General features: G+C 40.7%; 1 protein-coding gene, 1 long non-coding RNA gene and 1 other non-coding gene across 3 annotated transcripts; 1 reads left to right on the forward strand and 2 right to left on the reverse strand.

Moving 5' to 3' along the window:
- Positions 1 to 25,459: 25,459 nt before the first annotated feature.
- On the reverse strand, positions 25,460 to 25,537 carry MIR2412 (microRNA mir-2412). The gene has a single exon (NR_031307.1). It is a non-coding gene; the product is annotated as a microRNA mir-2412 (primary transcript).
- Positions 25,538 to 42,602: 17,065 nt separating this feature from the next.
- Positions 42,603 to 60,868, reverse strand: LOC132344838 (uncharacterized). The gene is made up of 2 exons (XR_009493859.1): positions 60,607 to 60,868; positions 42,603 to 44,470 (listed from the first exon to the last, which is right to left on the reverse strand). It is a non-coding gene; the product is annotated as an uncharacterized lncRNA (long non-coding RNA).
- A 22-nt stretch (positions 60,869 to 60,890) lies between these two features.
- On the forward strand, positions 60,891 to 110,205 carry THEM4 (thioesterase superfamily member 4). The gene is given in 7 exon segments (NM_001080368.2): positions 60,891 to 61,079; positions 74,073 to 74,259; positions 84,022 to 84,041; positions 84,043 to 84,167; positions 85,147 to 85,248; positions 106,413 to 106,537; positions 109,592 to 110,205. Coding segments are annotated over 7 exon segments (699 nt in total). The 5' UTR covers positions 60,891 to 60,980; the 3' UTR covers positions 109,633 to 110,205.
- Positions 110,206 to 125,157: the final 14,952 nt, after the last annotated feature.

The raw sequence follows: 125,157 nt of genomic DNA on the forward strand, positions 1-125,157 counted from the left end.
AGTCAGACCTTTAGCACCGAGTTGGTCAAACATTAATTAAAGGCAGCCTCTCTTACTCAATCTCTACCAAATGACACCGCATATTTATGTCAGTAAAAGTTCTTTCCATTCTAGCTTATCAAGTCGTTAATCAAAGGCATAACTAAATTTTAATCACTTTCAGGGCACTTCCTATGGGGAACTTAAGCTTATACCACAGGCAAATGAGCATCATAGTTTGAGTTCAAAGCAACCTAGGTTCTCCTTTGTGACTTTGAGCAAGTTATTCAACTTTCCAGGGGGAAAACAATATCCACCCCTAGAGAGTTTTGTAATGACTAAATGACATAATATATAACCCACACTGATTCTTTTCTGTCTTTCTCCTTTTAAAATAGTCCAGATATCTCTCTTCCCCTCTGAGGTTAATCCCTCCTGCCGGGAGCCGGTGAGGCATTCCACTCGTGACAAACGTCATGAGGAAGGAGGCTCGGCATATGCAAAGGCGGGATCGAGCCTCAGGAGTCCCCCCGGATATTCTCGAGCATCTACCCCCAAAAAACCAGAGTCTGCCTACTTTATTGCTTTGTGCTCTCACCTCTGACTTTACTGGGGGCTGTCCCCCACCACCATCTTGCTCTCTCTATCAAAGAGTTAACTTACAGCTCCAATTAATAAAGTTCCTGGGCAATTAGGAGTGTTTAAATCCAAACCCCTCAGATGGCTCTCTAACTCGCCTGACAAGTTTACCCGGACTCCTACAGCTATGCATACGATTATTTACAGTCTCCCAGCCTCGAGAGGCATGGGAAGCTTAAGATATTCAAATAGCTTAGAACCTCTCAGAGAGTTAGAAACTGTCAGAATAAACTGGTAAAGGATTTCATTGATGAGCCAATGTTTGTTGCCAAGTTTTCACATCCCCTGAATTGTATCTTTGAATGTGTATTAATTAATATAGTTGGTATGTAGAAAAAATAAGTAGTGGCCTTGGTGTTAGTAACTTTAGACCCTTAAGGTAATAAATTCTTTCCTTTGTTGTAAACCCATTACACATCCACCCTATAGGAATGCAATTTTATCTTCGGAAGATGGCGCCAAACCTTAAAATAATTACTCTTAGAGAAAATAAGTATTTGTTGATAAGTCCTTGTCAAGAGTCATAAAATGTTAATAGGCCTTCTGGCCAGAAGATGATGTAAATCACCTAAACCATTTGTATACGATAAATTTGCAAGAAAGAAACCCTGGTTTTTGATAAGAATCAAAAACTGCTGACTTTGCAACCCCTATTATCCTCTATGTGTAACTTAGGGTATAAAAGCCCCTGTTGAAAATAAAGCTACGGGCCTTGCTCACCAACACTTGGTCTCCCTATGTCATTCTTCCCTTTAACTTCCAGCTGAAGTCTCCATCTGGAGCGTGGATATCCTCTGCGACCATTTATTTGCCTGGGCTTCTAAGACCCACTCGAGAAGGTGTCTAAGGTGGGGCACCTTCCGCTATTCGAGAGAGCGCCTGAGGCCTCCGTGGTCAGAGCTAACCTGGTGTCACAGGTTATATTGATTTTCCGCGTAAACCAAGCTACTCAGCCTCTTTTCTCCACTGAATTTTCCTACTGAGCTATCCTCTTTCTATTACTCTTTATATCTCTAATTACCATTTGAATAGGTCGCCCACGCCGTCTCCCCTTCAAATACCCTGGATCAGCTGGGGCTGGTCCCCGGCACCCTCCTCCTGTGTTTTGGTTCTCAACTCCTCCCTGACTTCTAAGAGATTCCACTCCAACAGTCATACACTCTTTTCTATATCGTCTTCCCATCACTCCCTCCACCAGCTCATTCCATTCATTTCCATCAATGTTTATGTGCTTAAGTCTTCCTATTAGAAGAAAAAAATACTCCCTTAGATCCATATTTCATTCCTCACCTCCTCCTTCTCAACTCTTCCTGGTATATATTATACCCACACCACTCTACCAAAAATGCTTTCACTGAATTAACCTACCAAAAAGCTCCCTCCAATAGATAATTTTTAGCCGTTAATATATTTACCTTTCAGCAGGATTCACTATTGTTGGCTATTCCTTTTTTTAAAACATTCTCCCTTTGGGTTACACAAGGTCAAATTCTTCTGATTTTCTTCCTACTCTCGGGTTTATTTATATTATCCCTTGTTTGGCATCTCCTCTTCTTCTTTAAATGTTGATCTTTCTTAAGGATATTGCCTAGGCCCTCTTCTTTTCCCACATTAACTCTGCCTTGGGTAATTTTATTTACCACACCTCCTTTCCCATTCAGTTACTATCAGTGTAGTAACAACCCCACTAGGATGTACCACAGGCCTCTCAAACTCAGCATAAAATCTACAATTATGAATTTCCAGTCTGGCATGCATCTTCCCTGGTAGCTCAGACGGTAAAGAATCTGCCTGCAATGTGGGAGACCCAGGTTCAATCCCCGGGTTGGGAACATCTCTTGGAAAAGGAAATAGCAACCCTCTCCAATATTCTTGCCTAGGGGAAATCCCATGGACAGAGGAGTCTGGCGGGCTACAGTCCATAGGGATGCAAAGAGTTGGACGCGACTGAGAAATTAACACTTTCACTTTCACAGTCTGCCATGTAAGAAGCTTGGAAGTCACCACTTCATCTTAACAAGTAAAAAGCCGAACTAACTGAAAAATCAACAGCTCTTCTTAGATCCATGGGAGAAGTCAGGTCACAGGGAAAACCACTGCCCGCCAAATTGGATAGGTCAATAGGAGAATATAGAGAATCACAACTGACTACAACAGAAAAGTCCATAAAAATCAGAGTCAGAGTAGGAAAATCTGAACTGTAAACTCCTGGAGGCTCACTGTGGGCGAGTCTGAGAGACAAAACCTCCAAGGAGGCCCAGTCATTGGGAAGCCCCAACACTTCTAAAAAGTTTTACCTCCTGAAGTTCCACCAGGTTCTCACAGTGAATATTGGAGAAAAATCCCAAAGTGCTTCCAGCAGGGGGAAAAGAAACAGAACCATTATGAAATATTCCAGAGTATTCTGTTTTTCTTAACAAGATCTGTCCTCAGAAAAAAAACTATTAAACCAGAGTTTTCTGGGTTTTTTCAGAGCCTAACTGACCTGAGGGAAGGGGAAATACCCATCTCTAGCTGACTCTAGCCTTCCACAGTTGACAGAAGGAAATACTAAACATGAGCCTACTCCAGCCACCCTGTCCCACCTGAAGGGAGGTAGGAAGGCACTCGGAAGTGTGTGCAGAGTTCACAGTCTAGGATCGCAGGCTCACTGAAAGACTGAGGCTAATCAGGACTATGAACTGCTTCCCCTCCCCCTGCCCCACCTTACCACTCATTGAAAATAGCAGTGATAGTCACTCAGTTGTGTCCAGCTTTTTGCAACCCCATGGACTGTAGACCCCAGGCTCCTCTGTCCATGGGATTCTCCAGGCAAGAATACTGGAGTGGGTAGCCATTCCCTTCTCCAGGAGATCTTCCCAACCCAGGGATCCAACCCAGGTCTCTTGCATTGCAGGCAGATTCTTTACCATCTGAGCCACCAGGGAGCCTACATTACTAAAGGCCTATTTCCTTTTACCTAGTACATCATATCTGGGTATCAAGAAGAAATTATAAGGCAAACTAAAAACCAAAAAATACAGTATGAAAAGACAGAGTAAGAATCAGAACCCGACAATCTAAAAGCACTAGACCCAGATGGTTTCAGTGGTGATTCTATCATATATGTAAGGAAATACACCAATTCAGAATATAGAAGAGTGGGAATACTTCCTAACTCATTTCAGGAGGTCAGCATTACCCTAATATGAAGACCAGACAAAAGCATTACAAGGCAACAAACTACAGACCAATATATCTCATGAACACCAATTCAAAAATCTTCAACAAAATGTAGTTGACTCTTGAACAACACAGGTTTAAACTGCACAGGTCCACTTATGCATGGATTTTTTTTTTCTAATAAATATGTGCTATGGTACTACGTGATCCACAGTTGACTGAATCCATATATGTGGAACTATAGATATAGAGAGCTGAGTATATAAAGTTAAACACAGATTTTTGACTGCGGGGATGGTTGGTGCCCTTAACCATCATACTGTTCAAGGGCCAACTGTATTAGCAAATCAAACCAACAATGTATAAAAAGAACTATATACAATGACCAAGGGAGATCTATCCCAGATAGGCAAGGTTGATTCAGCACTCAAAAAACAAGTAATGTAATCTACCAAATCACATTAAAGAAAAATAAAATCACTAATCATATCAATAGCTACAGAAAAAGCATTTGATAAAAATCTAGCACCTATTCATAACAAAATCTATCAAAAAACTAGGAATAGAGGGGAATTTTCTCAACTTGACAAAGAACATCAACCAAAAAACCCTATAGCTAATATGCTTAATGCTGAGAAACATGGAGCTTTCCTACAGAGATCAACAATAAGGTAAAAATGTCCCATATCACCACTGCTTTTCAACATCATATTGGAAGTTTTAGCTAATGCAATAAGCCAAGGAAAGTAAATAAAAGATATTCAGATTGGAAAGGAAGAAATAAAATTGTTTTTGTTTGTAGATGACATAATCATCTATGTAGAAAATCCAAAAGAACTGACGAATAATCTCCCAGAATTAATAAGTGATTATAGCAAGGTTGCAGGATACAAGGTTAATATAAAAAAGTCAACTGTTTTCCCATATGCCAGCAACTGTATGGACCTAACAGAAGCAGAAGATATCAAGAAGAGGTGGCAAGAATACATAGAAGAACTACACAAAAAAAGATCTTCATGACCCAGATAACCACAATGGTGTGATCACTCACCTAGAGCCAGACATCCTGGAATGTGAAGTCGAGCAGGCCTTAAGAAGCATCACTACAAACAAAGCTAGTGGAGGTGACGGAATTCCAGTTCAGCTATTTCAAATCCTAAAAGATGATGGTGTAAAAGTGCTATACTCAATATTCCAGCAAGTTTATAAAACTTAGCAGTGGTCACAGGACTGGAAAAGGTCAATTTTCATTCCAATCCCAAAGAAAGACAATGCCAAAGAATGTTCAAACCACCTCACAATTGCACTCATCTCACACGCTAGCAAGGTAATGCTCAAAATTTTCCAAGTCAGGCTCCAACAGTATGTGAACTGAGAACTTTCAGATGTTCAAGCTAGAAAAGGCAGAGGAATCAGAGATCAAATTGCCAGCATTCACTGGATCATAGAAAAAGCAAGATAATTCCAAAAAAAAATCTATATCTGCTTCATTGGCTACTCTAAAGCTTTTGACTGTGTGGATCACAGCAAACTGTGGAAAATTCTTAAAGAGATAGGAATACCAGACCACCTTACCTGCCTCTTGAGAAACTTGTATGCAGGTCAAGAAGCAACAGTTAGAACTGGACATGGAACAATGGACTGGTTCAAAATTGGAAAAGGATTACGTCAAGGCTGTATATTGTCATCCTGCTTATTTAATTTATATGCAGAGTATATCATGTGAAATGCCAGGCTGGATGAAACACAAGCTGGAATCAAGATAGCCAGGAGAAATATCAATCACCTCAGATATGCAGATGACACCACCCTTATGGCAGAAAGCAAAGAGGAACTAAAGAGCCTATTGATGAAGGTGAAAGAGGAGAGTGAAAAAGCTTGCTTAAAACTCAACATTCAAAAAACAAAGATCATGGCATCCAGTTCCGTCACGATGGGGAAACAAAGGAAACAGTGAGAGACTTTATTTTTGGGTGCTCCAAAATCGCTGCAGATGGTGACTGCAGCCATGAAATTAAAAGATGCTTGTTCCTTGGAAGAAAGGTATGACCAACCTAGACAGCGTATTAAAAAGAAGAAACATTACTTTGCCGACAGAAGTCCATAGAGTCAAAGCTATGGTTTTTCCAGTAGTCATGTATGGATGTGAGAGTTAGACCATAAATAAGGCTGAGCTCTGAAGATTTGATGCTTTTAAACTGTGGTGTTTAAGAAGACTTTTGAGAGTCCCTTGGACTGCAAGGAGATCCAACCAGTAAATCCTAAAGGAAATCAGTCCTGAATATTCATTGTAAGGACTGATGCTGAAGCTGAAGCTCCAAAATTTTGGCTACCTGATGCTAAGAACCAACTCGTTAGAAAAGAACCTGATGCTAGGAAAGACTGAAAGCAGGAGGAGAAGGGGATGACAGAGGATGAGATGGTTGGATGGCATCACCAACTCAATGGACACGAGTTTGAGCAAGCTCTGGGAGATGGTGAAGGACAGGGAAGCCTGGCGTGCTGCAGTCCATGGGTTTGCAAAGAGTTGGACACAACTGAGCAACTGAACAACAAATACAAGCAATGAGCAAGTGGAAGTTGAAATTAAAAATATAATACCACTTACAGTAGCACCCTCCCAAAATGAAATACTTGGATATAAATCTAACAAAATATGTAAAAGATCTATATGAGGGGCTTCCCTGGTGGCTCAGTAGTAAAGAATCTGTCTGCCAGCACAGGAGACGTGAGTTTGATCCTGGTCTGGGAAGATCCCACACGCCACACCATGTGCCGCAGCTGCTGAGGGCCTGTGCTCTAGAACCCATGCTCCATAACAAAAGCTACTACAGTGAGAAGCCCACACACCCCAACTACAGAGTGTCCCTCACTTGCCACAAGTAGAGGAAAGCTTGCACAGCCACAAAGACCCAGCATAGCCAAAAATAAAAAATTAATTAATTTTTTAAAAAAGATCTATATGAGGAAAACTATCAAATTTTGATGAAAGAAATGTATTTCTGTTTTTTAGGTATGTTAACTTGTGTCATATTTTAGATTCCACATATAAGTAATATCATACGGTGTTTGTCTTTCTCTTTCTGACTCATTTCACTTAGGAGAGGACATTTGTTCTTAATGTTCTATCCCACATTGTATGGTACCTCAGTTTTCCTACTACCATGAAGAATCTTTTCATTTGCCTGGGGGCTGCAGCATATAAGCATCCACTTACCTTACCCTCGCCCTTCCCCTGCCCCAAAATAGGCTGAACAACCTTGTATGTCTGTGCATTTCTATATTCCATTACAAAATAAAATTGTTTCCTTATAAAAGGGCTAGCAAAAAAAATTTTTTAAGGACATATAAAGAACTGTTATTCAAAGTATTTAGAGAACTCTTAAATTCAACAGTAAGAAAACACATATAGCCCATTAAAAATGGGCTAAAGACTTCAGTAGATATTTCACTAAAGAATATCTATAGATGGCAAATAAACATATAATAAGATGCTCCACATTATGTGTCATTGGGGAAATGAAAATTAAAATAACAATGAGATATTAGTCAGCCATTTAAAAAATTGAAATAATGTGATTTGCAGAAACATGGACAAACCTAGAAACTGTCATACCTGAGTGAAGTCAGACAAAGAGAAATATAATGTAACACACCTTATAAGTGGAATCTAAAAGGAAATGTTACAAATAAACTTACAAAACAGAAACAGCCTTATAGGGAACAAACTTATGGTTACCAGTGGGGAAGAGTGGAACGAAGTGATAATCAGGAAGTGTGGGATGGACATGTACCTGCCACCATATTTAAAATGGGTAACCAACAGTGACCTACCATACAGTACAGGGAACGCTGCTCAATATGATGCAACAACCGAAATGGGAAAAGAGTTTGGAAAAGAACAAATACATGTATATGTATAACTGAATCACTTTGCTGTATACCTAAAAGTAACACATTATCAATCAGCTATGCTCCAATACAAAATAAACAGTTTAAAAAAAAAAAAAAACAGTGAGATACCACTACACATGCACCAGAATGCCCAAAATCCAGAACACTATGATAACATCAAATGCTGACAAGGGTATAGAGCAACTGGAACTCTCATTCATTGCCATAGGAATACACAATGGCACAGCTACCCTGGAAGACAGTTTGGAGGTTTCTTACAAAACTAAGCATACTTTTAACATACAATTCAGCAATCATGCTCTTTGGTATTTACCCAAAGATGTTGAAAAGGCTCGTGTCCACACAAAAACCTGCACATGGATGTTTATAGCAGCTTTATTCATAACTCACAAAACCTAGAAGCAACCAAGATGTAGGTAAATGGATAAGTAAGCTGTGGTCTATTTAAACAATGAAATATTATTTAGCTATTTTTTAAAGCTATCAAGCTATGAAAAGACACAGAGGAAACAAATGCATATAAGTGAAAGAAGCCTGTCTGAAAAGGATATGTACAGTATGATTCCAAATGTATCTAGAAAAGGCAGTAAAAGATCCATGGTTGCTAGAGGCCAAGGGGTAGGGAGGGATGAACAGATGGTCACAAAGGGCAGTGAAACCAGACTGTGTGACATTATCATGGTAAACCCATGTCATTACAAATTTTCCCAAACCTATAAAATGTACAACACCAACAATGAATTCTGATGTAAACTATGGACTCTGGGGGTAATGATGCCTCAATATAGGCTCATCAGGGTAACAAATTTACCACTCTGGTAGGAGTGTTAATAAAGCGGGGAGGCTGTGTGTGGATGGAGGCGGGGGTTGTATGGGAAAACTCTGTACTTTCTGCTCAATTTTGCTCTGAACCTAAAACTGCTTTAAAAAATAAAGTCTAAGTTTTTTTGGCCACATCATGTGGCTTGTGGGGTCTTAATTCCCAGATCAGGGATTGAACACAGGCCCTCGGCAGTGAAAGCACAGAGTCCTAACCCACTGGACCACCAGGGAATTCCAGTTTTTAAAAAAAAAAAAAAAACTATAATCACCATTTTCTCTACCCTAACCCACACCACATATTTAAAATCTGATCTTTTACTAAGTCCTTGGTTCAAACAATAAGATTCACTTGGGCTTACCGAAGCAGGAAGAAAATTTTTATTAAAGTAACTCTTAACTCATCTACTTCAGTTTTGTAACACTGCAATCAACCCTCTCCATTAAGCTAAAGTGAGCTTTCTAAAATGCATTCCTGGCACTTCTCTGGTGGTCCGGTGGCTAAGACTCCGCGTTCCCAATGCAAGCGGCCTAGGTTTGAGCCCTTGTCAGGGAATTCGATCCCACATGCTGCACTAAGACCTGGCACAGCCAGATAAATAAATGTTTTAAGTGCATTACTAAAGAACCCAGTGCTGGAAGACCCTGGTGGCATCACAAAAACATCACAGACTGGGGTAGAACATACCTGGGTTGGGACTGCACTCTCTCACTGTGGGCTCCTGAGCAACTTCCTTCATCTTGCCTGAGTACCCGCAGTTCCTGTAAAGGGGCACCTCCTTTACAAAGGTGGGTTGCAGTAAGAATCAGAGTATTATCATTCCTATCATACTGTAAGTATTCTATAAATATTAGATGGGTGATTGAATAAATGGTGGCAGTTATTCTGCTTATTTCTATTGTAAACATGTTTTATTCATTAAAACATAAATCTGAATTGTCACAAATATAAAAAAGATACTGCTTAAAAAGAAATATAAAAGTATATACTAAAGTAAATATTTTTGAAAGATTTGAAGATTTGGAGAACTTCGGTAGTTTCAGTGACTGCTTTTTTGTCTTTTGTGATAGACCCAATTTTTTTATGTACTTACTTAACTTTTGCTTTATTTTTCTAACTTGAGTGGTTACTTTTTTTTTCTTTGAGAAGATTGGGAACGGTTATGTATTTACCTTTTTTTTTTTAAGCTTGAAGAGGTTGGAGTAAATTTTAATCAGTAAGAAATTTTTCCATTTCCACAGAGTATCTATTGCATTTCTGAAGAGGGTATCCATTAATAGTTGAAAGTGGCAGAATTGTTCAGATTAAGAAGCTCCCTGCAAAGGCTCAAGTAACCCAAGCTTTTACTTCATATGCTGCAGATCTTCAGTTCTTGGTTTTCTGTAAAGGAATTGTTTTTTTCTATTTGCTCTGTCTGGGGTACCACATCTGCTTCAGTCTTAGAACTGTTTTTTTGTTTGTTTGTTTGTTTCATTTAGCTCAGCTTCTCTGGTGCAGTTTAAGTATGCGAAGTATTAATTTTAGTAACTACATATTTTCTGGGTTTCATCCTTTAAATCCAAAGGGACAGAATGTAATGTGACCAGCCTTCTTCAGAAACTTACATTTTTCACTGGTTTTATACCAAGATTTAGAGAAAACTTGTTAATTTAGCAAGTTCACTAGTAGAAAACATGTTTATTATTCACTCATTGAAAAATATCAGTTTATGAACAATTTTTTAGGGTTATTTGAAAAAGAGGGAAGGCAGATATACTGAAAATATTAGTACAGCAAAGTCTAGATGCAGTTAGAATATTTTTATTCCTTTAAAAATTTTTTTTTACATCTCCATGGTGATCTTGATAATTAATCCTAAATATTATTATTAGTAAACCATTTTGTTGGGGAAGCATAAGAATTGCTTGAATTTGTGTGTTCAGGAATAGGTAAACCTAAGAAGCAAATGCTTTTAGTTGTATAAGTATTGGACATTTTTTTTATTATTCTGCTAATTATCAATGTTATTGAAAAATGGGGAAAATGTCATACTTACTTGAGCTGTGTTCCTTTAAGAGCACAGAGAGAGATAATTATTGACAAGAAACCTCATTGATATTAGAGGAATGCCTTCTGGGAGTTTGTAACAGCCATGCCCAAACAATTTTTTCAGCATTTCAACAGTGTTAAGTCAGGCTTCTAAATGAGTTCATACCAAAAAATTAATAAAGCAAATCATGGTGTTTTTCTGGTTTTACTTTGTAATTTGTTTTTATCAGAAAAATGTTAATGAGTATATTTTATTTTCTCTTAAAGTAGTACATCAATGGTTAGAACTTTGTGATAATGGAAGTAATTCCACTTCCCTTCCACCAAAATTTTTAGTTGATATAATGTTGAATAAACTATACTTATATTAAAATTACATCATGAATGCCCTTTTATTTATTTAATCTAGAAGAATAAAATCAACTAAAATACAATCTGCTTTTAGGCTAGATAGACATATGATAGTTGTTATCAACAAATTTATCCTACCAGCTCTTCCATAACTTTTGAGTACAACATCATTTGTGATGAATTGTGCTAGTAGGCTCTGTTTGCAAAGTCATAGTGATAAGCTGTGGCAAATTAGGTCCATTACTTAGTTAGCTGAGTCTCACTATACTACTGTCATGTCAAACCAACCATGATCTGAAAATATTTCTGATTGCAAGATCCAGTGAACGTCCCCTTAGGGAACTGATTTTTTTTTTTTGAACTTCATTATGCTTGTTAATAATTTATGCACTAAACCTGTGTGTGTGTGTGTGTGTGTGTGTGTGTGTGTGTTTTAACGTAGATACGTAGATTATATTATTGATGATTTATTTTCTGGCATTTGATTTTTCATTATGGTTTCCTCAAGTGTAAAACTTGTTTTATGTCCAAACTGATTTACCTCCAGCTGGGAGGTAGGTAGGTATAAAATACAGGCAGAAGGAAACATCAGAGAAGGCAATGGCACCCCACTCCAGTACTCTTGCCTGGAAAATCCCATGGATGGAGGAGCCTGGTCGGCTACAGTCCATGGGGTCGCTAAGAGTTGGACACGACTGAGCGACTTCACTTTCACTTTTCACTTTCATGCATTGGAGAAGGAAATGGCAACCCACTCCAGTGTTCTTGCCTGGAGAATCCCGGGGATGGGGGAGCCTGGTGGGCTGCCGTCTCTGGGGTCGCACAGAGTCGGACACGACTGAAGCGACTTAGCAGCAGCAGCAGCAGCAAGTACATTACTAAAACCCTGCAATAGATCTCATTTGTTCTTGGGGCAAAGTTTAGACAGTTAGGAGATGCTGTGAGTGCCCTGCTCACAACCCATTGGCTCACCCTGGATATCACCTACAAGCCACTCCCAAACAGGCAGTGGTTTTATGTCTCTCAGCCTGCCTGAGGACATTTTCAGAAAAGCTAGGGCAGGTCCTCAGGAACAACCTCCAGCCCACAAAGGACAAGAGTGCTGGACAAATGGCCCTTCTTCCTCACATCACTGTGACAAGTAAGGGGCATGCCCTACATGGTCTCTCAGAGACCTCCAGTGGCCATGAGCTTCAACTGCCCAGAGCAGTACCCTGCAGGTTAACACAACCTTTACAGGCTTTCTTCCTTCTTTGTTTTACTTCCCCATTATTTCACCATGCTTTTTGGAACCACTTTCCAAATAAACTACTTCCACCCAAACCCTTGCCCCAGTTCCTGCTTTGGGGGCACCCCAACCTAAGAGAGTGCCCTTACACTATCTAAAATTCCCTTCATCATCGGGCCCCTGCTTCCTCTTCCAACATCAGCCTTTACCATATTGCAATCTGCACAGTGTTCTCAAGATGCATAGAACTCCTTTCAGTTCACTTCATGCTCTCACTCTTCTAGGCCTTTGCATCTTCATTCTTCTCCTAGAACACTCTATCTTCTCCTCTTCATCTGACCAACTACCACTCAACCCTGAAATATCTGCTTAAATGTCACTTACTCTAGGAAGCCTTCCTGAGTTTCCAAGTTCATGTTTTGTGTTCCTTCTATCTGCTCTCAAGTCATCCTATTCTTCCAAAATATAGCATTTATTGTATGATTTTGTAAGTTCCTTAATTTTTCTGCCTCCACCAGAACTCACTAAGTTTCAGGAGTACGTGTTCCTTACTGCACCAGAACAAACCATCACAGTTCTAGGTCCAAAGCAAAACTTTATGATTGGGCCCAGCACATGACAGTTGCCAAAAAATATCTGTGGAAACAGAAACAATTTGAAACAGTGCTCAAAACAAGTTACATGGTAACTTAGCCAAACTGTCAGAACACAGTTCAGAGAAGCAGCACAAGATGCTGTAGTTCAACTTCCTCCTGATTGTCATCTGAGTCACTCTGAGGAACACAAGATGGACCAACCTCCAGAAGTCATGGAAACAGCTTTAAACAAATATGACACAAATTATGTAGATCTATGGATAGCATCACTGTCAAGATAATTCATAATTCATAAACTGACTTACAGTGAGCCTTAGTAAGTTAGCAGCAGGCCCTCAAAATCCAATAACGAATTTCTGTAATTTACAACAGATCAAATAGGCTGTATCAGAATAGGCTAACTGCAGCGTCAAACAGCAAAATAAAGTCCACTCAGGCCTGGCAGCTCTCCTTCAAGTGGTGACTCAGTGACTTCAGTCAGCAAGGGGGAGGAGGATAGAGGGAAGACAGAGAGTATGAAGGACCTCACGTCTGATATTTAACTGCCTTCGCCCTGAAGTAAGCACATTCCCTTCCACTTACATTCTTCTGCAAGTACCAGTCACATGTCCCCACCAAGATATAAGTTTAGAGACTTGCTAACGTGGCTCCTGGCTGGGCACCTGCTTTCCAACAACTGTCCTAGGCCATGGAAGAGGAACACAGACCTTTGGTGGTCACCTAGCTGGCTCTGCCACCTACCACAGGAAACTGAACTTTAGCCACAGTACTTTCATCATATTAAACGGAGACAGAGTCAAAGATGGACATCGCTAGCTTCTCTCACAAGGACTCTCACGATATTCTGTACTCTTGTAGATTTCCCTGCCTCTAGTTCTACCCCCACCTCCACTTTCCATTTGATCATACAGTTTCTTTCAGAGTAGTTGCTCTAAATTCAAACCTGCCCCATTTAAGTCACACCAATGGCTCTGAAGTCCTTTTAGGATGAAGCGTACCTTCCTCAGCATGACATCAAAGGCCCACCAAGGACTGGCTTCAGCCTACTCCTCCAATCTTGTCCCCTGACACTCCTTCTCTCATTCGAGGCTCCAAACTACCTGCAGTTCCCCCAAAGCATCAGGCAACTTCGTGCCTTCATGCTTGTGCGTCTATCTGAAATGCCCTCTCCCCTTGTCCCAGAGCACACTTATGTTACTCTTCAAGATTCTTTCTCTGTGAATCCACATTCCCCACCCCACCCCAACTATAGTTAACCATTTTTTCTTTTGAGCCACCACTTTTCTTGGCACATACATTAACCATCACTACACTACAACTTGGAGAAGGCAATGGCAACCCACTCCAGTACTCTTGCCTGGAAAATCCCATGGATGGAGGAGCCTGGTAGGCTGCAGTCCATGAGGTCGCTAAGAGTCGGACACGGCTGGGCGACTTCACTTTCACTTTTCACTTTCATGCATTGGAGGAGGAAATGGCAACCCACTCCAGTATTCTTGCCTGGAGAATCCAAGGGACGGTGGGGCCTGGTGGGCTGCCGTCTCTGGGGTCGCACAGAGTCAGACACGACTGAAGTGATTTAGCAGCAGCAGCAGCACACTACAACTACTTGCTTTAAACATCTATCCTACCTACTAGACTGTGAACTTCTTAACTTCAGGGCCCAAGTCTTTCCATGTGTTTTCAGAGCCTACAAAATATTCAATATGTACCAGGAGCTCCATAAATGTTTGACGAATGTATTAATGCACGTATACACATGTGAAGGAATCACAAGTCATGCAGAGTGAATCTTGAGGGATGACATTCTTTTCTGTTTATAGAAGCCAACAGATGAAGATATTATTTCCAAGCCCATAACTATGCCTCTGGGGCCTCTAATTTTAATAAAGCTTGTGGACTAGCTGCATGAACAATTTCATTCTGATTTCAGATTCAGCTGGGAAGTCAAAACAATATTTTCTCATTTTCGCTAAGCTTTTTGTACAAATTCATAAATTTAAACCAAACATGCAAAACAAACTCAGACACCCAGATGGAACAGCAAGCAGGAAGGGGTTCCTGTCCAATGAGACATCAGCACAACAGAAAATCTATGTCCAGTCTCAACAGCTTTCTGTGGATGAAGATGAATTTAAAGTTTAACTTTTTTATTTTTTTTAATAATTAGAACCAGATGTAAATAGGTGGGGTGGTTTTATTAAAGAACTTTTTATGGAAAAAATGAATATAGTTGGCCATCTGGTATTCACAGGTTCCACATCTTCGGATAAGGAAGGCCAACTGCACTACGCCATTTTATACCAGGGACTTGAACATCCTTAAATTTTGGTATCACTGAGCGTCCTGGAACCAATCCCCCCATGGATGCTGAGGGACTACTATATTCACACTTTTCCTCAATTAAAATGTCAATATTTATACTAAAAATAGAAGTGTTCTAAGTATCAGAAGACGATGACTTAATATAACCTCTCCTAACCTGCCTATCAAACTTTGATATAAATCATACATCATAGCTTCAGTGCTTGAGTCTAACTATATATTCACAGTCTATCTATCCTACATGGCTCAGTCTGGTTAATTTTATTCACCAGGGAGATGCTAGGAAATAACATTGATTGAGATATAATATATACCAGTTATTATGTTAGGTGTGTTATATTTATTATATTTTTTTCAATCTCCCCATGTGTTAGTTGCTCAGTAATATCTCACTCTTTGCAATCCCATGGACTGTAGCCCTCCAGGGTCCTCTGTCCATGAAATTCTTCAGGCCAGAATACTGGAGTGGGTTGCCATTTCCTTCTTCAGAGGATCTTCCTGACCCAGGGATGAAACCCAGGTCTTCTGCATTGCAGGCAGATGCTTTACCGCCTGAGCTACTAGAACTTGTGAATACCAGATGGCCGACTATATTTATGTTTTCCATAAAAAGTTCTTTAATAAAACCACCTCACCTATTTTCATCTGGTTCTTATTATTTAAAAAATTTTTAAATTAAACAAATTTGAATCCATGTTCATCCACAGAAAGCTATTGAGACTGGACATAGTCTACCTTGTTTTATATTTACTACTTTTTTTAATCTCGGCACCCCAATCCAGTACTCTTGCCTGGAAAATCCCATGGACGGAGGAGCCTGGTGAGCTACAGTCCATGGGGTCTCGAAGAGTCAGACACAACTGAGCGACTTCACTTTCACTTTTCACTTGCGTGCATTGGAGAAGGAAATGGCAACCCACTCCAGTGTTCTTGCCTGGAGAATCCCAGGGATGGGGGAGCCTGGTGGGCTGCCGTCTCTGGGGTCGCACAGAGTTGGACATGACTGAAGCACTTAGCAGCAGCAGCAGCAGCAGCAACAACCTCACGAGGAATTCCAGTAAATCCCAGACAGGTTTTAGGCTGCCCAGCACCGGAACTTGTATATGTTGAGGAATTCTCTATCTTAGGAGTCTTGCTGGAGGCAGCTTGACTTCCTCTAAAATGATGGAAAGCCAGGTACTCACTTTCTAAGACTCCCTTACAGCTAGGAAGTTAGCAGGAGACCTGTGTCACCAATACAGGAGATCTAAAAGACACAGGTTTGATCCCTGGGTCAGGAAGATCCCTTGGAGGAGGGCACGGCAACCCACTCCAGTATTCTTGTCTGGAGAATTCCATGGAGAGAGGAGCCTGGCAGCCTACAGTCCATAGGGTCACAGTGAGTCAGACACAACCAAAGTGACTTGGCACACACACATGTACCACCTATCAGATACAGTGATCCGGACTTGAATCAGAAGCTAGTGACCCAGAGAAACAGGAACAATGAAGAATCTCTGCTAATTAAATGCTTTCCTGTGGTCACATGGAGTAAAGAACCAATGAAGGGATGATATGACAGCCAGAACAATCATTGACCAACACGAACAGTATGGGGAATTGCATTCCAAGGACTCCATAAGAGAGTGGTTTCTTCTCATGTCACCGGACAGGACGAAGACAGTAATAAGCACAAATTCTTACCTTTTACCCACACAACATACACTGAAATCCAAAACTATATAACTTGAAAAATAAAGCTCTCGTGTTTTTTACCATTTTAAAATGTTTTAAAATTAAAATAAATATAAAACTCGTATCTCTTACAGCCACAACACTGAGATAGTCAAAAAACACACAAAGTTTGATTCTGTGGGTCACCAAATTATATGTTTAATTCATGGCCTTGCAAGACCTTTTGTGTGATATTTTGGGTACTGTGCATAAAGAATTTAACCCTAAGTACAGGCATGGCTGGATGGCATCACTGACTCGATGGACGTGAATCTGAGTGAACTCCGGGAGTTGGTGATGGACAGGGAGGCCTGGCGTGCTGCGATTCATGGGGTTGCAGAGAGTCGGACACGACTGATCGACTGAACTGAACTGAACAGGCATTCTATTGCCTGTTACTCTTTGCTTTATTACACTTCACAGATATTTTTTTTTTTTTTTTTTACAAATTGAAGGTTTGTGGCAACCTGCATTGTCAGAGGATAGTTAACATTTTTTAGCAATGAAGCATTTTTAATTAAGATATATATAGTCTTTTTAGACATAATGCTATTGCATAAATTACAATATAGTGTAAATATAACTTTTATATGTAATGAGAAACCAAAAAATTTGTGTGACAATTTATTATGATATCTGCTTTACTGTGGTGGTCTGAAACTGAACCTACAATATCTCTAAGGTATACTGTACCGGAATAGGGAAATATGGTATCATTTGGCCATCTCAGAGCACTCAAAAACCTCACTCACTGAGTCTTCCTCATGAACCAAAGCTGCCACTCCCTCTTTGTCAGACTTGTTGCAGCCTCTCCTGATGATTCTGTCATCTGAGTGAGGCACCGTGCAAGGAGAAGCCAGTTCATCTCCTACAATCAAACCACACTGTCCTGGGCCTTTGATCAGAAAAGAATGCAACATATGCTGAAGAGCCAACTACAAGGTCAGACTCTGATGCCACTGGTGAAACAGGCTTTGTGCCTGTTATTCAGTTCTTAGAGATGGTAGACCCTGAATATTAGGAGGAAATGGGGATGCTGCTACATAATGAGGCTGGAAAGGGGACTGCTGGATCCAGGAGATCCTTGGGGATAACTCCTAGTACTGCCATGATGTCCAATGACCAGAATGATCAGGAGTGGAGGCCTGGGTCACACCACCACTGTTTGAAGAACATCAGGGAACTTCCCTGCTAGTCCAGCAGTTAAAACTCCGCACTTGCACTGCATGGGGTATGGATCCGATCCCTGGTCAGGGGACTAAGATTCCGCATACCATGTAGCCAAAAATTTAAAAAAAAAAAAAAAGAAGAAGAACATTAGTTTGCCAAGATAAAAGGATGTGGAATAGGGGAATGTCAAAGTCAAATATCTACTTTGGCCTTGTGACCTGATACAGCATGTGGAATATAGCATTTATTCACAGTTTCTTTCTTGCAATAACATAGGTGTGTGACATATTTAAATTAATTTTCTCTTTCTCTCTCTTACTTAGGATATGCTGTTGATGATTAACTTTACAACTCAGCCTATAACATTAAGGAACATTGAGATGGGATCTTGCCAGACCTGAAGAAGGAATGGACATCACCTAGAGATCTTGAAAGTGGAGACGAGCAGATAAGACTTTTGCATGAGACTTTTTGCAGATGAGACTTCCCTTGGGGAAGAAGTGAGAGCATTTTAAATTATGAAATTATAGCTTCATTCAGCTGAATAGGAGAAATTTTTTCTTTTGGAATGTAAATGTAGGGAAAAGGAGGTAGGTCACTGTTGGGCTACCAAAGGGACGGACTCCAGTAGGGGATATTTTGGGGATTTTGTTTTTTGAGATTTTTGATTGTTTTATTGTTGTTGTTATTGTTTGGGTGGGGGTTGTTTGTGGGGTTTGTGTGGGTTTTTTGTTTTTTGGGTTTTTTTTTCCATGTGGCATCTGGATCCTCTTCCTGTGTTTGGAAATTCTCTACTCTTGAGAGTTTGGCTGAACAGGCAGAACCCACCTCACACTACCCACACTGAAATGTTACATACTTGATTTCTCAGATTCCTTCACTGCTACAGAGTAGCAGGTGACCTAAGTTCTCCAAGCAGATAAGCCTTGCCCCAAACATTGATTTGGAAGTTAGTGACACTAGTTAGAGACTGCAGAGAATCCACTGAATCGGTGGCAGGGCAGGAGGGCAGCAATCCCGAGAGGCGCCAGCTAACGTCCAGTGTCAGCAGCGTCAGTGTCTGGGCACTGCTGTCTCCACTGGACCGGTTCCGTAACATACTTCCCCTGAAGTCCTGGCCTCTGCCTGGCCTCCCCTGTTCCTATGGATTTTCCTTTCTCCAGATTTCATGAGTTATCCAATACCATTTTAATAAATCCCTATGGGCTTAACTGTGCAATTAAATATGTAGTTGGTTTCTGTTGTTATAAACTAAGAACTCTGGCTGATACAGGTGGATATTATCTCATTTCCCCCATGTGGAAATGAAAACTTTAGAGAAGCTAAGTGACCTACAAAATAAGATATAACCCAGGAGTGGCAGGGCTGGGTTTGAATCTAGGCCAACTGGTCTCTCTCATCTGTGCTCTTCCCACTGTGGCACACTTTAATATGCAGAACTGAAATATTTCAAATCAAAGACACTGTTAAGTCTAGAAAGTCATACACAATATTTTAATGGAAGATCAGGAAAAATTACTGTTTTCCAGCAACGTTTTCCAGCAACGTTTTCCAAATTCTGCTTATCAGTATCAACCACCAAAGTGGAAAGCCACTGGAATGCAATATTTCCATCCTCTTCAAAACAAACCTGTTTCCTTTCCCTGCCAGAGTGTGCCAGAAAAAAAAAAAAGTTCCAAGAACGCCAAGAAAAAGTCAAAATACAGTATCTTTTTTTCTTCTTGCTATAAAGTGGAAACCATCTTTGAATAATTAATTAATTACTATATAATTCAGGGACATAACTCCAAGGAGACTCAGATTCCTCTCTGCCGTTAAACAATTGTGTGAGTTGCACACACTCCAAGTCAACAAGGCCAGCCCTTTCACAAGAACACGGAGTTGGCTCTGTGCCTGTTTTGATTAGAACAACACCCTGCTTCTTCTTCCCAGAGATCTTTGGACTGGTCGTGTCTCGTACAGCGGGCACCCAATAAATGCTTACTGAACAAATACATCTTTGCCATCTGTATGTTAAGAGTTAAAAGCCTTGTAACCTGGAGTTCAGTTTTTAAGTACATGGAGGATCTGAAGAATAGAAATTATTTTCATCTTTTTTTGAAGCTTCTTTCATTCACTTTCATCAATGCCCCAAATTCCATTTCTTTATGTTGTTAGTGCTTAAGAAGATGAACTGGAGGCAAATTATGCATAACCAAGAGGTCAGACCTTCCTTCTAAAAAGGATACTAGAAAATCAGAGAATTCCATGCGACAGGGATGAAAAGCTCCACCCAGAAGGGAGGGTGTTTTCAGCCTCTATTGCTTGCTCTCAAAGAATATACACTAATAGAATTAGACATGCTATTTTCTTATTTTGTTGTTGCTCTTCAGTCACTAAGTCGTATCCTACTCTTTGTGACCCTGTGAACTGCAGCATGCCAGGCTCCTCAGTCCTTCACTATCTCCCAGAGTTTGTTCAAATTCATGTCCATTGAATCAGTGATGCTATCTAACCATCTCATCCTCTGCCACCCACCCCCTTCTCCTTTCACCTTCAGTCTTTCCCAGCTTCAGGGTCTTTTCCAGTTAGTCAGCTCTTTGCATCAGGTGGCCAAAGTACTGGAGCTTCAGTTTCAGCATCAAAAGAAAGACAATGACCTTTCCCTCTCAGGGTCTGGGATTCCCTTCTACCTATTCTGGGAAATCTTTTAGATCAGATAAACATTTTCATCCCCTCCAGGATCAGTATGCAGTGATTTGGAAAATAAACCTTAGAACTACCTTGTACCACAAACTCCCACTCCTGTTTCTTATCTTTTTAAAATATCTTCACCTGGAGGCAGAGTGTGGGCAGAATAATGCCTTATTCCTCACATGCTCCCCCACCCCATGTCCTCATCCCAGTGCTTGCAACCTATGAATATGTCACTTCACACAGAAAAAGAGACCTTGAAGACGTGATTATGGTTAAGGATCTTAAACTAGGGAAATTACCCTGGATTATCTGTGTGGGCTCCATTCTATCACAGTAGTCCTTAGAAGTGAGAAATTTTCTTGGCTGTGTTAGAGAGAAGAAAGGGAAGAAGGAAAGACCGGAAGGGTAAGGGAGACTCAGCCTACCATTCCTGGCTTTGAACGGAGAGGTCTCTGAACAGCCCTCAGCTGACAGTCAGCAAGGATTCAGGGATCGCAGTCCTACAACAGCAAGGAACTAAATTCTGCCAACTATCCAAATGAGGAAGGAAACAAGTCCCCCTTTAGTGCCTCTAGAAAGGAACGCAGCCTGTGGACACCAAGATTTTAGCCCCGTGAGAACGTGTCAGACTTCTAGAGAACCATAAGATAATGCATCTGTGTTGTTTAAACTGCTAAGTTTGTGGTAATTGGTTACAGCAACAATAGAAAATGAATACAAGACATAAGCCACCACCTGAGATCTAATTATTCTTTGCCTATTCAAGTTCACTTTAGAAACAGGATTCAGGCAAGCCAAGGGAAGTGAGTCGGCTTTTGCTGTTGCTATTATTTGCTTGTTTTCTCATCTGTTTGCCTGACCAGCCCTGCCTCCCTCTGGAGTGAGTGCTAGCGTCTTCTTTCTTGTGTGAAATTCCTCCAGAATGAGTGGGCCACCAGGCTGCGGACTGGTCAGTATCTGAGCTAATAAAGCAGGCAGTTTCTCCTCAGTGAATCACAAAATGTTGCAACTAGTTAGGGGACAATCCTATTTAGTGAAGTAAACAGATGCCTGGTTAAAATGATTTCCTTGGGGGAATACCCGGTGAGCTATCAGACCTGGGACTCTGAAACTAGCCTTTTGGCTTCCAGTTTGGACAGTGGTTTCCATCACACTGGTGGTTCAAAGTATCAGCCCTGGATGTGCATAAAATCATGAGGGAGCTTTTAGAAAAAAACAGGGATGCCAGGTCCCCACCCAGGGGATTCTGATTCAATTGGTCAGCAGCAGAGCCTAAATCAGTATTATTTTTTAAAAGCTCTCCTGTTCTAACGTGCTTTACATTGGGCCTCTGAATTTTGGCCCCATCTCAGCACACACTGAATTCTACTTAAAGGTCCAGGTTAATGATAATTAATGTCCAGCATAAGAAAGAGACGAGTACCAGTGTTATTCCTGGTCACATAGGGTCTCTAGATACAAAGCAGAAGCAAAATGCTTAATTGGATTGCCACATGTTCTCTAAAAGAAGTTTGCTTTTTCCCTGCGCTCATTTACCTTGTGAGAGAAGACTTTCTGCCACCTAGAAAGTATGACAGCTGACTCCACTTCCTGCCTGGGATCCCACGCTGTCACTGTTATCTTATTCCTCTCCACGTCTCCCGGAACTAAACTCCCTCCTCAAACCTCAGTCCCAAGTGTTGACAGCCCTCTCCTGGTGCTCACCACCTGGCTGCCTGAACCATCTATGGCCAACAGAGGACCTCCCCACACTGTGCCGGGCCTGCAGCCAGCCCTCGTCCTCCTCCCCAGAAGGTCTGCTACTGAGACTTGGCCCACGCCAAGATCAGGTTGTTGGTGTCCACCAAAGTGGCGGTTGTACACAGAAAAAGATTATTAGCAGATGCTTTGATTTTTGAAGATTAACATTTGGTTTATCCAAGTCAAATTTTAAAGCCCAGTATTTCTAGTATAAATCTTGATATTCTAGTTATTAATCAAGCAAAATTCAACAATCATTTTTAAGATGTGCCTTCACAAATTAATTAAATGCCCTTAAATAGTTTAAAACTGACTTTGCAGATTTAGTATATTTTACTTTTAATTTTTTTTTCTATTAATGAGACCTTCCATTTATTATAGTGACTCTCAAGTCACTATAATATAAAGCCAATTCATCAGATCTTTTGAACCTAATAGAATTATGTCGTAAACTTTTGCACTTTATTGCTTGATTTGAGTTGAGCAAATTCTGTCAAGTCTTCTCGGCAAGGCCATAACTCACACATTTTTAAATAACCTCCTTTGGATTCTACACAGCTCTCCTGGTTTGGGTTGACTCTGTAGTCCTTAGGCTCTGTGCTGCTGACCACCCCCCCCACCACCACCACCATAGGCTAACAGCACCCACACCGATGCCTTGTCTTGCCCTCAGTTTTTGACCCTCCTTTAGTGTAAGTTGCTCAGTCATGTCTGACTCTTTGTGACCCCAGGCACTGTAGCCCGCCAGGTTCCTCTGTCCATGGGATTTTCTGGGCAAGAATACTGGAGTGGGTTGCCATTTCCTTCTCTAGTGGGTCTTCATGACTAAGGGATTGAATGCAGGTCACCCACATTCCAGGTAGATTCTTCACTGGCTGAGCCACCAGGCTGGTGCTAACACCCCTTCCTAAACCAAGTTCCAGTGCTGGGACCTGCATGTAGCTCTTCTTTCTCTTTCTTTATTGCCCTCTCCCTGTTCTTTACCCACCCATCTCTCATTTCAGATCCCACCTGCCTTCACCACAGTACAGGGTGACTCCTCTCTCTTCCACACATGTGCCACTGTTGCTGATACTGTTCATTTTATTACCTTGTACCTCATATTCAGAGAAGGCGATGGCACCCCACTCCAGTACTCTTGCCTGGAAAATCCCCTGGGCAGAGGAGCCTGGTAGGCTGCAGTCCTTGGGGTCGCCAAGAGTTGGACACAACTGAGCGACTTCACATTCACTTTTCACTTTCATGCATTGGAGAAGGAAATGGCAACCCACTCCAGTGTTCTTGCCTGGAGAATCCCAGGGACGGGGGAGCCTGGTGGGCTGCTGTCTCTGGGGTTGCACAGAGTCGGACACGACTGAAGTGACTTAGCAGCGGCAGCAGCAGCACCTCATATTCGGAGAAGGCGATGGCACCCCACTCCAGTACTCTTGCCTGGATAATCCCATGGACAGAGAAACCTCGTAGGCTGCAGTCCATGGGGTCGCTAAGATTTGGATACGACTGAGCGACTTCACTTTCACTTTTCACTGTCATGCATTGGAGAAGGAAATGGCAACCTACTCCAGTGTTCTTGCCTGGAGAATCCCAGGGATGGGGGAGCCTAGTGGGCTTCCGTCTATGGGGTCACACAGAGTTGGACACGACTGAAGCGACTTAGCAGCGGCAGCATCTCATATTATTGCTAGATAATTTTTCCTGCTTTTTTTTTCCCCTGTCTTTTCTTACCTAGATTAGAAATTCTTAGAAGGTAACAACTGTGTTTCAGAGCATTTATATCTCTGCTTCTGGCCTAGCATGGTGCCTTGGGCATGACGACAGCTAAGTAAGACCAAAGGGCATGTGTACATTCTGCTCCTGCCCAATATGCAATGGAGGGTCAATGACAATTGAGCAGTATTAATTTAAACGAACCCATGGCACTGGAGACCCATGGCACATTCTTATCAGGGGATAGCATGTCACTCTGCCTCTCAGATTTCTGAATGCTGATTTACTGACCTCAGTTCAGTTCAGTTCAGTCGCTCAGTCGTGTCCGACTCTTCTCGACCCCATGAATGGCAGCACGCCAGGCCTCCCTGTCCATCACCAACTCCCGGAGTTCACTCAGACTCATGTCCATCGAGTCAGTGATGCCATCCAGCTATGCCTGTACTTAGGGTTAAATTCTTTATGCACAGTACCCTGAATATCACACAAAAGTCAGTGATGCCATCCAGCCATCTCATCCTCTGTCGTCTCCTTCTCCTCTTGCCCCCAATCCCTCCCAGCATCAGAGTCTTTTCCAATGAGTCACTCTTCACATGAGATGGCCAAAGTACTGGAGTTTCAGCTTTAGCATCATTCCTTCCAAAGAAATCCCAGGGCTGATCTCCTTCAGAATGGACTGGTTGGATCTCTTGCCGTCCAAGGGACTCTCAAGAGTCTTCTCCAACACCACAGTTCCAAAGCATCGATTCTTCGGTGCTCAGCCTTCTTCACAGTCCAACTCTCACATCCATACATGACTACAGGAAAAACCATAGCCTTGACTAGACGAACCTTTGTTGGCAAAGTAATGTCTCTGCTTTTGAATATGTTATCTAGGTTGGTCATAAATTTCCTTCCAAGGAGTAAGCGTCTTTTAATTTCATGGCTGCAGTCACCATCTGCAGTGATTACTGACTTCAGCCAGCTAGTAAATTCCAGACGAGCCATATCTGGGACCGATTTTCCATCCTGAAATTACAGTGCCTGTAGTTGTTCAAACACTTCTGTCTGAAAAACCTCCTCCCACGTGCTTTACTCCTACTGAGAAGAAAATGCTGAATAACATATTTCAGCATGCCTTACTTAGGACAATGAGTATGTGTGGAGAGGCAGGAAACAAGAGAAGCAGCTCACAATTCTGGGTTTAGTCGTGTCAGGACTACATGGGAAAACAGACCACATTTTTTATCAAAACTAAGTTTGCTATTCCTTGATATATGCAGAAGAGCAAAAGAGTATCAATAGTTCCGTCTACCCAGGGGAAGAAAACAGGAGAAAACATTCACACGGCAAATGAACCACGTGTACAACCAAATCCCCAGACCTGAGATGTCTCTGATTTACTGCAGGAAACAGGGGAGTCTTTCGATTCAACTAGTGCTCTGGCTGGCGTGGTTTTAATTGAAAGCAGTTGCCCTCTCCCCACCCAGCCCCAAGAATGACTCATTATCTGCCCCCCAGGCCAAGTGTTTTACAAAATATTCTGCATCACCATGGCAACAGTCAAACATCTGCCTTCACTTGGGTGTGGTTAGACTGAATACTACTGCCTTTTTTTTTTTTTTTTGGTATCTGTTTGACTAGTTATAGATTTAAAATAATAATCACAGGAAGAGGCCATTTGGTACAAGAGAGCTGTCACCACAGCAGTGCAAGAAGCAAAAAGAAAAGAAGGAGACCTAACACAACACAATTAATTAAATAAATAGATAGTAACTTTTTAACTTTGTTAACAAAACATATGTCTCTCCTGTAACATTAGCCACACATAACACCAAACTACCTGCAGAAGATGGGAAATAGAGATAATGATAGTTACTGAGGTTTTACTATAAGGTGCCCTAATCCTCACAGCATCACTTATTTTTATTCCTGTTTTACAGATACAGAATCTGAGACACTCAGAGATTAAGGTTATAAAACAGGTAAGTTACAGAGCAAGGAAGCAAACTCTGAAGTCTGATCTCAGGACCCACCCTCATAACCACTACATCTGATCACCACAGGTCACAGGAGAGGAAGATCCTCCCGCATCATCTGGTTGTGTTATTTGTTGGTTTCTTTTGCCAACTAAAGTCAAATTATATCGAGGCTTTGAAGACTAAAACAGGATGGATTTCTAATTTGTCAGTTAACTGATAAACAAGCAAAAACTGAGGAAGTGGTAGAGACCCAGCTGGTAGGATGGACATGTTCCACTCACAGATGCATGCAGAAAGTTCTGTTTGCTGCCAATCGACCTAAATTCCTCCTTATGCTTGGCAGTGTTACTGTTCCACAACCAAGGATTCCACCCAATTTGGCCAGGCATGGTACAAACCCCAGCCCACATCACAAAGGGGCTTCTGCTGGGGACGGATCAGCACAACTCCACTGCCATGACTGGAAACACAATCCGCAGAACCTATCCTACCAACAGAGGCCATCAGGGACACCCATAAGAACCTAATGCCCTGAAGTAACGTCCTCACTTGCCAGGACACCCCTCTCGCTGCTTGAATTGCTTGAACTCAAGAAAGGGCTACTAGCTTTGGGTCCAGAGCCATTATTTGAGAAGATAAAAAGGGAGGCAATGACCACATTCATTTAATGCTCAGCTAAGAGCATTTAAGTGAAGTGAAGTCACTCAGTCGTGTCCGACTTTTTGCAGGTCGACCCCGTGGACTATAGCCCACCAGGCTCCTCCATCCATGGGATTCTCCAGGCAAGAATACTGAAGTGGGTTGCCATTTCCTTCTCCAGGGGATCTTCCACACCCAGGGATCCAACCCAGGCCTCCCGCATTGCAGGCAGACACTTTAACCTCTGAGCCACCAGGGCAGACCCCAAGAGCATTTAGGTTGAACCTAAATTCAAATGCCGACTGAGGATTAAATGGAGTCACTTTTTTTAGGCATTGAAGTAATTTAAGCATTCTGTCATTGTTGGCTAGCAGTTTTCTTAGACCTAATTCAGGTCATTAAAGGTAACATGAAGTAACTATGGGCTTAATGCTTTATGCTGTGTCATAATGCAAAATGGCTAAGCCACAGAAGCAAGGGCACTAACCTATTACTGTGAGACCTGTCCTGGAGAGGTCAGCAACCTGTGATTGCCAAAAATTCATCTCGCCATTACAGTGCACACCCTACAGCAGGACTGTCCGAGCTCATTACCCACCTCTGCAGTTGACTGCCTCTGAGGCTGGGTAAGTTACTTTATTCTCTGTCCTTCAGTTTCATTACTCAAAATAGGGGGATAGTAATAGCTCCTACCTTTTTAGATGGTTCTGAGGATCAAGGACACTAACTCATACCAGGTGCTTCCTGGACACCCTGCCACATGTTTCAATCTTAGATTTAAGAACTTTGTTGTTCAGTTGAGCTTGCTTATTTCCATCTGAGCTCAGTCTGACCCCTGAAATATGCTTTGTTTGGAAGGTCAGTTTGTCTGCTTACTGGGAGTGTGTGTGCATGGACTCAGTCACTCAGTTGTGTCCAACTCTTTGCTATTCTATGGACGGCAGCCTGAGAGGCTTCTCTATCCATAGGATTCTCCAGGCAAGAATACTGGAGTGGGTTGCTATGCCCTCCTCCAGGGGATCTTCCCAACCCAGGGATAGAACCCTCGTCTCCTGCGTCTTCTGCACTGGAAGGCGGATTCTTTACCAGTGTGCAACCTGTGAAGGCTATGAACTGGGAGGACACTGTAGAAGAAGTGGTCTTTCAAATTGTATCAATTTGTCTCTCTTTTGCTCATGTTCAGTTTTTTTTTTTTTTTTTCATGTTCAGTTTTTTTAAAGTATTTACAGCCAAAGGGGCCTCCCCAGAATATCGGAGCCCTAACAGGGCAATGTAAGAGCTGCAAGAGATGTGGAGTTGATCCCTGGGTTGGGAAGATTACCTGTAAAAGGAAATGGCAACCCACTCCAGTATTCTTTCTGGGAAAATCCCATGGACAGAGGCTCTTGGCAGGCTACAGTCCGTGGGGTCACAAAGAGTCGGACACAGCTGAGCACACACATACATACATTAACAAGGCAAAGTCAAGCACAGTTTCTTTTTTAAATCCTGTAATTCTGATCACAGTCCCAACCAAGCACCTGGATCAAATTCAAAGGGCAGTGAAGTGGGGCAGGAGCAGAGGGGTCAGACGAACTTCAGAAAAACAAACCATAAAGCTTCTTTGCTGCAAATACACTAATGCAAGGATGGCCAGTTCTAAGGAATGGGAGTCAATCCCCATTGTCTTAACTCACAATACCCTTCAGTGAGAGGGGTGCAAGCTGCCATCAACATTCCCACATTGCTTCAGAATTCCTACAAAGAATGGATCTAATGATAACAGTCTGGGGGACAGTGCGGGAGGGCACGGGTACTTGCTTGCAGTTTCATTTACAATAGCAAATAGATTTGTTTTACTTAGTGGCATATTTACTTATTTACTTGCAGGTACTCATGAGGAGAATGAGGGGCCAATGTCCCCCAAATTGCTCCTTGCTTACTGCCACTTCTCCCGTTTCCCATTCTATGGCAATGTGGCAAATTATTAATACATTAAGAATATGCATCAATTATGCTTTAAGGGTATTTTGAGAATTTCCTATATTCCCACTCTCCCCTTCCCCACCAAGATCAATGAGGCATCCTGTAATATTTCAAAACTAGGTTTTGTCTAGATGTATTCGAATAAAGGAAAAGGCAGGCCATAGAAATGCTATTTGACCAGAGCCATTCTCCTGATTTTAAGAACTTCCTTTTGAATTTTCAGCGAAATACCCCAATATAACAGGCATGTCTCATCCACTAGCTTGTTTCTCAAGAATGCGCCCAGAACTGCTAAAACTAGTAAGATTATGTATTCTCCAGTTCGGTTACAGGAGTTCTTGGATGATGGGACTTTCAGTAACTTTGCTTTACTGGACTTTTGCCTCCCAGCTCCTCTACACAGGAAGGGCTGGACACACAATGACTGTTACTGTTTCTAGGTGTGGGTGCTGGTTAAGATGTTCTGCATACCAGGTAGTGGCTAACTCAAACGTCTTGGAGCTGGTAGATGGCAAGACAGAGTCCCTGGGGCACACCCCCAACTCAGTCCTGCTTTATTGCTGCTGTGTAGGAAAGGCAGGAGATTTTTAGACATTCCCACATGTTCAGAAGAAGCCAGAAATTCAGAGTGTTGTACAAAATCTCCTGAATTTTAAAGTTGGCAAATTACTAAAATGTTTTTCAAGGACAGCATGGATGACCAAGCAGGTAATTCACAACCTCTAACCATAGACGACACCCTGGAACATTTGCACCTGACCTTTAAAGGTTTGGTGACCTTGGAGCACTCATGATATTATTTTAGTGTCCCATGTTATTATTTGCTTGGGTACCTAAAGGCTTGGCTATTATACATCCATTATCTCATTTCATCCCCCACAAAAACACTGATTTAGGGACTAGTACTATTTCCATCCCCAGATGAGAAAACTTAGTCTCAAAGAGTTTGAGTAACTTACCCAAGGTTCCAAATCAAGTCCACCTTGGGGATTTGTCACGGGGCAGTCATGCCCTCCAGCATGGGGCTCTACTGGCACCTTGGGCCTAAAGTCCTGGAACTCCACTGAGCCCACTCTCAGACTAGGGGTATTACTACATTCAAATCCCATGTGGTAAGATGTTGACCACTCCAAATACAAATTTTATTTAGTTCTCCTTTAGTGAAAGAGTGTTACAGTTTTGCAGTGTTATAGTTTTGCCAATAAATATCTAAAACTAGTCATTCAAATAGCTACTGCGAAGCAATTTCATGCCATGCATTCAAATGTCTGAACTTGCAAACTTTGGCATACAGAGTGCTATGAGAGGCTGCCAAACACAAGAGAGGAATAAGAGGAAAGGTAAAGCATGGAGCACTACTGGATTTTTGTTTTCCCATGACAGTAGTGAGAACTAGAGACTGTAAAGGGGGTGGAAAAATCTGTGTGGAACTTTACAGAGCCAGTTTTCTCTTTTTTTTTTTAATTACTTATAACAGTAAATAGTTACCAAGCAACTGTAACCAAGTTACTACATCCGTGGTGAAAATACAATACACACACACACAGACACACACACACATAATCTTTCCAAGGAATGGCCCCTGATTCATTTTATCCAACCCTTACTATCATCACTCACAGATCTGCGGTAGCTTTGATATCATCATTCCCTCCAGTGAACCAGAGGGAAAGAAAAAGTGGTGTGACTGTGGTATGTGTGTGTGTGTGAGAGAGAGAGAGAAATGGAGCAAGACAGTTGAAAGGGAGTCAAATATTTTGATCAATCACTCCAGCAGCAGGCTTAGTCACATTAGCTTAGAACCATCTGATAAATTTTAATGGGATCACTATTATTTGGGGGAAGTGATTAAAGACTGAGCAGCCTCTGCCATGAAGCAGTGGAATGCAGTGGTTACTCACAAGGGCTCTAGCACCAGGCTGCCAGGTTTGGGTTTCAATTTCTTTACTTACTAGCTAGGTTTTCGTTTCTTTTCTCTCTCTCTCTCTCTCTTTTTTTTTTTTTTTTTTTGCCTTTTGGTCATGCCACAAGGCTTATGGGATCTTAGTTCTCCGACCAGGGATTATACCAGGGCCCTCAGCAGTGAAAGCATGGGGCCCTAACCTCTAGGCCACCAGGGAATTCCCTAGCTACGTTTTCTTTAATGCATTGCCTAAATTTGATAAGTTTTAGTTCCCTATCTATAAATTGGGAGTAATAATAGACTCTACATCATAGGGTTGTTGTGAGGATTAAACAAGTTTAAATAGATTAAAAATTTAGAACAGTGGATGGCACATAATTAGAACTCAACAAATATCAACTTTAATGCTATCATCTCTCCCAGTGAAAAACACTGGTAACTCAAAAATGCTGACCATTGGTGTTTCTCATCAAGGATGATATCACCGCTAGTCTGGGAAATTCACAAGTGAGATGTTCTGTTTTGTTAGGTTTTGGCTCGGTTGTCACAATGATTGGCAAGCACTGCCAACACTCAGTGGATAGAGTTAAGGTTGGGGTTAGATACTAGATGTCCTGCAGTTAATGGGTCAGCACAATGGTGAACTGCCTCACATCCATCCTCCCAGTCTTCATGTAGGTAAAAAAAAAAAAAAAGTTGATTATCTGAACCTGAAGCCTAATTCCATTTTACATATAAATGCAAAATATTTTTCTGCACAGCTTAAATATTACTAAATTTTCCAGGAACACAACTATCATGTAAATCAAGTGAAGTTAAACTTCTTGTAGCTCAAACCCTTCCCTAAGAATAGTTGTTCAGACTCTTCCAAAGAATAATTCACATTTTGCAAAATTAGGTGACCAACAACAATTTGAGCCATCAGCATACCTGTGTCAGCCAGTATCTGTAGCCATCAGAATCACAGGGCTTCTATGTGTACTTGGGAGATTCCAACTCCATCATGATGTCGTCCAAGGGAGCTACATCTGAGCGATTACCTATTGGAACTGATGGTGGTTTTTGTTTTTCAATTTTTTTGTTTTTTAGTGTATAAATTACCTCCCTTTTATCTCTCTTCTACATGACTATTTGGATATCAGATTCTTTTTTTAGGTTATGCATATAGATGTTATGCATGCATGCATGCTAAGTCATTTCAGTCGCGTCTGACTCTTTGTGACCCTATGGACTGTAGCCTGCCAGGCTCCTCTGTCCATGGGATTCTCCAGGCAAGAATACTGGCGTGGGTTGCTACGCCCCCCTCCAGGGGAAATTCCTGACCCAGGGACCAAACCCATCTCTCTTGTGTCTCCTGCATTGGTAGGCAATTCTTTACCACTAGTGCCACCTGAGAAGCCCCTAGATGTTATATTATCTATGAGTTTTGTTTCAGGAGAGCAAAGGGAGTAAAAGTATTTGTTATAAAAGGGGATGTTGGACCATAAGTGATGGAAGAACCACACTCGCAGAGCCCACGATTTAAAGAAAATTCATTAACTGACAGATTATGTAAATAACAAATTCTTTTAATTAGTTGATAGATGTTGAGTTTGTCAACTATGTTGGTAATTGATGTAGCAGACAGAATAATGCCCGCTACCAAGATGTCCACATCCTAATCCCCAGAATCTATAAATATGTTAGATAACATAACAAAGGAGAATTAAGATTGCAGGTGGAATTAAGGTTTCTAATCAGCTGACTTTAAGCTAGGAATTATTCAAGTGTGCCCAATGTAGTCACAAAAATCCTTAAAAGTGGAAGAGGGAGGCAGAAGAGTGAGAGTCAAGGAAGGTGTGATTATTAAAGAAAGGTACAGACAGATGCAACACTGCTGGCTTTGGAGATGGAAGAAAGGGACCATGAGCCAAGGAATGAAAATAGCCTCTAGAAATTGAAAGGACAAATAAACACATTTTTCCCCTGAAGCCTCTTGAAAGGAACACAGTCCTGTCAACTGAGGAGGCTGACAGTCTACAGTCCAAAGGCTCATGAAGAATCGGAAACAACTGAAACGACTTAGCTCACGGAGCTCGCAGGATCTTAGTTCCCTGCCTAGAGATTGAACCTGGGCCCCCACAGTGAAAGCACTGAGTCCTAACCACTGGACTGTTGGGGAATTCTCCATTTGATTTTAATTCAGTGTCCCTCACCACCCCCCCACCCCCCCACCTAAAACCAAAACCAAAACCAACAAGCACCTCCTAGCACTTAGTACTTAGCACTTAGTACTCTTCTCTCTTGGTAGTAATTATTTATTTTAGAATATCGATGCTGCCATTGTATTACATTTAACTTACATGTATAAAGACAATTTTTAATACATCTATCTCTTAAAATTGTATTTATTTATTTTTGGCTGCACTGGGGCTTCATGGCTGCAGGGGCTCTCTCTGGTTGCAGTGAGTAGGGGCTACTCTCTACTTGCGGTGTGCGGGTTTCTCACTGGAATGGCTTTCTTGCTACAGAGCGTGGGTTCCAGGGCACATGGGCTTCAGTAGGTGCCGCTCACCTGCTCCAGAGTATGGTTCAGTAGTTGTGGCATAGTTTTAGTTGCCTTTCGGCATGTGGGATCTTTCTGGACCAGGGATCAAACTGGTGTCCCCCGCATTCCAAGGCGGTTTATTAACCACTGGACCACCAGCAAAGCCCAAGACAATTTTATTTTTTTTAATCAATTTATTTTAATTGGAGGATAATTACTTTACAATATTGTGATGATTTTTGCCATACATCGACATGAATCAGCCACAGGTACACATGTGTCCCTCCATCTTGAACCCCCCTCCCCACCCCATCCCTCTGGGTTGTCCCAGAGCAGGGACTTTGGGTGCCCTGCTTCATGCAACAAACTTGCACTGCTCATCTATTTTACATATGGTAACATGCATGTTCAATGTCATTCTCTCAAATCATCCCACCCTCGCCTTCTCCCACTGAGTTCAAAAGGCTGTTCTTTACAACTGTGTCTCTTTTGCTGCCCTGTATGAGGGCAAATTTTAAGACAAATCTGAAGTTCTTAAAAAGAAGAGAAAGAGAATTCCCTGAGTGGTTGGAACTTGGTACTTTCACTGCTAGGGCAGGTTCAGTCCATGGCTGGGGAACTAAGATCTTGCAAGTGTGTGGCACAGCCAAAAAAAGAAGAAAAGAGAGAGAGAGAAATAATCTAAAGGTAAGGGGGGAAAGGTAGGAAGAAGAGTAAAATGCAATTACGGTGAACAGGATTAGGAAGAAAGTTGAGAGAGCATGAAAACAAAACAAAAAATATAAAAAGAAGAGGAAGAGAAATGTGGTGGGAAAACAGCAGGGAGCAAAGTGAAATATCTCCTCCTTCCATCTGTAAGGTTCACTGCCTTTTATTTCTGTCCCTCGTCTCCACACACAGAGCAACACTCCTGGTCAGAGCAACACTCCTGGTCAGAGCGCCCTTTGGCTTCTTTCTGAATTGTGCTGAGTGTTAAGGTTCAATTGGGCTTCCCTGGTGGCTCACGTGGTAAAGAATCTGCCTGCAGTGCAGGAGACCACAGTTTGATCCCTGGCTCAGGAAGATCCCCTGGAGAAGGTAATGGCAACCCACTTTAGTATTCTTGCCCAGAGAATCCCAGAGGTGCCTGGCAGAACGCAATCCATTGAGTTGAAGAGTCGAACAGGAGTAACTCTAATGCTCAATGGGCCTCTGATGCCCCCTGCAGGTCTGCAAGGCTAACTGCTCACTCTCTTGCTCTCTCTGATTTATCAGATGGTACTTAATCTTTACAGAGAAGGTTAAGTACTTGTATCCTGCAATGTGATAGAAGAACTACAGGCTTCAACAAGTGTATGTTTCCAGGAATGATATTGAGATTATGCCTTGGAATTACCCATGTTTATTAAATGAGAGATTTCGCATATTGTCAAAAAGAACTGAGTTCAAATTCCTGTTCTATAACTTACTAACTGTATGATCCTGGGAAAGTTCATAAATCTCTTGAAGCTATTTCTTCACCTTTAAAATGAAGATATCAAGACATACTTTATCGGTTGCTATGATATAATTAAGTGAGATATTATGAACATAAAGGGCCTCATTCAATATCTAGTACCTGGTAGCTCCCCAATAAGTGGTAGCTTTTATTATCTTATTTTAAAAACAAAAAACAAGCTTCCCTGGTGGTTCAGCTGGTAAAGAATCCACCTACAATGCAAGAGATCTGGGTTCAATCCCTGGGTTGGGAAGATCCCCTGGAGAAGGGAATAGCTACCCTCTCCAGTATTCTGGCCTGGAGAATTCCATGGACTGTATAGTCCTTAGGGTTGCAAAGAGCTGGACACAACTGAGTGACTTCCACTTTCAAAAAGAAAAATAATATGTTAAGATCTCTATATCCATTGTGATATTAGAAACCAAGGAAATGTAAACAAGAGTCTTATGTTTTTTATTCTTCTTCCCTCTATCCTCCTCTCTCTCTCCCTCTCCCTCCCCTCTCTTTCCCTCTATGCTAGGGGCTTCCCTTGTGGCTGAGACAGTAAAGAATCTGCCTACAATGCTGGAGACCCAGGTTCAATCTCTGGGTTGGGAAATCTCCTGGAGGAGGGAATGGCAACCCACTCCAGTATTCTTGCTTGGAGAATTCCAAAAGAGGAGCCTGGAGGGCTACAGTCCATGGGGTCACAAAGAGTCAGACACGACTGAGCGACTAACACATTCCATAGTAAAGATTGGTTTCTGTGGTTTCTGCTCTGAAGTGAGAAATTCTACAGGTAGAGCCCTTGCTTCCTGCAGTTGTCAGCTCCCCTGTGAGAAAGAACTATCTTCATTGTGACTCATTTTTCTACGAGGGCCTTTAGAACTCTAAGTACTTTTGTCTTGCAGCCCTAGAAACTTGGCAGACCTACAGACTTTTCACACAATAGATTCCTATGCCTTGGAACCTGCTTTCTCTGACCTTAATCCCACTGTGGGGAGGACACAGATACTGCTAATTAGCTACTCTCAATATAGCCAATGGCAAAGTACCCCAAAAGCAACAATTCAGAAATCCATCCCCTCTGCTATTCCATGAGATTTTATGGGGACAAGCACTGTAGTCCAGGTTTCAAGGACAGCTAGCTAGGATAGGCATTTCTGAGGTAGTTTAAACTGCTAAACATACTCCACCATCCTTTAGCATATGTAGTCTTGCCATGGATATAAGCATTGGAGAAAGACAAGAGGAGCATCTTACTCCTCTTTTATTCTTTTAAATTGGAGGATAATTGCTTTACAATGTTGTGTTGGTTTCTGCCATATAACAGGATGAATCAGCCATAGTATAATTATGTTCCTCCATCCAGAGCTTCCCTTGCACCCCGCACTCCATCCCACCCCTCTAGGTTGTCACAGGGAACTGGGTTGAATTCCTTGTGTTACACCACAACTTCCCAGTAGCCATCTATTTTACATGTGGTAATGCATATGTTTCAATGCTACTCTCTCAATTCGTCCCACCATCTCCTTCCCCCACTGTGTCCACACCGTTTCTCAGGGTATGCCTCTCTATATCTGCCCTGCAAATAGGTTCATCAGTACTGTTTTTCTAGATCCCATATGTGTTATTATACAGTATTTCTTTTTCTCTTTCTGACTTACTTCACTCTATAACAGGCTCTAGGTTCATCTACCTCACTAGAACTGACTCAAATTCATTCCTTTTTATGGCTAAGTAAGATTCCATTGTATATATGTGCCACAACTTCTTTATCCATTCATCTGTTGATGGACATCTAGGTTGCTTCCATGTCCTAGCTATTGCAAATAACGCTGCAATAAACAGAGGGGTTCATGTGTCTTTTTCAGTTATGGCTTTCTCAAGGTAAATGCCCAGTAGTGACACTGCTGAGTCATACTCTTACCCCCTTTTTACAGAAGAGGACAGAGTCCCCAAGATGTCATTCTATATATTAATATATGTTAGTTCTTATATACCCAATTTGGAAACCAAAAAGATTAAATAATGGAGCAATCTTTCTCTGTGTAAGGCCCAGCAGACTAAATTTTGAAGTTCTTCTAAGCCCCTAATAAGACAGTGGTCATCAGCTAAAGGTACAAACTATTAGGTATTGAGATAAGCATACCTCTTAGCTTATTGAGGAAAATTAGCTTTAAAGTACATTTGGCAATAATGGTGTATAAAATTTTCCTAATTCCTCAAAGGATGTTTCTAATAGCCAAAAATTTTACCTACTGACCAGAAATTCAGAAGATTCAGAATGGAAAAATTAAATAGGGTATAATCTATAAACATATTAATCACTATTTTGTATACTTGACACTAATATAATATTATAAATAAATTATGCTTCAATTTTTTTAAGTAAATGGAAGAAATAGGTAATTATCTAAATATATTTGTGGCAGGCAAAATAGTAGGTCCTGATTGATGTCTACATCTAGTCCCCAGAACCAATGAATATGTCACCCACATGGCAAAAGAGATTTTGTCAGAAGTGATTCCATTGCTGCTGCTGCTGCTGCTGCTAAGTCACTTCAGTCGTGTCCGACTCTGTGCAGTCCCATAGACAGCAGCCCACCAGGCTCCCCGTCCCTGGGATTCTCCAGGCAAGAACACTGGAGTGGGTTGCCATTTCCTTCTCCAATGCATGAAAGTGAAAAGTGAAAGTGAAGTCGCTCAGTCGTGTCCAACTCTTTGAGATCCCATGGACTGCAGCCTACCAGGCTCCTCCGTCCATGGGATTTTCCAGGCAAGAGTACTGGGGTGGGGTGCCATCGCCTTCTCCGAGTGATTGCATTAAGGATCTTGAAATAAGACCCTGGGTTGTCTGCATGGACTAAAGGTAATCACAACAGTCCTTAGGTGAGAAAGAGGCAAGCAGAACAAGTTAAAGGAGTTGTGAAGACAGACAGGTTGGAATAAGTGAGTGAATAAGTTCAGTCTCTCAGTAATGTCTGACTCTTTTCAACCCCATGGACTGCAGCACACCAGGCCTCCCTGTCCTTCACCAACTCCCAGAGCTTACTCAAACTCATGTCCCTTGAGTCGGTGATGCCATCCAGCCATCTCATCCTCTGTTGTCCCCTTCTCCTCCTGACTTCAATCTTTCCCAGCATCAGAGTCTTTTCAAATGAGTCAGCTCTTCACATCAGGTGGCCAAAGTATTGGAGTTTAAGCTTCAGCATCAGTCCTTCCAATGAATATTCAGGACTAATTTCCTTTAAGATGAACTGGTTTGATCTCCTTGCAGTCCAAGGGACTCTCAAGAGTCTTCTCTAGCACTACAGTTCAAAAGCATCAATTCTTTGGTGCTCAGCTTTCTTTATTCAACTCTCACATCCTTATATGACCACTGGAAAAACCATAGCTTTGACTAGACAGACATTTGTTGGCAAAGTAATGTCTCTGCTTTTTAATATGCTGTCTAGGTTGGTCATAGCTTTTCTTCCAAGGAGTCAGCGACTTTTAATTTCATGGCGGCAGTCACCATTTGCAGTGACTTTGGAGCCCCCCCAAAATTAAGTCTGTCACTGTTTCCTTTATTTACCCATCTATTTGCCATGAAGTGATGGGACCAGATGCCAAGATCTTAGTTTTCTGAATGTTGACTTTTAAGCCAACTTTTGCACTCTCCTCTTTCACTTTCATTAAGAGGCTCTTTAGTTCTTTGCTTTCTGCCATAAGGGTGGTGTCATCTGCATATCAGAGGTTATTGATATTTCTTCCAGAAATCTTGATTCCAGCTTGTGCTTCATCCAGCCCTGCATCTTGCATGATATATTCTGCATATAAGTTAAATAAGCAGGCTGACAGTATACAGCCTTGGTGTACTCCTTTCCCAATTTAGAACAAGTCTGTTGTTCCATGCCCAGTTCTAACTTTTGCTTCTTGACCTGCCTACAGATTTCTCAGGAGGTAGGTCAGGTGGTCTGGTATTCCCATCTCTTTAAGATTTTCCACAGTTTGTTGTGATCCACACAGTCAAAAGCTTTAGCATAGTCAATAAAGCAAAAGTAGATGTTTTTATGGAACTCTCTTGCTTTTTCAATGATCTAGCAGATGTTGGCAATTTGATCTCTGGTTCCTCTGCCTTCTCTAAATCCATCTTGAACATCTGGAAGTTTACACTTCATGTACTGTTGAAGCCTGGCTTGGAGAATTTTGAATGATATACAATTGCTGGCTGGGTGCTCAAACCAAGGGACGCGGGCACCCTCTAGAGGCTGGAAAAGGCAAGGAAACAGATTCTCCCCCCAAACCTCCTGCCCTGCTTACATCTCTATTTTAGCTCCATGAGACCCATTTCAAAGTTCTGACCTCCAGAACTACAAGATGATTATCGTCATTGTAGGCCACTGTGTTTGTTCGTTTGTTACAGCACCATAGGAAAGTATTTTGGCTCTTAAAGTTAATGTGGAGTTTGGTGAGAAAATATTGATCAAGGTGAAAGTGTTAGTCTTTCAGTTGTGTCCAACTCTTTGTGATCCCATGAACTGTAGTCCTCCAGGCTCCTCTGTCCATGGAATCCTCCAGGCAAGAATACTGGATAGGGTAGCCATTCCCATCTACAGGGGATCCTTCCAACCCAGGGATTGAACCTGAGTCTCCTTCTTTGGAGGAGGATCCTTTACTGTGTGAGCCACCAGGGAAGCCCATATTGATCAAAACTGTCAGCAAATTCTGTGATGTTCTTTTTGTGTGTGCTCAGTGGTACTATAGAGGTTTCTCGGGTAGCTCAGTAGTAAAGAATCCTCCTGCCAGTGCAGGAGAATCAGGAGATGCAGGTTCCGTCCCTGCATTGGGAAGATCCCCTGGAGAAGGAAATGGCAACCCATTCCAGTTTCCTTGCCTGGAAAATCCCGTGGACCCACTCCAGTTTTCTTGCATGAGAAATCCTGTAGACAGAGGAGCCTGATAGGCTACAGTCCATGAGGTTGCAAGAGTTGGACACTACTTAATGACTAAACCACCACCACCACCATAGAATTCCCTCCATGAGAACTTATGTACAAATCCATGTCTTAAGGTCTCAGTACCAGAAACAGGTAAGCTGTTTCTAAGCAGACGGTTATTTTTTAAAACTCTTTTAGAAATGCATAATATACATCACATTGATTCATTTGTCTAAAACCACAGAACTACAAAGAATGAACCTAAATGTAAATTATGGACTTTTGTTGATGTTAACACTACTGGTTCATCACTTGTAACAAATGTACCACTAATGCAAGATGTTAATAGTAGGAGAAACTGGAGGAGAGGGAGTGTATGGGAACTCTCCGTAGTTTTGGTTCAATTGTTCTGTGAATCTAAAACTTCTCTAAAAACTAAAGGTCTTTTTTTTTTTAAGTATACATACAATAAAGTATACACATAGGAGATTCTGGGAAGATAGCTGAGCAGCATAGCTTTTCAATCTCCTTGAATCCTCACATAAAAACAGATAAGCAACTAGAAAGCAAAAGTAAACACTATGAATATTTACAATAAAACTTCAATAATAAATTATCCCCGTGAATCCCCAGATGAAGTCAAGTGGGGACAAATCAATAATCCAGTGCTGCACAGTATCAGCATCAATATAAGAACAAGGAAGAAATGGGTCAGTGTCTGATGCACTCGAGAACAGAACTCCAAAATAGCAACAGGTACAGAAGGCACAGGTGAAATGGAGCATGTAAGGGACACCCGTAAGGACTGGGAGGGCTGGGGCAGTCTGGCTCCTATGAACTCTAGGAACTCATGTCCCAGGGCTTCCCTCCAGAACAGGACCCCCAGCTGGAGAGAAAATTCAGGGAGTGGAATCAAAATTGAGCAAGGACAAGAGAGACAGAGAGAGGCAAGGTCCTGATCAAAGTCCAGGAGAACAGATATCACAAATCTCAGAAAGCAGGCTTCATATTTTAATATTATACCAAAACACAGAGGAAGCTCTGTGACATTATAAAAGTGTCCCTGCCTTACTCTAAAGTCCAAGAAAAATACATAAAAGTCAGCAACAAAAAAGGATTTAGGTTGAATGCTCATGAAGTTAAGTTAAAAAAAATACTCAAGGAGCAAAATAACACCCCTGAAACAATAGTGTGTCCAGAAAGACATATCCACAAAACATATCAAAACTGTAACCTATTATTTCAAAATGACCTGCAAGATGTTAAGAAGTGGACCATCAGGTGGAACACTACCAGCATCTTTGTAGAGTCCCAAGTGTGCAGGGTGTGTGTGTGTGTGTGTTGTTAGACTGTCCTTCTTGGTGTGTAGGAACTCTTCATCCTTAAAATCCTTCATCAGATGCGTTTTCGCAAATACCTGCTTCCATTCTGAGGCTTGCCTTTTCATTATTACTACTGGGATCTTTCAGCTAATAAAAATTCTCAACTATAATGAAGTTCAACTTATCAATATATTTCCTTTATGGTTTGTGATTTTTGTATTTTGTCAAGGAATATTGCCTCTATGGTCATGAAGATCTTCTGGTTGTCTTCTCAGTGGGGAGTTGGGGTCATTCTGGGTGAGGAGATGGCAACCCACTCCAGTTTTCTTGCATGGAAAATCCCATGGACAGAGGAGCATGGCGGGCTACAGTCTATGGGGTCATAAAGAGTCGGACACAATTGAGTGAGTAAACAACAGTCATGAAGATCTTCCAGGTTGTCTTCTAGAAGTTTTACTGTTGAACCTTTCATGTTTATAACTACAATCCATCTGGAATTGATTTTTGTGCATGAGATATAATAGGGTCAAGGCTCTTTCTTTTTTTTTTCCATCAGCTATCTAATGGATCTAGCACCCTTTGATAAAAAGATCATATTTTCTCTGCCAGACTGCGGGGACACCTTCATTGTAAATCAGGGGTCCACATATGTGTGGGTCTGTGTCTATGCACGCTATTCTGCTGCATGAGTCTTTTTGTCTATCTCAAACCTAATACACCCCAAACTGAATTCCTGATCTTCTTCCCTAAGCCTGTTCCTCTTACTGTCTGCCCCGTCTCAGCTGTGGGCAATTCGACACTTCCAGTTGCTCAGGCCAAATTCCTTGGTATCATCCTGACTTCTTTCTTTCTCTTATACTCCACTTGTAATTCATCAGACCCTACTGCCTTTACGTGCAATTACATCTGGAATAACTACCTCTACCACTCCCACCCTGGTCCAAGCCAACATCGCCCTCATCTAGACTACTGCAATAACTTCCTAACTGGCCACCCTGATTATTGCTACCTGATTGGATGTAAGGCATGGGAGAAAAGGAGGAGTCTGCTACCATCCAGGCTTCTGGGTTTGGATGGTGAAAACTGCTTTCCAAAGTGGGAAAGGAAAGAAATTGACTTGGGGGCAGAGGGAAGAAAATCACCCTTTCAGCCTCTTCTCTATCTAACAGAAAAAGTAATACTGTTAAGCTAGCTCATGTAAGTCAGGTGATGTCCCTGCTCTACTCATAACCTTCCAATGGTGCCCCATCTCACTCAGTGTAAAGGCCAAAGTCCTTACAATGACCAACAAAGTTCTTTGTAATTTAGCTTTCTAGCCTTCACTAGCTCTTTCTATATACTTCACTAACCTTGATGTAGCCACATTAGCCTCTTAGACGCCTTGAAAAACTGAGCCTACTCCTGCCTCAGCCTTTGCATTTGTCATCTTTCCAAATACCTAAATGGTTAGCTCCTTCATTTTCATCAAGTCTTTGTTAAAATATCATCTTTTTAGGGAGGTTTTACCCTGACTAGCCTATTTAATTGTAACCCAGTCCCCATTCTGGTACTCCATATCAGCTTTTTCTGCTTTATCTTTTTCCTTAATTCTGATCACCTTCTAATTTTGAACTCAACAAAAGCAATGTTGAGAAAAACCAAGCCAGCATTTTATAATGAGAACCATACAACAGAATCTTCTGAGGAATGCATCATATTAATAACACCCATAAAAGACTTTAAAATATTTTTGTATATCTTTTTCACTGCTTTAAGCCTAGCTTTCAGAAGAGAACCTGATATATAGTAGATGTTTAATAAACACTTTAGTGAGTAGACTCAATACATGAATGAATGATTGAACCAAGCACATCTTAAATATTGCCAACATTTAAAGGTTTAATAAAAGGGGATGAACTTTCAAAGGAGACAGAAGAAACAACCAGAGATGGAAAAAGACCTAAGTGAGTCTAATACCCAGACATAAAGGGAATTTCCTGAGTGATGGAGTATCTTTTGTTATTCATAACAAGCCCTTTTCAACCATACCTGAATTTATACTAATGAGGTTAGTGAAGAGTATTACTCAGGGTAGAGACCCTAAATTATCTTTAGAATTGGGGAACCAACTATGTGATTAGAGTTTGGAACTTTCAGTCCACCCCCTGACCTCTAGGGAGGGAGAGGCATTGGAGGTTGAGTTCAATCACCTGTGACAAATGAGTTCATTGGTTGTGCCTACATGATGAAACCTCAAGTAAAAACTCTGACAAGGTTTGAGGGAGAGTTCAAGTTGGTGAACTTGATGGGCTGGGAGGGCGTGGAAGTTCTGGGCCAACGCTTCTCCACCCTCGCATCTCTACCCCAGACTTGCATTTGGTTGTCTCTGAGTTCTATCCTTTATAATAAAATTGTTACGGAAAGTATATGCTGTCCTGAGTTTTGTGAGTTACTGGATTGTGGCAAGGTGTACAGGGAAAGGGAGCATGAGACTCTCTAAATTTATAATTCAGCCAGGCAGAAGTGGTAGTAAGCTGGGCACCCCATTTGCGGCCGGTATCTGAAATGGGAGCAGTCTTGGGAGATTAAGCCCTTAATCCAAGGTGTGTGCTGACTCCAAGCAGTTGGAGTTTTAATTGAATTAAATTATTGAACACCCAGTTGGTATCAGAAAATTGGAGTATTGATCATTATTTGAAAATACGAAACAGCCAGTAGAAGACAGAGTCTGTTTGAACCCAACCTTCGTACTACAGTGTAGTTAAAGAGTAATCAAGTTTGCCCGATCGTGCCACATGAAAAGAAAAAAGTGCAAAGGACAGATGTTCAAAAATTTAGTAAGAAAGTAAATTACTCCAAGGACTTTCCTAGCAGTCCAGTGGTTAAGATACTGTGCTTCCACTGTACACGATGCAGGTTTGAACTCTGGCCAGGGAATTAAGAGCTTGCATGCCACGTGGCACAGCCAAGAAGTTTTAAAAAGAAAGAAAGTAAATGATTGCACAATGAGGAAAATTTCCAGAGACATAGAAATTAAACTTGGATAAGATAATGTTGAGGAAACCAAGAGAAAAGGAAGTTTAAAGGAAAGTAATCAATATTGTTAACTGCTATGAAGAGATTAAATAAGATAAGGCTTGACAAGTATCTACTGAATTTAGTAGCTGTGAATGACAATTCAAAGAGTACCTGGGGCCTGAACTTAATGAGTTGAAAAATGTGTTTGTTTCTCCCCTTGGGAAGTTTGGCTGTGGTAGAAAGAGAAGGGGTAGCCATGGGATAGTGTTATAGGAATGAGGGTTTCTACTATCATTATTGATTGCTCAATATTGGGCGAAAGAGGCTTGAGTAGGTTTAAATAGAAATGGGCCAGAAGTCAGTTCAGTTCAGTTCAGTTCAGTCGCTCACTCGTGTCCAACTTTTTGTGACCCCGTGGACTGCGGGACACCAATCCTCCCTGTCCATCACCAACTCCCAGAGTCCACTCAGTCCACTGAGTCAGTGATGCCATCCAGCCATCTCATCCTCTGTCATCCCCTTCTCTTCCTGACTTCAATCTTTTGCAGCATCAGGGTCTTTTCAAATGAGTCAGTTCTTCGCATCAGGTGGGCAAAGTATTGGAGTTTCAGCTTCAGCATCACTCCTTCCAGTGAATATTCAGGACTGATTTCCTTTAAGATGGACTGGTTGGATTTGCCAGAAGTGGAGAGTGCTTAATGGTAGGTGCCAGGCCCACAGCTCAAGAGTCTGGTCAAAAAATAGGCAGACAAGTTTTTACTTTTATTTTTATAATTTCTGTATTGTTAAATTTTCTTAGCATGTACAGTTGATATTGTCTCTGTATCAAAAAAAAAAGTGCCAAAAAAAGAAAGATCCTTATTTTTAAAAACAATTCTTCACCCCCTAGCTGCTGCCCTCTCCCTTCCTCAGGGCAAGCTGTCTGAAGAACAGTTTGTTCCTGATTGTACGCATCTATTCACAGGGTTTCCCTGGTGGCTCAGTTGGTAAAGAATCCACCTCCAGTATGGGAGACCTGGGTTCGATTCCTGGGTTGGGAAGATCCCCTGGAGAAGGGAACAGCTACTCACTTGAGTATTCTGGCCTGGAGAATTCCATGGACAGAGGAGCCTGGCGGGTTACAGTCCACAAGTTGCAAAGAGTCAGACACAGCTGAGCAACTTTCATGCATATGTATATTCACTTTCTACTCATCCTCCACGCCCTCCAGTCTAGCCTCCAGCCTCACTTCATCTAAATAGCATTTGTTGAGGTCTCTAATATGTTCTGTGTAATTAAATCAATGGGCATTTTCAGGGCTCTCTCAAATTCCTGGCTTTTTTATTTGCTCACTGGACATCTCCACAGGTATGTCTAAAACAGAGCTCACCTTTCTTCTCTCTGCCCCCAAACATTTCTCCTTTCCCCACTTTGAAGAGTACCTTCCACCATCCCCCATGCAAGCTCAGAAACCAAGTGACACCCAGATTCCTCCTCTCTCACATGGCCCAGGCCTCATCCATTACCAAATCCCTTTACTCCTATCCACCCCCACAGAGTCTCAAGTGTATCTTAATTTCAGTGCAATTTTTTAAAAGATTTTTTGACCATTTTTTAAGTCTTTATTCAATTCGTTACCATATCGCTTCTGTTTTATGTTTTGTTTTTTTGGCTGTGAGGCCTCTGGGGCCCCAGATCCCCAACCAACCAAGGATCGAACCCACACCACCAACATTAGAAGGTGAAGTCTCAACCACTGGACTGCTAAGGGAAGTCCCAATTCCAATACAATTTTGATGGTCTCCATCATGATCTTTCTGAAATGTCAATTAAACAATGTCACTGCTCTGCTAGCAGTCCTCCTTGGCTCCTGCTGCCCAGAGTCCCAGAGTAACCCCCTGGCATATTATTAATAGTATGAGTGGTAATGGTCCTTCAGGATCTTGAAGGCTCTGCCTGCTTCTGCAGCCTCATCTCTCTCTACCTCCCTGTCCCAACCCCACAGAAACTGGTAGCAGTTCCTTGAGTGAGTGGCCCAGTGCTGTCCTCCGGCATGGAGGATGACACCTGGACACACTGCAGTTGCAATGTCCTCTCCCGCCTCATTCCTGGGACAACTCCTGCCCCTCGTGACTTAACTCAGACTTCACTTGCTCAGAGATTCAGTAACTCACACAGGGACAGTATGAATGTTAATCTCTTGCAGCTTTGCTTTTCAAGACTCTTAAGGCATTTGAGTTAATATCTAATCCTAAAGGGTTTTATACAACAGGAAAGAAAGTGTGGCCTATAGGAAAGCTACAACTACAGAAGTGGATTTGTTTCTTTAGTAACATGTGGGTGCTTTAAAATTTGTATAGTATTTATAAATGGTACCTTTTATTACTCATGGCATACCAAGGCAAAAATAAACTTTCTTAAATCTTAATTCTGTAAAGAATGCTGTTTATCCAGTTCAACAGACCCAACTCACTACCAGAATCTTTATCTAATACTTAGATCAATCCAGGTGTCTACATAACAAATTTTACAGGAGTCTTTAACTCTGAATTCAATGCAAGTCATGTTGAAAAAGACTGATCCAGCACTCTGTAATGAGAGTGATATAGTAAATCCGTCTTAGGAACGCATTATAACATCCACAAAACCCTACATTTGATGATAGTACTGGAAGATATAATTTTCTCCAGGTGTTCTAACTATAAAACAGAGATAACAATGGTTATTTCACACAATTATTCAGATGATTAAGTAAAGAGAACTCACTGGAGATAAGTTGGGAGCATCAGAATAAGGTGTTTAAATTGACAATTGATGAGAAAAGAAAGAGTGAGTTGAGAGAGAAAAATAAAAAGCCCCAGCCTACTTTCCAAATGTTTCCCATTCATTTGTTCATTCAGCAACTATTTTCTGAGTGCTCAAGATCGGTTAATTACTGAGTTAGGCACTAGGGATGCAGGGATGAGCCAAAGAGACACAGAGAAAGCTTACAGTCATTTGAAGGAGGCATAGAAATATACATTTACCTGTAAACTATAATAAGTACTTTAAAGTTCCAGCTATTATGGGAGAACTTAATGAGGACCACATTCAGATTAAGTAAGGCGTTGTACGTAAAGCATTTAGCACAGTGTCTAACACACAGTAAGCACTTTAGTCAGGGAAAGCTTCACTAAGAAAGCAACAGTTAGGGACCTCCCTGGTGCTCCAGGGGTTGAGGCTTCGGCTTCCAATGCAGGAAGTGAGGGTTCGACCCCTGGTCAGGGAGCCAAGATCCCACATGCCTTGAAGACAAAAAAACCAAAACATAAAACAGAAGCAATACTGTAACAAATTCAATAAAGACTTTAAAAATGGTCCACATCAAAAAAACCTTTAAAAGAAAGAAAGAAAGAGACAACTATTTAGCCAGCAAAGGATTAGTTGGAGTTGGCTAGGTAGTGAACGGGGTGAAAAAGCACCGTCAGCTGAGGAACACATCCAAGAAGGCCCTGAGGCAGGACAGAGCCTGGGACGTTCCCAGAAACGAAAGGAGACCTGGATATTGAGAGGGTAACAAGAAGGAAGGCTAGGAGTCTCCAAATGGAGGAAATAGGCTGCAAGTGTCAGACGATTTTCTCTCTCTCTTAAGCGGCTGGAGGAAACAAACTACAAGTGTCAGATTTTTTTCCCTTCTCGATACAAAATTAAGAGGAGGTTTCTCTTAAAATTCTGTGTTGCCATGACAACACCTGGTTCCACCTGAACTTAACTTTTCTCAAACCTTGAGCTAACCAATGCGTTTTTCTTACGGAAATGTTTTGCATTAAGCTATGTTAATCAACTATGTATTTACCCTGGACTCTGTCTTCAAGTTGGTTCCGCCTAAGACTCAGAACCAACTTGACAAACCAGTATGTTTTACACATACAGTTGCTTTCCTATGTTAATGAAACCATATATTTGCTTGGAAACCTGCCTTTCTTCACGATTCACGTTAATCGTTTTATGGCCCAGGATGATTCACCTTGTGTCGATGTTATCTCAAAATCCATGCTGTGGGTGAAGGGACTGGTGCCACTCTGAATTTCGAGAAATTTCCTTTCTCTAATTAGCAGACTGCTAGTAGCCAAAGCCTTTGACTGTGTGGATCACAATAAACTGTGGAAAATTCTGAAAGAGATGGGAATACCAGATCACCTGACCTGCCTTCTGAGAAATCTATATGCAGGTCAAGAAGCAACAGTTAGAACTGGACATGGAACAACAGACTGGTTCCAAATAGGAAAAGGAGTACATCAAGGCTGTATATTGTCACCCTGCTTATTTAACTTATATGCAGAGTACATCATGAGAAACGTTGGGCTGGAAGAAGCACAAGCTGGAATCAAGATTGCCAGGAGAAATATCAATAACCTCAGACATGCAGATGACACCACCCTTATGAAAAAGAACTAAAGAGCCTCTTGATGAAAGTGAAAGAGGAGAGTGAAAAAGTTGGCTTACAGCTCAACATTCAGAAAACGAAGATCATGGCATCCGGTCCCATCACTTCATGGCAAATAGATGGGAAAACAGTGGAAACAGTGGCTGACTTTATTTTGGGGGGCTCCAAAATCACTGCGGATGGTGATTGCGGCCATGAAATTAAAAGACACTTACTCCTTGGAAGAAAAGTTATGACCAACCTAGATAGCGTATTGAAAAGCAGAGATATTACTTTGTCAACAAAGGTCCATCTAGTCAAGGCTATGGTTTTTCCAGTAGTCATGTATGGATGTGAGAGTTGGACTATGAAGAAAGCTGAGCGCCGAAGAATTGATGCTTTTGAACTGTGGTGTTGGAGAAGACTCTTGAGAGTCCCTTGGACTGCAAGGAGATCCAACCAGTCCATTCTAAAGGAGATCAGCCCTGGGTGTTCATTGGAAGGACTGATGTTGAAGCTGAAACAGCAATACTTTGGTCACCTGATTTGAAGAGCTGACTCATTTGAAAAGACCCTGATGCTGGGAAAGATTGAGGGCAGGAGGAGAAGGGGAGGACAGAGGATGAGATGGTTGGATGGCATCACCGACTCAATGGACATGGGCTTGGGTAAGCTCCGGAAGTTGATGGACAGGGAGGCCTGGCGTGTTGCGGCTCATGGGATCACAAAGAGTCAAACACGACTGAGTAACTGAACTGAGTAGCTATATAACATCCAGGTAAAGACTAGCAGGGGGGGCACTCTTTCTGTCCCCTTCTGATGTCTACGTCAGAAGCTTTCTTTCTTTTATACTTTAATAAAACTTTATTACACAATAGCTATGAGTGATCAAGCCTCGTCACTGGCCCTGGATTGAATTTTTCTCTTCCAGAGGCCAAGAATCCCGGTATTTTTCATGGCTCAGCAATAACCTTTCAATAGCTAGAAAACAATAGTTGGGAAATAATAACACTTTCCGGGCTTCCCAGGTGCTCAGAGGTAAAGAATTCGTGGAGACTTGGGTTCAATCCCTGGGTCAGGAAGATACCCTGGATAAAGAAATGGCAACCCACTCCAGTATTCTTGCCTGGGAAATCCCATGGACAGAGGAGCCTGATGGGCTACAGTCCATGTGGTCGCAAAAGAGTCGGACTTGATTTAGCAACTGAACAAATAATACCACCTTCTACCCAGCCACCCAAGGTAGAAATCTCCCTTTCCCCCATGTGATTAAAATCACTTTAAGAACCACACAACAGGGACTTTCCTGGTAGTTCCAGGTTAAGATTCTACACTCCAAAAGCTGGGGCCCAGGGTTCAATCCCTGGTCAGGGAACTAGATCCCACATGCTGCAACCAAGCATCTACATTGTAAAAGAGCCCTTGTGCTTCAACTAAGACCAGAAGAAACCAAAATAAATAAACAAATATTAAAACACACACACACAATTCTAGATACTGTATCAAAATAGTAACAATGCAAATGGATTGCATCTACCTGAAAATTAGCCTGCAGTCTGTCTCCAACCTCCCCTCTCACAGTCACCCTTCTCCTGCTATGCACTCTCACCCATCTAGCATCTCACTTTGGTGCGCTGTCCTGGGGATAACAATTCAAGAATACATTCTTTCTGAGGAAGAGTCCTATAATAGCAAATCAGAGAGAAATTCAGCAAGAAATATTAAACAAGGCAGCATTTTTATTGTCATCAAGGATACATATGGGCTTCTCTTGTGGCTCAGTTGGTAAAGAATCCGCCTGCAATGTGGGAGACCTGGGTTCAATCCCTCAGTCGGGAAAATCCCCTGGAGAAGGGCATGGCAACCCACTCCAGTATTCTTGCCTGAATAATGCCCATGGACAGAAGGAGCCTGGAGGGCTGCAGTCCATGAGGTGGCAAAGAGTCGGACATGACTGAGTGACTAAGCACAGCACACTTAGGCTATGTATAAATGCCAGGTTCAGAATTCAGTTTAAAATTCAAACGTGAAATGGCTATCCATTAAAAGGATACATATTAACAGCATTATTTGAGTTGAAAAATTACAGACTTTTTCTAATAGAAAGATTGATTTCCCTGACTGATTTTCCAATGAGGATTGACTTTACCAATTAGTTCATATGGCAAACATTTTCCAAAACTTAAGTGAGCTTAATCTGCAGCCCTAAGATTTTGACAAAAATATAAAGTACATATTCATTATATAATACACAAAAAATTATAAACCTTACAACTATTTATGAGAAAAAAATTTAATATCACTTTTAAGATGTATGACAATAAACAACTTTTCAAAATTATTTTAAGGTTATTCTAGCAAAAAACAAAAATGTGAAGACAACTGGCTTACAAGATTAACTGAAGAGTATCTGCTAAGTGCATGGGGTATAGTGGTATGGAATAAGAAGTCCAAGGTGATTCCTAGATTTATAACCAGGAAATATAAATTTGAGACTAACCCAAAATTCATGTATGTTCACATAGAGAATGGACAACAATGCAAATAACTGCTGATGAGGGAAATTAACTTTGTCTTGTGTGTTTGCACTTGTCTTGTATATTTGTAGTAATTTGCAATTATTGCCTTGCAAATTTATATTTGTAGTAACAAATGCATTTTAGTGTATCTGATTATACATTTATATATTTTCTCTTTGAATTCTACTTTAAAATAGTTATACATCTTATTGTTTGCCTCATTATATAATAAGTATAATAATAAAAAAAATTCATGTATGTTCATGGTTCATTAAGGTACCTCTTAAATATTTTCCATTATACTTCATTAATTTTTTTTTTCTGGCCACACCATGAGGTTTGTGGGATCTTAGTTCTCCAACCAGGGATCAAACTCTAGGCCCCCAGCAGTGAGAATACTAAGTCCTAACCACTGAACCACCAGGAATTCCCTACTTTATTAAATTTTGCAGGAGATGGTATACATGGTTTAGAGGTGAAAAACTTTCCCCTTCTTCCTTTCTGGCTAACCTAGTAATTAAATTGACATAAAGCAGATTAACAGGAGAGAAACAAATTTCACACATAAGGGAGCCCCAAAGATATGAAACACAAAAATACTCAAGCAGTTGAGGCTTATACACCACCCTCAGCTAAGGAGAAGGGGGAAGGGTCTGGGGTTTCAAAAGGGAGGAAGACAATTCACAGTAAGATGAGAAGAGCAAGTGCATGGTAAGCAACTGCTTGCCATACCATGTAGTTAAGTCTCTCTGATAAAAAGTTATCTTTGGTATTAGCTCTTTTTCTGCCATCAATCTAAATTCTTTTAGGCAGTTAAAGGGAAAGTAAACAGCTCTTTCAGAGTCTGTTGGGCCTTATCAACTCAAAATAATTCACATGTCAAAGTGGTGTATTTTGGAGTCACATATTCTGCTCCTCCTCAGTGGTGATATTGGAAATTTTGGAAATCTGTGAAGGTCTTAAAATTTAACTTTCAAGAATATCTAAGGTCCACTATAGCTTACACATTCACATTAATTCTGACTTCTGTTTTATAAAGAGGTCTAAGTTGCAGTTTTTATGTAATATAAAAGTTAACCAGAGAGGGAGAAAAACAGTTTACCAGGAAATAAGGCACCCAGTTTTAAGTTAAAAATTAAAGGACTGGTTTGTGGTCCAAGATGCAGTTTGTTAACTGGATTTACCTTTTTACCTTAAAGAACTCTGACCCTACCTCATTCCCTACAAAAATCACCACCAACCACCACACAAAATATATGAAACAACAATTTTGAAGATACTGGAGATCCGCCAGTGAAGAACAGTGATCCCTGAGAGACTGGAAGCAATAAAGAGAGCTGTGCAATTAACTTCAGAGGGCTCCCAGGCTCCTGCACAGGGGAGGGAACTCAGGGGAAGCTGTTGGAGTCCCTGAGTTGAGGAAGTGCAGCTGAGATTACGGGGAACTCAAGGTGGCTAATGTCTGCGGGACAGAGTGCTAGAGAGGAGAGACCTGTACAGAGAAAGAACTCTGGAGATCTGCGGAGGGTATTCAGAGCATTGTTTGGTGCCTTTGTGTGAAGAAACTATCCCAAAAATGCTGGGAAGAGAACTATTGAGAGAATGAGAGTAAAGAGCATTCAGCACTCACAGAAAGCTGGGAAGACAGCCTGTTCCCAACAGCTGATACTGGGAAACCTCATGATTCACAGGGCATGGGGTAGAGTATTCAACAGTCTTTCTTCAGTAATGGGAAATAATTAGCCCTTGACTAATGGTTCTTAGTGAGGGGAAATTGTGCTCCACTCCCCCAGGGAACAATGTCTATAACATCTCGAGGCGTTTTTGATTTGTAAGGACTAGGGGCAAGGTGCTACTAGCATTTAGTGGAGAGCCAAGGATGCTACTAAATATCTTGCAGTGACCAGGACAGCCCCCCTGACAACAAAGTATTACTTGGTCCAAAATGTCAATAGTGCTGAGGCCGAGAAACCTTGCTGTAGACTCAGCACTGCTCTTGTCCATTCTGCTGCTGCTGCTAAAGTCACTTCAGTCGTGTCCAACTCTGTGCGACCCCATAGACAGCAGCCCACCAGGCTCCCCCGTCCCTGGGATTCTCCAGGCAAGAACACTGGAGTGGGTTGCCATTTCCCTCTCCAATGCATGAAAGTGAAAAGCACAAGTGAAGTCGCTCAGTCGTGTCCAACTCTTAGCGACCCCATGGACTGCAGCCCACCAAGGTCCTCCGTCCATGGGATTTTCCAGGCAAGAGTACTGGAGTGCGGTGCCATTGCCTTCTCCCTTGTCCTTCCTTAACAAACCTCAAAAGCAAGACTCAAAAGGATCGTACTGTTTCCAAGTAAATTAACTGCATCCCAGAGCAAAGCTCAAGCTTTATAGGAATACAAAAATGTGGTACTTGACAGGGTAAAATTCACAATGTCTGGTATTCAATTCTTCCTCATTTAACAAAGATTACCAGGCATGCAGAGGTACAGGAAAAAAACAGCCAATCAAAACCAGTCAGAACTGACACAGACATAAGAAGTGGCATAAAATGACATTAAAAGTTATTACACCTAAATTCTATAAATTCAATAGGTTAAGCAGAGATATGGAAGATATAAAAAAAAAGATCCAAATCAAATGTTTAGAGATAAAAGTTACAATCTCTTAGATGAAAAATACACTGGATGGGACTTAATAGCAGATTACATATTTCAGAAGAAAAGATTCATTAACTTGAAAGTATAGCAATATAAACTATCAAAAATGAAACAGAGATAAGAGAATTTTTAATGACACTCAAAAAGAAAAATACATCAGTGAACTGTAAGACCATGTTAAATGGCCTAATATCTAAGTACTTGGAGTCCTTAAAAGAAAGAGAATAGAGGAGAGAACTGAAAATATAGCTGAAGTAATAGCCAAAAATTTTCCAGATTTGATGAAAACTATTAATCCACAGATCTAAGAATCCCAATGAATCCCCAAATACCAGAAATACTAAAAATACATCAAGGCACATCATAACCAATTTTTTTTTTTAAGACAAGAAGAAAATCTTAGATGCATCCAGAGAAAAAAGACATCTCATATATAGACAAAAATAAGGATGATATCAGATCTCTCATTGGGAATAATGCAAGCAATGCTCAATATTATGTGGCCATCTGGATGGGAGGGGAGTTTGGGGAAGAATGTATACATGTATATGTATGACTGAGTCCCTTCAATGTCCACCTGAAACTATCAAAACATTGTTAATAAGCTATGTGAGTGCTGCTTGCTCATCATGTCCAACTCTTTGTGACTCCGTGGACTGTAGCCTGCCAGGCTCCTCTGTCCATGGGATTCTCCAAACAAGAATTCTGGAGTGGGTTGCCATTTCCTTCTCCAGGGGATCTTCCCAACCCAGGGACCAAACCCACAACTCCTGAGTCTCCTGCAATGGCAGGCAGATTCTTTATCCAATACAAAATAAAAAGTTTTTTTTTTTTTTTTTTAAAGAAATTATGCAAGTGAGAATATAGTAGAGCAGTGCCTTAAAAATACTAGGGGGAAGAAAACTGTCAGTACAGAATTGTATACTCAGCAAAAATTTTTCAAAAGTAACAGCAAAATAAAGACATATTCAAACACATGAAAGCTGAAAGAATTCATTACCAAAGAACCCACTAGAAGACCCCCACACTACACACATAGATACATAGTTCAAGAATATAAAGGAAGTACTCAAGCTGGATCTTCACAAATGAATGAACAACCCTGGAAATGACAACTACATGGGTAAATGAATAAGATTTTTTTCTTACTATTTAAATTCTTTGAAAGACAAATGGCTGCCTAAACAAAATAGTAGCAATGTAATGTGAGGGCTTTTAATACTTTAAAATGTAGAATGTGTGATAAAAAGAGCATAAATGTCATGAGAGAAGAAACAACACTATTGTAAGGCTCTTACAGTAGGAATGGTCCTGCATCTATCAAAGAAACTGAATGTATAGTTGAAAACCCTCCCACAAAGTAAACTCCATGCCCAGGAGGCTTCACTAGTGAATTATACCCAACATTTTTGGAAAAAAAAGCCAATTCTACACAAGCTCTTTCAGAAAATTGGAAAGGGTAATACTTCCCAACTCATTCTATAAAGCCAGCATCATTCTAATATCACATCTAGAAAAAGATACTACAAGAAAACAAGGTTAGTTTTACATTCAAAAATCAATCAGGGTAGACTTCCCTGGTGGTCCAGTAGCTAAGAATGCCCCTGCCAATGCAGAGACACAGGTTCCATCCCTGGATCCCTAGTCTGGGAAGATCTCACATGCCATGGGGCAACTAAGCCCCCTTGCCACAACTACTGAAGCCTGTGCACTCTAAGGCCTCCACGCTGCAACTGCTGAAGCCCAAGTGCCGAGAGCCTGTGTTCTGCAACAAGAGAAGCCACTGAGATGAGAAACTCACACATACCACAACAAAGACCCAACGCAGACAAAAATTAATTAATTCACAATAATAAACAAATTTAAAAAGAAAAAACACACGATCATCTTAATAGATGCAGAAAAAGCATTTGATTAAATCCAACATCCATTCCTAATAAAAACTCCGCACATGAGGAACTTTAGGTAGGATTTCTCCTTATGTTAATAAGCATCTACAACAAACACATAGCTAACATCATCTTTAATGGTTAAAGACTGAATACTTTCCCCCTAAGATCAGCAACAAGACAAGCATATCTGCTTTCATCACTACTATTCAACATTGTAGTGGAAGTCCTAGACAGTGCAATAAAGAAAAAAAAAAAAAAAATAGAGCTGTCCAGATAGTAAAAGATGAAGTAAAACTCAGATAACATGATCATATTTGTAAAAAAATCTAAGGAATCTATTAAAAACTTACTAGAACTAGTAAATGAATTTAAAGTTTACAGATATAAGATCAATATATTAAAAAGTAAGTGTATTTCTCTATACAAACAATGAACAATCAGGGATTGAAATTTTAAATGTTCTTAATAGCATCAATATATATAAACTTCCTAAAGATAAATATGAAAAAAGATGTATAAAACCTGCACTACAAATTGCAGCTGAGGGAAATTACAGAAGATTTAAATAAATGAAGAAAAATAACTTGTTCATAAGAAAACTTGTTTAAAGATATAATTTGTTCATAAGAAGACTCAATTTGCTAAGATATCAATTCAAAACCCCAGAGGTTTTTCGTAGATATTGACACAATGATTCTAAAATTTATATGGAAATGCAAAATATCTAGAATAGCCAAAACAACATTGATAAAGAACAAAGTTGAAAATAATTTCAAGACTAGTCACAACATTTCAGGAATCAAGACGGTATGATGCTAGTGTTAAGAAAGGTAACTAGATCAAAGGTACAGAATAGAGAATCCAGACCAATACACAAAAGTGGATAACCAAAGAATTCCCTGGCAGTCCACTGGTTAGCATTCCATGCATTTACTGTAGAGGGCAAGGGTATAATCCCTGGTCAGGGAACTAAGATTCCATAAGTCTTCTGGTGTGGCAAAAAAAAAAAAAAAAATCAATTTTTTGATCCAGGAGCAAGGACAACTGAATTGAGAAAAGAATGCATTTATTCATATAAAGACTTGTGCTCAGAGCAGTTTTATTTGTAATAGAGAAACACTGGAAACTACCTAAATGGTCATTGACAAGTGAATGGGAAAATTGTGGTACATCCAGACAATGAAATACTAATCAATAAAAAGGAATGAATTATTGATACAAGCAACATGGATGAAGCTCAAAAAAAAGAGTATATACTATATGATTCTATTTAAAACTTGAGAAAATGCAAACTAAAGTGACAGCAGATCGGTGTTCACTTAGAGGGTAGGAGGAAGAGTTTACAAAGGACATGAGGAGGAAACTTGTGGGTGCGAGATAGGTTCATTATCTTGATTGCAGTGATGGTTCCATAGCTGTATGTGTTCATACATGTTAAGTCTCTTCAGTCATGTCAGACTCTTGTGTGACCCTATGGACCATAGCCTGCCAGGCTCCTCTGTCCATAGGATTCCCTAGGCAAAAATACTGAAGTGGGTTGCCATACTCTCCTCCAAGGGATCTTCCCAACCAGGGATTGAACCCATGTCTCTTATGTCTCCTGCATCAGCAGGTGGGTTCTTTACCACTAGGGCCACCTGGGAAGCCCTCATAGGTGTGTATGTGTATCAAAATTTACCAACTTGTATACTTTAAATACATGGGGTTTATTATATGTCCCCATTTAACCTCAATAAAGCTGTTTACAATATTAAAGGAGAATGGTGAAAATACTATTAAGTTTCATACAGTTGGCTTATTTTGTTATAGTTCTATCAAAAACAAGGAAGAAAATTTAGTCTTTATATAAGCCACACAAACACCAAAGAAAAACTTTTCCATATCCACAGGCTACCAATTCTATTGCTAGATTGTCACCTTCCCCATCTCCCTCCAAACTTGGCCAGATATTTCGTATGTGTTGTCAACATGAATACCTCGGAAAAATATCTGGTGAAGGCTCTAGGTCAGAGTGTGGGTGACTGGGCCAAATACATTGCTGCTATCTGATATATGCAGAAGTTATATTGAGTATAACTGACCTAGGAGAGCTGTTGGTACCTTTACAATCTCAGCAGAGCTGGAGTCTATTTAGGGGTTTTGATGGATTCTAACTACATGTTATATATATATATATATATATATATATATATATATATATATACACTTTTAAGTTATCTGTATAAACTATCTTCTTATTTATTAAGAGAAGTCATCTTGATTTATGGATTTGATTTATAATGTGCCACTATCTGCACACACGATGTGGAAAGACAACAGGATACTTTGGGCTCTTGCTGCCAAAGAAGTATCGAAGCAATTTGTGTGAGTTAGTAAAAGAAGTACTACAATTAACAGGACAATTTGGCACCATCCATGCCCTGAGGAAACTGGAGTACTCTATTGGAAAGGAGACAACTTAGGCAGTCTGCTAAAATTACAGAACATCAACAGCCACCCCTTATGCCAAATCATCTTCAGTTTGAGTCATTCTTGCATGCTTTATTTCTCAAATTCCGTCTGTCTCAGAATGGTATACCTTACCCCCAGTTAATATTGTGGATTTAAAATACTGGGCATTCTTTCCTACTGACAAACTGATGGAGAAGTTCACATAATCATGGAAAACTGTTGTTGTTGTTAAGTCACTCAGTCATGTCCAACTCTTTTGTGACCCCATGGACTGTAGCCCACCTGGCTCCTCTGACCATGGAATTTCCCAGGCAAGAATACTGGAGTGGGTTGCCATTTCCTTCAGGGGATCTTCACAACCCAGGGATTGAACCCTAGTCTCCTGCATTGGCAGGTGGATTCTTTATCACTGAGCCACCTGAGAAGCCCCAATCAAGCAAAATATCTGATTTTTATATAAAGATATTTTAAATAAAAATACTAATTGCTCACCAAAAAAATAGACTGAGGATCTCTGAACTTAGACCCAAACCCAAAGCCAAGTTTGTTTATCTCTGATAAATCTCTCTTGATGATTCCTCCGGTCCCACCTTTACTGTGTGAGTAGTTACAGAGCTGTGTTGGCAGAAAAACTTTGTGTACGGATGTTCTGGGGGTAAGCAATTCTAGTAACCCTTAAGACTTAAAACTAAGACTGTGGTATATTGGTGAATATTTAATAAAGTAAGAAAGGAAAGCCCTCAGTTGCAGTATCTGAATGAATACTCTCTGTCAGTCAGTTTTAAGCTACCACTGTGATGTGACCAAATGCAATGTTTGGAAGGGGTGCCTAGTGTTCCCACCATACAAATGTGACAGAGATAACCTCAAGAGAACATACAACAGCAAAGTGTATTAAAAATAATTAAGCAGGTTTTTTACATTCTAAAAGAACTAATAATTTATTACAGAGCTAAACGATTGTTGGTATTTCATTATATTCCTAAAGAAATATTTTTTTAAGTTTCATACACCAGAATTAGAACAGCACTTATAATTGCTTGTGGCTATGAAAAGGCAGTCAACTTCCACTTAAAACCGTAATCAGTGATGAAATATACTTCAAGAACATAAACAGTTTTTAGTATCTAATACTGTCACCAGCGAAGCCCACGGACAATTCCCAGAAAATAAAATCTGGGTAGGAAAATAAAATCTAACCTTTTTCCTTTGTGCTTAGTCTAGTTTCAGTTGCTCACAGGATGCCCATGTGCAGAGATTTTACACCAGGCCTTTCAGACCAGAGTTCCTAGTGCAAAAAGGCTGTGCCCCCACACCTCAGCTCCAGGAACCATATTCAGAAGCACTGCAAGCAATATTGCAATTCAAGATAGCTATCAGGCCCAGGGCAGGTATGCTGCCCCTCCCTACATTGCCTTCTGAAAGCTTGAGCCGCAAAAGTGGGGGCAGGTGCTTGCCAAGAACCCACCCCCTCCCTGCTGACAAGAACCCTATGAAGCAGCCAGGCCAAAGGCCTATGAGGAAGACCCAAGTACTTTAGAGCTGGAGCTCACATCTCTTCATTTTTTGATTTCCTTTGATTCTGAACCAGACTTGATCTCCTACTGGCTCCAAGATACCAGGCAGAAGAACCTTTATTGGGGACTGACTCAGGGGTGTTGTAACAACACCTTCATTTTTAAAATACAACTTATTAACTGTAAGTTTATATAACTTACATTTTAAATAATGGAAGTGTTTAAGAATTGGCTAGCCAAATTCTTACCATTTTAAAGAGTCTGTACAAGCCCCATTTCAACACATTACTAGCCTGGGGTCATTTTCTTTGTGAGCAGGATACAAGGTAACCTCAATTAACTTCTAACTTAAGTGACTCCTACTAAAAGAGAAGGTCCTGGTGACAAGTAAAACTTGATATATTCTTTTTAATACAACAATGAAGAAATAAGAGGACAGGTACAGTTTAAAAGTATATAGTGTTACAGGGCTTCCCCCTTGGCTTAGCAGGTAAAGAATCCACCTGTAATACAGGGGACACAGGAGACCCAGCAGGATTCCTTGGTCAAGAAGATCCCCTGGAGGAGGAAATGGCAACCCACTCCAGTATTCTTGCCTGGAAAATTTCATGGACAGAGGGGCCTGGCAGGCTATAGTCTTCAGGGGTCACAAAGAGTCAGAGATAAGACTGAGTCACTAAGCACAAACCCACCCACGGTGTTAGGTGGTGCACTGGACTTTGAGCTCAGTTATGTCTCCAGAGCTAAGAGATGACTGCATCCTTCAGGTGTTGCTACAATTTCTATTTTTGAAAAAGTCAGACTTAAAGACTTTTATAGTTCTACTCCCTTAAAGATGTGTGTGCAGGGGTGTGTGTGGGTGTGTGTGTGTGTGTGTGTGTTTGGGGGGGTGGTCTCCAAGAAAAATATTCTATTCCTACAATCTTCTGTGTGCGTTCCTACCCGCCTGAGGGCTTAAGTCAGCTGCCAGCAGTGCAGTGCTAAGTCTCTTCAGTCGTGTAACTCTTTTGCGCCCCCATGGACTGTCGCCCACCAGGCTCCTCTGTCCATGGGATTCTTTCTCCAGGTAAGAATACTGGAGTGGGTTGCCTAGCCCTCCTTCATGGAACCTGCGTCTCTTACGTTTCCTGCATTGGCAGGCAGGTTCTTTACCACTAGCGCCACCAGCGGCGGGAAGGAGAACTATTAGGAAACAGCACAGAATTTTCCCCGGTGGCTCAGATGGTAAAGCGTCTGCCTACAATGCGGGAGAGACCTGGGTTCGATTCCTGGGTCAGGAAGATCCTCTGGAAAAGGAAATGGCACCCCACTTCAGTACTCTTGCTGGAAAATCCCATGGACGGAGGAGCATGATAAGGTACAGTCCATGGGGTGGCAAAGAGTCGGACACGACTGAAGTGAATTAGCAGCAGCCGCAGCAGCAGCAAGAGATGGGGAAAAGACCAGCGAATCCTCACCAGCTTAGGTGCCGGGGCTGGGGGGCTGAGCCATAGTCGCGGACCCGCACTTCTGGCTTCCTCGCCCTCCCCAGGCCGCGCGGCCGCTGTTGCCGCTCTCCCCTCGGTCCAGTGGCCTTCACAAGTCTTAAAAGTTTCCCCAGAAAAGGTTCAGGCGCGGGAGGACAACTAAAGGCCTTAACCGACACTGCGCTTGCCTTCACGCCCCTCCCTCCCACTGCCCCTCCGAGACACGTGACACCTCCCACCGGCGCGCCAGGCCCCGCCCTCACAGCGCCTCAGTTAAAGAGGAAGAGCAGGCGGGTGGGTAGCTGCGTGTGCGAGTCAGCTTTTACCTCAGCTGGCGCGAGCCAGCTCCCTTACTTCTGGAAGCCATGCTGAGGAGCTGCACCGCAGGACTTCGCTCGATCTGGGCTCTGCGCGGCCGGCGGGAAGGCGCCCCCCGGCTATCGATGGATCTGCAACCCGCGCGGGTGAGTCCAGGTAGCCGGGCAGCGAAAATGGGCAGAAAGGCAGGACTTTTTCGTCAGGAACTAGCCTGTGATAAAGGGGTATGCTGCTGCTACTGGTGCTAAGTCGCTTCAGTCGTGTCCGACTCTGTGTGACCCCATAGACAGCAGCCCACTAGGCTCCTCTATCCCTGGGATTCTCCAGGCAGGAACACTGGAGTGGGTTGCCATATCCTTCTCCAATGCATGAAAAGTGAAAAGTGAAAGTGAAGTCGCTCAGTCGTGCCCAACTCTTAGCGACCTCATGGACTGCAGCCTACCAGGCTCCTCCATCCATGGGATTTTCCAGGCAAGAGTACTGGAGTGGGTTGCCATTGCCTTCTCCGGATAAGGGGTAATGTTCAGCTGTTTATCCCTTTCCTCAGCCAACTGACCTCAGAATGAAAGCTAACATTAGCTCCAAAAGATATCAGTATTAACAAGGTCACCGGATCTTTCAGTCTTGAGAGTCAATCCATAGGAAACTGGACAGGAGGGTGACACGGTTTTGAGGCAGTGTGCAGGATGCTTGAATCGCATCTGCAAGTCAAAGTATACCACTACTACTAATAAAGAAGGGTTATGACTTAAGCAAGGTCACGTGCTTAAGAAAACACGTGGTAGAGTTGGAATCTGAACCTAAGCAGTCTGGCAAATAACCATTACCTTATACCCTCAGGAGGATCAGTTTCCTCAAGTTTAACACTTGTTACAAGATTTACATGAGATAAGGCAAGTATGTAACAGCAGTGTCTGGCGTTAGTATTAAATATTGTTGTTGTGAAGTCGCTAAGTCCTGTCTGACTCTTGTGACCCCATGGACTGTAGCCCGCCAGGCTCCTCTGGCCATGGGGTTTCCCAGGCAAGAATACTGGAGTGAGTTGCCATTTCCTTCTCCAGATCTTCCTGATCCAGGGATGTCGCCTGCATCTCCTGCATTGGCTTCTTTACCCCTGGGCCACCAGGGATGCCCTAAATAACTCTGGCCTGTTGGAGAACTGTTTCCTCCTCTACGTACCCTTAGTACTCTCCCATTGTTTTTGTTGTTCAGTCACTGTCATATCTGACTCTTTGGGACTCCATGGACTGTAGCACAGCAGGCTTCCTTGTCCTTCACAATCTCCTTAGGTTTGCTCAGACTCATGTCCATTGAGTTGATGATGCCATCCAACCATCTTATACTCTGTTGCCCCCTCCTCCTCCTGAATCTTTCCTAGGATCAGGGTCTTTTCCAATGACTTGACTCTTGCATCAGGTGGCCAAAGTATTGGAGCTTCAGCTTCAGCATCAGTCCTTCCAATGACTATTCAGGGTTAATTTCCTTTAGTATTGACTGGTTTAATCTCCTTGCTGACCAAGAGACTCTCAATAAATAAATATTGCCTGTTCTTATATCCCTATCTTTTGATTCATTGATATATTCAATTAATATTAATCAAGCACTAACAATATGCCAGACATCAGTTTCTAATGCTGTAAAGACAAATAAGAAACAACGCTTTCAGAGAGCTCAAGTCTAATTTGGGAGAAAGGAATGAAAGTGCAAAATTTTAAAATAAATGTACTAAGGGAAGTACTAAGGGTTCATAGAGGAGGGAACAACTCTGTTTTGAGCATGAACTAAAAGCTGTTGTACCTTGTTTTTATTTTTTTTTTTCAACTTAGGCATTTAGGCATTAATATCATAAGTCATTCCCATGTTACAATTTGAAAACACCAATACTAAGAGAACAGAGCACTGGATTCAGATAAATTATCTTTTAGTTATCTTCAAGTTATCTTTAAGCACTTGAAAACTTTAAAAACAGGTGCAGGTAGGGGAGAGGAGACTCAGCAGGCTTCCTGAAAGGACAAAGACAAGAACAATATCATTTCACTTTAGTATAGCAATCCAAGATTTCTTTATCTACTAGAAAAAATAAGATTTTCTTTCTTATCATTTTCTACTCAGCAATTAATACAAATATTTGCTGCCTCTCGCCAGCTATATCTAAGGAATATGTAAAAATAATAGTTTATAAGGATACTGACTTAATTCTAGATAATTAAATTAAATTGTACTGCTTAAATTGCCCTCTCTGAAGGAGATCAGTTAGGTGAAAATAATCATTTTAGACCCTTATAGGACACGCACAAATGGATTCCATTTGTGATAGTTAAAACCATTTTAACATCTCTGAAAATGTTAAGAATTTTGAAACAGTTGCTATACAGTACTTAGTATTAAGCAGTCTACTTGAATTGAATAATGAAATAATGTTCACTTTGGAAGATTCAAGGTAACTAATAATAATTTACAATAAAATTAGCTTCCCCAATTATTTTAATATTAAAAATAATAAAGACAATTAACTTAATATTAGTTATTGCAGAGCACATGCTTCTCATTGCAGTGGCTTCTTTTGTTGTGAAGCACAGGCTCTAGTGTGTGTAGGCTTCAGTCATTGCAGCACACAGGCTCAGTAGTTGTGGCTCCCAGGCTCTAGCATGGGCTTAGTAGTTGTGATGCACTGGCTTAGTTGCGTCGCAGCATGTGGGATCTTTCTGGACCAGGGATCAAACCCATGTCCCCTGCATTGACAGGCAGATTCTTATCCACTGTACCACCAGGGAAGTCCAAGGCTGATACTTTTAATAGAAATATTAATTAGTATTGTAATGGAATTCTAATGGTATTAGCTGTAGGGAATAAGTAATAATTGATGAAATGAGGATGTTTTATTGATATTTATTTCCCCAATTACTTAATTTTTCACTAGAAGTCTAAAAATTTGGGGTTGGGTATACAGAAGAGCATTAAGTATGGGCCATTTATAAGAGCAAAGACATCAAAAGAGTATTTTGAAGTTATAGGCTCATTCCCAGGCTTATGCAGAACATGCTTCTCTTTTCAACGTTGGGTTAAAAAATATCTACAAGACTGTGGTTGGGAGCCTCCAAATAGGGCTATTCAATAGTCATGTTTCCTTCTTCTGGGCCTTTTGCCTTCTGCCAGTTCTTCTCAATTTTCTAGAGACAGGAAATGATACTTCATTCCACTTATCACCATCTTAAGGCATTCAGGATTATCTTGAATAAGTGGTTCAGTTTGTACTGTTTTACTTAAATTCTTTGTTATAAGTGGAAACCTGACTTTGACAAGAAAAAGTGAAAGTCACTCAGTCGTGTCCAACACTTTGCAACCCCATGGACTGTACAGTCCATGGAAATCTCCAGGCCAGAATACTGGAATGGGTAGCCTATCCCTTCTCCAGCAGATCTTCCTGACCCAGGAATCGAACTGGGGTCTCCTGCATTGCAGGCGGATCTTTACCAGCTGAGCTACCAGGGAAGCCCATAACAAGGATGTCAGCCATAAATGGCTGCCGATTAGGTTCACCATATTTTAACCACCAGACTGTGTGCTGTGTGCTTAGTCACTCAGTTGTGTCCAACTATTTGTGACCCCATGGACTGTTACCCGCCAGGCTCCTCTGTCCATGGAATTCTCCAGGCAAGAATACTGGAGTGGGTTGCCATGCCCTTCTCCAGGGGATCTTCCCAACACAGGGATCAAACCCAGGCCTCCAGCATTGCAGGTGGATTCTTTACTGTTTGAGCCACCAGGGAAGCCTGATCCTCTGCTCTCACAGTCAGAGTGTCCTGGTTGAGGAGATGTGTAACTCGCTTGGCATCAAGTTGCAGACATTCATCAGTTTTATACAGTTCAATAAAATGCTGATGAATAAAGTCATCTGCTATTTCTTTCAATTCGGGACAGTCTAGACACTCTGCTAGCACACTTAAACTGAGACAGTTTGAAGCATCAGCTTGTTCTTCCAAAAAATCAACACACAAACTTCCCTGGGGTCCAGTGGTTAAGAATCTGCCTGCTAATGCAGGGGACATGGGTTTGATCCCTGCTCAGGGATGATTCCACATGCCATGAGGTAATTGAGCCCATGCTCTGGAGTCTGCAGGCTACAAGTTCTGAACCCACATGCCACAGCTATTGAAGCCCAAGCACCCTGGAGCCCATGCTGTGCAACAAGAGAAGCCATCGCAATGAGAAGCCCTGCTTACCTCAACTAAAGAGTAGCCCCCACTAGCTGCAACTAGAGAAAGCCCACATGTAACAACAAAGACCCAGCACAGCCAAGAAAAGAAATCAGATTTTCTTCACAGGTTCAGTCTGGTACTAGTTTGCTGCATCTAACAAAGACTGAACATTGTTGCTATTCACAGAAATTCTCATGGTATAAGCAAATTCCACAAGTTATTTGATAATGTCAGATGCAGCAGCTTTGAGTTCTATTTCAAAGGTCTGTGATTCAAGCATGTGAGTTGTGAGCATAAAGTTTAAAAAAATGACTGGCTGCACCAAGGACAACATGATGAGGTACCTTTCGTTCCTGGGCCATAAGAATCACATCACACAATGTTTTCTTTGTATTTATGTAGCTTGTCAACAAGGTTCTGCAGTCAGTTTCTCCCAGCATGATTGCAAGTTGACCCTGGGTATAAATCCCTGGGTAGACTGTAGATTCAACTATAGTTGGGTAGTGAATTTAAATCACTATTTCTGAATGTTATTCATGATACTGATGAAGCCAGCCAATTTGGCAAATTTCTTCTCACTGGGGCCTCTGTTTACCAAATACTGAGGCTGAGAGAATGCTGCTGCAATGCCCTGCTCCCCAACAGGCAAGCAAGCCAATGTGGTAGGACATGGCCCAACCACCCACTCAAGCTCTCCAGAGACAACAACACGGGCTTTACGGCATTTCCCTTAGAACCAGAGCCCAGCCAACTTACTTTTAAAGAATAAAGAGTGCAGATCCGTTATTAATCCTGTGTCATCACTAACTCAGTGGACATGAACTTGAGCAAACTCCAGGAGATATGGAGGACAGAGGAGCCTGGCATGCTGCAGTCCATGAGGTCATACAGTCAGACGTGACTTAGGGACTGAACCATACCACCATCTTACACACTGGAAAAGAAAAATGTCCTGTGCTAATCTCACAACAAAGATAGATTCATTTCTTTATATGTTGGTGTCTGGTAGTCTATGTTGGGAATATTTAACAATATTTATGGGCTTCGTAACAGTAGTATTTATAGGCTTTACAAATCATGCCTCTTTTGGTCCAGTAACTTAATCTTAAAAGGAGATACATTAAAAAGTTGTAACTTAAGCCCCACTTGAAACACACATAATCAAACATCTAGCAAGACCTTTCCCCTATTCAGGGCAACAAAAAGTAGTGATTATCCCTAACATTTATCCCTCATGCACAGAGTCTGTGCTGTGAATTTATAGGTACCTTTGCTTCTAAGTATCACTTAGTTCTCATCTCCTTGAACTGAAACTTTCATTATTTTTATTTCCCACAATATCATAGTGTTCATCTGTGGTCCCAAACTCAACATTCCCCAAACTAAAATTAATGGTTCCATTCCTACTTTCCATCTCCTGACATTCACACAAACATTAACAAAAACCTCCTCTTTCTTTTCCTTCTGTCCACTCCAGTCTTCAAACCACAAGTCAGGAATTATCCAATTCTGACCAACCTAGATAGCATATTCAAAAGCAGAGACATTACTTTGCCAACAAAGGTTCGTCTAGTCAAGGCTATGGTTTTTCCTGTGGTCATGTATGGATGTGAGAGTTGGACTGTGAAGAAGGCTGAGCGCCGAAGAATTGATGCTTTTGAACTGTGGTGTTGGAGAAGACTCTTGAGAGTCCCTTGGACTGCAAGGAGATCCAACCAGTCCATTGTGAAGGAGATCAGCCCTGGGATTTCTTTGGAAGGAATGATGCTAAAGCTGAAACTCCAATACTTTGGCCACCTCATGTGAAGAGTTGACTCATTGGAAAAGACTCTGATGCTGGGAGGGATTGGGGGCAGGAGGAGAAGGGGACAACAGAGGATGAGATGGCTGGATGGCATCACTGACTCGATGGACCTGAGTTTGAGTGAACTCCGGGAGTTGGTGATGGACAGGGAGGCCTGGCGTGCTGCGATTCATGGGGTCGCAAAGAGTAAGACACCACTGAGCAACTGATCTGACTGATTTCTACTTTCTCTTCTCCCATGATCAGTCAGTCTCTACAACCCTTGGTCCCAATATCCTAGATATCTCTTAAATCTTTTTCATTCCTTTCTACCTAGTTCAGCTTCTGACCATATTTCTCCTGAATCTCTGCAACAGTCTTTTAACTGGTTTCCTTACCATTGCTTCTCACCTTACAATTTATCCTTTACATCAGAGGGAGCTTTCTAAAACCTCAGTTCATGCTACTGCTTTGCTTAAAACTCCCTAAGGCACTCCATAATGGAAAAAAAGTACTTTGCTACTCAATTGGCTTGTATTCTTCATGATTCTTTACAGACTTCTTTTCTTTAAATAGCTTCATCCTAGGCAATAACACTTACGAAATCAGTGTGATGCACTATTTATGTCCTTTTATAATATTAATTTTAAAATACACGCCTTATTGTTGTATTGTTGTACCTAAAATCGTCTTTCCTATTGACCTTTTGAAACATTAACCTAGAAGATGAAATCTAAGCTTTCGTTAAAGCCAAAGAGCCACTATAGTGTCACCCCTCTTCTGTTGTGCCATCCCCATCTTGCTACTGTTCTCTTTGTACCTTTCAGCCATAAAGACTGAAATCCTAGCATTTCCCCATATTTCTCTGCCTTTGCTTGGAGCAGCCTGCCTGTTGTTTCTTTAGTGACCTTTTCATCCTTTAGAAACCACCTATATCAGTTCTCATCTTTTTGAAGTTTTACCTAAAAGTCACTTCTTCTGCATCTGTATCTACTTCTGTTGTAGCATTTTTCACACTCAAGGCTACAAGCACTTGAGGAGCGGATCTAAGTCTTCTTTCTTTATGTTACCTGTACCTGGCCCAGAACCAGAGCATATAGTAGGACTCAAAAAAGTTTGTTGCAGGACTTCCCTGGCAGTCCAGTGGCTAAGATTCCACACTTCCACTGCAGGGGACGTAGGTTCCATCCCTGGTCGGGGAACTAAGATCCCACATGCCATACAGTGTGGCCCTAAAAAAGGGGGGAAAAAAGCTTGTTACGTTCATCTGAACCCCCTCAGACTTCAAAGTTAAAATCAGACAGGAGAAACTCCTAAACTCATTCTATGAGGCCACCATCACCCTGATACCAAAATCAGACAAAGATGCTACAAAAAAAGAAAATTACAGGCTAATATCACCGATGAACTTTGATACAAAAATTCTAAACAGAATTGAACAATACATTTAAAAGATCATACATCATGGTCAAGTGGGCTTTATTCCAGGGATGCAAGGATTCTTCAGTATATACAAATCAATGTGATATACCATATTAACAGATTGAAAGATAAAAACCATATGATCATCTCAACAGATGCAGAGAAAGCTTTTGATAAAATTGAACACCGATTTATCATAAAAAACTATTCTCCAGAAAGTAGGCATGGAAGGAAAATATTCAACATAATAAAAGCCATATACAACAAACCCAGAGCAAACACTATTCTCAACAGTGAAACCTGAAAACATTTCCTCTAAAATCAGAAACAAGACAAGGGTGCCCACTCTTGCCACTATTATTCAGTGTAGTTTGGGAAGTCCTGGCTGCTTCTCAATCAGAGAAGAAAAAGAAATAAAAGAAATCTAGATTAGAAAAAAAGAAGTAAAACTCTTACTGTTTGCCGATGAAATGAGACTATACATAGAAAGCCATAAGGATGCCACCAGAAAATTACTAGAGCTAATCAATGAATATAGTAATATCGCAGGATGTAAAATTAACACACAGAACTCCCTTGCATTCCTATACACTAACAATGAAAAATCAGAAAGATAAATTAAGGAAACAATCCTATTCGCCATTGCAACTAAAAGAATAAAATACCTAGGAAAGTCTACCTAAAGAGACAAAAGACCAGCATGCAGAAAACTATCAAACAGTGATGAAAAAAAATCAAAGGTGACACAAACAGATGGAGAGATATATCATGTTCTTGGATTGGAAGAGTCAATATTGTGAAAATGACTATGCTACCTGAAGCAATCTATAAATTCAATGCAATTCTATCAAACTACCAATGATATTTTTCACAGAACTAGAACAAATAATTTCACAATTTGTATGGAAACACAAAAGACCCTGAATAGCTAAAGTAATCCTGAGACTGAAGGATGAAACTGGAGGAGTCAACCTTCCTGACTTCAAACTATACAACAAAGCTACAGTCATCAGGACAGTATGGCATTGGAACAAAAACAAATATATGGAACAAACAAAAAACAAACAATGGAACAAGATAGAAAGCCCAGAGATGAATCCACCCACCTATAGGCACCTTATCTTTGACAAAGGAGGCAAGAATATACAATTGATATTATACATATTTCAATGCCATTCTCCCAAATCATCCCACCCTCGCCCTCTCCCACAGAGTCCAAAAGACTGTTCTATACATCAGTGTCTCTTTTGCTGTCTCATATACAGGGTTATTGTTACCATCTTTCTAAATTCCATATATATGCATTAGTATACTATATTGGTGTTTTTCTTTCTGGCTTACTCCACTCTGTATAATAGGCTCCAGTTTCATCCACCTCATTAGAACTGATTCAAATGTATTCTTTTTAATGGCTGAGTAATGCTTCATTGTGTATATGTACCACAGCTTTCTTATCCATTCATCTGCTGGTGGACATCTAGATTGCTACCATATCCTGGCTATTATAAACAGTGCTGTGATGAACATTGGGGTACACGTGTCTCTTTCAATTCTGGTTTCCTCAGTGTGTATGCCCCAGTCCAGGTTCGATGCAGGATACTGGATGCTTGGGGCTGATGCACTGGGATGACCCAGAGGGATGGTATGGGGAGGGAGGAGGGAGGAGGGTTCAGGATGGGGAACACATACGTACCTGTGACCAATTCATTTTGATATATGGCAAAACCAATACAATATTGTAAAGTTAAATAAAATAAAATAAAATAAAAGAAGTCAGTAAACAGAATCAAGTCCAAAAAAAAAAGAATATACAATTGAGAAAAGACAATATCTTCAATAAGTGGTGCTGGGAAAACTGGACAGGTACATGTAAAACACTGAAATTAAAATACTTCCTAACACCATACACAAAAATAAATTCAAAAGGAATTAAAGACCTATATATAAGACTAGAAACTATAAAACTCTTAGAGGAAAACATAGGCAGAACACTCTGACACAAATCACAGCAAGATCCTCTATGATCCACCTCCTAGAGTAATGGAAATAAAAACAAAAATAAATAAATAGGACCTACTTAAACTTAAAAGCTTTTGCACAGTGAAGGAAACTATTAACAAGGTGAAAAGACAGCCCTCAGAATGGAAGAAAACAATGGCAAATGAAACAACTGACAAAGGATTAATCTCTAAAATATATCAACAGCTATTGCAGCTCCATACCAGAAAAACAAACAATCCAATCAAAAAGTGGGCAGAAGACCTGAAGAGATATTTTTCCAAAGAAGACATACAGATGGCTAATAAACACATGAAAAGATGCTCAACATTGCTCATTATTAAAGAAAGGCAAATCAAAATTACAATGAGGTGTCACCTTTCACCGGTCGGAATGGCCATCAAAAAAATCTACAAACAGTGAATGCTAGAGGGGGTGTAGAGAAAAGGAACCCTCTTGCACTGTTGATGGAATGTGAATTGATACAGACACTATGGAGAACAGTATGGAGGTTCCCTAAAAAAACTAGGAATAAAACTACCGTATGACCCAGCAATCAGGCATATACCCTGAAGGAAACCATAACTGAAAAAGACACATGTACCCTAATGTTCACTGCAGCACCATTTACAATATCAGGACATGGAAGCAACCTTGGTGTCCATCAACAGATGAATGGATAAAGAAGCTGTGGTACATGTAACAATGGAATATTACTTAGCTATAAAAAGGAATGTATTTAAGTCAGTTCTAATGAGGTAGATGAACCTAGAGCCTGTTTTACAGAGTGAAGTAAGTCAGAAAGAGAAAAACAAATATGTAATAACACATATAGATGGAATCTAGAAAGATGGTACTGATGAACCTACTTGCAGGGCACCCAAGGAGACACAGACATAAAGAACAAACTTGTGAACACGGTAGAGAAAGGAGAGGATGAGACGAATTGAGAATAACATTGCAACATATACATTATCATATGTAAAATAGATGGTGAGAATTTGCTGTAAGATTCATGGAGCTCAAATCCATGCTCTGTGACAACCTAGAGGGATGGGATGGGGTGGGAGGTGGAAGGGAGGTTCAAGAGAGAGGGAACAGATGTATACCTATGGCTGATTCATGTTGATATGTGGCAGAAACCAACACAATATTATAAAGTAATTACCCTCCAATTAAAAATAAATATTTTTAAAAGTCAGGTGGGAGAGCCCAGGATCAAGGAAGTCATTCTAATTCCTAGAAGTCTTCTATTATCTCTATCGCACTGGTCCGTAAAAGGATGCTAGAACTGATCAAACCTAGAGTTTCTTATTTTGAAGGAAAACTATAGATGAGGTAAACCCAAATTCAGAACTCCAAAGCTTACACATCCTATACTATCTCTCAATTGACAAGTATTGGTCAATATACACTAATTATGACTAATTGTGTCTGTTATGTTACTTGCAGAATTTACGTACTTTAAAAACTACACAATTGGAACTAAATTCTAAGGAAATAATCCAAAGTAGAGAAAATACCATATTCATAATGTTCCAATGGTCCTTTTCATTTAAAGCAGCAAAAGATTGGAAACAATTTACATGTACAATTTAAATGGTTGAGTAAAATATAGTATATCATTTTAAAGGACTATTTTTCTGCTGTTGAAAATGGTGATAACAGATTAAGGACATGAGAAAGTCAACACTAAAGAATTTTAAGTGATGAGGTAAAAGGAAAAATTATATTTCTTACTGAGATTACAAGTATACTAAGAAAAGTTACAAAAATTTGGAGGAAATATATCAAAATTTTACCATTAGTTATATTAATATGAAGAGATAATACATGGGTTAAAGTTTTTTTTGTTTTTCTTTTCTTTACTTACCAAAATTTTTGAGCTGAAAATCTGAAGGGACAAGGCAATCTAAAACCATAGAAAAAAAAACAAAGGTACAAGTATTGGGCTAGGGAGTGGAGTAGTCTCAGTCGTACTCATATTTCCCCTCATGAAGTCAAGACTTTTTTATAGCTAGAAAGTTTTTAGTTCCATAGAGTTCTTAAGACAGGCTCCCTAAATTCTTACCATTTGATCAGGACCCAACCCTGAGGTCAGCAGAAGCCTATTTGGCTGGTTATTCCATCACAGTAAGTGTACCTCCCTGTATGCTGGGTGTAGTCCAAGTGTTGTAGGTACTTTGAATCTGAATGACTTGGTAAGGATGACTGGAAGTAGAATATTACAGAGGTGATAGCTTCTGCAATCTTAATGTTCTAGGACTTCTGCACAAGTCACAGTAACTGATTTTCCTTTGTGGTGCCTGTGGACATTTGCTTTGTTCAGCTCCTTTGCAGGCGACACTTTGTCCCTCATCCTCCAGGGCCGCTGCACCTTTCCACCTGCTGCGTGGGCACAGGTGTGGTAGCAGTGCTGAATGCTACAGGGAAATGGCACTGGTGGAAGCTGTGGTTATTGTGACACCACAAAGGAGAACTTTTCTTCTCCAACCTCCTCTTCCTCTTTCTTTGTGTTGTCTTTCTGTTCTCTTTCTGAAAGAACATTTAGCTCTTTCACTGACTTTGTTGCATAGTTGAGAAACCTGGGATTAGCTCTGGTATTTTTCCTCTTCCCTCACTCTCCTTTATCCAAATAGTCACCAGTTCTGCTTCATGCACTCATAATTTTTCAGCTGAGTTACTCCAGTAGCTTCCGAACAAGGCCCTCTAATTCCAATTTTGAAATCACTCTCCCTATCTTTCATATTATGACCAAATCTGATCTTGTCACTCCCTCGTTTAAAATCCCACCAAGAGCACTGCAGATGCAATTCAAACCAGTTAACTTAATGTGGAAGCATCCCACAGTCAGGCCCTTGCTCCTCCCCTTGTACTGAAACAATGCCAAACTTCCTTGAGGTCTTGTTTCTTTTATTTGTTATTTACTTGTTTGTTGACTGCACTGGTCTTCAGCAGCACACAGGGCTTCTCCTAGTTCTAGCGCACTGTTGCAGGGCTTCTCATTGCAGTCCACTATCATAGTTGCCCCTCAGCCTGTGGGTTCTTAGTTCCCCAACCAGGGATCAAACCCAAGTCCCCTGCATTAGAAGGCAGACTCTTAACCACTGGACACCAGGTAAGTCCTGAGCTCCTAGTTTCATCATCTGTAAAATGGGGATATAATTAGTACATACTTCATATGGTTGTTGTAAGGCCCCTCAAAACTGTTTCATGTCTCCTTGCCTTTGCACACAATATTCCTTTGCCTACAATACTCTTTCTGTCTGGCTGATTTCTGCTTGTCTAATTGAATCTAGTGAAGATTCAAGTCAAAGGACCCCCTCCCTGATTACGCAATCTGAGATGAATACCTCTCCCCTGTGCTCTGGCTTCCTGTGTGTTTCCCACTGGTAGCACCTTTTACGTAGAGAAAAGTTGTCTGACCTTCATCTTTCTTTATTACCAGTTTCTGGCTCACTTGTGCTTCATTAAGGTTTGAGAAAAAGAACGGGCTCTGCAGACCTGGGCTTAATACCAACTCTGCAACTAGCTAGTTGGATGACTTTGAGCAAATCATTTATCCTCTCAATCTCCCATCTCTCCTAAGGAGGGAGGACCAGGTGATGCTAGAAATTTGTTTCCACTTCAAAATGACAAGCTTTAGGGAAGAGGAAAAGCAGTAAGATAGTCTTAGAAAATAGAATATGTTATGAAATAGGATGTACCTTCCTTTACTCTCCTTTTTCTCCTTTTAGAGGTTGTTTTCTACTGAGAAAGTCATTCATAAGGACTGGGCTCTCCCCAACCCCAGCTGGAGCAAGGACTTAAAACTCCTTTTTGACCAGTTTATGAAGAAATGTGAAGACGGCTCCTGGGAACGTTTGCCTTCATATAAACGTAGATCTACTCAAGAGAGTGAAGACTTCAAGACCTATTTCCTTGGTAGGAACAGCTACTGTCCCATAATATCAAATATCAAATATAAAACTTAAATATCAAATATAAAATTAAGAACAGATTGAAGCACTAGTTATCACTTGAAAAAGGAAGGAGGAACGTGCAGGGGGGGTTGCTATATTCTCCAGTTTTATAGGCCAGAAATCGCAATAAATTTTGCAGATTGTGGGAGAACATAAAGTCTATTGCCATTAATAAGACTGCCCCCACCATGGCATCATCATCAGCATTAGCAGGAAGGGGCCCCAGAAAGCCTCCACCCTCCCACATTCTCATCACCTTTCTGTCTTGAGGCTGTCATCACTAACCTTAATTTACTATTTATCCCAATATGTGGCTCTGTCCCCCTAGGAAGCTCAGAACACTCAAGTCACCCCCTCATCTCACAGACTCTAAACTCCCATGGCAGACCACCCCACCTCCAACATACACACATGGCACTTCTTGTCCTGTGTGTGTGTGTTTTAATTAATAGATTTTTTTTTTTAGTAGTAATTTCAGGTCTATAGTGAAAAGAGTGGAAAGTGCAGAGTTCTCAAATATCCCTTACTTCCCTCTGCCAGGTTCCCATTTATTAATATCTTATGATAGTAAAGTATGTTTGTTATGATGATGAGACTGTATTGGTAACATGAACTTAAGTCCATAGTTTACATCAGGGCTCATTCTTTGTGTAATACTTTATGCAGCTGGACAAATGTATAATGACATGTATCATACTGAATAGTTCCACTGCCTTAATAATTCACTGTGTTCCTTCTGTTCATCTCTCCCTCCTCCCTCCAAACCCTTGGTGACCACTGATCTTTTCACTCTCTCCATAATTTCGCTTCTTCCAAAATACATACAGTATGTAGTCTTTTCAGATTGTTTTCTTTCACTTAATAATATGCATTTTTAAGGTATATTTATTTATTTTTTCCATAGTACTTATCTCCATAAGACAATGCTTTGTGTTTTTTTAACGGTTTATCTCTCACCACTAGAGTGTTTGCTTCATAAGGGCAGAGATTTTTATGTGTTTTATTCCCCACTATATCTCCAGTGCTTAGAATAGTACCCGGTACATAGTAAGTGCCTTATACATACTTGTAGGAAGAAGAGAAATAAGAAGGGAGGGAGGAAACACACACCAGGGAACCTGCTTAAGATGCTGTACTTGGTTTTTTGTTTCTATTTTTTACCTAAAACCTCTGCCCTTCTGGAGTAATGAGAGACAAACCACTAAGTAATGAAAACAAAGTAAGTCAGATGGTAATACACGCTGTGAAAAAAATAGATGCACTTCAATAACAACAAAAGAGAGTCCTCATATAGGAATTGGGAGGAACAATGTACAGCCACCTTTTCTACCCATTGCTTTTTTTTTTTTTTAAAGGAAATTTATTAGCACATATACCTCATGTATACCTGGGAGATACCCAGGGGAAAGTAGTGAGTAACTCCCCTAGATGGTCTAAGCCACTGGGTTAAATACCATTTCAACTAAAGGCAAAAGAAAAGGGTTAGGGATAGGAGGCAGTATGGGGAGATTACCAGGAAAAGATGTAAGTTGTTGCTTTCTCCCTTGAAAAGAGTCTCTTGTGATACAGAGTTTTCTGTCTCTTACTGATACAGAGATGGATATTTCCTTTATATGTAAATTTCTGAGGTTATTGATATTTCTCCCTTGCAAAAAGTTAACGTCAGTTGTTTTGTAATAGAGAACATGTTGGGAGCTTCCCCGGTGGCTCATTTGGTAAAAAATCTGCCTCCAATGTGGGAGACCTGGGTTTGATCCCTGGGTTGGAAAGATCCCTTGGAGAAGGGAGCATCTACACACTCCAGTACTCTGGCCTGGAGAATATCATGGATTGTATAGTCCAGTTCAGTTCAGTTCAGTCACTCAGTCGTGTCCAACTCTTTGTGACCTCGTGTGCTGCAGCATGCCAGGCCTCCCTGTCCATCACCAACTCCCGGAGTTTACCCAAACTTATGTCCATTGAGTCGGTGATGCCATCCAGCCATCTCATCCTCTGTCATCTCCTTCTCTTCCTGCCTTCAAGGTACTGGAGTTTCAGCTTCAACATCAGTCCTTCCAATTCAGGACTGATTTCCTTTAGGATGGACTGGTTGGATCTCCTTGCAGTCCAAGGGACTCTCAAGAGTCTTCTCCAACACCACAATTCAAAAACATCAATTCTTCAGCACTCAGCTTTCTTTACAGTCCATCTCTCATATGCATACATGACCACTGGGAAACCCATAGCCTTGACTAGACAGACCTTTGTTGACAAAGTAATGTCTCTGCTTTTTAATAATGCTATCTAGGTTGGTCATAACTTTTCTTCCAAGGAGTAAGCGTCTTTTAATTTCATGGCTGCAATCACCATCTGCAGTGATTTTGGAGCCCCCAAAAATTAAGTCTACCACTGTTTCCACTGTTTCTCCATCTATTTGCTATGAAGTGATGGGACCAGATGCCATAATCTTTGTTTTCTGAATGTTGAGCTTTAAGCCAACTTGTTCACTCTTTTCTTTCACTTTCATTAAGAGACTCTTTAGTTCTTCTTCACTTTCTGCCATAAGTGTGGTGTCCTCTGCATATCTGAGGTTATTGATATTTCTCCTGGCAATCTTGATTCCAGCTTGTGCTTCATCCAGCCCAGTCTTTCTCATGATGTACTCTGCATATAAGTTAAATAAACAGGGTGCCAATATACAGCCTTGATGTACTCCTTTTCCTATTTGGAACCAGTCTATTGTTCCATGTCCAGTTCTAACTGTTGCTTCTTGACCTGCATACAGATTTCTCAGGAGGCAGGTCGGGTCTGGTATTCCCATCTCTTTCAGAATTTTCCACAGTTCATTGTGATCCACATAGTCAAAGGCTTTGGCATAGTCAAGAAAGCAGAAATAGATGTTTTTCTGAAACTCTCTTCCTTTCTCAATGATCCAACAGATGTTGGCAATTTGATCTCTGGTTCCTCTGCCTTTCTAAAACCAGCTTGAACATCTGGAAGTTCAGGGTTCATGTACTGTTGAAGCCTGGCTTGGAGACTTTTGAGCATTACTTTGCTAGCGTGTGAGATAAGTGCAATTGTGCAGTAGTCTGAGCATTCTTTGGCATTGCCTTTCTTTGGGATTAGAATGAAAACTGACCTTTTCCAGTCCTGTGGCCACTGCTGAGTTTTCCAAATTTGCTGGCATATTGAGTGCAGCACTTTCACAGCATCATCTTTTAGGATTTCAAAAAGCTCAGCTGGAATTCCATCACCTCCACTAGCTTTTTTCATAGTGATACTTCCTAAGGCCCACTTTTTTCATTCCAGGATGTCTGGCCCTAGTTCAGTGATCACACTATTGTGATTATCTGGGTCGTGAAGATCTTTTTTGTATGCTGCTGCTGCTGCTGCATCGCTTTAGTCGTGTCCGACTCTGTGCGACCCCATAGATGGCAGCCTTGCCAACTCTTCTTAATATTTCTGCTTCTGTTAGGACAATACCATTTATTTCCTTTATTGTGCTTGTTTTTGCATGAAATGTTCCCTTGGTATCTCTAATTTTCTTGAATAGATCTCTACTCTTTCCCATTCTATTGTTTTCCTCTATTTCTTTGCATTGACCACAGAGGAAGCCTTTCTTATCTCTCCTTGCTATTCTTTGGAACTCTGCATTCAAATGGGTAAACCCTTTTCAAAAGGGTATACCTTTTCTCCTTTGCCTTTTGCTTCCCTTCTTTTCATAGCTATTTGTAAGGCCTCCTCAGACAACCATTTTGGCTTTTTGCATTTCTTTTTCTTGGGGATGGTCTTGATCACTGCCTCATGTACAATGTCATGAACCTCTGTCCATAGTTCTTCAGGCACTCTGTCTATCAGATCTAATCCCTTGAATCTATTTGTCACTTCCACTGTATAATCATAAGGGATTTTATTTAGGTCATACCTGAATGATCTAGTGGTTTTCCCTACTTTCTTCAATTTAAGTCTGAATTTGGCAATGATGCTGCTGCTGCTGCTAAGTCGCTTCAGTCGTGTCCAACTCTGTGCGACCCCATAGACGGCAGCCCACCAGGCTCCCCCATCCCTGGGATTCTCCAGGCAAGAACACTAGAGTGGGTTGCCATTTCCTTCTCCAATGCATGAAAGTAAAAAGTGAAAGTGAAGTCACTCAGTCGTGTCCGACTCCCAGCGACCCCATGGACTGCAGCCTACCAGGCTCCTCTGTCCATGGGATTTTCCAGGCAAGAGTACTGGAGTGGGGTGCCATTGCCTTCTCCAAATTTGGCAATAAGGAGCTCATAATCTGAGCCACAGTCAGTTCCTGGTCTTGTTTTTGCTGACTGTATAGAGCTTCTTCATCTTTGGCTACAAAGAATATAATCAGTCTGATTTCAGTATTGACCATCTGGTGATGTCCATGTGTAGAGTCTTCTCTTGTGTTACTGGAAGAAGGTGTTTGCTATGACCAGTGTGTTCTCTTGGCAAAACTCTATTAGCCTTTGCCCTGCTTCATTCTGTACTCCAAGGCCAAATTTGCCTGTTACTCCAGGTGTTTCTTTTCTTTCTACTTTTGCATTCCAGTCCCCTATAATAAAAAGGACATCTTTTTTGGGTGTTAGTTCTAGAAGGTTTTGTAGCTCTTCATAGAACTGTTCAGCTTCAGCTTCTTCAATATTACTGGTTGGGGCATAGACTTGGATTACTGTGATATCGAATGGTTTGCCTTGGAAATGAACAGAGATCATTCTGTCATTTTTGAGATTGCATCCAAGTACTGCATGTTGGACTCTTTTGTTGACCATGATGGCTACTCCATTTCTTCTAAGGGATTCTTGCCCTCAGTAGTAGATGTAATGGTCATCTGAGTTAAAGTCACCCATTCCAGTCCATTTTAGTTTGCTGATTCCTAAAATGTCGATGTTCACTCTTGCCATCTCCTGTTTGACCACTTCCAATTTGCCTTGATTGATGGACCTAACATTCCAGGTTCCTATGCAATATTGCTATTTACAGCATTGGACTCTACTTCCATCACAAGTCACATCCACGACTGGGTGTGGTTTTTGCTTTGGCTCCATCTGTTCTTTCTTTCTGGAGTTATTTCTCCACTGATCTCCAGTAGCATACTGGATGTGTGTGTGTGTGTGTGTGTGTGTGTGTGTGTGTGTATATAAAATGCCTAAAATGTATACATTCTTTATTTTTAGAGTCAGCCTTTTTGGTTTCCTACTTGCAACACCCTTTGTATGTTCATTCAGCAACTATCTGTTGAGGATCTGTGCTCTACAAAGCATATTCCTGAAATAAGCCTGAGTGCACAGATAGGGTTCCTGACTTCATGAAGTTTTTACAGATATTTCTCATTTTACTCATTACCTTTTAATCATGTAAACATATCTTTAGGGAGGCATTTGGGGATTGTGATGTTTTGGGGTTGTTTTCTTTTTTCTTTTGGCCATGCTGTGCAATTTCCTATATCTTAGTTTCCCAGCCAGGATTAGAACCCATGCCATCTGCGGTGGGAACAGAGAGCCCAAACCACTGGGCCAGGGACTTCCCATGATGCTTGTTTGTCTAAGGACCCCAAGTAGGCCCTTAATGTTGCCTGGCCATCGTATTTCATTTTTTCCCTTGTCTCCTCACTCACCTGCTCTCCTGGATGACTGTCTCCTACCTTCTTTTTCTCAAGCCTTACTCTTAGCTGCTCTTGTCTCCTGTTTCATAGAAAATCAAAGCAATCAGAAGAGAATTTCCAAACAACCCCTGCTTCCTCCCTGTATCTGTGCCTGATGTTCTGCTTTGTCCTGTGGTGAATGAAGTAACCATACGCTAAGGAGAGGTCAAGCTGTCGATGTGTGCACTATACCCCTTTGGCCTACTTAAGGACATCCCTTCTCTGCTACATCTTTCTCATCAGCGTACAGACATGCCACATCTCAGTTTCTTTCTTCCTAGTCTCTCTTAAACCCTCTCCAGGCAGACTGTCACTCACACCACTCCATCAGAACTACTGTCACCGATGACCTTCATGTTGCTAACCAGTGACCTCACTTAGCTTTTGGCACAGCTGACGACTCCTTTCTCCTTGAACGTGGCTTCCAAGACACCACATTCTTCTACTTCACTGCCTCTTGACTTTTAGTTTCTTTTGCCGGTTCCTCCTTGTCCTCAAACTTGGTGTTAGGATGCCCCATGTCTCCAACCTTAGTACTCCTTGCTTCACTATACTCTGTTGGTAATCTCATTCAGTCACATGGCTTTAGAGGCCATCCAAAAGATAACTTCCTCATCTAATGGTTGAAATTTAGTGAGTGCGTTCAAATTTTGCTTCCACAATTTAAAGCTGTGTTGCTTTGGGCAAGTAATTTTACCTTTCCTTGCCTCAGTTTCCTCATGGCATTTGCTGAGTACTTCAGTATTTGCTGAAGGAATGAAACAAAAATAAAACCACCTTTACCAAAAAAAATGGTTATTTATAAGTTTCTTTATAGAACTACCAGTATAGAGAGAAATGAGAATTAACCATTTTACAAATAAGGGGGAAATTTAGCAGTTTGTAGTACTAATTCCATTCTAACTATTGAACACCTCACACAATTAATTGAATATACTTAACCAGTACAGTTTGGCTTCTATGCTAATAGCTCTACTGAAATTTCTTCACTTAAGCCACTAGCAACCTAATTGTCAAATTTGATGGACATTTTTCAGTCCTTACTGTGCTCGATCTAGCTATTAATTTCATTCTCCTTGAAATGTTTTGTCTGTTGGCTTTCACAAACTTCTCTGAGCAATTTTCCCTTTCTCCTTCTATCCACTCTGTAAATATCAGTGGTTTCCAGGGTTCAGTTCCCACCCACATGTTTCTGCTCATCCTTTCATCCAACCTAACTACCCTCTCTTGCCTGAAACTTGACCCTCTTAGACTAGGGAGGAGTTTGAGGTCCTCTCTTCTACCCACACTTGCTTTCAAATCATTACTTCCTCTGCTTCTTAGAAAACCCCATTCCTTTTGAGGTTTATACCTTCTGACTTTATCACCCTCAACTTCCTCTGTCATCTACCAACCTCTCCCTCATATGTTGAGCATTTCAGCACCTGGTTAACTCTTCCTCTCTACCCAGTTCCTTACAGTTCCTTACAGTTCCTTCTCGGCAACCCAGCATCCAGATAATGGCTACTTGGTTTATTTACCTCCTCATAAACTTTCTTTTGCACAGCCCCAGCAACATGCTCCTGTAGACATCTTGAGCCTTTTCGTCTTCAGAAAATGCACAACCTCCAAATTCACACATTTAGACATCCTTTTTTTTTTTTTTTTTAATAAATTTATTGCATCCATCACGGGTGTACATGTGTTCCCCATCCTGAACCCCCCTCCCGCCTTCCTCCCCATACCATCCCTCTGGACCATCCCAGTGCACCATCCCCAAGCTTCCTGTATTCTGCATCGAACCTGGACTGGCGATTCAACCTGGACTAGACATCCTTTTTTTGACTACAACCTTTTTCCTACCAGCTTACTTGTGCAAAGGCCCCACAGAAAAAATTGTTTGGCTTCATTAAGACTCATTGAGTCATCTCATTGAGTCCTCTACTTTCTCACTATCTCCATAGCCCTCTTTTATCTGAACTTCTTTAGCGTACTTGTGCAGGATAACCCCAGCCCTGGATGAATCCAGCCATCTGCCACCACGTATTTGCACAGGCCCTCACATAGCTGGAAGAAATCACCCCTCGACTCCGAAAAGTTTGGTGGTTGTGATTTGATAGTGTTTCAGTGATCTTCTCACTCATCTTTTTTTTTTTAATAGGCTCTCTTTTTTTTTAAATTTTTATTTATTTATTCAGTTTTGGTTATGCTGGGTCTTCGTTGCTGTGTGTGCTTTTCTCTAGTTGAGGTGTGGGTTTTTCTCTAGTTGCAGCAAGCAGGGGCTACTCTGTTGCAGTATGCAGGCTTCTCTTGTTGCAGAGCACGGGCTCTATGGCCCACAGGGTTCACTAGTTGCAGAGTGTGGGCTCGGTAGTTGTGGTTCCTGGGCTCTAGATCACAGGCTCAATAATTGTGGCACACGGGCTTAGTTGCTCCTTGGCATGTGGGGTCTTCCCCAGCAGGGATCAAACCTGTGTGCCCTGCATTGGCAGGTGGATTCTTTTACCAGTGAGCCACCAGGGAAGCCCCTCACTCATCTTTCTTATCGGCCTCCTTTCATCCGGCTGGCAGAGATTCTGAATGCAAATTTGATCGTGTTACTCCTCTGCTACCTTCAGTGTTATCTCATGTATTAAAAGACCAGTTCTTCTCAGATTTTAACATGAATATGAAGCAGCTGGGAATCTTGTTAAACTGTAGGTTTAACAAGTAGGTCAGGAGTAGAGCCCAAGAGCCTGCATTTCTAACAGACTTTCCCACCATCTTTTTTCCCTCATTTTTATAAGGTAACCTCAATGTTTAGTAATCTAGACCAGAAGTTCTGAAATCCTAAGTAAAAAATTAGAAAGACTTGATGCTTATCTTATCCTGAAGTCCCAGAATGTCAGAGTTGGGACAAACGTTAGGGGTCATTTGGATTTATCTACTCGCTGTATGGAGAAAATATGGAGAAAGGAGCAAATTCTAGGCTAAAGCTAAGTCACAAAAAATTTTCCGACTCTCAGGACAAGACTCTTTCTACTGTGCCATGAGACTGATTCTCAATTTTAAGTTTCTTTGGCTCTTCAAATCATTCAATTTCTCAACAACTGCTAGAATGAACATAGTGTGTGCCTATGTGCCAGTTGTTGAGCACATGGAGTCCAAAAGACAGGATGTCTGCCACCAAATGCTCAAGGCATAAATAACAGGCATCCTTTCTTGTCCTCCCCACTTCTCCCAGATCGTCTCATCTCATATCCTTTTCCAAGTTTGTAAATGTAAATCTTATAGCAATAAAGGAAACAGCATTATACATAGCAAATCATGATGAGCTGTAAAAGAAAGCTGAGAGTTTTGGGAATTAAATCTTAAAATGTATATGAAAGAAAAAATATGCCCTTCCCTCAGAGCAGTAGTTTTTAGTCTTTATTTTGAAGTTACCTACATTTTGACTCACAACTCAGAACACACAACTTGTGCACAGTTGTATAACTGAGAAAACATATCTAAATGAGTACACTAGTACTTATCCAGGATATATGTGAAGCATGAGGATTTTTTTTAAGTTTCTTTTTAAAGTCTTACAACCCACTAACTTGATTTCATGAACCATAATGGTTCTGACCCTGAGTTTCAGACTCAAGCATCATAATCACATTGAATATTGGGTTGAACTGGCTCAGTTTCTGATTCAGTATGATATCTATCTTCTGCTCAGGTTAAACTCATGTCTGCAAGGAAAATTCCTCTACTATTACATTCCTCACTCTCTTCAAATCCCATTTTAATTGCACTTATTTGAAGAAGGATTTCTGTCTATACTTTATTATATTATTCCATATTCCCTTCACATTTATGTACTGTATTTCCTGATTGCCATGTGTTAGTACTTTGTTTTGATTTCATTTATTTTTTACTGTGTCCCCACTTAGACCAATTCCACAGGAACAAATATCCTATATTCTCTTTCTTTGGAACTCTCCCATCCCCTTCGATTTTGCACCTGGCTGGCATTTTAATCAATCATCTATTGACCTGTGATTCTCACAGGGAACAGATATTTGTCTCTGACATGGTGTTTTTCTCATACCTGTTTCTCATGTGCGCATCCATCTGATTGCCCTGCAGACCCAAAGCTTGTGGAAGAAGGCCCAGCTCTTCACCAGAGGCTTTGAGGATGGCCTGGGCTTTGAATATGTGATATTCAAGAATAATGATGAGAAAAGGACAGTTTGCTTGTTTCAAGGAGGTCCTTATCTGCAAGGAGTACCTGGGTAAGAATGATAGCCTAGAAATGTGGATCTAAGAAGAGTATCGCCTTGTATCAATGGACTACAATAAAGGCATTCAAGTGGTAATATAGATATATATTTACTGACATGGATATATATATATATAGAGAGAGAGAGATGCAAATTATTGAATGACAAAAGCATAGGACGTAGTGCAAGCATATAATTTTAGAGAGTATCATTAACATGTTAATAATGGTTTGTCACTAGATGGCCTTATAGCCTTCCCTGAAGGTGGCTCAGCAGTAAAGAATCCACCTGCAATGCAGGAGATGTGGGCTTGATCCCTGGGTCAGGAAGATCCCCTGGAGGAGGGCATGACACCCCACTCTAGTATTCTTGTCTGGAGAATCCCATGGATAGAGGAGCCTGGTGGGCTACAGTCCATGGAGTCACAAAGAGTCGGACACGACTGAGCGACTTAGCACACTTTCATCTAGATGTATGCCCAGAAGTGGGATTGCTGGATCATATGGTAACTCTATTTTTAGTTTTCTAAGGATCCTCCATACTGTTCTCCCTAGTGGTTGTACCAACTTGCATTCCCCCCAACAGTATAGGTGAGTTCCCTTCTCTGACCTAGCAACAGCAGCAGATGGCCTTATAATCTTTAGTTTCTTTTTCTTCTGTTTGTCTGCATTTCCTAAATTTTTAAACAATGATTTATATAGTTTGATAAAAACATAAATTTCCTAAATTGCATTTCAGCTTTTTGCTTACTTGTGACCTGATTATTATTAGGTTCTAGCTTTGTTACAAATACTACAGTATTATGCTATGAACAAAACAAAGGTGAGAAGAACATGAATATAATTTGATATTTAGTACCTTGCATGTGAACTATTAAATAAGTGGAACTTTCAGAAATAAATTATATGGGATGCTTGGATAATTTTTGTCTCTGAAGAGGCTGTTCTCAAAACTTCTGAATACCTTTCTCATTTCCTCCTGTTGTACCTAGATTGCTTCATGGAGGTGCCATGGCAACAATGATAGATATTGCTCTTGGTTCGTGTACTGGCGGAGCTGTCATGACTGCAAATCTCAACATCAATTTTAAAAGGTAAATTCATGGGTATTCTTTACTTCTTAGTTGGATTCCCCAGCAGCAGACCCTGAGAAAAGGATTTCTGTGCAAGAAAGAACCTACTCGGAGAGGAAACTAGCTAGGGCATGGGAGAAGGACAGGGAAGGAAGTCACCCAAGGTTAGGCTCTCAGTCCTGCAAAGGGTAGCTTCATCCTGAACATGCAAAGAATTCCAGAGTGAAATGTGTACCTCGGGATTGTCCCTACCTCAGGCAAGGGAGCTGGAGTCTTCATATTCTCTCACACATTCGTCATAAGAAAAGAACTACCCTGGGACCATAAATTCCCAAGTACTTCTCGCTCACAGTCTTTCAGTAGAGCAGGCTCTAAGAAAAGTATCCAAAAAGCAAAGGGAAAAAAGGATTGAAAGGAATCTGAGTGAAGCACTAAATACCTCTACATAACAAAACATAAGTTTTATATAACATTACACAAAGAAATAAAAGGGCAGCAAGAAAATTTTGGTATCCATTAAAAACAAAGCTCAGCATGATCTTATCTAATTCTTCAATTATGCAGCTATACCTCTACAGTTAATCAAATATTATGGATATTGGCATAAGCATAGAGAAGGAGACCAATAGGGCAGAACAGAGTTTAAAAACAGAGGTTAGTAGAGAAGAGCTCCAAACAAGGTTCTGAGGGTTATTATTTCACACAGTAGGAAGCATGTAGGTAACAAAACATCTCCATATTATATTCCAGAGAGTTGGATGGCTTCTGTTGGATGGCTTCTGTGGCAGTCATCAGGGAGCCATGCTTCATAGATAATGGGTTTATTCACTTTAAGTAATACTTATCTAGGTATGTCCTACTCAGGGCATCCTATAGAAAAAGACTCTTCCCCCCTATCATGTATCATCAGTTTATTTCAGGGGTCAGCATAACTTTTTCTACAAATCTTTTATGCTTTATGGGCCATACAGTCTCTGCAACTACTCAACTCTGCCAGCATAGCACAAAAGCAACCACAGACAATACATAAATAAATGGATAAAGCTGTGTTCCAATAAAATTTTATTTTTAAAACAAGTAGCTGGCCAATGAGACATACTTTGCCAACTCCTGGTCTAATTACCTGCAGGCCCAGTGAGAAAAAATTAGTCAGAGTCACTTGCCCCCTGGGAGCATTTCTCTTTGCTCCCCACAAGACACACACACACACACACACACACACACACACACACACACACCAAAAAGTTGGAGGCCAGATGCTTTAACTTCATCCTCCCCAACTGCCAATAATAGTAACTTCAAAATAAAAATAACTTTAACAAGATAGAAACTTATGTGAAAGAAATCTAGTATGGCAGCTCCAGAGATGCAGGCTCTTTCCAGCTCATCTTTTCACAGTTCAGAGTGGCAATAAAACCTGTCATCACATGTCCTGCACAGCAGGATTGAGGAATAAGGATAGAGTTGTCTTCTCTCTTTCAAAAAGACTTCTTGTATGTACTGCACAACACACCCATTTAATCTCATTAGCATTAAAAGAGATTGGGAAAGTGGTTCCTTAACTGCTATTACTGTCACCCCAATTAAATTCAGTGTCATCAACTAACACAACTACAGGCATTTTTTTAAATTTTATTTATTTTTTGTCTTGGTTGCTGCACGAGGGCTTTTTCTTGTTGCAGCAAGCAGGGGGCTACTCTTTAGTTGCCATATGCAGGCCTGTCATTGCAATGGCTTCTCTTGTTGCAGAGCATGGGCTCTGGGACACACAGGCTTCAGTAAATTGTGGCTTATGAGCTTAGCTGCCCTAGGGGCATGTGGAATCTCCCCAGACCAGTTATCGAACCCATGTCCTTTGCATTGGCAGGTAGATTCTTAACCACTGGACCACCTGAAAGTCTACAACTATAGACATATTAACAAATCCACACATAAATAATACAATATAAATTATTTTAAATACTAAAGCACTAATTAAAAACATAATTGGATTTAACTAAACATCAAGTTAGTTTCTTCTAATTATCAAATTATCTCAGTGATTACAAATCTTATTATTTCATCTACACTTAACCTTGTATTTCCCAGGTGGCACTAGTGGTAAAGAACCTGTCTACCAATGCAGGCGACATAAAAGACATGGGTTTGATCCCTGGATTGGGAAGAATCCCTGGAGGAGGGCATGGCAACTCCAGTATTCACACCTAGAGAATCCCATGGACAGAGGAGCCTGGCAGGCTGCAGTCCATAGGCTTGCAAAGAGTTGGACACAACTGAAGTGACTTAGCACACATGCACATTCCCATTTGCACAGAATTTTTTAAGTTTGATGTATTCCCCTTTTTTTTAAATTTTGTTGTCTCTGTCTTTGGTGTCATATCCAAGAAATCATTACTGAACCAACATCATGAAGCTTTTCCCCAATGTTTTCTTCTAGGAGTTTTATAGTTTTAGGTCTTTCATATAGGTCTTCAGTCCTTTTCACATTATTTTTCTTATATATGGTTTAAGGCAAGAGTCCAACTTCATTCTTCTACTTGTGGATATCCAGTTTTCCCAGCACCATTTTTTTAAGAGACTGTCGTTTCCACATTGAGTTGTTTTGGTCACTTGTAGAAAATCATTTGACCATATATGTGAGGGTTTATTTCTAGGCTTTCTATTCTATTCCATTGATCTACATAGTCTGTCTTTAGCCAGTACCACATTATCTTGATTATTGTAGTTTTGTAATGTTTTGTAATCAAGAAGTGTGAGATTTACAACTTTTTCCTTCTTTTTCAAGATTGTTTTGGCTCTTTGGAGTCCCTTGAGATTCACGTAAACTTTAGGTGGATTTTTCTTTTTCTACAAAAAAATGTCATTGAGGAGAGAACAAGATGGCAGAGAAGCAGGTGGACATGGAGAACATCTCTCTCACGGATACATCAGGAATACACCTTCAGACACAGAAGTGCATGCAGAACACCAGCTGAGAGCAGATGGAAGTACTTGATCAGCAGAAAAGAATATATAGAACCATGCAAAACTTGGTAGGATAAAGGAACTAGGGGGAAAAACAGGAATGTTAGCAGGACCGGACCTGCCCTCGGCGGGTGGCGGAACTGAGGCAGGGGTCCAATCCCCACACTGGGGCAATTGTCTGAGTCGGAGGAGAAACATTTAAGGCTGAGAGTAAGACAGCTGCTTTGTGGCAGCCTAAATGGAATGAGAATCAGACAGTCCTTGCCACAGCTATACATGCCCCAGACAGGGATGCAGGTCCCCTGGAAGGCGCAGAGGCTGGGAGCTGGAGTTTAGGGGTTGTGGAGCAATCCCAGGGCGAGGGCTGCTGTTGACTGTGGAGAGACGGATCAAGGGGAGGTGAGGAAGGAGACTGTGGTGGGAAATACCTGTGGAGGAAAACCGGGCGGCCATGGAAGCCAGGCGATACTGCTGAGTCACACGTAGCAGGTGGAGCCTCCACCATAGCCTCTCTGTCCCCATATGCCAGTGTTGGCAGCTGAACAATAGAGAGGCTGGCCCATCAAACACCTGATGCACTGAACTACAGAGTAGGACCCCACCCAGGGTGCTCCTTTAAGTGACTGGTGTGCCAAACTACAGAGTAGGACCCCAGCCAAGGGGGCCCCTCTGTGTGCCTGACACGCGGAACAACAGAGAAGGGCCCCAGGCAAGGGAGCAAGCACTCTAAGTGCCTGAATGGGTGGAGCTACAGAGAAAGACTGGCCAAAGAGGCCTTCTGATCACCATCTCCAAGAGACTCAAAAAAAGACTCTGAGAGTGCCATAACTCCTATGGTGGAGGCAGTTCATGTCCCTGCACACTTGGTGCTGCCAGGGTCCCCACAAGCCAAGCAGCTGTGCCACCTTCATGCTCAACTCTCACTGGGGCAGAGCTGCCACAGACAAAAAAAAAGTCTTGCATCTATGCGCACAGGGCTGCTTCGGTCCTGTCCAACTCTGCACTCCTGTGAACTATGGCCTGCCAGGCTTCTATGTCAGGGGGATTCTCCAACCAAGAATACTGGAGTGTATTGGCCAATACTGGTTGCCATACCCTTCTAGAGCACTATATTTCCTGCTGCCCTAGCCACCAACTCCCCTGAGTACCTGGTGCTGCCAGAACCCCTGTGACCCAAGCAGCTGCACCATCTCCACACCTGGCCCTCACGTGGGCACACCCAAGTCTTCCAGGGCAGCCTCAGGAGCAAACCCCAGTGGACGACCCACATGTAGAGGTGGAAATAAAACCACAGTTGAAACCCAGAGGCAGTGTGGCTACAGAAGAAGACCCAAAACCTTCCCACCAGATGTACAAGCTGTAGATTAAATCTACAGAATCAACTAGGCAGACTCTGTGTCTATGAAATATATAAAAGGCCACTGAGAGCTCCCACAAAAGAAAACGTACTAGCTCTGATAGCTGTGGACATTGGAGGCAAGAACGCACAGGAGTGGGACCAGATTAGAATCTGAGCTGCCCCCACAGCAGATCCAGAGATCAGCACAGTGTTGGAGGGCATCCTAGGAAGGTGAGGTGCACTGTGACTCCCAGAGCGGGAAAGAACTCTGACACCAGTGACTCAAGAAAAACATTTATTATTCTTATGTTTTGACTTGTTCTGTAGATACTTTTGGATTTTTTTTTCTCCTTCTTGTAGTTGTCAATTTTATTGGCATTATGAAATCTAATTAAGCTTCTGAGCTTTTTTTTTTCCTCAGTCACATTTTTTATTGTTGTTTTAAACCTCTGCTTCTATGTTGGGCTTTTGCAGTTCTGGGGAGTTTTCCTTTTTTTTTTTTTTCTTTTCTCTTTTTTTTTAATTTCAATTTTTCATTTTTTAAACCAATTACTATCTTTCTACATATATTCCTTTGTTTCCTTTTCTTACTGTTCTTTTCCCCTTGCAGTTCAGTTCAGTTCAGTCACTCAGTCTTGTCCAGCTCTTTGTGACCCCATGGACTGCAGCATGCCAGGCCTCACTGTCCATCACCAACTCCCAGAGTTTACTCAAACTCATGTCCATTGAGTCGGTGATGCCATCCAACTATATCATTCTCTGTCATCCTCTTCGCCTCCTGCTTTCAATCTTTCCAGTATCAGGGTCTTTTCAAATGAGTCAGCTCTTCGCATCACATAGCCAAAGTATTGGAGTTTCAGCTTCAACATCAGTCCTTCCAATGAATATTCAGGACTGATTTCCTTTAGGATGGACTGGTTGGATCTCCTTGCAGTCCAAGGGACTCTCAGTAGTCTTTTCTAATACCACAGTTGAAAAGCATCAATTCTTCGGTGCTCAGCTTTCTTTATAGTCCAACTCTCACATCCATACATGACTACTGGAAAAACCATAGGATTGACTAGATTGACTTTTGTTGTCAAAGTAATGTCTCTGCTTTTTAATATGCTGTCTAGGTTGGTCATAACTTTTCTTCCAAGGAGTAAGCATCTTTTAATTTCATGGCTGCAATCACCATCTGCAGTGATTTTGAAACCCAAAAATTAAGTCTCACTGTTTCCACTGTTTCCCCATCTGTTTGCCATGAAGTGAATGGGCCAGATACCATGATCTTAGTTTTCTGAACATTGAGCTTTGAGCCAACTTTTTCACTCTCCTCTTTCATTTTCATCAATTAGTCTCTTTAGTTCTTCTTCACTTTATGTCATAAGGGTGATGTCATCTGCATATCTGAGGTTGTTGATATTTCTCCCAACAATCTGGATTCCAGCTTGTGCTTCATCCAGCCCAGCGTTTCTCATGATGTACTCTGCATATAAGTTAAATAAGCAGGGTGACAATAAATAGCCTTGACGTACTCCTTTCCCGATTTGGAACCAGTCTGTTAGTTCCATGTCCAGTTCTAACTGTTGCTTCTTGACCTGCATACAGATTTCTCAAGAGGCAGGTAAGGTGGTCTGGTATTCCCATCTCTTTCAGAATTTTCCATAGTTTGTGGTGATCCACATAGTCAAAGGCTTTGGCATAGTCAATAAAGCACAAGTAAATGTTTTTCTGGAACTCTCTTGCTTTTTTGATAATCCAACGGATGTTGGCAATTTGATCTCTGGTTCCTCTGCCTTTTTGAAATCTAGCTTGAATATCTGGAAGTTCAGGGTCACATACTGTTGAAGCCTGGCATGGAGAGTTTTGAGCATTACTTTACTAGCATGTGAGATGAGTGCAATTGTGCGGTAGTTTGAGCATTCTTTGGCATTGCCTTTCTTTGGGATTAGAATGAAAACTGACCTTTTCCAGTCCTGTGGCCACTGCTGAGTTGTCCAAATTTGCTGACATATTGAGTGCAGTACTTTCACAGCATCATCTTTTAGGATTTCAAAAAGCTCAACTGGAATTCCATCACCTCCACTAGCTTTGTTCATAGTGATGCTTCCTAAGGCCTACTTGACATCTCATTCCAGGATGTCTGGCCCTAGTTGAGTGATCACACCATTGTGATTATCTGGGTCATAAAGATCTTTTTTGTATAATTCTTCTGTGTATTCTTACCACCTCTTCTTGATATCTTCTGCTTCTGTTAGATCCATACCATTTCTGTCCTTTATTGAGCCCATCTTTGCATGAAATGTTCCTTTGGTATCTCTAATTTTCTTGAAGAGATCTCTAGTCTTTCCCATTCTATTGTTTTCCTCTAGTTCTTTGCACTGATCACTGAGGAAGACTTTCTTGTCTCTCCTTGCTATTCTTTGGAACTCTGCACTCAAATGGGTATATCTTTCCTTTTCTCCTTTCCTTTTTGCTTCTCTTCTTTTCACAGCTATTTGTAAGGCCTCCTCAGGCAGCCATTTTTCTTTTTTGCATTTCTTTTTCTTGGGAATGGTCTTGATCCCTGTCTTCTGTATAATGTCACGAACCTCCGTCCATAGTTCATCAGACACTTGCAGATCTAATCCCTTGAATCTGTCACTTCCACTGTATAATCGTTAAGGGATTTGATTTAGGTCATACCTGAATGGTCTAGTGGTCTTCCCTACTTTCTTCAATTTAAGTCTGAATTTGGCAATAAGGAGTTCATAATCTGAGCCACAGTCAGTTCCCAGTCTTGTTTTTGCTGGCTATATAGAGCTTCTCCATCTTTGGCTGCAAATAATATAATCAGTCTGATTTCAGTATTGACCATCTGGTGAAAACAAAACTAACAAATTCACCCAGTGAATAAAGGAAACCAAAAATTATATCTACCAATTAAGAACAAAACTAACTAAAACACAAACTGGAAAACAAAACTAAAGCAAGGTGCCAAATGGGAAATAAAGCAATGAAAATAAAACTAACAAATATGTTGAGAGGAAGGGAAAGAAAGGAAAGAAAGAATATATATGCAATAGTTTTGTTCTTAACTGGTAGATATAATTTTTGGTTTTCTTTGTTCATTGGGTCAATCTACTGACTTTATTTTTGTTGGACTGTTTTTATTTTGCTTATGGGTGTATAAATGCTGGGCTGGAAGAAGCACAAGCTGGAATCAAGATTGCCAGGAAAAATATCAATAACCTCAGATATACAGATGACACCACCCTTATGGCAGAAAGTGAAGAGGAACTAAAAAGCCTCTTGATGAAAGTGAAAGAGGAGAGTGAGAAAGTTGGCTTAAAACTCAACATTCAGAAAACTAAGATCATGGCATCTGGTCCCATCACTTCATGGGAAATAGATGGGGAAACAGTGGAAAGAGTATCAGACTTTATTTTTGGGGGCTCCAAAATCAGGGCAGATGGTGATTGCAGCCATGAAATTAAAAGACGCTTACTCCTTGGAAGGAAAGTTATGACCAACCTAGATAGCATATTCAAAAGCAGAGACATTACTTTGCCAACAAAGGTCCGTCTACTCAAGGCTATGGTTTTTCCAGTGGTCGTGTATGGATGTGAGAGTTGGACTGTGAAGAAGGCTGAGCACCGAAGAATTGATGCTTTTGAACTGTGGTGTTGGAGAAGACTCTTGAGAAAGTCCCTTGGACTGCAAGGAGGTCCAACCAGTCCATCCTAAAGGAGATTGGTCCTGGATGTTCATTGGAAGGACTGATGCTGAAGCTGAAACTCCAATACTTTGGCCACCTCATGCGAAGAGTTGACTCATTGGAAAAGACCCTGATGCTGGGAGGGATTAGGGGCAGGAGGAGAAGGGGACAAAAGAGGATGAGATGGCTGGATGGCATCACCGACTCGATGGACATGAGTTTGAGTGAACTCCGGGAGTTGGTGATGGACATGGAGGCCTGGCGTGCTGTGATTCATGGGGTCGCAAAGAGTCAGACACGACTGAGTGACTGAACTGAACCGATGGGTATATATGTATATGTGTGTATTCAGTCACACTTTTTATTGTTGTTATAAACCTCTGTCTCTATGTTGGGCTTTTGCAGTTCTGTGGAGTTTTCCTTTTTTTTCTCTCTCTTTTATAATTTTAACTTTTTTAAACCTATTATATTTTTTCTATGTTTATTCCTTTGTTTGCCTTTCCTACTATTCTTTTCCCCTTGCAGTTAATCTTTAATGTATATAAATCTTCTTCATCTACCTCTGTTTAACTTTGCATGTCTATTCTTTCTTATTTTTTCTTTCTTTCCTTTCCTCTCAACATATTTGTTAGTTTTGTTTTCATTGCTTTATTCCCTACTTGGCACCTTGCTTTAGTTTTATTTTCCAGTTTGTGCTTTAGTTAGTTTTGTTCTTAACAGGTAAATACAATTTTTTATTTCATTTGTTCTCCGGGTCAGTCTACTGTACTCTATTTTTATGGACTATTTTGACTTTGCTTTTGGGTATATATGTATACTCCATTATTTTAATTATTATTTGCCTAATTTTGTAACTGCCATTTGTCTGGGGTTCATCTTTGCTTTGGAGAAAGCGATGGCACCCCACTCCAGTACTCTTGCCTGGAAAATCCCATGGACGGAGGAGCCTGGTAGGCTGCCGTCCATGGGGTCGTGAACAGTCGGACACGACTGAGCGACTTCACTTTCACCTTTCACTTTCACGCATTGGAGAAGGAAATGACAGCCCACTCCAGTGTTGTTGCCTGGTGAATCCCAGGGACGGGGGAGCCTGGTAGGCTGCCGTCTATGGGGTCACACAGAGTCGGACACGACTGAAGTGACTTAGCAGCATCTTTGCTTTCTTGTTTTGGGGTATTTGTTTTAATCTTACTTAATGCCATAACAAACCACTTGTGGAATCTTCATTCCTGACCAGAGATCAAACCCTGAGCCTTTAGAATGGGAGCATTGACTCCAATACCCTAGACTCCCAGAGAACTAACCCTAGGGAGTATCAAATGGTGAGAACTCACACAAAGGAAACCACTTGAATACAAGACCCAGCATCACGCAACCACCAGTAGCACCCTGTGCAGGATGCCTCATCTAAACAACAAACAAAACAAAAATATAAGCCCAATCATCAGTAGACAGGATTACCACCTCACTCAGCCTTGGCCATCAGAGGAAAAACAAACAAAAAACTCAGCAGAAATCTCACCCTGTACAAAGCTTACACAAACCACTCGGCCAGCCTTAGAAAGGCAGAAACCAAAAGGAAGGAGAATTCAGCCTTGAAGCCTGGGAAAAGGAGACCTCAAACACACACACACACAAATAGTGAAAAGGCACAGAAATACTATACAAATGAAGGAAAAAGTAGAAACACAGAAGTCCAAATAAATGAAGAAGAAATAGGCAAACTACCTGAAAAAGAATTCAGAATAATGATAGTAAAGATGTTCAAAAACCTTGAAAACACAATGGAGAAAAATGCCATTGACATTTTAATGGGGATTGCCCTGAATCTGAAAATTGCTTTGGGTAGTAATGACATCTTAAAAATATTGAGTCTTCATTATCAGAGAAATGCAAATCAAAACCACAATGAGGTACCATCTCACACCAGTCAAAATGGCTGCTGTCAAAAAGTCTAGAAACAATAAATGCTGGAGAGGGTGTGGGGAAAAAGGAACCCTCTTACACTGATGGTAGGAATGAAAACTAGTACAGCCACTATGGAGAACAGTGTGGAGATTCCTTAGAAAACTGGAAATAGAACTGCCATACAACCCGGCAATCCCACTGCTGGGCATACACACTGAGGAAACCAGAATTGAAAGAGACATGTGTACCCCAATGTTCATCGCAGCACTGTTTATAATAGCCAGGACATGAAAGCAACCTAGATATCCATTGGCAGACAAATGGATAAGAAAGCTGTGATACATATATATAATGGAATATTACTCAGCTGTTAAAAAGAATGCATTTGAATCAGTTCTAATGAGGTGAATGAGACTGAAGCCTATTATACAGAGCAAAGTAAGTCAGAAAGAAAAACACCAATACAGTATATTAACGCATATATATGGAATTTAGAAAGATGGTAATGATGACCCTATATGCGAGACAGCAAAAGAGACACAGATGTAAAGAACAGACTTTTGGACTCTGTGGGAGGAGGCGAGGGTGGGATGATTTGAGAGAATAGCATTGAAATATGTATATTATCATATGTGAAATAGATCGCCAGTGCAGGTTCCATGCATGAGACAGGGTGCTCAGGGCTGGTGCACTGGGTTGACCCTGAAGGATGGGATGGGGAGGGAGGTGGGAGGGAGGGTCAGGATGGGGAACACATGTACACCCATGGCTGATTCATTGAATGTATGTCAAAAACCACCACAATATTGTAAAGTAATTAGCCTCCAATTAAATAATATATATATATATATAGAGAGAGAGAGAGAGAGTCTTCTAACTAATGAACACAAGATGTCTTTCCATTTATTTGTGTCTCTAATTTCTTAGTCTTTTGTCTCCTTGATTAAGGTTATTCTTAAGTATTTTATTCTTATTGATGTTGTTTTTAATGAAAGTGTTTTCTCAGTTTCCTTTTTAGATTGTTCATGGTTCGTGTATAAAAATGCAATTGATTTTTTATGTTGATTTTATATCCTGCAACTTTGCTGAATTTGTTCATTAGTTCTAATGGTTTTTCTGTGGAATCTTTGGGAGTTTCTGTAGATAAGACCGTTTCACCTGTGAACAGAGATTATGTACTTCTTCCTTTCTGATTTGTCTGCCTTTCCTTTCTTTTTCTTGCCTAACTACTCGGGCTAGACTTCTAGTACTTTGTTGATAGGAATGGCAAAAGTAGGCATCTTTGCCTTCTTCCAAATCTTAGAGGAAAAGTATCAAGTCTTTAAACCATTGTGTATGGGATTAGCTATAGGCTTTTCATATGTGGCCTTTATGATGTTGAGATAGTTTGTTCTTATTCCTAGTTGTACCTTAGATTTTTAGCCCCTCACGCAGATTGTCACTGTACCTCATTCTCTTGTTTAACCCTGTGTCTCATCAACCAACTCTCTGTCTCACTTGAGTGAACCAAATTAAAGTTAGAATAAATTTGTCAACCCAAAAGCAAAATGTGATTTAGATAGCAGTTATGTTGACTTTAAAGATTAATTTGGGAGAAATTGTCATCCTTACATGTAGTCAATATTTTATATAATTTATGACTAAAAATTAGATCCTAGAAATGGCTTTCCTAACATGATAAATAATATATTTTAAATTAAATTTTTAGTATTTTTCCTTGTTTCACAGTTTTTAAAATATTTTTCTCTGTTTACATAAAGGTGAAGAATACACTACAACCTCAATTGTCAAAAAAAAGTGGGGGGTTTCATCTGGAAACAAGTTCAGTGGAGTATTTATCTGGATTACAGTTTAGTGCAACAAGTGTTTGTGTGTTGAGCACACGCAACCTGCCAGGTCTTATATTTAGTCCTTGTCTCATCCAACAAACTATTCACATAAATCAGTTACTTTGTTATTTATTTGTTATCCACAATTGGAAAATGTACTGAAAATAAGTTTTACCTGAAATCACATGGATAGAGAGAATACAGCCAGGGTTAGAACTCAAGTCCTCTAGGTCTGGTACTTGACACTACAATGTACAACCTCCATTCTCTTCTGAGGATTAAAGATCAGAATAATGCATTAGATTATATAAGTAGTCTAGAAGTTAATATTTATCAGACCCTGTATTTTTGTATGAAGTTGTTAGATTCATAATAATAATAGTAACAGTAAAAAAGCATGCTTAATCAACTGATGGCCCTCTGGGATGCTAGAGACAACCACCTGGGATTAAAATTTAATTGAAGATAATTTATAGTGTCAGTTTCGGGTGTCTTAACCTACCCTTCTGCTTCTAACAAGCAAAACTACTTTCTTTTTATACTGGTTCTGGTCTTCACTGATGTGTGGGCTTTTCTCTAGTTGTGGTGAGCTGGGGCTGCTCTCTAGTTGCAGTGTGCAGTGGCTTCTCCTGTTGCTGAGCACAGGTTCCAGGGCACATGGGCTCAGTAGTTGTGGTTTCCAGGCCCTAACGCACTGGCTCAATAGTTGTGGCACGCAGGCTGAGTTGCTCCACGGCATGGGGATCTTCCCGATACCCAGAATTGAACCCATGTCTCCTATGTTGGCAGGTGGATTCTTTACCACTGAGACACCAGGGAAACTTGCAAAACTGCTTCTTAATCATCCCAAATACTTTTCAGCCCCCTGATCCAAATGTCACACTTGATTTATTTCCTTGTGCTTAGTACATTAAGATAATTAGACAAAGAAGCTAAGTTGAGTTGTGGTGACTAGGCAGCCAAAAGGATTAAGATCTCAACATTTCTATAACCCATCCATGGTATATTGGTTGGGAAGTTCTAGATTAGACTTTTTCATGCAACATAGCAGACCAGAAATTCTGAAGGACATTCCTCGTTGAGAAAAACTAGATCCTGCGCCAAAATGTAAGGAAATAAACCACCGTGAGAATCAGCAGAAACAATAAGCAATGGACTTGGACCCTCAGGGGCTTAAGATAGCATGATAATTAGATATATAGTATAAAATAATTATGTATGAGATGTTTAAAGAAATAAAAGATGAAATCACAAAAAGAGAAAGCAACACAAAGCTGTAAAAATTAACAGGATTGCCACAGAACCTAAAACTTACAGAAATGAAAATATTGTATAAAAACAGAAGCATCTCAGCAGATAGATTAAGATCAGATCAGATCAGTTGCTCAGTCGTGTCCAACTCTTTGCGACCCCATGAATCGCAGCACAAGCCAGGCCTCCCTGTCCATCACCAACTCCCGGAGTTCACACAGACTCACGTCCATCGAGTAAGTTATGCCATCCAGCCATCTCATCCTCTGTCCCCTTCTCCTCTTGCCCCCAATCCCTCCCAGCATCAGAGTCTTTTCCAATGAGTCAACTCCTCGCATGAGGTGGCCAAAGTACTGGAGTTTCAGCTTTAACATCATTCCTTCCAAAGAAATCCCAGGGCTGATCTCCTTCACAATGGACTGGTTGGATCTCCTTGCAGTCCAAGGGACTCTCAAGAGTCTTCTCCAACACCACAGTTCAAAAGCATCAATTCTTCAGCGCTCAGCCTTCTTCACAGTCCAACTCTCACATCCATACATGACCACAGGAAAAACCATAGCCTTGACTAGATGAACCTTTGTTGGCAAAGTAATGTCTCTGCTTTTGAATATGCTGTCTAGGTTGGTCATAACTTTCCTTCCAAGGAGTAAGCGTCTTTTAATTTCATGGCTGCAATCACCATCTGCAGTGATTTTGGAGCCCAGAAAAATAAAGTCTGACACTGTTTCCACTGTTTCCCCATCTATTTCCCATGAAGTGATGGGACCAGATGCCATGATCTTCGTTTTCTGAATGTTGAGCTTTAAGCCAACTTTCTCACTCTCCACTTTCACTTTCATCAAGAGGCTTTTGAGTTCCTCTTCACTTTCTGCCATAAGAGTGGTGTCATCTGCATATCTGAGGTTATTGATATTTCTCCTGGCAATCTTGATTCCAGCTTGTGTTTCTTCCAGTCCAGCGTTTCTAATGATGTACTTTGCATATACGTTAAATAAACAGGGTGACAATATACAGCCTTGACGAACTCCTTTTCCTATTTGGAACCAGTCTGTTGTTCCATGTCCAGTTCTAACTGTTGCTTCCTGACCTGCATACAGATTTCTCAAGAGGCAGGTCAGGTGGTCTGGTATTCCCATCTCTTTCAGAATTTTCCACAGTTCATTGTGATCCACACAGTCAAAGGCTTTGGCATAGTCAAGAAAGCAGAAATAGATGCTTTTCTGGAACTCTCTTGCTTTTTCGATGATCCAGTGGATGTTGGCAATTTGATCTCTGGTTCCTCTGCCTTTTCTAAAACCAGCTTGAACATCAGGAAGTTCATGGTTCACATATTGCTGAAGCCTGGCTTGGAGAATTTTGAGCATTACTTTACTAGCATGTGAGATGAGTGCAATTGTGCGGTAGTTTGAGCATTCTTTGGCATTGCGTTTCTTTGGGATTGGAATGAAAACTGACCTTTTCCAATCCTGTGGCCACTGCTGAGTTGTCCAAATTTGCTGGCATATTGAGTGTAGCACTTTCACAGCATCATCTTTCAGGATTTGGAATAGCTCAACTGGAATTCCATCACCTCCACTAGCTTTGTTCGTAGTGATGCTTTCTAAGGCCCACTTGACTTCACATTCCAGGATGTCTGGCTCTAGGTCAGTGATCACACCATCGTGATTATCTGGGTCATGAAGATCTTTTTTGTACAGTTCTTCTGTGTATTCTTGCCACCTCTTCTTAATATCTTCTACTTCTGTTAGGTCCATACCATTTCTGTCCTTTATCGAGCCCATCTTTGCATGAAATGTTCCTTTGGTATCTCTGATTTTCTTAAAGAGATCCCTAGTCTTTCCCATTCTGTTGTTTTCCTCTATTTCTTTGCATTGATTGCTGAGGAAGGCTTTCTTATCTCTCCTTGCTATTCTTTGGAACTCTGCATTCAGATGTTTATATCTTTCCTTCTCTCCTTTGCTTTTTGCTTCTCTTCTTTTCACAGCTATTTGTAAGGCCTCCCCAGACAGCCATTTTGCTTTTTTGCATTTCTTTACCATGGGGATGGTCTTGATCCCTGTCTCCTGTACAATGTCACGAACCTCATTCCATAGTTCATCAGGCACTCTATCTATCAGATCTAGGCCCTTAAATCTATTTCTCACTTCCACTGTATAATCATAAGGGATTTGATTGAGGTCATACCTGAATGGTCTAGTGGTTTTCCCTACTTTCTTCAATTTAAGTCTGAATTTGGCAATAAGGAGTTCATGGTCTGAGCCACAGTCAGCTCCTGGTCTTGTTTTTGCTGACTGTATAGAGCTTCTCCATCTTTGGCTGCAAAGAATATAATCAATCTGATTTCGGTGTTGACCATCTGGTGATGTCCATGTATAGAGTCTTCTCTTGTGTTGTTGGAAAAGGGTGTTTGTTATGACCAGTGCATTTTCTTGGCAAAACTCTTAGTCTTTGCCCTGCTTCATTCCGTATTCCAAGGCCAAATTTGCCTGTTACTCCAGGTGTTTCTTGACTTCCTACTTTTGCATTCCAGTCCCCTATAATGAAAAGGACATCTTTTTGGGGTGTTAGTTCTAAAAGGTCTTGTAGGTCTTCATAGAACCGTTCAACTTCAGCTTCTTCAGTGTTACTGGTTGGGCCATAGACTTGTATTACTTAAACACAGCTGAAAGTGAACAGAAATAAAGATCTGAAAAAATCAAAAAGAAAAAGAATTCAATAGAAAAAGAAGTGAAAAACAAGAGAGGTTAAGCTAAGAGGACAAGTGAAAAGTCTTAATGTGCTGTGGTTGGAGTTCCAGAAGACAGCAGAGTGAATGGAAAAGATCTAATATTTGAAGAGATAACGAGTTAGTATATTCTAGAACTAAAGAAAATCATGAGCCATAGATACAGAAAGTACAACTTGATATAAGAAATATAAATAAAAAGAAATCTGTATCTTCAGAAATTACAGAATACTAAAGGCAAAGTGATCTAAAAGCAGTCAGAGATAAAAGACAGGATTCTCATAACAGAGTAGTCTTGCCTCTTAGAAGCAGTGTATGTCTTTTCAGCAATAGTGCATGTGAGAAGATAATAAAATATCTTCAGAGTGCTAAAAGAAACATGTAACTTAGAATCATGCTCTTGGCAAAACTAAACTTGAAAAATGAAGTTTTTTATTTTTACTTAAACAAAAATGGGAAACATTTACAAACAGGACAGTCCTAGGGAACTTCTAAGGAATATACTTAAGAAAGAAGAAAAGTAATACCACCAGACAGGAGGATGAAAGAAAGAATAATGAGCAAATATATCAGTAAATATGTTGATAATGTACATCTCCACAAAATCTATATGTAAGTAGTAATAATGGCTATATTCTGGGGATTTCAAAAAAGAACAGCTAAAATACTGAACGAAAATAGTATGGGGACTTCCTTGATGGTCCAGTGGTTAAGACTTTGAGCTCCCAGTGGAGGGGAACTAAGATCCCACATGCTGTGTCCAATAAATAAATAAAATTTAAAAAGCATTTTAAAAAATAATATGTAGTTTGGGGAGGGGGTAAACATAGGTGAACATAATTAATTTTTGTATTTTTCTGTGGCAAAGTGATTAAAATAATAATGAAAAAATGAGTATATATAGTTAAAGCCTAACCAGTAGAAGAGTCAAAACCAAATAACTATATAAATAAATAGAAATTTTTAATTTTTTGAAATGTAAGAAAGGGAGGGGAAGCATCATTAGAGTCAAATAGAATACCAAAATAAGATGGTAGAAATAGCTCTTAATGAAACACTAAGTACACTAACTATAAATGGACCAAACCATCAGTTCAGAGAAAGAAATTATAAAATTGACTTTTACAATACAAAAATCTATAAACTGTTTATATGAGACATATCTAAAACATGACACAGAAAATGGAAGGGAAAATATGCTAGGCAAAAGAAAGTGGAGTAGCCACGGAAAAAAATAAATTATCAAAAATTAATACTGGGGGTAGAGCAGACTACTTCATAATAATGAGATTCAATTCAGTAGTGGATAGAAACAATTCTAATCCAGTATGTATATAATAAAATAATTTTAAAGTTAGTAGATTCTTAGGAATAAATTAATCTGTTTTCATAGTGGGAGATTCCAGCAAGCTGTTCTCAATTATTAATCAAGCAGACAAAAAAAAGAAAAAAATTTGAACACCTCAAGATAACAAGTATGATTTATTAGACATATGTTGAACCCTATATTCAGTAATTAGAGAAAAATATACTTTCTGCTTAGACATTCTTGGAAAATTTACAAAAACCAGTCAGGATTAGTCCATAGATCAAACCTCAATATATTGTAAAGAATCAAGATATTATAGGCCAAGTTCTCTGTACATTAAACTAGAAGTCAAAAATACGGACTTTTTTTTTTAATGTAGTAAATTAGTTGGGATAGCACTAGGTACATTTATAACGCTTAACGTTTTACCTGATTAAATCAATAGACTTTTTGTTTGCATTGTCTTATGTGTGAAAGTTAGTAAAGGACCCACCCCTGAAATGATTCAAAGACCTGGATCCTTCCTGGGTGTGGCTGCTCTATCCTCTTAGGGCCTCAATGACTTCTTTATTCAATTATTCAGGCTTTCTAACCCTTTTCTTTTTTTTGTCAACTTCAAAAACTTTTTTTTTTGCAACTTTTTCCATTTCATCTGAGTTTTTAAATTTATTAACATGAAGTTATTAATAGTGTTCTCAATTTTTCTTACCTCAGTTAAGTACTTAGTCATGTCCTTTTTGGTCCCAATTCAGTCAGTTGAGTCCAGTCACTCAGTCATGTCTGACTCTTTGCTACCCCATGTACTGCAGCACGCCAGGCCTCCCTGTCCATCACCAACTCCCAGAGCTTACTCAAACTCATATCCATCGAGTTGGTGATGCCATCCAACCATCTCATCCGCTGTCGTCCCCTTCTCCTCCTGCCTTCAATCTTTCCCAGCATCAGGATCTTTTCCCATGAATTGATTCTTCCCATCAGGTGGCCAAAGTATTGGACCTTCAGCTTCAGCATCAGTCCTTCCAATGAATATTCAGGACTGATTTCCTTTAGGATGGACTGGTTGGATCTCCTTGCAGTCCAAGGGACTCTCAAGAGTCTTCTCCAACACCACAGTTCAGAAGCATCAGTTCTTCAGCACTCAGCTTTCTTTATAGTCACATCCATATGTGACTCCTGGAAAAACCATAGCTTTGACTAGATGGACCTTTGTTCAAAGTAATGTCTCTGCTTTTTAATATGCTGTCTAGGTTGGTCATATCTTTTGTTCCAAGGAGCAAGCGTCTTTTAATTTCATGGCTGCTGTCACCATCTGTAGTGATTTTGGAGCCCCAAAAAATAAAGTCTGTCACTGTTTCCATTGTTTCCCATCTATTTCCCATGAAGTGATGGGACCAGATGCCACGATCTTAGTTCTCTGAATGTTGAGCTGTAAGCCAACTTTTTCACTCTCCTCTTTCACTTTAATCAAGAGGCACTTTACTTCTTTTTTGCTTTCTGCCATAAGGATGGTGTCATCTGCATATCTGAGGTTTTTGATATTTCTCACAGCTATCTTGATTTCAGCTTGTGCTTCATCCAGCCCAACGTTTCTGATGATGTACTCTGCATGTAAGTTAAATAAGCAGGGTGATAATATACAGCCTTGATGTACTCCTTTCCCAATTTGGAACCAGTCTGTTGTTCCATGTTCAGTTCTAACTGTTGCTTCTTGACCTGCATACAGATTTCTCAGGAGGCATCAAGTGGTCTGGCATTCCCATCTCTTTAAGAATTTTCCACAGTTTGTTGTGATCCACACAGTCAAAGGCTTTGGCTTAGTCAATAAAGCAGTAGATGTTTTTCTGCTTTATTTATTTATGCTTTCTCTGTTTTCTTGATCTGTTTGTCAGACTCACCATTTAACTTTTTAAGCCTCTTTGTTGTATATGTATGTTTTCTCTTTTATTTTTAAAATTTGCTTGTGTCTCTATTATCTTTCTTTTTGCTTCTAACACACATCTAAGTAAGTTGTCTAATAAAACTGGATAAATAAAATTATATGAAGCCTGTTTTTTATGCCAATCAAGCTTATCTGTGCCTAAATATTAGTTGCACTAAGAAAATTATATTCTATAAACAGTTATATTATTTTGTATTTCTCCTATCTTTACTCTCTCTTATTAAACAAGGAACTTTTCATTCTAAGCGACAGACCTCTTAATTCACAGTAGTGCAAGGAAAAAAGGAACGTATTGGCTTGCATGGTGGAGAAGACAGATATGTCTGGGTGCAGACATTCAGTGATGCCATTGAATCTGTGCCTGTGTCTCAACCACACTTTCCTTTAGACCTTCTCCATCCTTGGGTAGCCTTTCCCAATTTAGTGCCACAGCTAACAGGCAGGCTTGTATCTTGCAAGCCTAGCAACTCAAGCAGAAAGAAAACCCAGCCCCAAGGGCTCCAGCACAAGTTCTAAGATTGAGAGTCTCAGCTCATGCTCATATGCACAACCAGTCACTGTTGGGGGGGGGGGGGTGAGTCAGGGGGCGGGGGATAAAAGTCGGCTGTCAACCCTAGTCAACATACATGGGTTAAAAATGGTGCTGATTCCCCAAAGAAAAGGGAATGTTGGTGTGTGGATGAGTGGTGAGAGGTAGAACAGATGGATAAATGAAAGGAGTGATGTTAGTAGGAAAGGAAGATGCTGAGCAGGCAAGAACACCTAATGTCCCCTAGATCTTAGTAAATACTGGATTGGCAAAGCTCAGTTTTTTCATCAAGAAGTTCAGGAAAAGCTAATGGGAGCAAAAACTGGACAGAAGGGTAATCAGAATGTTCATTTCCTTTCCTCGTGGAGTAGTTCCTTAATCCACATGATGGTACTACAGGAACACAAAACACATCTCCCCGCTCTACTTCGTGTTTCTACCAACTAAAATTTTACCTTTAAAGGGTTAACATTTTTCACTACAGCACTTTCTCTAAGATTCCCAGAGTTGACTATAGACGCATATAGCCATATATCCAGTAGACACATATAGCTATATAAATTTAAATATAAATTAATTGAAACTAAAAGACGCTTACTCCTTGGAAGGAAAGTTATGACCAACCTAGAGAGTGTATTGAAAAGCAGAGACATTACTTTGCCAACAAAGGTCCATCTAGTCAAGGCTATGGTTTTTCCAGTAGTCATGTATGGATGTGAGAGTTGGACTATAAATAAAACTGAGCACCGAAGAACTGATGCTTTTGAACTGTGGTGTTGGAGAAGACTCTTGAGAGTCCCTTGGACTGCAAGGAGATCCTACCAGTCCATCCTAAAGGAAGTCGGTCCTGAATATTCATTGGAAGGACTGATGCTGAAGCTGAAACTCCAATACTTTGGCTACCTGATGTGAAGAGTTGACTCATTTGAAAAGACCCTGATACTGGGAAAGATTGAGGGCAGGAGGAGAAGGGGATGACAGAGGATGAGATGGTTGGATGGCATCACCAACTCAATGGACGTGGGTTTGGGTGGATTCTGGGAGTTGGTGATGGACAGGGAGGCCTGGCGTGCTGCGGTTCACAGGGTCACAAAGAGTCGGACACGACTGAGTGACTGAACTGAACCAAACTGAATAGAAACTAAACTAAAGATTTAGTTTCTCATTCACAATAGCCATATTTTGAATGCTCAGTAGCCATCTCTGGCAACCATGTTGGACAGCTCAGCTGTGGCCCATCGTTTCTGTCATCACTTACAGTTCTGTTGGACAGCTCTGACTTAGCACATTAAGCTAATACCAGCAATTTGTTATTCAGTGTCTTTCTAGTGACAGTTACTCTAAAGTGGATGGGTGAGAAATTTTGATTATGACAGAGAAAACGAGAGACGCTGACTAGGATTTCAGCTCCCTTCAGATGGGACAGTCCCTGCCATCACAGAGCTGGAATCCCTGGTGATCTCTTTGCACGTACCCCACAACAGCAGGCTGGGACTGGATGCCCAGGAGCCACCTGAGCGCAGTGTGCTTGGGAGCAAGGGAGTGTGAGCGTCTGGTGATGTCAGCCCCACTTTAGGAGCAGTTTATCTAAGTCAGTCAGTACCCACTGATACCCACATGTCATAAATTTCCACCCCTGTCATGCACTTCATCATCTCTCAGTGTTACATAAATCTGATAAAAACAGATGTTTTTTCCTTTTTTGTTCTGCAGACCTGTCCCTCTTTGTTCTGTTGTTGTGATAAATAGCCAACTTGATAAACTTGAGGGGAGGAAATTGTTTCTTTCCTGTAATGTTCGAAGTGTTGATGAGAAGACACTATACTCAGAGGCAACAGGTAAGAAGCTGCCACTTGCTATTTTAGGTTTGGTTTCAGCTGTTTGGGGTTTTTTTTGTTTGGGGAGGGGTGGGATTGATTTGGTTTTTTAATCCATGCATGCCCAGAAATTCTTAATTCCCTGTCATGCAGAGAACAAGCTATTCTTATTCACTGTTTTCCAGTATCTCTCAAAATTATAGTCATGTGCCTTTTGACCCATTTTCAGGATTTTATTCCAAAGGTGTACTAACATGTGTTCAACATTACAATGTGTGTAAGGTTTTCTGTTGTTTAGTTGCTGAGTCTCATCTGACTCAATTGGGACCCCATGGACCCCCTGCCAGGCTCCTCTGTCCATGGGATTCTCCAGGCAAGAATACTGGAAAAGGTTGCCGTTTCCTTCTCCAGGGGATCTTCCCGATCCAGGGATTGAACTCACATCTCCTGCTTGGCAGACATATCCTTTACCACTGAGCCACCTGGGAAGCCCCTAAGGTTGCTCTAGAGTTCTAGTATTGGTGCCACTCATTCAGTGTTATTTGACCTAGCCAAAGATTGGCCAAACATAGATATCTATCAATAGGAGACTAGGTAAAGAGACTACAGCTCATCCATATACTATATTGTGTGTGCCATAAAAATTATTGTGGAAGAAAATGGCAACCAACTCCAGCATTCTTGCCTGGGAAATCCCATGGACAGAGAAACCTGGCAGGCTACAGTCCATGGGATTACAAAGAGTCAGACACAACTGAGCAATTAAACAACAAATAAGAATAAGGGAACTCTTTGGGTATGATATGGAGCTATATGTCATTACTATACACTGAACGAAAAATACAAGATACAGGACAGTGACTGTATTTATGCTATCATTAGTGCAGAAAAAATGATAGGTTCTTCCCATTCTCTTCCCTTTTTCTTCTTCCTTCCATTTCACCCCTTCCTTTCTTCTTAAATATTTCTAAAGCTATTAGGGAGAGTCGGGGTGGGGCGTGGTAGGCCCAGGGGTGAGGGCAGGGCCATGGGGAGGGATGGCTACATCAGCCCGCCGCTGTCTAGGAGCCTGAGTGGAGTAAAGGATGTCGGCACAGGGCAGTGGCCCAGCACAGGATGTCAGAGTCCAAGTAGGGAAAGGGAAGAGTTCACATGGGGAGCAGCATGGGTGGCGGAGCCCACAGGGGAAGGGTGGCATCTGCACAGGCTGGGAACCAGAGTTCCAGATATGGAAAAAGTGCAAGTGAGAATGAACCCTATGGTCCTGGATTGGAGTTGGAGATATTGGACACGGATATTTTCTGTCTTTTGCTCTTGCAAATACTGTTGTAATCAGTAACTTTGTATATTGTCAGCTCTCACAGGGCCTTTGCAAGTGATGGGTCCTGGAAGCCTCATCTTCAATAGCTTCAGATTTAGGAAAGTTAATTTAGATATCCAATACTTTTTGTTTGTTTTTTTCTTCTTATTTTAATGGAGCTCAGATTCACATGTTTGGGTTAGTCAGAATCCTTGATGTAGAATATATACACTCAGTATTTACATGAAAGGTAATCTTTTACTTACTCGTTCACTAATGTGTTTATTTTTTCTAATTTAACAAACATCTTGAAATTTTCAATCAAACAAGAACAGAATCTTAATAATATTATATCCCTACCTAATTACTTTTCTCCATCTCATCCTTCTGTTTTTCCTTCGGAAGTAACTCACTGCCTTCAGAAGTGATCTCAAATTTTGTGGTTTTCATTCCTTTATACATTATTTTTTTAAGTTTTATTAAGAATATATGTGTGCCTAAGTAATATATTGTTTAGGTGTTTGTTTTTGAACTTTGTAGAAAAGAGATTGTACTGTATGTGCTTTTCTGGGATTTGATTTTTTTTTTTTCCCCACTTAGCTTCATATAACAAGTTCACACATGTTGTTGGTTCTGTAGCTTGTTCGTTTACTACAGTATAATATTGCATTGTGTGACTATACTGCAATGAATTTATCTCCTCTTCTAATGGTGGAAGTCTGACTATTATGAATGGGGCTACTATGAACATTCTTATTCATGTCTTCTGCTGGTATATATGGGCAAGAGCTTGGCTTATGCTTAGGAGTGAAATTTCTGGGTTGTGGGGTGTAAGAATGTTCAGCCTTACAGAGGAATGCCAGATTATTTTCTCAAGCTGTAACAAATTACATTCCCACCAGCAATAGATGAGATTCTCTTGATTCCCTATTTTTTCCAGCAATTGATAAAATCAAACTTCTTGATTTTTGCCAAATGGTTGTAAAATGATATATCAGTATGATCTTAAGTTGCATTTTCCTGATATATTTATTAATCATATTTGTCTCCCATTCTGCAAAATTCCTATTTGTTCAGCCTCTTTTATTGTTTTTTTCTTACTTTTTAAATTGGTTTATAGAAATTCTTTATCTATATTTTTATTAAACTAATCTTTTTGTTGACTATATAAGCCGCATATATCTCCTAGAATATGTAAGTTGCCTTTTATTTGCTATGTTATCTTTTTATGAACAGAAGTTTTTGATGTAAATATATTCACATTTATTAAATTTTTTCCTTTACAGTTAATGCTTTTGTGTCTTGTTTAAGAAATTCATTTTTCCCTTAAGTGTCAGCTTTTGCAGCAATGATGGATAAAAGAAGCAGGAGGAAGATCATGAATAATTTGAATCCACAGTTAATTTAAACCCCATCCCAGGCTGTGGTTTGTGCTTCCTGTCTCATTAAATCTTTCAGTATCATAAAGGTACCAGATGGCTCAGTTGTAATTTTACTTCCTTTCACCTTCTTGACTATCTCTAATGAAAGTGGTAAAGAACCATGAAATGACCAAGAGGTAGACGACTTGGTTACCCAGGAGTTGCTAATACAGTATTGTGATAGTCAAAAATTGATTCTTAATTTAGCTGAAAAATGAGAGTATGCAGATATCCTGAGAGTACCAATATGAATCAAAGTGCTTTTCTTTGTGTGTATTTATATATTTCTACTTAGAGAAGTTTCATCAGGTCAAAGTCAGTTGACTTATAATCATCTCCTTCTATTTTGTTTAGGTTTATTTATAAAGCTGGATCCTGAAAAAAGTTCAACATAAAAGAGCTTCTGGTGAATTCCATAGCAGTCTGCATAAGGCTGCCCCTCCTCCAGAAGAAGCAGTGGTCTCCAGTCCTGCTCTTGTCATCCACTGTTAAATCCCCATCAGGCAAAACCTGCTAACACAGACCTTCCTAAATAAGTCTTTTGAATTCAATTCCAGGAGCTCCATTTCCACCTTCCAAACTTTTTTAACACAGAGACACTCTCTGTGACAGTATCAGCAATTCTTTCTGTCTCCTTAGGATGAGTGTCTGGTTCTCCTAAAATCTGAATGGGCTCCTTAAGGTTGCTCAGGAGTGATGTCTGATCCATTGCAGACTAGAGGAAAAATTCATACTGAAACTTTTACCACAAACTTGGAAATGCCAGAAAACTGAAGAAAGGAATGAATATGTGGGTACATGAGTGTGTGTGTGTGTGTGGTGTGTATGCATTATAAATTACAAAACTAGCTTTGTTGTATCTAAACAAATCTTCTAGGCTACAGTAGGAAACAACCAGTTTCTATAGAATCAGACCCTTCACCTCTGTTGTCTTGGAGTCTAGGGATTAAACTACTTTACCATTTTAACATAGACTGTTATTATCTCTTACCAGTAGCATGGTTTATCATCACTGGAAGCAGCCTGTATTCATTTCCTAAGTGTCTTAATCCATTTGGACTTCTATAACAAAATACCACAGGCCAGGTAGCTTGTAAAAAACAATAATTTATTGTTCACAGTTAAAATGAGTTAAAATGGAAAGTCCAAAGATCAGGATGCCAGTGTGTTCACCTTCTGATGTGGGCCCACTTACTAGTTCATATCTGGTACCTTCTCATTGTGTCCTTACATGGTGGAAGGAGCTAGAGATCTCTCTGGATCTTTTTATAAGGACACTATTCACATTCTTGAAGGCTTCACCTTAAGCACATCCCAAAAGCCCTGCCTACTGATACCATCATATTGGGCATTAGGACTTCAACATATGAATTGGGCCAGCCCAGGGTGGGGTGACCCAAACATTCAGACCATAACATTAAGGCTGCCATCATGAAGTACCACATACTAGGTGGCTTAGAACAACAGAAATTCATTGTCTCATGGGTCTGAAGACTTTAAATCCAAAATCAAGGTATCAGCAAGGCTGTGCTCCCTCTGAAGGTCTAGGGAAGGGACTATTCCATGCTCTCTCCTAGCTTCTGGTTGCCTAATGCGTTCTTTGGCTTGTAGATGCATCACCCCACCTTCAAATGGTATTCTCATGTGTGTCTTTGTATCATTTTCCCTCTGTCCATGTTTCCCCATTTTATAAGGATACCAGTCATATTGGTAGGGTCCACCTTAACAACCTAGTTTTAATTTGATTACCTCTATAATTGATTACCTAAGATGGGAGGGTCATGGTGGAGAGGTCTGACAGAATATGGTCCAGTGGAGAAAGGGATGGCAAACCACTTCAGTATTCTTGCCTTGAGAACCCCATGAACAGTATGAAAAGGCAAAATGATAGGATACTGAAAGAGGAACTCCCCAGGTTGGTAGGTACCCAATATGCTACTGGAGATCAGTGGAGAAATAACTCCAGAAAGAAAGAACAGATGGAGCAAAAGCAAAAACAATACCCAGCTGTGGATGTGACTGGTGATAGATGCAAGGTCCGATGCTGTAAAGAGCAATATTGCATAGGAACCTGGAATGTTAGGTCCATGAATCAAGGCAAATTGGAAGTGGTCAAACAGGAGATGGCAAGAGTGAATGTCGCACATTCTGGGAATCAGCAAACTAAAATGGACGGGAATGGGTGAATTTAACTCAGATGGCCATTATATCTACTACTGTGGGCAGGAATCCCTTAGAAGAAATGGAGTAGCCATCATGGTCAACAAAAGAGTCTGAAATGCAGTACTTGGATGCAATCTGAAAAATGACAGAATGATCTCTGTTCGTTTCCAAGGCAAATCATTCAGTGTCACAGTAATCCAAGTCTACGCCCCAACCAGTAACGCTGAAGAAGCTGAAGTTGAATGGTTCTATGAAGACCTACAAGACCTTTTAGAACTAACACCCAAAAAAGATGTCCTTTTCATTATAGGGGACTGGAATACAAAAGTAGGAAGTCAAGAAACACATGGAGTAACAGGGAAATTTGACCTTGGAATACGGAATGAAGCAGGGCAAAGGCTAATAGAGTTTTGCCAAGAGAACGCACTGGTCATAGCAAACACCCTCTTCCAACAACACAAGAGAAGACTCTACACATGGACATCACCAGATGGTCAACACCGAAATCAGATTGATTATATTCTTTACAGCCAAAGATGGAGAAGCTCTATACAGTCAGCAAAAACAAGACTAGGAGCTGACTGTGGCTCAGATCATGAACTCCTTATTACCAAATTCAGACTTAAATTGAAGAAAGTGGGGAAAATCACTAGATCATTCAGGTATGACCTAAATCAAATCCCTTATGATTATACAGTGGAAGTGAGAAATAGATTTAAGGGACTGGATCTATAGAGTGCCTGATGAACTATGGACAGAGGTTCATAACATTGTACAGAGGAGACAGGGATCAAGACCATCCCCATGGAAAAGAAATGTAAAAAAGCAAAATGGCTGTCTGGGGAGCCAGACAAATAGCTGTGAAAAGAAGAGAAGTGAAAAGCAAAGGAGAAAAGGAAAGATATAAGCATCTGAATGCAGAGTTCCAAAGAATAGCAAGGAGAGATAAGAAAGCCTTCCTCAGCAATCAATGCAAAGAAATAGAGGAAAACAACAGAATGGGAAAGACTAGAGATCTCTTCAAGAAAATTAGAGATACCAAGGGAACATTTTATGCAAAGATGGGCTCAAAAAGGACAGAAATGATATAGACCTAACAGAAGCAGAAAATATTAAGAAGAGGTGGCAAGAATACACAAAAGAACTGTACAAAAAAGATCTTCATGATCAAGATAATCATGATGGTGTGATCACTCACCTAGAGCCAGACATCCTGGAATGTGAAGTGAAGTTGGCCTTAGAAAACATCAATATGAACAAAGCTAGTGGAGGTGATGGAATTCCAGTTGAGCTATTTCAAATCCTGAAAGATGATACTATGAAAGTGATGCACTCAATATGCCAGCAAATTTGGAAAACTCAGCAGTGGCCACAGGACTGGAAAAGGTCAGTTTTCATTCCAATCCCAAAAAAAGGCAATGCCAAAGAATGCTCAAACTACCGCACAATTGCACTCATCTCACATGCTAGTAAAGTAATGCTCAAAATTCTCCAAGCCAGGCTTCAGCAATACGTGAACCGTGAACTTCCTGATGTTCAAGCTGGTTTTAGAAAAGGCAGAGGAACCAGAGACCAAATTGCCAATATCCGCTGGATCATCAAAAACGCAAGAGAGTTCCAGAAAAGCATCTATTTCTGCTTTATTGACTATGCCAAAGCCTTTGACTATGTGGATCACAATAAACTGTGGCCAATTCTGAAAGAGATGGGAATACCAGACCACCTGACCTGCCTCTTGAGAAACCTATATGCAGGTCAGGAAGCAACAGTTAGAACTGGACATGGAACAACAGACTGGTTCCAAATAGGAAAAGGAGTACGTCAAGGCTGTATATTGTCACCCTGCTTATTTAACTTCTATGCAAAGTACATCATGAGAAATGCTGGGCTGGATGAAGCACAAGCTGGAATCAAGATTGCTGGGGGAAATATCAATAATCTCAGATATGCAGATGACACCACTCTTATGGCAGAAAGTGAAGAGGAACTCAAAAGCCTCTTGATGAAAGTGAAAGAGGAGAGTGAGAAAGTTGGCTTAAAGCTCAACATTCAGAAAACGAAGCTCATGGCATCTGGTCCCATCACTTCATGGGAAATAGATGGGGAACAGTGGAAACAGTGTCAGACTTTATTTTTGGGGGCTCCAAAATCACTGCAGATGGTAACTGCAGCCATGAAATTAAAAGATGCTTACTCCTTGGAAGGAAAGTTACGACTAACCTAGACAGCATATTCAAAAGCAAAGACATTACTTTGTCAACAAAAGTCCATGTAGTCAAGGCTATGGTTTTTCCAGTAGTCATGTATAGATGTGAGAGTTGGACTGTGAAGAAGGCTGAGCGCCGAAGAATTGATGCTTTTGAACTGTGGTGTTGGAGAAGACTCTTAAGAGTCCCTTAGACTGCAAGGAGATACAACCAGTCCATTCTAAAGGAGATCAGTCCTGGGTGTCCTTTGGAAGGAATGATGCTAAAGCTGAAACTCCAATACTTTGGCCACCTCATGTGGAGAGTTGACTCATTGGAAAAGACTCTGATGCTGGGAGGGATTGGGAGCAGGAGAAGGGGACCACAGAGGATAAGATGGCTGGATGGCATCACTGACTCGAAGGACGTGAGTTTGAGTGAACTCCGGGAGTTGGTGATGGACAGGGAAGCCTGGTGTGCTGCAATTCATGGTGTTGCAAAGAGTCAGGCAGGACTGAGCGACTGAACTGAACTGAAAGTGAAAGTGAAGTCGTGTCCAACTCTTTGCGACCCCATGGACTGTAGCCTAGCAGGCTCCCCCATCCATGGGATTCTCCAGGCAAGAGTACTGGTGTGGGTTGCCATTTCTTTCTCCAGGGGAATCTTCCCGACCCAGGGATCAAACCCGGTCTCTCTCATTCCAGGCAGACGCTTTAACCGCTGAGCCACCAGGGAAGCCCTGAACCTCTATAAAGACCATATTTCCAAATAAGGTCACATTATAAGATATTCTGAGGGTTAGGACTTTGCCATACCTTTTTAGGGGCAGGGGACACAATTCAAACCATAACAGAACTTTAGACAAGAATAAAAGTAAATTGAGAAACCAATATCGTAGAAAATATATTCTCTTCCAGTAGATTGAGTTGAATCTATTGCAGGCAATGGATTCTTTGGGCTTCAGGTTCTTGCTTGTTTTCTCCTTATTGAAAGTTTAGGCTGAACTGAGATCACCATTTCGAAGGTCAAACTGGTTTAGTATTGACAATTTCCTATGGCTCAACCTAATAAATTAGAAATATCTTTGTGGGGGCTTCCCCAGTGGCTTCCCTGGTGGCTCAGTCATGAAGAATCTGCCTGCCAATGCAGGAGATATGGGTTTGATCCCACATTCCTCAGAGTAGTTAAGGCCATGTGCCACAACCATTGAGCCTGTGCTCTAGAGCCCAGGAGCTGCAATTATTGAGTCAACGCACTGCAACTACTGAAGCCCACATAATCTAGAGCCCATGTTCCACAAGAGAAGCCAACACATTGAAATGAAAAGTGGCTCCTGCCCACCACAACTAGAGAAAGTCCTCACACCAATGAAGACCCAGCATAACCAAAAATAAATAATACAATTTTTGAAAAAAGAAATATCCTTGTGGTACCCTAGCCAGTCATCCTTCCACAGGCACAAGATCAGCTGGACTCCTCTACTTCCAGGGCCAACTGATCCTGGGATGGCCAAGTCTCCTGTCCTAGAAGCTCTGTCTGTAGGGCCCACCTGAAGTTCCCAAACTCTAAGAAAAGCCCCAGCAGATGACTCACTGCAGAGGCGAGGCTGGTAGTTTCATCTCCCTGGAAACTCAGAGCTTGCGAAAGTGTCAGGGAAGTGCCTGGGCTTGCAGCTCTGCAGTTTACATGTCTGGCAACAACCACCCTTTCTTCCCAGTCTTCCTTCCATCTAATCCTAGGACTACAGAGACAGTGGGCTTTTATGACAGCTCTGTCTCACAGCTTGCTTTCAAGGACACTAGGCATGTTAAAAATGTGAAGCTGAAAGAACAAGCCAGCACTGCCATCTATTCTCTCACTTAATTAGTACAATTTAGACAGTGAAAGTACTTAATCATTTGGTCAGACTTACAAAGCTTTGGTAAAGAACCCGCCTGCCAATGCAGAAAACATAAGAAATGAGAGTTGGATCCCTGGGTCAGGAAGATCCTCTGGAGGAGGGCATGGCAATCCACTCCAGTGTTCTTGCCTGGAGAATCCCGTATACAGAGGAGCCTGGCAGGCTACAGTCCATAGGGTCGCTGGAGTCAGACACAACTGAAGTAACTTAGCACGCACACACGAAACTGCTACAACACACCAGACCTTCATCCAAGGGAAAAGAAGCTAACAGGAAGAATGCCAAATGACTGGTTTCTCTTCTTTCTGTCAAATATGCCCATACCTCCGCTTCTAGCCATTGTGCAGTTTTAGTTCCGACACTGCTTTGTCTACGTCCAAGGTACGTGGAAGCATATGGGTGAAACTACACCAAATAACTAAGGGAAAAGCTCAGTAGCTGTTAACACAGGGTTTCCCCCATAGCTAGTGAGGGCAAAATGGGTTCCCTGTTTTGCAACAGACTGTTCCTAGGCTTGAGCAAGCCCTGGCATTCTTGCCCTTATCAGATTTTTACTTTGATAAATACATAAGATTAGCAAAAGGTGGCTAAACAAGAAGGAGGTAAGAGCCCAATTGTTGCAACCTTCACTCTATTACTAGCTTGCTGTGTAATGCATGCAGTTGTTCCTCACTGCCCATTTCCCCTCTACACTGGATGGAAAATAACATTTTGAATGAAGATTAGGAATAGATGCTGGTCAGTGTTAAAATATCCTTGAACTATCAGTGCAAACATAACAATGCAGTGAGTTTTTGCTCTTAACCCCATGCTTCTAAATGTCTAAGAAGCGCAATAAGAAGATAGTCACGTACAGAAGTACGTTACTGGAGAAATAAAATATAACGGAAAATAAAGGTAACTTTTTTCCTCTAATTGGAAAGTGAATGGAAACAAAGGGAAGTCAAGAAAAACTTACTCTTTATTAAGCAACTTCCTGTCTCCTGTGTTGCCCACCCCATTACCTTCTCAGGACCCTGACATTCCCTCTACCCTAGGGAGCTGTAAAGTCATACTGGTGTTCTACTAGTAACCAGCCATCATGGAGCCCTAGCAAAACATATTTTTCAGTGCCAACTATAATGGTAGGAACAAGATAATCTCTTTCAAATTTATATCATTGAAAATAAACCATGGACTTTTCTTCTCAGGAAGGATTCAAATGTCTTCTGATAGTATTCTTGGTCTTGCACTTCTATGGTCAACACAGAATTGCAGAATTAGCTCATTCTTCTTAAGTGAAGATTTAAAATTAAGTGGACTGCAGACAAAGGTGCCACAAGAAAAAAGAAAAACACCAAAAGATTAATGTCCTTTTTGAATATGGTTACACACATTCTCAACAAGACAGAAGTAAACTGGATTTCAACAGCACATGTAAAAGATTATATACACCACGACCACAGGGGTTATCCCAGAAACACAACAAGAGTTCAACACAAGAAAATCAGTAATAGAACAAAGGCATAAAACTACATGATCGTCTCAATAGATGCAGAAAAGTCATTTGAAAAAATTCAATATCTTTTAATGACAAATATACCAAAAAACAGAAATAGAAAATAACTTCATTAACATAGTAAAAGGCACCTATGAAAAATCCACAGCTAGTATCATACTGAATAGTGAAAGACTGAAAGCTTTCCCCTTTAACTCAGAACCAAACAAAAAAGGATTCCTACTTTTACTACTGCTGCTGCTGCTGCTGCTGCTGCTAAGTCGCTTCAGTCGTGTCTGACTCTGTTCGACCCCATAGACGGCAGCCCACCAGGCTCCCCCATCCCTGGGATTCTCCAGGCAAGAACACTGGAGTGGGTTGCCATTTCCTTCTCCAATGCATGAAAGTAAAAAGTGAAAGGGAAGTCACTCAGTTGTGTCCAACTCTTAGCAACCCCATGGACTGCAGCCTACCAGGCTCCTCCATCCATGGGATTTTCCAGGCAAGAGTACTGGAATGGGGTGCCATTGCCTTCTCCATTACTACTGCTATTCTACATAAAACCAAAGTCCTAGACAATAATTGAATAAGAAAAATAAAAGGCATCCAAATTGGAAAGGAAGAAGTAAAGCTATTTTTAGATGATATGGGTTTATACATAGACAATGCCAAAGAATCTACCAAAAAACAAGCTATAGCTAATAAATGAATTCAGCAAAGATACAGCATACAAGACTGCATACAAATTTTAAACTTTTGTGCATCAAAGGACATTATCAAGAAAGTGGAAAGGCAACCCATAGAATGGGAGAAAATATTTACAAATTATGTATCTGATAAGGGTTTAGGGCCCAGAATATATAGAGAATTCTTAAAACTCAACTCCAAAGGCCCACAATTTAAAAATCAGCAAAGCACTTGAATTAACATTTCTCCAAAGAAGGAATACAAATTGCCAACAAACACAGAAAGATGTTCAACATAATTGGTCATGGCTGCTGCTGCTAAGTCACTTCAGTTGTGTCCGACTCTGTGCGATCCCATAGACGGCAGCCCTAGGGAGTTTCATATCAAAACCGCACTTCATACTCACTAAGATGACTATAATTTTGTAATGGGAAATGTGTCAACCAGAATGTGAAGAAATGGGAACCCTCCTACATTGTTGGTCAGAATATAAAAGGGTGCTGCTATTATGGAAGTTTGGTGGTTCCTCAAAAACTCCTAAAGGAAAACATAGGCTAAACACTCTCCAGCATAAATCACAGCAGGATCCTCTATGACTCACCTCCCAGAATATTGGAAATAAAAGCAAAAATAAACATGTGGGACCTAACTAAAATTAAAAGCTTCTGCACAACAAAGGAAACTATAAGCAAGGTGAAAAGACAGCCTTCAGGATGGGAGAAAATAATAGCAAATGAAGCAACTGACAAAGGATTAATCTCAAAAATATACAAGGAACTCCTGCAGCTCACTTCCAGAAAAATAAACAACCCAATCAAAAAAGGGCCAAAGAACTAAACAGACATTTCTCCAAAGAAGACATACAGATGGCTAACAAACACATGAAAAGATGCTCAACATCACTCATTATCAGAGAAATGCAAATCAAAACCACAATGAGTTACCATTTCACGCCAGTCAAAATGGCTGCTATCCAAAAGTCTGCAAGCAATAAATGCTGGAGAGGGTGTGGAGAAAAGGGAACCCTCTTACACTGTTGGTGGGAATGCAAACTAGTACAGCCACTATGGAGAACAATGGAGATTCCTTAAAAAACTGGAAATAGAACTGCCATACAACCCAGCAATCCCACTGCTGGGCATACACACTGAGGAAACCAGAATTGAAAGAGACATGTGTACCCCAATGTTCATCGCAGCACTGTTTATAATAGTCAGGACATGGAAGCAACCTAAATGTCCATCAGCAGACAAATGGATAAGAAAGCTGTGGTACATATACACAATGGAGTATTACTCAGCCATAAAAAAAGAATACATTTGAATCAGTTCTAACGAGGTGGATGAAAATGGAGCCTATTATACAGAGTGAAGTAAGCCAGAAAGAAAAACACCAATACTGTATACTAACACATATATATGGAATTTAAAAAGATGGTAACAATAACCCTGTGTGCGAGACAGCAAAAGAGACACTGATGTATAGAACAGTCTTTTGGACTCTGTGGGAGAGGGCAAGGGTGGGATGATTTGGGAGAATGGCATTGAAACATGTATAATATCATATGTGAAATGAATCACCAGTCCAGGTTCGATGCATGATACAGGAAGCTTGGGGCTGGTGCACTGGGATGACCCAGAGGGATGGTATGGGGAGGGAGGTGAGAGGGGGGTTCAGGATGGGGAACACATGTACACCTGTGGTGGATTCATGTCGATGTATGGCAAAACCAATACAATATTTTAAAGTAATTAGCCTCCAATTAAAATAAATAAATTTATATTTTAAAAAATATTAAGCACAGAATGACCCAGGAATTCATTCTCAGGTGTATGTTCAAGAAAAATAGAAACATGTCCACACAAACTTATACACAAAAGTTTATAGCCACATTATTCATAATAGCCAAAAGGTGGGGAAAAAAAAAAAACCCAAATGGAAAATAACAAATGTTGGCAAGCACATGGAGAAATTCTAACCCTCATATGATGCTAGTGGGAAAATAAAATAATGCAGCCACTATGGAAAACAGTTTGGCAGTTCTTCAAAAAGCTAAACATAAAAATTACCATATGACACAGCATTTCCAAAGGAATTGAAAAGACACTCTCCAGCCATCAGAGAAGAAAAAGAAATAAAAGAAATCCTGATTGGAAAAGAAGTAAAACTCTCACTTTTTGCAGAAGACATGATTCCTTACACAGAAACCTCTAAAGATGCCACCAGAAAATTATTAGTGCTAGTCAATGAATTAAAGTTGCAGGACATAAAATTAATACACAGAAATTTCTTGTATTTTTATACACTAACAATGACAATTCCTATCTCTTTCAGAATTTTTCACAGTTTATTGTGATCCACACAGTCAAAGGCTTTGGCATAGTCAAGAAAGCAGAAATAGATGTTTTTCTGGAACTCTCTTGCTTTTTCAATGATCCAGCACATGTTGGCAATTTGATCTCTGCACTTTCTAAAACCAGTTTGAACATCTGAAAGTTCACAGTTCATGTATTGCTGAAGCCTGGCTTAGAGAATTTTGAGCTTTACTTTACTAGCCTGTGAGATGAGTGCAATTGTGTGGTAGTTTGAGCATTCTTTGGCATTGCCTTTCTTTGGGATTGGAATGAAAACTGACCTTTTCCAGTCCTGTGGCCACTGCTGAGTTTTCCAAATTTGCTGGCATATTGAGTGCAGCACTTTCACAGCATCATCTTTCAGGATTTGAAATAGCTCAACTGGAATTGCATCACCTCCACTAGCTTTGTTCATAGTGATGCTTCCTAAGGCCCACTTGACTTCACATTCCAGGATGTCTGGCTCTAGGTGAGTGTGATTCATGGGGTCGAAAAGAGTCAGACACAACTGAGCGACTGAACTGAACTGAACAATGAAAAATCGGAAAGAGAAATTAAGGAAACAATCTCATTCGCCATTGCAACAAAAAGAATAAAATATTTAGAATAAACTTCTGAAGAGACAAAATTTCAGTGAGAGTTGTACTGTGAAAAAAGCTGAGTGCCGAAGAATAGATGCTTTTGAACTGTGGTGTTTGAGAAGACTCTTGAGAGTCCCTTGGACTGCAAGGAGATCCAACCAGTCCATCCTAAAGGAGAGCAGTCCTGGGTGTTCATTGGAAGGATGGATGCTGAGGCTGAAAGTCCAATACTTTGGCCACCTCATGAGAAGAGTTGACTCATTGGAAAAGACCCTGATTGTCAGGAGCCACGTTAGGCATTACTGACAAAAATGGAGGCACAGCCCCAACCCCCTCCTCATCCTGCAGGCACGGTCCTGGGATGAAGGAGTTAGGTCTTGTGATTCTAACTTGTTTTCTCCTTTCTTCAGTTGAGTTGGTTGGAAAGAATGTTAAGGTGCTTATTGTTCTTGAGAGGAGCATGAGAAGGCACAAAGCCTTCTGCAGTTGTGCCCAGAGAATAATCCGTAAAGTTAACCATTGACATTTGTTCAAGGATCTTTACAAAGAATGTTCCAGAATGAGCACGTAGCCCGCAGCTTGAGGCCATGGGAAGGATTGTTATCTGAAGGATTGTTTTTGAGGGAAATGTTTATGGCAAAAGAAATTTGCTGAATTTAGGGTTTAGGAATAATTAAGAATGGTTAGAAGCTAAAAATTTAAGGAATGTTGTAGTGTTAGCATATTTTACATAGCTTGTAGGGATTAGGAATTTTAGACATATTAATAGCTAGAAGCCTTTTTAGGAGATAGTGAGCTTAACATAGGGGCAAACAGGATTTAGAAAGATAAGAAATAAACTGAGAAAAAAAAAAGAAATAAACTGAGGAATGTGGCATGAGTTACAATGTAATCACAAGTTAAGTATAGGACACATAAAAGGAAGTAGATAATAGATAGTACACCCGATTCTGAGAGAATCAACGAAGCAGGAACTCTGAAGGGCAACAATGATCTCTGGAGACAATAAATCTGGGTGAGGGGGAACTGAAAATGTCAAACCTCTGACCTAATGCTTTTGTCAAAATATAAAAGAGAACCTGAAGCTTGAAATAAACATGCAGTCCTGCACTTTGAGTCAGAGGCTGCATCATTCTCCGCCGACACTGCTCATCCCTTCAGGCTGATTCCCTGGCTGCTGGAGCTGGACTCCGGGACCTGATGCTGGGAGGGATTGGGGGCAGGAGGAGAAGGGGACTGCAGAGGATGAGATGGCTGGATGGCATCACCGACTTGATGCACATGAGTTTGGGTGAAGTCCAGGAGTAGGTGATGGACAGGGAGGCCTGGCATGCTGCAATTCATGGGGTCGTAAAGAGTTGGACACGACTGAGTGACTGAACTGAACTGATATATGGAATCTAGAAAGACTGTACTGATAAATCCATCTACAGGGCAGCAGTGGAGATGCAGACATTGAGAAGAGACTTTTGGACACAGTGGGAGAAAGAGAAGGTGGGATATTTGAGAGAGTATCATTGAAACATATACATTACCATATGTAAAGTAGATAGCCAGTGGGAAAATACAGAATGACACAGGGAATCCAAAGCCTGTGACAACCTAGAGGAGTGGGATAGGGAGGGAGGTGGGATGGAGGTTCAAGAGGGAAGGGACATACATTTATCTATGGCTGATTCATGTTGATGTATGGCAGAAACCATCACAATATTGTAAAGTAATTATCTTCCAAAGAAAGAAATCCCAGGGCTGATCTCAGGAGGAGAAGGGGACGACAGAGGATGAGATGGCTGGATGGCATCACTGACTCGATGGACGTGAGTCTGAGTGAACTCTGGGAGTTGGTGATGGACAGGGAGGCCTGGCTTGTGCTGGGATTCATGGGGTCGCAAAGAGTCGGACACGACTGAGCGACTGAACTGAACTGAATTATCTTCCAATTTAAAATAAAAGACTGAAAAAAAAATAAAATTTAATTTTAAAAAAGAGAGACTCTAACAGGACTTATTGTTAATTGCAATGTTTTTTAATTTTATTAATATTATTATTATTTTCAGTCTGGAGCTGCAGTGTGCAGGCTTCTCTCCAGCTGTGGCCCGTGGGCTCACTACTTGTGGCACATGGGCTTGGTTGCCCCACAGCATGTGGGATCTTAGTTCCCTGACCAGGAATCTAACCCAAATCCCCCACACTGGAAGGCAGATTCTTAACCACTGGACCTCCAGGGAAGTCCTCCACTGCAGTATTTTTCAAACTGCCAAAAGGAAGAAAACCAAGTGCCCATCAGCAGATAAATGGGTAAACATAATCCATAAAACATAATATTATTCAGGCATAAAAAGAAGGAAATTCTGACACATGCTACAACATGAATGAATCTTGAAAATACGCCAGACACTAGAGGACAAGTATTATATGATTCCACTTGCATGAGTTATCTAGAGTAGGCAAATTCATAGAGACAGAAAACAGATTAGAGTTTAAAAGAGGGCTGGAGAGAGTGAGGAATAGGGAGTTATTGTTTAATAGGTACAGACTTTCTGTTTGAGACAATTAAAACATTTTGGAAATAGTGATAGTTACACAATATTGTGGATGTAATTAATGCCATGAGTTGTACACTTGAAAGTGATTAAAAAGGCTAGTTTATGTTATATATATATAATACATATACCACAACTTTTAAAATTTAATATAACATATAGAAAGCATTGAATTATACTTTCCTGTGTGAATTGTATGTTAAATAAATGTTATATCAATAAAGCTGTTTTAAAAAAGAGATAATATTAACAATGCAAGCACATGTCCCCCTCACTATCCCAAAGTATAGCATTCCTATGAAGCCTTTCATAAGCTGAAATAAGGTAAAGGGAAGAAACAGTTTCCTAAGGACACGTCTTGCTGGTAAGTTGAGACAAAGCACAGATGCTCACAGACACGATTCAAAGGTGTGGCAGCTTGATGCTAAGGTGCTGAAGACGCTGAAATTCCCTGGGAAGGAGTTGATGGTGCCACTCGGGGTGTCTCGGGGTACCTGCCGCCTCTAAAAGGCTCACTGCAAAACAAATGAGGAATGCTATTTTTGCTTTTTGACTTTTTTCATAGAAGCAAAAGTCCTCTTCAGATTTCTTTCAGTTAGTGAAAACAGAAACAGGTACTTTTATAAAATCAAAGTTGAGTAAAGCAAATTTTTCAAAAGCAAACAAAACAGCAGAGCCATCCCTCATTACCAGGAGTCCTTGGTCAGTCACATTACAAGACTGAAACAATGACTGATGTATTCGGTTTCGTTGATCTCATTTAAAATACTATTACATTAAGCTGTTTATAGTAAAAGCAAAAATATGATTTGTATTGACACCAAATAAATTATTTTAATTGTTTAAAAATTAAGTGGGCTGGAAAATGTATCAATTTTGTGTTTGTGCTGTGTTTATTTTGCAAATCTTCTTTAACTTATTGCTCAGAGGAAATCAAAATTGCCGAAGCAAGAGGCTAAAGTTTTTGTTTCCTTCTACTCCTTCTCAGCAGGTTCTTCCTAGGCTACAGTCATTCTCAATAGCAGAACATTTTCAAACTCATTCAACTTATCTTTGACCCTCAAAAGCCTTTCAGTACAATGATCTGAATCTTACCAAATTGCCTAATAATCAGACAAAGTGATAAGAAACCAGAAAGTTTTCCCACTCATTTCTTAATCTCAAAATCTTAATAAAACTACCTAACCTTTTTCCCTGAAGGAAAAGTATTGTGAAATAGATACAAACTGTTCTTTTTTTTTTTTTTTCCTATAACACCTTTACGCAACACTATTTGGTCTGTTATGTAAACAGGACGGAGGTTAGCAAATTTTATCCAAAAGAACCAGAGGGTAAATATTTTAGGCTCCTTGGTCATACAATCTGTCACAGACATCGTAGTCCCAAAGCAGTTACTGATAATAAAAGTAGCCTCCCTTATCCATAGGCGATACTTTCAAAGACCCCCGATAGATTCCTGAAACCTCATATAGTGCTGAACCCTATATATACTACATTTCCTCCTCTACATATATACTGGTGATAAAGTTGGGGCTTCCCTGGTAGATGAGCTGGTAAAGAATCCACCTGCAACACAGGAAACCCAGTTCGATTCCTGGGTCAGGAAGATTGCCTACATAGGCTATCCATTCCAGTATTCTTGCCTGGAGAATTTCATGGACAGAGGAGCCTGGCAGGCTACAGTCCCCCAGGTCGCAGAGTTGGACATGACTGAGCAACCTTCACTCACTTCATTATGATAAAGTTTAATTTATAAATTAGGCACAGTAAGAGAACAATAATAACTAACAATAAAATAGAACAACTATAACAATATACTGCAATAGTTATGTGAATGTGATAGCCCTCTCTCACAATAGCTTATTGTACAAACTTAATGCCTTTTCCTTCTTAAAAAGCACGTCCCTTGCACTCTGGCCATAACTTTCACAGCCTGAGGTGCAACAGCAAACTAGCACAAAGTTCTTTTTCCTTTTTCACAACTTCATGACAGAAGATGAAGTTCTTCATGGATAGAAGATTCATCCTT

This window comes from Bos taurus, chromosome 3, assembly GCF_002263795.3.
Source record: "Bos taurus isolate L1 Dominette 01449 registration number 42190680 breed Hereford chromosome 3, ARS-UCD2.0, whole genome shotgun sequence".
In the NCBI taxonomy this organism is placed as follows: domain Eukaryota; kingdom Metazoa; phylum Chordata; class Mammalia; order Artiodactyla; family Bovidae; genus Bos; species Bos taurus.